This window comes from Sabethes cyaneus, chromosome 2 (assembly GCF_943734655.1).
Source record: "Sabethes cyaneus chromosome 2, idSabCyanKW18_F2, whole genome shotgun sequence".
Lineage (NCBI taxonomy): Eukaryota > Metazoa > Arthropoda > Insecta > Diptera > Culicidae > Sabethes > Sabethes cyaneus.
Genome location: NC_071354.1, coordinates 233,544,474 through 233,688,652, shown reverse-complemented (window position 1 = coordinate 233,688,652; position 144,179 = coordinate 233,544,474). Strand labels below are relative to the sequence as shown.

Here is a 144,179-nt window from a genome sequence, read left to right as displayed (position 1 = left end):
GTTGGGTCAGCTGCCGGCTTCGGGTCAAACGCTGTCAAAGCCGTTCCTAACCTAAACCACAACCGTGCATTTGGTTGAGAAATCGTCCAGCAATCAAGAGCCACCGGCCTGACATGGGAACAGACGCTCAAGGCTGACAAGGCCATCTATGATCTAAATAAGCACAAATAAGGCTATTCCTCGTTGTTAGGGCCCGTACAGAGTAAACGCGAATACGACGCGATGCGACTTCGCTCATATATCGCTAAATGTACCGTCCCACTTCGAGCGAAATAAAATAAGACAAAGATGATGAAACTAAGTTTAATTGTTTTATTTAATACTGTGAATATTTGATGGCAATCGGATAAAAACTCAATTTTTGTGAATTAATTTTGTGTGTTGCAATTTATCGTGGACACCATTTAAAACTAGGAGAAACTACAAGTCTCAAGAGTTGCAGATTGAGTCACGTGTGTCTCAAGGTGGTAATTTGCGACCGTTGTTGTTCTCACTTTTCTTCAATGATGTTTGCCTAACGCTTCCACCTGGTTGTCGAATTATGTATGTTGACAATATAAAAATCTTTCGCGTCGTACGTTTGATGGAGAACTACTGACGGCTTCAACAGTTAGCTGGTTCGGGTCTGAACGGACGGCTTACGGTAAAGTGACCAGATTTTATTTAGATGAATGCAGGACTTATTGAATGGCTTATTTGCTAAAGGGGTTCGATAGTAAAGATGGGGTCATTTGGGAATTGGGCACTTCATTTTGGCGATAGCGGCGCTCCCAGTGGCCGTAAATGCTAGCTTTTGGTAGCGTTGTGTTATTTGTAAACAGTTCTGCTCGGTATATTTTTTTCGCAATTTAAAGGTATCGTGGTTTCGAGATATTCATCATGCAGGAGGCGAAATGAAAGTAATTGTGAGCGGTCACCTGCAGAATCCACCAGCGTCGGTTCGGAAGCTGGTGAGATTGACGGATTATCCTAAAAGAGCTGTGGTGTGAATAATTGAGGGGTGCAAGGAAACTCTCAGGGCTGTCCGCAAGGTGCAGACCAGACGTTGGAGTTGAACTCTTGATCGTCAACTGCGGTCGTTCGGAAAGTCAAGGCTGATCTCAGCATCACGAATTGTGGTTTGACGAATAAACGGAATACTGACCGCTGTACTGTACGGCGGATCCGCTTCGGAATGACTAACAAGTGTTAGCGAGCAAGTGGGTAGCCCAACAGAAGCCTCAAACAATAAACAAAGGCTAGAATCCGGTCTTTTGGGCTGTGCGGCCAGGTGGTGATGAAACAGCGATGCATGTTTCTGACACGAGAATGAATAAGCTTCAGAGAAGCCGATTTCAGCCAAACTCAGGGGTTAAATTCCCCAAAACTTGGCAAGGGATCTGTGTCATTGGCATCAATGTGTAAACCAGTTTTTTTGGTGACAGATAAGAATTCGGAGATACATAGAGGGTAGGTGCCTGACCAGACGGATTTTGCCCTTCATTAAGTCCCATGATAGCCTGCCGGAGTTTCAGCATGCATGCTACAATAAACAATTGACTTCAGTTCATCTCAAAAGAGCTGAGTGCACCAAATTGTCCCCGGGTTCGTCCAGTATTGAACTACAGGGTGATAATGAAGCGAAAGCTGAAGATGAAGAGAACAGTCACCAGCGATATTGCGATATTGGTCAGATGAGGAGTTCGAGGTGCCGGCTGGCCGGGGCCGGGGCGGTGACTGGGGAGGATGTCACCGGCTGACGAGCCATGTAATGTAACATAATTTCCTATGTTTCATCCTTAGAAACTGTTTAGATTGAAAAACTACAAGGTATACAGCCCTAAGGGTTGTACGAAAGGGTGGCATAGAACTGTGTCATATAATACTCATTACATTGATAACATGTTTTAATCGATGAAGTATAACTTTATGTCTGATCATTAGATCAAAGACTAATGCAAACTGCATTTATGGCATATGCAAATTTGAGTACAGTGGACCCCCGTTCGTTTGAACGATTCCTCATGCAAACTAACGGGGTTTTTAATTTGAACAACTGGTAACCCTAAATATGCTGGAACTTGTGTAAACTGGCTGCCCTGTTCTTTGTTATTGTTTTGATGGTCTGATTCAGTTGGCAGTTGCAAGCAGTGAATATTCATTCTCCGATCGGATTTCTACTATAATCGTTGAAAAAACGCAATGTGAAATAGATTAAACACGCTAAATCAGCACCAACCCGGTAACAATGTGACAGCTCCCATACTAATCAAACGTACCTAAAACTGCTGGTTCATGGTTCACGACAGATGTTTGAAAGCGGCGTAAATATCGAAGAAAGAGTTTATTATCATTTGTTTTGGCAAAAAATCCCTTGTGCGTATAAGATCTGAATTGGTTTATTATTTCAATAGAGTATTTTACGAACTGACAATATTATGTCAAGTACCAAAACGTTTCCGTGGTAATGACAATAGCAGCATAACTGGTTCTTCTGTCATAATAACATGCTCTTTTTGGTTCTGTCATGTAACAGAGTGTTTTTTGTACAACTGCAACGATCTCTATAGACCAAATTATCATACCGTCAATTGACAGATAGTGGCGCCCTTGTTTACATTTCGGAAAATTTTCCTTTTCGTTTATAGCGAATATAGCGTGTGTTTTAACATTTTACAGGCATAATGGCGTTTTAAATTCAGTCATAATGCTGTTTAAACAACAAACTTGCCGTTTAACAGCTGAAACTTTTTTATTCTCTGCGGTCTGTTTGTAAACAAGGGCGCCAGTATCTGCCAGATGACGTCACCTTGATTTGGTCTATTGCTTGGATTTACTCTTGAATTTTGCTTAACTTGTTCTGTTAACGATAAAATCGATCCAGCAATCATGGAAGAGCATTTCATTTTGAATTGCGCAGCGGATAACTTTTAATGAAACACGCAATATTGAAATACTTTAGAGCAGACAACTCGTACACAAGAGTGACAATCTTGTAATAAATACCGCTTTTTATCTTGTAAACAAATCAATCAAACAACCCACCAAGAATTCAAACAGTTTTACCGAAAATATGAAACAATGCTGAAATAATCAATACGTACTTTTGAAATCGTTGTCCAGACAGCTTTTTGCGTTCACATTTAACGTAACAAAAATTAACATTTCCTTTGGAAATCGAAGGTGCGTCAATTTTGACTGGCACGTAAAAACGATCGTCGCGACATTTTGGACACTGGCGGGTGTTATGGGAAACTGTTAATAACTGTCACTTTGTTACGGGGTAGATCAGCACAAACAAATCGTGTTTATGCGCATTGTCTGCATAAGCAAATGATGTCATATTGAGTATGACGTTTGAACCATTTTTAATTTGCGCGTCGTGCAAACCAACGGGGTTCAAATTAAAAAGTGTTCAGATTAAAAACGGTCAAACGAACGGGGGTCCACGGTATCTGTGAGTATCATTGTTTGAGTGTTTATTTGTAAAAGAAGAGCGAAATATTCGGATTTAATTCTTCATGGTGGTTTTGAAAAAAACCGTTTGAAATTGTTTGGTGGCCCTGAAAAGAACTATGTTTGAGCTGATAGCACTTCTTAAAAATCAGTACTATAATTACTGTTGCCAATATATAGATGGATGTCGCTATTCGGTCCTTTAGACTCTAGGATGATGGTTGCCCGCTAATATAGGAGTGATAGGAAATATCAAATCACTGTAAAGTAGAAATGGATTAGTTTTATCAAAATACTGACCGTCCGTCAGTGCGATCGTGCGATAAATGAGCAAACGGCGAACCAAGTGTGTTATTTTATAGTCACTGGCACTGCCGCTGCTACTTGTAAGCTAGTGTAGGTGTTGGGGGAAACCAGATCGACTGCTGCTGCTGCTCAAATGATTATCCGCCGCTGAATGAGCAAGCATTTTCCATGTTTACCATGGTATTACCACAGACAAACAGACATAACACTCGTTTTCCATTCATCGTACCGATAAAACCGTCATTTCAAATTTGGGCTTAGTTGGGAATGTCTCCGTTTTGGTCAAAGTGGCGCTTTTTGACGAAAGAAGGGGAATTCCCCATAAAAAATACTTGCTTCTTCGAGGGACACCCATATTGCTATTTGATAATTGGGAATGTCGATCATAGATGGTGCTAGTGTTCAGGCTAAATGTGAGGTACGATAATTTTTGTTGATTTTTCTTCCAAGAGTTATGTCTGTTTGTCTGTGGTATTACTATAGTTCTTATAAGAACTGTTTAAGACCACAATGGCCTGCTGCTGAATTTGCTGCCCGTCAGTCGATCCGTTTCCATTTGCCTTCAGTGTTGCTTTGCGATAATTGCCATTGAAACTGCCGCCAAAATGCCATCGGGTATGCTTCGAATTGCCATTAATGCCGCAAAAGTCCTTGGATTTGCATCCAATTGCCGGTGTTGCCGCCAAAATGCCATCGTTTTTACCTCCAATTGCTGGTGTTGCCGCCAAATGCCGTTGGTTTCGTCACCAATAGCCATCGATGATAAATACTAACCGTCCGTCAGTGCGATCGTGCGATAAATGCGCAGGCGGCGAACCAAGTGTACCATTTTATAGTCACTGGCACTGCCGTTGCTACTTGTAAGCTAGTGTAGGTGGTAGAGGAAACCATATCGGCTGCTGCTGCTTAAATGATTGTCCGACACTGATTGAGCAAGCTATCGAACAATTTCGCATGTCTGCGATGGGGATTATGCAAAATGTAACGTAACGTGGATCGTGTGGGATTCACGTTGGCCATTGCCCGCTGATTCCGCTTGTCTTCGGGGTCGGTGTTGCCGTCAATAGCCATCGATGTTGCCAATTGGATTGGAAAAGGGGTGTGCCTTACAAAGTGGTCTCAAAGGTTATCATTTGGATTCAAATTCTTTGGTGTATCTAATTGTCGTCCGTGTCTGTGAAGCTAGGTGGTCACAAGGGAAATGTATGGGAAAATTCGACCTTAAAACTTTACACACATTTTCACTATTTAGCGTATAAAAAATTATTATTAATATGTTACTATAAAATTGCTGGACATTTTATCTATCCAACGACATATTAACTGTTATGTTTCGTTCAGTAGTATAGTAGCTATTAGCGTTTGAAATATTTCATTCAAACGTTACACTTCTATTTTTCGTTTTTACAAAGTGCTACCCAGTCCCAGTATAGTAAACAAAGACGTAGTCCTACGTCAAAAATTAATCAGTGCGGGACACTTTCCGAGACGCTTAGTAATCCGGGACAAGTCATCCAAATCCGGGACTGTCCCGCATAATCCGGGACATCTGGTAAGCCTAGCCTAGGTCAAAATGAACCAATTTGAACGATGTCAATCATGGTTATCATTTGCATCCGATGCAAATTGCATGATTTTGAAAACATGAAAAACACATGCATGAAAAAACGCTGTAGAAAGTTACCTAGTTTACCGATCTATTTCAAACTTTTACACAATAAAATATAACTTATTAGCAAGCTTTTGGCACACCCCATTGACATCTCTATAACGAGCTGCAGTGAACGTCAGCGTCAGCATGTCTTGGGCTCAAAATTTGACAGCGGGCCCAAATCAGACTGCTGACAGTTGAGTGAAACGCAGTGCTGACATGCTATCTCATTTTCGCACACACGAGATGTTGGCAGCGAAAACATGGTTGCCTGTCTATGGGGTGTTTTGGCACATTTATTTCATTCAACTTCAATACCATAACCGTATGGTCGCACCGCCACTCATAAGATTCTGTTCAACATCTTGCTGCAGCTTCTTCTGTACGGAAACACACTTTTTCTTCATGTCTTCCGCAGATTTGACCTCCGTGGGATGCTTCCGTAGCGCCGGCTTAATAATAGCCCAGTATTTTTCGATGGGCCTTAGTTCCGCTGCGTTGGGGGGGGGGGGGGTTCATGTCCTTGGGTACGATAGTAAACCCGTTGGTTTCGTACCATTCCAGGATATCCTTTAAATAGTGGCACGAAGTTAGTTCCGGTCAGAACATTGTAGACGCTTTTAAAGACACTGCTTGAGGTAGATCTGCCCGTTTACAGTCCCGGTAGTCCCGAACGGTGCACTCCGTTAACCACATGAGCGCAGATCGCTTGCCAAATCATGTATTTCGAGGCAAACTTTGAAAGTTTGCCTCCGGAATTTCCTCCGGAACATCAAACTTGTGTTGGGCGGTGAAGAACAGTAGCTCCGGAAGGTGCCGGAAGTCCGCCTTGACGTAAGTTCCATCATCCATGATGAGACAATGAGGTTTGTCAGCAATTGAGTGTTTCTGGACCCGTGACTTTCCCACCGTATTTTGCCGTTCGTTACGATTTGGAGACTTCTACACTTTGTACGTATGCAGTCCCTCCCATCCATGGCTCTCTAAACGAAAGACTTGGACAGATGTTTTCCGATTTCCCGATGAGAGAGTTGAGGATTTTCCAGGTGCTTGCGCAAAACCAATTCGTGACGTTCGTTTTCGGGTGACGCCATTTTTTCCAAGATAATCGGACTATCGGACCACTGGATGACCGAGTCGCCAAACCGGACCCTTACGTTCTCAACCAGGGTTTTAATCGCATTGATCATAATTCTCCAGCTCGTAAAATAGTTTGGCAGAGCATCAAGACCTCTCTGAAGCTTGCATGCGTGGGTACGTATGACCAGATCCGTATACATGATTGCTGTTTCGTTCGCAAACTGAACCGCAAACAATACACCACCCTTTGGGGGAAGCGGGATGTCAAATGTAAATAGGTAATACAGAATGGGCCCTAGGATACTTCTTTGAGGCACAGCTGCAAGGATGTTAAATGTCTGCGAACAGTCTATTCTGAGATATTTGGAATACCCTCTGATCTTGATAAGATACATCGGAAAATTGTATCGATGCAGCTTGAAGATCAAGCCGTCATCCCATACATTGCTGTCGTCTTGGATATCGACTCGTTCCGCTAGATGGTAACTCGATGGAGGTGATGAATTGTGGAGCTTCGCTTGCGGAACCCAAACTGTTCCTCTGGGAAGACACCATTCTCATCAGCGAACGAAAAAAAACCAGTTCTGAATTGGTTTCTCAAACAATTTAGAAACGCCAGAGAGCAAGCTGATGGGTCGATAGCGTTTGGAAACAGGAGGATTTTTCCCCGGTTTCAACGCTGGACTGACTTTAGCTAACTAGAGGCAGCAAGCTCCTGCGCCACAGGTTAGTGGTCGGAAGACAGTTCCTCGAAGACCTCTGGCACTGCGGAGATAGTCACGTTGTTATACAGATATCCTAAATAGAGCGGACCCCCGATCTGGAGATTCTAGCTGGACTGTCCGGCTCCAAAATGTTGTAGTGGCCGGCTTCGAAATCGTCCGCCAAGATGATCCCATTCTGATTTCTTGCCGAGCATTGAGGTCACCCCCGAACCAGTCTTTGAACCAGTCAAGTTTGCTTGGCCTCGATACATTTGAACTTTAAGTCCGTACATCGCTTCCCGGTCAATCGAGCTGTCTTAAGTAACAATCTTTGCTGATTGATCATTTCTTTACGAACCTTGCCGTCCATTTTTTTTTCTAATTTATTGTCAATATCCTAAAATAAACATAAGTAAGACAAATCATGCGATTAGGAGAAAGTGTTGTCTCGCGGAGGGACAGCAGTCAGATCAGAATGAGTCAACGGGAATAGCTTGGCCGTAAAGCACTCAAGCGTCCATAAATTTTTCCTGGAAACTGAACTCGGTGAATTTTTGAGTAAAATGAGTGTTTTACACTCCCATTGAGGTTTCTATGCGCAAATTTTGACCAGTAGAACCGTTATAATTTGAATAAGGACAATTAAAAGTAAGTTTTAAGAGAAAATATTAATCTCTAAATCCACCAACTAACCATTACCAAATCGGCCATAGTTTACGAATAAAAATACTTTAATTAAAAAACATACAAACATTTATTCTACCTTCTTTTCCTCCGAATAAGCGCTTTTAGACTAGATGAAACAAAATCCACCGACGACAATATCACTTTGGTTTGAAGTTAGACCTCAATCCCGCCTCAGATTCTGGTGGCTGATTGGATGGGTTTTGAACCAGCCAAAAAACAGCACGGAAGAGACAAGTAGGAGTACAAAACTCAGCATGGGACGATATGCGGTGTAGACTAACGCAATTATCATCATGCCCTGAGATAACGACACCACCAAATACGTCGAAACCGAAACGTTGGGGATGGATTGACCGGAAATGCGTCGCAGAGCGGAAGTTGCAAAAAATGTCGCGAAATATAACAAAATCCAACCGACCAAACGGTGACCCCAGGCGGTTACTTGTTCAGACCGGTTTTGCAGCTTGAAAACGTTGTGCAATGATATCTCTCCTGGATAGAGCAGTAAAATATTTTCCGAATAAGACGACTTATATGACGTAATTCTACCGTTTTCTAATTTTCCAACAACAGTATACTGAAACAGAACAAAATATGAGCTTAAATTAAGAAGATAGGACATCATAGCTTACAGCTGAATCTTCCAATCCGGCATAGGAAAACCATACTCGGATGTCACCGACTGCTGGATACAAAAGATCGTGGCAATGGTAGTAGAACCCGCCATGCACCTTTATAGTAGAATTTTTGGGTCGTGTATCGGAAGAGACTCCAACAAAATTGTTAAATCGTTCCTTAAGCGCATCGTCCAGTTCATACTGACCAATATGAACTCGGTCGGACACATACGTTTTTGATTCCAGTGGAAATGTCGTCGGATTATGATGACCGCTGCGAATGTAGAAGCTGCGTGAATCTATCAAGTCATCCCACCAGTCGCGCGTGTAATAATAGGAACGATCGTCCGATTGGGAATTAGGATCTGAATTACCGAAGTGATTTTCGCTAGAAATTGGAACAAATTATCAACCATTCCATCATAGTTTAACCAACAACTTACACATATTCCTCTTTCCATTGATACATTTCAACGTGGCGGCGTAGTTTCACAGCCTGGACCTCAATGTTATAGTCCGGTTCAGTTAGCGGTTCGCCGGTGACTAGCAAACCCTTCAAATGGATTACTTTTCCTTCGTAAGCTTCCACATAGGGAATGTTGTCGTCCACCGTAATCGCACCATTGAGGGCCTCTTCCAGAGAAAGCGCCCTGCCAATAGCTTTAGTCTGCCAATAGAACGTTATTAATGAATTAAACGAAGGAAAAATACGTATCCTTTAACAACCTCATTCCACATAAGCAGAGAACTCCCAGCAATTGCTGAAGCAAGCGCAAGCAGCACTCGAAGCCAGCAGGTTTTTAGTACTCCGAACATGCTTTAAATGTATCCGGAAGGATGATTAGGCTACAAATCTACAATTATTTAACATAGCAATTAAAAATTTTACGTATCACAATCAACTATGACTGAATAGAGACTGAATAGATTACCGAAACCGAAACCATTGTTTTGTCAGGTTTAGTCTTTTGTTTTATTCTAGGTCCTAGGTTTTATTTATGCTAAAACTGAGTTGCAAGCTTGACTTTTTATCGTTTTCTGCCTAACCAAAATCATTATCCGGGATGCCGCAGCTGCATGTAAAACGGGTGAAACGGCGACCGTTCCCGAGCTCTAAATTAATTTCGTATTTTTTATAGTCAACATTTTTACATTAAGCTTGCAGATATCTGCATATAGTATTTGGATTTCATATCATTTTTCCATAAGCTCTTTAGAAATTTAATTAACTAAAATAAATTTGTCTATATGGCAGCTCTGTACTCAACTCAAATCTCTGAAACGTCAGTTTCCACGCTAAATGTGTAATAACTCAAAAGCAGGGTAAAACCAACATGAAAACCGCAAGCGCACACTCAAAATATACACACGTCCTTTCCACGTGAAAAATCACATAAATTTCTCTACAGGGAGTTACGTGACTTTCAGTTGATTGTTATTGGAAAAAATATTGCGATTATTTTCTAAAATTTTTCTTTCCCCAGTTTAGTTATGCGCCGACAGTTGCGCGCAGACAAAAAAAAAGAAAACAAACGTCAAACTGGTGTATCCTCTGGCAGTTCTGTGCATTTATTCGCATTCGCAAAGTCAAATATTGCGATTATTTTCTAAAAATTTTCTTTCCCCAGTTTAGTTATGCGCCTAACAGTTGCGCGCAGACAAAAAAAAGAAAACAAACGTCAAACTGGTGTATCCTCTGGCAGTTCTGTGCATTTATTCCCATTCGCAAAGTCAAATATTTATATTTGGATAAATGGAAGATTGAAGCCGTTTCAGGTACCTATTTATGATTGGAACGGTAAGTTGTATCCGTAATATTTTATTAAGCAGTGCGAAATATACACACATTAATTTTAGATGCAGCAAATTCAGAAAGCTGTATTCAATCGGCATGCCACTTCCAATACAAAGTTCCATGCCCTATATGGATATTTTTTCTTGGGGCTATCGAAGTCCCAACTGGCGAAGATTTATGGCAAGTCCATTATGACAATTCGAAACTGGATCTACCAGTATCTTGGTAGTGGTTTAATGAATCGAAAGGAGAAGAAAAAAATCTTCTTACAGTTCAACAACGAAAAAAGAAACTGGATCATCACACTTTTTAAAAACGAACCAACATTGTTCTTAGATGAAGCGAAGCATCGATTTGAAAAGAGTTTCCAATGCCCGATAAGCACATCCAGTATATCACGAATTCTTCACGTCGAGAGATATACTTGGAAATGCATTGAACGCAGGGCAATTCAAGTTAAAGAAATCCAGATATGCTATTTTGTAAATGAGTTATGTTCATTCAATTGGAATCTACAAAATTTGGTGTTTTTGGATGAGGTCTCAATCGATAACCGTGGAATGCTGAGGAATCGTGGATACGCTAAAGTGGGGAAAAAATTAATCTTCCAGGGAGAATTTAACCGTAAAGCACGAGTATCACTACTATGTTTTCTTGGACAATCAGGAATATTAGAAACGTTTCAAACTGATGGAACGTTTACAAGATCGCGATTCTTTGATTGTTGTAAGAAGTTCGCAAACAGTGGATTAGTTTTTCGTCATCCAGGAGTTAACTCAGTGTGGATACTAGATGGTGCGCGAATCCATTGCGATCGTCACATAGTCGAATATTTGCGATCGCTTGGCATTTACGTTGTATTTCTTCCTCCGTACACACCATTTTTCAATCCTATAGAGTTTATTTTCGGTTATTGTAAACGAAAGTTGCAGAGAAACTATATAGAAAACAGTTCACAAATTATGACAACTATTTCTGCAACATTAAATTCATTTTCTCATTTCGATTGTACCACAAACTATACAGACACCACGCGTGGAACAAAAAGCATAAAATTTGAGGGACCAGTTTCATTTGCAGTGAGTGAATTTCGTCCCTTGCTTATCTCACGAGTTCATGCGTATCTCATCAAAATACTTGCGTATTGATCTCAGCAACCCAATAACCTATGAAATTTTCCTGACAGTTCTCTTGTGGAAAGCTTATGGAACTGTACATGGAGTACGAAGTAAATAAATAATATATTAGGTAGCTGTTTTATCATGATTTTCTACGATCTCCAATTTACTATTTTTAGGTAAAGATAATCTCCAAAGATCGCGATGGTTATATAGGCGTAAGAGTGACCGCACATCCGCATTTCAAAATGAATCAGTTACCGATTCGAGAAAAGCAGACCTACGAATACCACGGTGACAACGGCAACTCGTTTTGCTCCTCCAGCAATGGACAACTGTACGGGTCCACCTTTACCAACGGTAATATTATTGGTTGTGGTGTAAATTTAGTCGATAATACCTGTTTCTACACTAAGAACGGCCACCATCTAGGAATAGCGTTCAAAGATTTACCGCCACGGATATAACTGACAGTGGGACTGCAAACACCCGGCGAAATGGTGGACGCAGGGTTTGGTCAGGAACTATGTCAAGAACCATTCAAATTCGACATCGAAGACATGCTCAGGGAGATGCGAGCGGCTATCAACACGACCATTTACAGTGCTCCCCTATCGGACGATCAGACCGACTGGACTGTGAACTTGCATGAAATAGTCTCCTAGTATCTTGTGCACCATGGGTACAGCACGACGGCGGACATGTTCGTCAAAACCACCGAGCAGTGAGGATATGCAAGAGGATATGGCATCGGTAAAAAAATCGGCAAAAAATAATCGAACTGGTACTATCGGGGCGCACGCCCCACGGGTCAAGCAGTTAAGCAAATAGTATACCTATATATCCAGGTCTGCTGGAATCGAAGCAAAATTTACTATTTACATGGCCATACGAACAACGTGGGCTCAAACGGCAACAAGAATGGAACCTTTAATAATAATTTGAACGATTTTCACGATCACTTGAACTATCAATGGAAGTGGAAGTGGGCATAGCCTGCGCACTGCTTCGCTTAATGTTTATTATTAATAGTCCGATATTTTTGTGATAAATAAACTATTACTGCCAAAAAATAGATCCAGTTAAATTTTACGTCCGATTTCAATTTCAATTTAAACTAAAACTTTAAATTTATTTTCAATTCAAGTTTCTAGTTCAAATTGTAGCCGAATTTCCTGCCGATTTCGAATTCAATTTTGAACCATTTTTCATGTCAAGCTGGATGTCCCATTTTCGATCCTATTCAACGCCGAATTTCAAATTCAATAATTCAATTTTAAATTCAATCTAACTGCAATTTCCAGTTTAATTTATAGTCCGATTTAAAGTGCAATTTGGAGTATATGACTATAGTCTAAACCTGTAAACTGGTCTAAATTTAAGTCAAATTTTATGCCAATTTCAAGTTCAATGTTGTCTAATTTCAAGCCCAAGTTTAAGCAAAATTTCATGCAATGTCCAATTATTTTATGCGGCTCGCACGGACGGTGATCGTTGATGTCAACGAACAAGAGGTGGTAGATGAGTTCGCGTATTTGGGATCGCTGGTGACCGTAGACAACAACACTGCACTGGTAGAAAGATTCAGCGGCGCATTCAAGTGGGAAATCGGGTGTACTTTGCGCAAAATACTGCGATCAAGTATCATACGCAGCCGTATGAAGACGTATGGAGAAATCAGCTACGAGTGACCCAAGATCAAGTTAAATGGAGACGATAGAGACAGTTTTCTGCTGCTGACACCGACGACGAAATAATAACAAATATTTTACGTTGACGATGTAGTCTGCCATTTGTTATTTTTTGCATGGTTACTAAAAACATTTGTTTTGCGTTGCTGTTTATGATGAACGACGAACTAACGCTCCAGCGAAAAGTGAACTTAATGAATATTTGTGAAGGGACGGTGAGTGAATTGCTCACGTCCCTTCTGGTACGCGGAAAAATCGTTCGCGTGTTGTCTGTATAGTTTGTGATTGTACTAAGGTTTTTCGTAAATGTGGATATTTGCCAGGCGGCAAATTTAATCCTGCTAGTGGCTTGAATCAAAGTGTTGAGTCAATGGGATTTGATTGTCCAAAGAAAACTGAAATAAACTTATAAAACGGATGGAATTGTTATTATTTTTAATCAAATACGCTTTTTGATAGTAAATAGAGTACCAGTTACGATTAAAATAACAAAGGTTCATTATAAGTGGTCTACGTCTGTGCAGTTGGTTACTTGTTTGGCCAGCGCTTCTCCGAAGATGTCCTCGTGTGCTTCCATGCTTTCAGACACGTCATACAAAACCGATTCGTTGGTAGCTTGCATTGTACGTAGCGCAGTTAGACGAAGTTTCATTGAACTTAATGCAGCACAAACCTGATCCAACTCCTTCATCAACGTATCCAATTCTTCTTTATATCCACCATTCACGTTTTGCGCGATCCTTATGTCGTTTCGCGTACTTGATAAGCATCTCTGACTTGCAGAAGGTACTGTCTTGAAAAGATGGATTAGGTGTTGTGGAGGACCTTGCAGTTTTAATTCGTCCCGTTCCAAAGCATCTTTCGTATAAAGAAATGAAGCCCATACTGTCCAATTAATGTCTTGAGAAATATAGTATCCTTTATGTAAATTTTTCAGCTCTGTAACCAGCACAGAAACCGCTTGATTTGAAGCAGCACCAGATCTGTCTCTTTCCTCTGGGTTTAAAAGTTGGACACGGAGGGTATCGTACATGTTCGCAGAAGTGATTGACTCGGAGTAAACATAGACAAATAAGTTTACTTCCTTGTCCATGTATTTTTGCATTCTTTCTGGTTTTTCCTTAAGCTGCGACAATTTGTAAATTCGTTTTGATTGTTTGTCCTGGAACGTAAGAAACTTATCGATTTCTGCGATGGTGGGGCTTACGGTTTCTGCCCAACGTGCCGAATACGAATCATCACCACCTCCCACAGCTGCGTCAAAGATTACTTCTCTTTTTATGTGACTTTTGCAAGTGTTCCATAAAAGCTCTAATACTTCTTCCGCTGTGTTACAGTTAACTTTAATTTTTCCTACCGCTGGCCCTTTTTTGTGCCCTTTGAAATTCCTTTTCAAAATATGAGCAGTAAACCGGAACAGTTTCATCGGGTCGTCCTCCGCCTCTTCCTCGAATGTAACAAGATGTTCCTCGTCTCCATCAACGACATTCTGGTTCTCATATTCTCCTAGGTCATAATCGATATCTAATGACATAAACTTCGGTGATTCCAACGGTTCGTCCAACCACTCAATTCCATGATGACTGTCCATCTTGAAAGACTATTTTAAAGCACGATAGTATTTTGTATTAAACTTAACACATATTAGTTAATTACCCTGATAAAAATAACGATACAAAGCGCTTCATCCAAATAAAAATTTTTTGATTACGTACAGTTGAAAAACAAGAATCAAAATAAACTGCTTGTCAAAATTATCTTTTTCAGTTGAAAGTGTTAAAGGGTAGTTTGACCAGTACTTGTCCGTTCAAGTGTCGGCAAATAATTTATGCATGTATTTAATGTTTAATTAAATATTATTTAGTACCGTTTTCTACCAACATAAAACTGCAAAACTTTTTTTTTCGAATAAAACTTTACGTTTTAGAAATAGACATGTAGAACTTATGCATTAACTTTACAAGTGATTCTGTGAAGTGTGAAAAATGTGCCCTGTCAACAATACTTGATTCACCTTTGCGCACAACTGAATGACAGATAGGCAGAAACGAAAAACGAAACATTTTCTCGGGAAGCACAATACACTTCTATTAAATACAGAATCAAAGTGGAACCTAATCTTTTCGTTGTTGAAATTTAGTTCTAGATTATTTAACAAGTAAATACAGCCTGAATTCGTTAATTGTGTTGTCGCGAGCAACACTTATTTTGGCTAGAGATGGTCTTAGCCGGTGGTTTTCGTTGTTGCTCCAAAGTCAATTTTCCGACTAGGTCGTACTTTGAAATTGGATGTGATATTCACTCGTGCTGATTAACTAAATTCACTTCACTACTGTGGGAAACTGTTCCCAGGAAAACTTAACTTTATTGAAAAAGGTTACAATTGTCGTCTTAAAGCTACGCGTTGAATAATCGATGGATACTTATGTAAAGCATCCCAGAAAAATTTACTTATATACTATGTCCCTTTAGATACCAGACTTTTCTTCAAATATCCATAATTTTTATTTATTTTCCTTCTGGAGTCTAACGGGCGCTTATTCTAAAACACTATAATTGTTTGAACACTGCTCATTGCGTCCTAACGATAAAAAGAGAAAGAAATTCTAAATGCGACACATGGGAGTGGCTTAATCTTTCATGCCCTAAGCAGGTAGTCTAATCAGTACATAATCCCTGCACGAGATGGTTTTTCAGATTCCTTTTCATATTCTGATTTTCCTACTCCCGATCAGATGGATCGTTTTGCTGGCGTGTTTATTTTTTTTTTTACATCGTTGGCGCGTCTAGCTAAGCAGCTTGTTTGCTCTACCTCTGGAAGCGATAATGCCTCCAGCTAAGTTATTTATTTTTATCATTCCGCTCTAGCAGCGACATTCCGGGGCCCGTAAATCATCCTAGATTTACTAATTAATTTGTTGTATTTTTGGATATAAATATGCTTCGGGTGCAGCCGGCAGATCGGCCTCCCTTGGTGCACTTTCAATATGTAGACTTATTTCATTTGTTTCATTCTTTTGGGCCATTCTTCTCATTGAATCTCGGTGGGACAAGAAGCTCGTTAGTGAATCCCAAAATGATGCTATAAGTTGCCAACCGAGACCGTATATATCATATAATATACGTCCGTGCATAAAAGTATCAATTACAAATTTAATTATCCTACCAATCATGTATATTCGGGTGTCCAATGTCTCCCGCCTACACAACTACTTCCAGAAACGGAACCCACAATGAGTTTCTCACCTCTAACTGTAGAGTTTCGTTTTAGTTCGCGAATCGTATGAGTGTCTGTAAGTGTCACTCTATTAAGTTGATGTGAAAGTCTACATTCTTCTGCAGTAAACTCTTTCACCATGTAAGCATAACCCCTCTCGAATTCAGATGTATGTGAATGCATACCACAATGCTTAATTCGGCGCTTCATTATCACCTTGCATTGGAATACATGTATTTCGCTTTTGACATTACGTTGCAAGACCTGTATTTGCACTTCTTCCGTCGTTAAATTGTTGGAAGGTGGAATACAAGATGCTACATCTAATAATGAATAACTCGTTAAGTTAACTTCAGGATTGCCGCAGTCATAAGCGATTAGCCCGGAACCTTCATAGGAAAACACGGATCCGAATGCCGCACATATAATGTAAATAAGCATAAGTAAATTACCCCACGTCCAGGGTCTAATTATAGCTTTTCTCTTACGCTTTGGTTCGGGTTTTGAAATTTGAGCTGCAATCCGTTTGACTTCGTCAAGATCAATGCATTTTCTCTTCCCATATTCGTATGGTTTAAATATTTCGGTTGGCGTTCTTTTTACTACACCAACAAAGTTATGTTTATTGCCTGCACTTGACTTTACAGCATGCGGCTTCCTAGAACTTTGCTCTTCAAAATTTTGCTTTATTGTTTGTTTGAGTTCAACGCCCAAATTTTCTTCTCCTTTTGCGGTACCTCCCTCTTCACTCGGAGGGCTTACATCTAGTACGGCTAACTTAACAACGGGTCTTTTTAATATTCCTGTCGTCGTTCTGATTGTGGCCGAGCGAACCTTTTGGTCTTTGCCCGGATGTACTTCTATTACCATTCCCTTTTGCCACTTTGCTTTATGATGATCATCGGCTATCATTACGATGTCACCAACACGTATATTGCGAATCTCTTCTGTCCATTTGGATCTCCTTGCGATTGAAGGAAGATACTCATGTAACCAACGATCCCAATAATTTTTTGCTAGTAGTTGAACGCGCTTCCACTGTTGTCTTGACGCTTCCGCTTTGGAGGTGTCATTCAGGGAAGGTTCTGATTCCCCGGCGCATCCAAATAAAAAGTGGTTTGGAGTGAGTGGTTCATCATCAGTGGCGTCAAGTGAAATGGCTGTTAGTGGCCTACAATTTATTATAAATTCAATTTCTGCCAAAAGGTGTCTAAAGACGTGCTCAGGCATTGTTTCACTGGGCATTAAAGTCTTTATTTCGTACACCTGCCTCTCCCAGCATCCACCGTGGTGTGGAGAGACTGGAGTGTTAAAATGCCATTCAATTCCTTCAGTAGACAACCGACGTTGAAGTTTTTTCAGCTCATTATCTGCTCCAACAAAATTAGTTCCGTTATCGCTATAAAGGTGCTTAATTCTACCTCGTCTAGCTTGGACTGTAGTGAGGCACAATAAGAATGCATCTGCACTTAAGTTCTGTGCTACTTCTATATAAACAGCTCTAGTTGTCATACATGTAAATAGAGCTCCCCATCTTTTCTCCGACCGTCTATTAACCGATACGTTATATGGACCAAAATAATCCACTCCCGTATGTGTAAACGGCTTTACGAATGGTTGTAATCTACACTCGGGCAATGGTGCCATTTTAGGCGCCTTTGCTCTCGCAGATTCATTCTTACAACGCTGGCAACGATTTTTAATTTTTCTCATACCGGCGTCAATGTGAATGATATGATATTTCTGTTGGACTGCTGCTATAGCAGCCTTCATTTTCTTATGCTTGAAACGCTCATGTTGGTGTTTCAGTATTAACTCAGATACATGATGTTTATCTGGTAAAATGTAGGGATATCGAGCCGCATATGGAACAAATTTCGTATTTTTATAACGTGTTTCTGATCTCATTATACCGTTGTCTGCCACAAACGGCGTGAGAGTTCGAATCCTACTGCTTTTATCAACCGTTCCAGTAGTTTGCAATTCCACCATCTCATCAGGAAACGCATTCCATTGAGCGGTTCGAATCAAAAACTCTTCAGCTTGCTGCATATCAGAAGCGGTTATTATGTTATTAAAGGGTAAGTTTCGCCTTTTACTTTTAATAAATTGCGCGAACTTTTTAATTATGCAGAGTGCTCTTTTCAACCGATTCCAATCAGAGCACCAAGTAATACATAAAATATCGAACCGTGGCTTATCGATTTCCTTTAGCGTATACATGGGTCGTAATTCTTCATGACACGACTCTTTAATTGATATATCATTGAATTTCGTTGGCCATTCGGATTCCTTTAGTTTTAAAAAGGATGGGCCTTCTATAAATTTAGACTCTGATGAAATTACCTTTGTTCCTTCATCAGCAGGGTTTGATGCGGAATCTATATATCTCCATTGAGATTCCATTGTACTATCGAGAATCTCACTTACTCGATATTGCACAAACTGCTTATACTTTCTAACATCTGATTTTATCCAGCTCAAGACTGTTTTCGAATCAGTCCAAAAGATTGTTTTGTGGATAGTTAATCTTAACTCGCTTTGTACTGTGTTTAATAAACGAGTTCCCAAAACTGCTGCCTGCAGCTCTAGTCGCGGCACCGATATAATTTTCGTAGGCGCGACTCTAGCTTTGGCGGCGACTATAGTGACATCAGTTTGCAAATGTGACATAGTTCTCATATATATTACAGTTGCGTATGCCTTTAATGATGCGTCGCAAAATATATGAAGTTCTCTTCTAGATTCCTTTTGTTGAAGAGAGTAACATCTTGGAATACTCAAGTTCTCAAGTACCGATAGCTTTTTTATCCAGTTTTGCCAAGTTTTATTCAAATTGTCGGGAATTTTATCATCCCATTCAATACCAGTGCGCCACAAATCTTGCATTATTAATTTTGACTCTATCGTTATGTGAGATATGAGTCCTAATGGGTCATACACACTCATAATGAAAGACAAAACTTCTCTTTTCGTTGGTTCTAATGTGACTGCTTCAGGTATTTTTAATTTGTATTTAAATGTATCGGATTGTGTATTCCAATACATGCCCAATATTTTCTCGAAGTTTTGCTCTTCATCAAGAGAGACTTCTTTTATTGGCGATATTCTATCAGCCGGCAATTTGCTGAGTAGTTCTTTAGAATTTGAAACAAAGCCTCTTATTTTAAAGCTTGCCCCATCATGTATGCGAATTACATCTGAAACTATTCTTGTCGCATTAGTTATGTCATGGAAGCTATCTAGATAATCATCTACATAATGATTTCTGATAATTGCTTCTACTGCATCAGGACTTTCGCTTAAGAAGTTTTTCGCGTTTGTGTTCTTTACGAATTGCGCGCAAGCTGGCGAGCATGTCGCACCAAACGTCATTACTTGCATCTCGTAAACGTCCAAACGAACCTTGGAACTTTCCCTAAAGAGGATTCGTTGGGCTTGCCGATCTTCTTTTATTATTCCAACTCGATGGAACATCTCCTGAATGTCGCCTGAAATCGCGAATGGTGCTTCTCTAAAGCGTATCTTGATTCCTAAGGCTGATTCAGTCATATCTGGTCCTGATAGCAATTGAGAATTGAGGGAAACGCCCTCCATTTTTGCAGCTGCGTCGAATACTAGTCTTGGTTTCGGCGGCTGCTTATTTTTGTTTATAGTCACGAAGTGAGGGAGATAAAATGTTTTTGGAGTACTTTTCATATACTCTTCAACTGTTAATTTACGCATATATCCCTTTTCGACATATTCTTTTATCTTGGCATTATACCAATCTCTTAGCGTTGGATCCTTATCCATCTTTCTTTCTTGTATTAGAAGACGTCCCAACGCAGTTTTAAAGCTGTTTGGAAATTTCACGTCTTCATTTTTCCATAACAGGCCAATCTCATAGCCCTGGTTAGTTTTTGTTAAGGTGTTTTCCATTATTTTAATGGCTTGCTCATCCGCTTTCGGAATCAGGTTGCTTTGTGGGACTTTTACCCCAAAGGCTTCTGTTGAGAAGTAATTCGACATCATTTCTCTAATTGACTTCTCTTCTTCAATAACTTCATCTATGGAGAACAAGTTTTTGGTGTTAGTATTAACTTCGCTACCACCAAAAATAGTCCATCCCAATTTTGTTTGTTTGGCAATGGGCTCATTATTTCCCCTCGAGCGTTCTGCTATTGCCTTAAATAAATAAGCATGAGGTAGCCCCAATAGTATGGTGGGTACCGCTTGCTCATATGATCGCATATTTACATCACGAAGGTAAGGATATCGTGATTTTAATTGTTTCATATCTATTGATTGAACAGGTAAATTCAGTTCATCAACTGTTCTCATGTTTTTAATGGTAAAGATTTGTCCATTATCGGCTTGGACCTTAATTTGTATTACCTGACTATTCCGTTCTTCCTGGACTTCTCCGTTGGTCCAGGCAAGCGTTAGCGGAACACATGAACCTGTTGCTTTAACATCATTTGCAACTTGTTCCTTGATCAAACTTACAGACGAACCTGTATCAAAGAAAGCGAATGTTTTATATTCGCAGTCTTCGCCGATTATTGTAATCGGCACTACTTGATAGTAGATAGTCTTGTTATTTTGCACAAGACAATTTACATTTTCAGGTTGTCTTCTTGACGTGTCTGAATTGTTGTTTCTTGTATTAAAGGGCGCGTGCAGCAATGGATGGTGCTTCAATGTGCAACCGTCAACACCACATGTTTTACCAATCTTGCAATCCTGCATTCTATGGTTGCTGTAATTACAACAAGAGAAACAAATTTTCCTTTCCCTTGTGAATTGCCTTCTTTTGTCAAGTGGCATCCTTTTAAAATTTAGGCAGTCAGATAAACGATGATCGCCCTTGCAAGCAAAGCATCTGGACTGTTTATTACCGAGGAAATTCACCCGGTCTGGTCTTGTTCTTTCATAGTTAACGCCTCTTTCCGCGATTAACATGTTCGCAAGAGTTTCTTGTGGTTTCAACCACTTATAAAAATTTTCCAATGTTGGAGCCGTATAGGGGTTTTTAGGAGTTGACATGAGTCTCTCCTCATTAAGGTGCATCAACCATTTTTGATGCAATGTTGTTGGTAATTTAAAGGCCAAGTCTTTAATCAGACGTTGGTCATTTAAATATTCCTCTCTATTTAAACTTTTCATAGTTATTACCAGGTTTCCAATCCCTGATATAAAATCGACTACCGTTTTAGGCATTTCTAATCGTGGAGCCTTTAACGAAAGTACTTCTTTTAATAAGCCATTATAGACCATTTCGGAACTGCCGAAATGTTCTTCTAATTTATTCAAAATTATTCCGACGTTGGCGGAATCCAACAGGAGTGCACTGACTAATTTCAATGCATTTCCTTTGAGACTTTTTTGCAGTCTATACAAATTTTCCAAATCGGAAAAATTACCTTTATTCGTGGTTTCGATAAAGGTTTGTTTAAATCTGGGCCAAAGATTATATGCCCCATCAAAATATGGCAAGTCAATCATCGACTGTTTCATCAAGAAATTGTCAGTTGATGAATGCTTCTCGACATTAATTTCTTTTATTTTGTTAATAATTTCGTTAAATGCCTCGACATGCGAGCTGTCGGGAGTTTCTAATCGAGAAATCTTCTTGTCCCTACTCGAGATCTCGTCGTAGAGTCTCTTACATTTAAAACAAATCCACGGCTCCTTTTCGCCGGGAGTGTGATCTAATCCCGCGCATGACACGTGGAACCAGCGATCACATTCGTCGCAGGCTACCAACGTGCCGATGCTATCGGGTTTTTCACAAAGACGGCAATTGCCGTTTTTATTATTTACTAAAATTTTGTGCATTTTCACTCACCAGATGTTTTTCTTTGCCTTTGCCTGTGTCTGCTGTGTTTGTTGATTCTAGGGTTCACCGACCGTTCGTCGATGCGGTTGCCACCAGCTGATTCCCGATGCTGCTACGCTGCTGCTTCGGTTCACCGACCTTTTGCCACCGACTGGGTGCCGATGTGTTGGAATCACCGACCGCCTGTCGGTTGGAGTGTCACCGGCCTATTTGAGCGCCGATGTTTCGGATTACACTAGTCGCCTACTAGTGACTCAAGCTAGCCCACTAGACTTGAGCTTTTGGATAGCACCGACCTTCCGTCGGTTGGGTTGCACCGGCCTCCTTGTGTGCCGGTGTTTTTTCGGTTTTGCACTAGCGCCTGCCAGTGACTCAAGCAGCTCACTGGACTTGAGATTTTGGATAGCACCGACGCCTGTCGGTAAATATCACCGGTCTCCTTGCTGACCGACGATTGCAATGGCACTAGCGCCTGCTAGTGACTCAAGCAGCTCACTGAACTTGAGATTTTAGATAGCACCGACGCCTTCCGTCGGTTGGGTTGCACCGGCCTCCTTGTATGCCGGTGTTTTTTCGGATTGCACTAGCGCCTGCCAGTGACTCAAGCAGCTCACTGGACTTGAGATTTTAGATGGCACCGACGCCTGTCGGTAAATATCACCGGTCTCCTTGCTGACCGACGATTACAATGGCACTAGCGCCTGCTAGTGACTCAAGCAGCTCACTGAACTTGAGATTTTAGATAGCACCGACGCCTTCCGTCGGTTGGGTTGCACCGGCCTCCTCGTGTGCCGGTGTTTTTTCGGATTACACTAGCGCCTGCTAGTGACTCAAGCAGCTCACTGAACTTGAGATTTTAGATAACACCGACGCCTGTCGGTAAGTATCACCGGTCTCCTTGCTGACCGACGATTACAATGGCACTAGCGCCTGCTAGTGACTCAAGCAGCTCACTGAACTTGAGATTTTAGATAACACCGACGCCTTCTGTCGGTTGGGTTGCACCGGCCTCCTTGTGTGCCGGTGTTTTTTCGGATTACACTAGCGCCTGCTAGTGACTCAAGCAGCTCACTGAACTTGAGATTTTGGATAGCACCGACGCCTGTTGTCGGTAGATATCACCGGCCTCCTTGAGCGCCAATGATAGCGGGTGCTGCCCCAAACTGGTAGAAGTCGTCCCGTCTTTTGCCTGCTTGCTTGCAGCAGGTCTTTTTTAATTACCCTTGTGCGGGCCAACAATTGTCACTTCTACCCTTGTGGTAGAAGTCGACTCAAAACAGTCAGCTTTCTGACTGAAATTGCGAGTATTATTTTCCTCGACTTAGTGCCTGTACGCTTGCGACAGGTCTTTTTTTTTTACTTTCTTACCCTAGCGCGGGTCAAGAATTGTCACTTCCACCGCCAGTGGCAGAAGTCGACACAAAAATTCAACCAAACAGTCTGGTTGGAAGCTTCCTGGTTTTATTCCGTGAGTTCGCCTTCCTTACTATCCTCTCTGGATAGCCACCATTAAATGTTGTCGCGAGCAACACTTATTTTGGCTAGAGATGGTCTTAGCCGGTGGTTTTCGTTGTTGCTCCAAAGTCAATTTTCCGACTAGGTCGTACTTTGAAATTGGATGTGATATTCACTCGTGCTGATTAACTAAATTCACTTCACTACTGTGGGAAACTGTTCCCAGGAAAACTTAACTTTATTGAAAAAGGTTACAATTGTCGTCTTAAAGCTACGCGTTGAATAATCGATGGATACTTATGTAAAGCATCCCAGAAAAATTTACTTATATACTATGTCCCTTTAGATACCAGACTTTTCTTCAAATATCCATAATTTTTATTTATTTTCCTTCTGGAGTCTAACGGGCGCTTATTCTAAAACACTATAATTGTTTGAACACTGCTCATTGCGTCCTAACGATAAAAAGAGAAAGAAATTCTAAATGCGACACATGGGAGTGGCTTAATCTTTCATGCCCTAAGCAGGTAGTCTAATCAGTACATAATCCCTGCACGAGATGGTTTTTCAGATTCCTTTTCATATTCTGATTTTCCTACTCCCGATCAGATGGATCGTTTTGCTGGCGTGTTTATTTTTTTTTTTACATCGTTGGCGCGTCTAGCTAAGCAGCTTGTTTGCTCTACCTCTGGAAGCGATAATGCCTCCAGCTAAGTTATTTATTTTTATCATTCCGCTCTAGCAGCGACAAATTGGGTATTTTAATTTTCCCAAAAAAGTTGCTTTTTTTGCCTCATTTGATAGCCCGTCGCTTTCTGAATCTAACAGTTCTTTTTTTATTTCAATTAAGTGAATATTTGATGAAAAAATTAATAAAAATCAAAAATAGAATGATTTGCTGTTTGACAGATATCATCCAAACCGATTGATTGAAATGATGTCAGAAGTTCTCTTCCTCTCTTCTATCTTTCTGATAGAGCTTTTCATTTTGACCGAGCTTTTGACAGCTCCCATATAAAACCTGTATCGGCTGATGACTATAGCTTAGCTATCCACTGTGTTGTCTAAGGCGAGCTGAGAAGAAAAATGGTTTACTTATAAGCTATCGTCTTATCCTAAAAAAAATTTTTAAATAAAAAAAATGCTTTTTTTATTACTTTCACTCGTCAAATTTGAAAAAGTCTTCATGTGACTTTACAGTGACATCATATATTATCATAATATGTGAGAATTTAAATACCGCTAAAATACCCAATTGGGCACTCTAGCTGATTCGCTAATTGGGCAGACTGACAGTTGTTAGAAATTTCTAAACTCGAAAATTCCATACAATTTTGACATTCAAGTTGTCACATAGCCCAATTAGCGAACACCCAATTAACGAACCGCCCAATTAACGAACCACCAATTAACGAAACTTTGTTGTAGTAGAATTTCGTGCTTCAATGTTAATATATAATGCCATTTTTAACTGTTTCACCGTGTTGCTAAAAATAGGAGGGTCAAGTTCATAAGGGATCGGAAAACGATATGATGCAATTGTGTTCCATTGAATTCATTTTAATATTTTCTATATAAATTATTTTCCACACTTTAATGAACTAGATTCAAGAGCCCTTCGGAAGAAAAAATACGCTGTTAGAAATGACGTTTGACTTCGTTTTAGATGGGCTATAGCCCAATTAACGGGAGCTCGATTAAAACGTAGCCCACTTGAAGGTAGCCCAACGAACGAAAGTTGATTGTTCTCGGACACAGTGTGTATAAAGCTTTGCAATGCATTTCACACTGATTATGTTGAAAGGTATATCACTCTATTGTGCAAAATTGATCGCGTATCTCTTACCGTGAGTATTTCTAATATCAACCAAGTTTTACCTAAATCCAACCTATGTACGGGTAGAATCATTTAAGGGTGTATAATATGAGATGTCTGAGCACAATTTTACAGTGAAAAATATTTAAGAGTGTAGCATCGATAACATTGTTATAGCGTTATCGATATAATCTATGATAACAAAAATCGCAGAATAAGAGAAAACTCAGCTTCGAAACCTGTGCCGGAGCTATTATTTTTTGTCCCATTTGCAAAACAACATATTTAATACCTGAGATTTAATACTAGTGAACTAAAATTTAGTTATTTAAGTTTAGTAGGTTTAAGGCCTGAAAACACTTGGAAGTTGGAATGATTTTACGTGACTTAAAATCCTGCTGGTTATCAGCATTACTTGGGATAACTTTGCCAGTAGTCGCGATGCGCTTGCTATACTGGAATGAGGTAAAGAAGAAGGGTGTGTTTTTCCATAGTTTAATCCAGTAACATACATTTTTATATCCGCAGATGCGGGCGGTGCGTTTTGGGCTTGCTTTGGAGGAAGCATTAGAGGATGCTGTTTCGGTTAGAGATGATCATCCCTATGACAGGGCTTACGAGAAAAGAGTAATCCATCTGAGAGGTTCGATCAATACCGGCGAGCCCCTAACTGAGCCCGATTATGGCCTTCAAGTTCAGGCTGTGAAACTCAAGCGCCGTGTTCAAATGTATCAGTGGATAGAATTGTAAATTGCTTGCTTTATCCGATGGAAAAGTGGTCTGATATCTTTTTTGCATTTAATCTTTTTCTAGTGTTAGCAAATCAGATCCAAGCTCCCAACTGGCCGAACCATCCTATCAATATTCTGTGGACTGGCATGATGACTTGATCAATTCAAGCCGCTTCGCTAATCAAAATTGGTACCATAATCCAAGTACATTTCCTCTGGAATCGAAAACTTTCACTTCCGAGCGAGTCTATATTGGCCAATATGAACTGAGCGATGCGCTTAAGGAACGGTTTAATAATTTTATTGAAATAACTTCCGATACACGACCTGAAGATCCGTCGATAAAGATGCATTCCGGAATGTACTACCACGCTAATGACCTTTGGAACCCTGAAATCGGCGATTTCCGGGTGCAGTTTTCGTGTGCAGGACGGAGAGGTTCAACCGTAAGCATTAGTACTTTATTCTACTTCACCAATCTCCTGTGTTAATGTGTTATTCCAGTATACTGTTGTTGGACGGTTAAAAAACGGTAAAATAGTTCCATTTGAGTCGGTTTACGCGAGAGACGTTCTGCTGTTGTATCCGGGAGAAATACCCTTGAAGGACGTTTTAAAACTTGAATACCAATCGAAGCAGATTATCTTCTGGAGTAAACGTCTACTCGGTTGGGCTCTACTGTTTTTCACGGTCATATTTGCAAATGCCACAATGCAGCGCCTGAAGGGTCACAGTCCGTTGTTGAAATCAATTATAGCCAACTCACAGCTTACGGTACCGATCGGTTTACTAGTATCGTTCGGTTTCAGTATGCTAATTGTTGGAATAGTTTACTTCTATTATCGTCCCTGGCTAGGCACTGGAATGTGTTTGTCGGCGGCAGCACTTCTCCTTTACTTGCTTTACTCGCTTTGCCAAAACGAGGAGACCTCCGTATGTGTTCGACGAGCACAAAGAATATTAAAAACACAAAAATGTATTAATTAAAAAATGATAATTGACGGCAACAAAACTTATTTCATCAAGCAAGCTAGTCAAATCAAGCATTTATTTTATTTAGCAGAAGTAGATTATGTGTTTCGTGTTGAAGCAAGGGTATTTATATTTTTACTAGCTGACCCGACAAACTTCGTATTGCCACAAATTAACCTGTGTTGTACATAAATCATGAATCTCGGATGATCTTTGTCACTATCTCGAGTTTTGCAAGCCCCCCAGTGGGCGGCGCTTCCGACGGCGGGTCACCGGCAACACTCGCGACCGGCTCGTCCTGAATGATCTAGTGTTACTATAGATAGTTTTTGTGGTCTTGTTATTGATTAATGTTTTATGGAAGAGTCTCGAATTTCTCGAGTTGGATTAGTTTTTGAGTTTCGCAAAAATTTCTGTTTTATTTGTATGAGAGTCCATATCCCCCTACCACAGGGGTGAGAGGTCTCTAACTATCATAAAATAAATTCAAGACTCAAAAATCTCCTACATGCTAAATTTGGTTCCATTTGCTTGATTAGTACTCAAATTATAAGGAAATTTGTATTTCATTTGTATGGGTGCCCACCCTCTTAAAAGGGAAAGGGGTCGTAATACACCACAGAAAAAAAATTCTGCCATCTAAAACTCTCACATGCCAAATTTGGTTCCATTTGCTTGATTAGTTCTAAAGTTATGAGCAAATTTGTATTTCGTTTGAATGGGAGCCCCCCCCCCTCCTAAAAAGGTAAGAAGTCCTAATTCATCATGGGAAAAATGGTTGCCTCCAAAAACACCCACATGCCAAATATGGTTCCATTTGCTTGATTAGTTCTCGAATTATGAGGAAATTTGTATTTCATTTGTGTAGAAGCCCCCCCTCTTGAAGTGTGGAAGGATCCTAATTCACCGTAGAAAATATTTTTGCCTCCAAAAACCTCCACATGCCGAATTTGGTTCTATTTGCTTGATTAGTTCTCGAGTTATGGGGAAATTTGTATTTCATTTGTATTGGAGCCCCCCCTCCTAATGTGGGAAGAGGTCCTAATTCATCACAGAAAAAATTTTTGCCTCCAAAAACACCTACACGCCAAATTTGGTTCCATTTGCTGGATTAGTTCTCGAGTTATGAGGAAATTTGTATTTCGTTTGTATAGGACTCCCCCTCCTAAAGTGGGGAGGGGTCCCAATTCATCATTGAAAAAAAATTGTCTCCAAAAACACACATATGCCAAATTTGGTTCAATTCGCTTGATTAGTTCTCGAGTTATGAGGAAATTTGTATTTCATTTGTACAGGAGCCCCTCCTCTTAAAGTGGGGAGGGGTCCTAATTCACCATAGAAAATTTTCTTGCTCTCGAAAACCTTCACATGCCAAATTTGGTTGCATTTGCTTGATTAGTTCTCGAGTTATGAGGAAATTTGTATGGAAGCCCCCCCCTCTTAAAGGGGAGAGGAGTTATAATTCCTCTTATAAAGAGGGGAGGGGTCTCAATTCACCATAGAATAAATTCTTGTCACCAAAAAAACACCCACATGCCAAATGTTGTTCTATTTGCTTGATTAGTTCTCGAGTTAGGAGGAAATTTGTATTTCATTTGTACAGGAGCCCCCCTCTTAGAGTGGGGAGGGGTCCTAATTCACCGTAGAAAATTTTCCTGCCCTCGAAAACCTTCACATGCCAAATTTGGTTCCATTTGCTTGATTAGTTCTCGAGTTATGAGGAAATTTGTATGGAAGCCCCCCCTCTTAAAGGGGAGAGGAGTTACAATTCCCCTTATAAAGAGGGAGGAGTCTCAATTTACCATAGAATAAATTCTTGTCACCGAAAACACCCACATGCCAAATTTGGTTCTATTTGCTTGATTAGTTCTCGAGTTATGAGGAAATTTGTATTTCATTTGTATAGGAGCCCCCCCCTCCTAAAGTGGGGAGAGGTTCTTATTCATCATAGAAAAAATTCTTGCCTCCAAAAACACACACATGCCAAATTTGGTTCCATTTGCTGGATTAGCTCTCGAGTTATAAGGAAATTTGTATTTCGTTTGTATAGGAGCCCCCCCCCACTTAAAGTGGGAAGGGGTCCCAATTCATCATAGAAAAAAATTTTGTCTCCAAAAACACACACATGCCAAATTTGGTTCCCTTTGCTTGATTAGTTCTCGAGTTATGAGGAAATTGGTATTTCATTTGTACAGGAGCCCCCCCTCTTAAAGTGAGGAGGGATCCTAATTCAACATAGAAAATTTTCTTGCCCTCGAAAACTTTCACATGCCAAATTTGGTTCCATTTGCTTGATTAGTTCTCGAGTTATGAGGAAATTTGTATGGAAGCCCCCCCTCTTAAAGGGGAGAGGAGTTCTAATTCCCCTTATAAAGAGGGGAGGGGTCTCAAATTACCCTAGAATAAATTCTTGTCACCGAAAACACCCACATGCCAAATTTGGTTCTATTTGCTTGATTAGTTCTCGAGTTATGCAGAAATTTGTGTTTCATTTGTATGGGAGCCCCCCCTCTTAGTGGCGGGAGGGGTCTCTAACCATCACTAAAACCTTTCCTGGCCCCAAAAACCTCTACATTCAAATTTTCACGCCGATTGGTTCAGTAGTTTTTGATTCTATAAGGAACACAGGACAGACAGACAGACAGACAGACAGACAGACAGACAGACAGACAGACAGAAATCCTTCTTTATAGGTATAGATTTACTCCAACAATGTTATGGAATGATCTGAAAAAAGTTATTCAACCATGGTAGAGTGAAACAACAATTAGAAATGAAGTAAAAATAAAATAACTATTAGTTATTGTGGCAAATCGCGCGATATTTCTTCTAATGTATATAAAAACCAGGGCAGTCCTGTTCTTTGTGCTTCGATTTGATTTATTTGACCGTAGTACCTCAGTTAAGCTAAGTTTAAAAAAACTATATGTAAAAATTTCGCTTGGTTGAGGTGGTACAGTTAAATAAGCAAAATCGGTGCACAACGAATTGGACAGCCTTGATAGAAACTAAATAAAAACTAGTCCAAATACCTACCAAACACTATTTTTAATCCAAATGCTAGTCAGTCATACTGGTAAGATTGCGTAATTTTTAGTAAATCGACCGGTCAACTTAAGTAGATTTAAAGATGATAAGTTTCATATTACTTATCCGTGAATACGAATATAGGAAAATAAAATATCTTGAATTTAAATGTGCCATACAAATAAATAAATTTCTTTAGTGAAGACCGCTTTTGAAATCGTCTCTTTGAATTCCAAGTTTCTTTAGAATAATCGAATCAACTAAATCGAGAGCTTTGACTTGCACAAGCTTCACCTTTGTTTTTTTTTCGAAACAAACTGAGGAGCGGGGAACGTTACAGATAAATTACATTACGTAGGTTACATCTTAATAGAGCTATGAAGAATCAGACAGTAAGTCGACGAGGAGGGAAATCTGTTTACAAACGAGCGCGTGGTGGTTGACAGAAGGAGAGACGTTACGGCAGAGATCCGGCGAGAAATCGGTCAGCTGACTAATAATAGAGTCGCTGGAAAAAACCGACTCCCGGGAGAAAGACTAAAATGGCCAGCAACTGGTTAACTTCAAAGAGGAACTACTGAAGGTTTGGATGACAGATGTTTGTCCTATCTACTGTAAAGGCGATCGGCTAGATTACAGTATTTACCGCGGTATTACGCCGGTTAACGCCACCTACAACGTGCTTCCCCAGATTTTGTTACGTCGTATTCTCGTCGATTTTAGTGCAGCATACGATACAGTCGACTGCGGAGAGCTATGGCAGATAATGCTCGAGCACGGTTTTTCGAACAAACTGACGCGGAATGTCAACGCTACCCTGGGGCGAGTGATCTTCCTGGTTCTCTGCTGAAAATAGCTTTGGCTACTCTTTCGTCGAGCATTCTGGCCACGTTCCCAGCCCACTTCAGGCTGCTATATTGTACTACCTTCACTGTATATCGGCATATTTGTATACTTGATACACCTCGTCGTTTATGCGTCTGCGCCGCACTCTATTTCCCATTTTGCTTCCAAGTTTTGATCGCAGAATTTTACGCCCAAAACCCCCAAGCACTCTTCGATTAGGCTGGCGAAGGGTGAACATGTGCATTCCATAACCTCTGTTCATTAACTCCTATTCCTACCTCCACGAGGTGCCGGCTGGGGTACGCAACCTCGGTTGTCGTACGCTAACAGGAAAGGGGGCACAGTGGCTCCAGCCCACATTAAGATGGCAGCCCCATCAGCGGGATAAGGACATTAGGTTAACAGCCTACTGTACCGGAACACAAAAAGTTAATGGAAATGAAAGAAGAAATCTCTCTGGATTATTGGCGACCTTTAAACATGGACACGAATCGGAATCGGAGGTCCGCTGGCCGGGTATTAGCGAACACAGGACATCATCCGGGCTCGTCTTGCTCTACTCTGGCATACGAGGTGAAAATGCTACTCGAGAAAGAGGAGTTGGATTCCTACTGAGCCCAGGGGCACATGCGGCCCTGATGAAGTGGGAACCCATAAATGAGCGAATAATCGTTGCCAGATTCAGAACACGCGTTAGGAACTTTACAGCTATCCAGTGCTATGCGCCAACAGATGCTGCCGACCTGCAGGAGAAAGAGAGTTTTTACAGCCAGCTGAACAGCGTGGTTGAGAAAATCCCGAAGGGGGACCAAATTCACATGGGCGACTTCAACGCGAAGATTGGCTCAAACAACGCGAACCTTGAACGCGTCATGGGACGCCATGGCCTAGGAGAGATGAGAGAAAACGGGGAGCTATTTGCAGAATTCTGTGGTAATAACAACATGGTCATTGGTGGAACGCTCTTCCCCCATAGACCAGTACATAAAGTCACGTGGGTTTCCCGCGACGGCCGAACAGAAAACCAAATCGACCACATCTGCATCAGCCGGAAATGGTGAAGGAGTCTTCTTGATGTACGCAACAAACACAGCGCTGATATTGCATTCGACCATCATCTTGTTATCGCAGAGATACGTCTGCGCGTCGCACGTGTCCAACGACGGGAGGAGAAAGTTGGGTGCCGCTAAGACGTCCGCCGATTGGAGAACCCTGAGGTGAAAAGGGTCTTTGTCGAACAACTTGAATCTCGAGCCTCGGAGCTGCCATCTGGTGGAACCGTCGAAGAGCGATGGACCGGTATCAAGAACGCCTTCATCACGACCAGTGATGAAACCCTCGGCCATGCGTGCAGCGGGCGGGGGGAGTGGATTTCGGAAGAAACTTGGAGGAAGATCGACGAGCGAAGAGAGGCGAAAGCCGGCATTGAGCGAGCGCGGACCAGATCGGCTAAGACAGCTGCCCGTCAACGATACGCGGAACTGGAGAGGGCTGTTAAATGTGCTTGTAGGCGGGACAAGAGAGCCTGGACCTAGGCCTGGACCAACTCCCTAGCCGAACAAGGAGAAACCGCCGATATGATATCCGTTATCCGTTTGCTGTACGATATTTCTCGCCACCTTAGTGGTGCCAGGATGAATACAAAGATGCCGCTTGGAGCTGGTCAGCTACTGCCTGCCCGTACAGAACAGCTTACGCGATGGACTGAACATTTTGAACAACTCTTCCGAGTTTCAAATGTCAGAGACCAACAAAAGCAGTGGCGTATGATGCCTAGAGTCGAATTAATCGCGTCAACTCGGAGGCGCCATCGCTGGATGAAATTGTAGCTGGATGCAGGTCATATTGGTCAAAGTACCTAAGAAAGGAGACCTAACTGAATGCGGTAACTGGCGTGGCATCACGTTGCTCTGTATTACTCTCAAAGTACTTTGTAAGGTAATCCTCAACCGGATCCAGGAGAAGACCGTTACTCTCCGGCGACAGCAAGCTGGATTCCGTGCTGGCCGGTCATGTGTAGACCATATCACAACGCTCCGCATTATATTGGAGCAGATCAACGAATTCCAGGACTTTCTTCTGCTGGTGTTCGTTGAATTCGATAAGGCGTTCGACCGACTCAACCACGAAAACATCTGGGGCGCACCTAGGCGTGGAGGAGTTCCAAGATAAGCTAGTCCATCTCTTCGAGGCTCAGTACGAGGTGTTCTCGTGTAAGGTGTTGCGCGACGGCGTCTTGTCCGAATCCATAAGGGTTATGGCTGGCGTGAGACAGGGCTGCATTTTATCACCACTTCTGTTTCTCGTCGTTATGGATGAGATATTAGTCGGAGCAATTGACAGCAGACCAAATCGAGGATTGCCTTCGAACCCTCTAACGATGGAGCAGCTAAATAACCTCGACCTAACCGACGACATTGTCTTGCTCGCACAACGCAGAAATGATATGTGGCGAAAACTAAGTTATCTGTGAACTAAATCTCTGGTAGTGAACACTAACAATTCCACCAACTTCACAGTAGCGGGACAAGTTGAGCAAGTAGACGTATTTCAATATCTTGGTAGCCAGACAACGCCCGATGGTGGTACCAAGACTGATATAGTGCCAGCAATCATGTATCGTGTTTCGGCGGTGTTAATGGTAAATCCCAATCTCGCTGCTTCCTGTTTAAAAGGCCTAGAGGCCTCTCTTACTGCTCCCCGAAGTCATCCGCGAAACTAAGTAGCATGTGAGATTTCGCCCTGTTCCTTTCCATTCAACGTCACTAAAGCGGAGGCTGGCGCTTCTGAGGGCGGGTCACCGACAAGTATTGGCGACTTGCGGCCCTCTCGCTCTGAATCATCATGCGACCATAATTTTGAGTTCATATGCTCCTATCTGACAGATAAAATTCTACAGTATCCACCCGCTAATCCGACCCCCAATAATCCGACGACTCAATAGTCCGGATCTCGCTAATCCGGAAAATTCCGAATTAAAAAGTATTGAACTTGACTTCTTTCAATCGAACACTACCTTTGTTTGGCGTCAGAATGGCACTCTTTCTAACTAAATGGAAATGGTACATGGTGCTGCTTCTAACTACGTTCACCCCAGTAAACCATTTGGTTTGTATATCTCGATTGCAACTGAGATATACGAAATCATATCTGAACGAAAAAGTTATATTTCACTCCATATAAGAACATATATGTACCAAAGTGGAGGCGATATACGTGCGAAAGCTTTGACAATTATTTGTAATTCTTTTTTGCGTAGTGTTTATAACACGCAACTAAATACTCCTGAATATATGATTGCTGCTTTATAATTCACAGTCATGAATTGTATATGAAGGCATGCACGACTGCAAAACAACTTATTGTTCACTTCGATTTGACATACTCTAATTATTATACAATTCCAATGTGAAATTGACATGAAAACGATTTATTATGAACTTTCTATTACGATTTTGTGTTATCTGGGACGTTTGCTATGGCCATAATATTTCCATTGCAATTCTCAATAGACTGATGTGCTTGCTAGAGATGGTCGGGTAGCGGAAAATTTGCCCGAAACCCGCACCCGTACCCGTACCCGCCGGGTTCGGGTATTGAAAAAAAAAAATAATTTGCGGGTTCGGGTCGAGTGCGGGTTCTTAATTTTGTTTTTGAAGCCGGGTATGGGTTGGGTCGGGTATCTCTATTGACCACATTTAACACTAAAGATGGTCGGTTACCCGGGCCCGTCCCGTACCCGACGGGTTGCGGTCGGGTTCGGGTATCAAAGATAATAAATTTGCGGGTTCGGGTCGGGTACGGGTTTTTAATTTTTTTCTTGATCGGGTGTGGGTCGGGTCCGGGTATTCAAATTTTCATACCCGACCATCTCTAGTGCTTGCACTTATTTCGATACTAACTAAGAATTTCAAAGTATTTTGTTGACGAAATTGAGCATTACTGAGTATAAAACATAGTTATTGCAGTATAATCAATATATATATAGAATGCCAGTGTCGCTGGTGTTTCATGGATATTTTGGTGGCAAACATGTTGCTGGTTCGTGTCTTGGATACGGGAACTACATTGTCAAATTGCCCAATAGAAAATTTTCCTGCCGACGAAATACCTTAAAACGAGCAAAGCGGGTGATTTATCGTACGTGATTTACAAAAAAGCAGAAAGATTTTTTATTGGGTTGCCTTTTTAGTTTGACAATCAGATTCCCGTTTTGAATCGATCACTCACACATATGCGCCTACAATGTAAATACATAATTTTCAAATGTGTGATGTTTACCACGAGCACTGCAGCGACACTGGCATTCTATATATATATTGATTCTACTGTTATTGCGTACTTACGACAAATATTTTCAAAAAATTTCCGGAGTTTACGTATGGATATGGTATGGTAAACAAAACCACATTTCAAACTCACGCTGACGTCAGTTTGACTGTCGGATTATCGAGTCAAAATTCGCTAATCCGGCTATAAATTTGTCGGATTAGCGGAGTGGTACTGTAGAGACAACCCGGTTTGAACCACCCCATCGGCAGACAACCATGATTTCGCCGCCAACATCTCGTGTGTGCGAAAATGAGATAGCATGTCAGCACTGCGTTTCACTCAACTGCCAGCAGTCTGATTTGGGCCCGCTGTCAAATTTTGAGCCCCGGACATGCTGTCGCTGACGTTTACTGCAGTTCGATATAGAGATGTCGATAGGTTGGTTTGAACAAACAAATTTGCTATTTGACTGTAGGTTTGGCGGTGCAGTGTAATCTATACTTTCGCACGCCCCTTGTAATTCCGTCAAACGTCAGGTAAAATGCGCACCCTTGTACAATTTTCATTTCTGCCTGCGCCTTGCATGCTTTCGTGCTTGCTTCGCGCTTGCACCACACACAGCCGAACGATTTGCGCACACAGCCACAAGCGCAGACGTTTTTCGACGGATTTTCAAATTTGTTTACAGCTCTCTCTTTCCAGCAAACGCAAGTTGCGCGCTCCGTCCGGGTTGCTTCTTTTTCTGTCTGTCTGTTTCATTGAATCATTCATTTCATTCGATTTGTAACGTTCGGTCCGGTGTCGGAGAATCGCGCAGCGCAGGAAAAAGTTAATCGTGATGGTTTAGTTGGTAAAAATGCAGTGTTTGGTGGTTTTTGGTGTTTAGATTTGCTGATTAGGATTACGATTCTCACGACGTAAGGTTTAAAGGATAATTTACGAGTGCAATCACTTCGATTCCGATGGGATCCTGACGCAAAACGGATTGCAAAAGTTCGTTACCTGCTGCTGTACACTGCAGCCTGTTTTGTGCGGATCTTTCCGAATGGTTACCGCCTGAATAATAATTGTGTGTGTCCGGTAGAAGCATAAAGAAGGACCGGGAAAATGGAGAATAAAACGAAAAGTGCAGTGTGCTAACCCCGATTTGCAGCACCAGGATTATTTCGTTTATTTTTTTCCCTGCCAGTTTTCCTTTGGTGGTATTGGTTAACATGGAAGTTTGTCGTAATTAATGCATAGCAAATAATGTCATTCAGTTTCTGGTTCTTAATGTCTTAACAAAATTATCTTTACGATTGATAGTTGGTGTAATTGATACGATAATTTGATGCGGTGATACTATGAAAGAATTAGCAGTGCATTGTAATGATAGAAAGAAAGCAAGCGAATGCAGCTTAGCAAAAAATGAAAAGTTGAAGTCGCTCGATTGTGTCGAAGGATTAAGTGTGGATGCTGTGCAGAAATCAAATGTTTTAGCACAAATGAAAAAACCGGTATCATCACTGGACAAAATACCATTAGTTCCGATCGAGAATAGATACCGTGCCGAGAGGATGGATCATTGCATTGCTGAGAAAGCGAAATGTGAAGGTAAGCTTAAGCTTCTATCAGGTTTGTAGTTTTCATTGATCAGAAATTCAATTCATTATCAATATGAGTAGGTAGGTACATTGCTCGGGGGGATGTTTGAAAACTCAAAAAGCCAAAACTCTGGGCGGAGGGCGTGAAGAAGGCGGAATCGAAATAAATGAGAGTGTAAACAGAAAGAGCAGATAATACTTAGTCGGTTCCTTCCTATTCTACATACCTACATTATTGTCTCGTGGTTATAAGCTACCGATGCTTACCTGCCCCAACATTATCCTTAGGCCTTAGCGGATAGAAAGATCAGAACAGCCTCATACTATCGTTTGGAAGTTTTCATCAGCTTGTCAGCAGTAGTTCACTTCGGTTTCAGATGGTAACATACAGACTGAGGACGGCTATCCGATTTAATGGGCCATAACTTTTATGATCCGTTTTTACTTTTTTGATATTCTTCCAATTTTTCAGAAACTTGTTGAAAGCAGAAAATTGTACTATGTATTTGTAAACCTTAAATCCGACAACCTGAAGATCAGATTATATTTAGCACAATTGCTTTTCGGTACTAGTTGATAATTAAGCGGGGTCTATTTAAAAAAATTCACTTCAGGATGCTATTTTTGTTTATTTGATAGTTTTACTGGTTATTCAATTTTATTCGAGTCTCAAAATAACTATCATTAACTTCGCGGTAGTGGTATCAAAATTAGTAGTAGTGGCTTGGTTTATATCTGCGATAATAGAAATTACATTCAAAAATTTCTAACGTAACAAACTTATGATTATGTGGGTCAAAATATCGAATGCAACAACGTACCGAAAGAATACTGCCGCTACCCGCATAACAGTCCTATTTATATAGGAAACTTCATAGAAAATGGGACTGTTATGCGAGTAGCGGTAGAGTAAGTCAAGTGTGCAACTTATTGAATGTTTAGAATAGTGTACAAATGAGTAATTTAATATTAGGACTGTCCTTATCTATGTGCACCGATTTTACTAATTTTAGTGTACCAGCCAAGCAAAACTTGAACTTTGAAAAGCTACAAAATTGTTGAATTAAGTATTGTTCTATCTTTTGTAATTACGGCGATCTCTCTTCCACGGACCGTAACTATTGATGTTTCGTTCTAGAAGCATACGCTATCGCACAAAGCTGATGGTGTATAAAACGCTAATCAGACCGGCAGTCCTCTACGAACTTGAATAATTCTTGATACAGCAAAACTACCCCGGCTCTGTGCTGCTAGAAGTAGGAAAGAAGTAAACACTAACCGTAATCTGCCGAGGACTATGCGCGAATAGTTTATGTGGCACTACCTTCTCTGAGGAGTAGTACTTTAACTCTCGAAGATGGATGGGGCAGAATACCCTCAGCCATCAGGACAGGGTGGAGAGTCCACACACGAGTACACAAAGCAGAATGGAAATTAACTTAGAAAAGTTCCGTGGATAATCGGGTTGCTGAAGACCGACAAAGCTGCCGGTTGCGCTCTATAAACAGCGCTGACAACTTCCTGCCCATCTATCAAAGAGACTTTTTGGCTATGGCTGCTGCATTTGTCACGATCCCATAGATAGATAAAATTGCAGGAATATAGAGAATGGAACGTGCCCAAACATCCCGTCTTTATCGACTTCAAGGCAACAGTCGTTCGAGACCAGCTATGGCATATAATGCACAAATACGAACTTCTGGATGAACTGAACCCTCGGCAATGTACAAAAACCCTCGAATTAGACCGGAAATTCTTCAAGGACTAGACACTCTTTTCTCTCACCTCTTCCTCAGAGTACCGGGAATCGGGGTCGGGACCAGATGCATTGCAGGTACAATCCCGTGAGTCAATCCGGTTCTTTTCGATGGAATCGATGGTATTGTTCTGGTCCAATGCAAAAAGCATGATATATGTAACGCAAATTTGCCGGAATCTCACTAAGCATTGTTCAGTCGCGGCCAAGATACTAAAGATTCACTCAATCTTTTACTTTTATTTTCTATTTCTATTTTTTTGCAAAGTGAAGATTGACAATCTAGTTAGGGATTCTAATCTGACAGGCAGGGGACGCCCGATGGATTTTGAAATTCCTGCACCCGGCCAGGGAAGATACTGGATCCTGATGAATAGCATTTGTCATTTGATTCCTATTTTGAATGTAGGAATGTAGAATGTAGGCCCTTTACCCATTCTTAAGTTTATATTACAACATAGATTACAAATAAAATAAACTTCTACACGCACAAAAACTATACTATACTGGTCGCAGTGATGAATCCACACATGGAAAAAAATAGTTGATTTATTGTGATATCGCCCGGGTGCTGTATGACCTGCATTGCATTTCTTTTTGCTATAACCGCTATTGATTGAGCGATATGCCTATTTTTTATGCGTGCTTGTGTGTATTGGGGTTTACGCTTCCTTCAAAGCTTGATCTACTTTACCCACTTATTCCTCGCTGCTAGTACTATCCCATATTGTAGCCGTCCCTGGCGAGGACTCATTCGCGTCTCTGTCCAGTACACTTAACTATAGGAGGGACATTTGCACTGTCAAGAGGCTTCAGAGGGCAAATATAGAATTAAGCATGAAGAAAGGGTAAATGAGGGGCCAGAGAATGATCCAATGCCAAAGTCATTTGACAAGGAATGGCTTGATTCTACTAAGATTCGAACCCACGACCACTCGCTTGTCAAAGCAGACACGATAATCTTGCAGCTTCGGAGCCCCCCCCACTACGGGTGCGACACTATAGTTTAAAGCTTCTGTCGACTACCGCGAATGCCCAGGTCTTGTTGCGATTTTGCAACATTATGCACGCCAGGGGGATGGGAATTGAAATGTATCCCATGAGTCGAGGCCTGATAACTTGATAACCACTAATGGTCCGAGATTTGTCTCTCAATTGGTTCATCTCTGGTTGTAGGAAATTTAATGGTGGGTACGCGGTTGAGGACAACCGGTGTTAGGCGGTGCTGACGAGATGTCGACTTCTTCACTATACTACATTTTACAACTCAAGTAGTACAAAATGTCCAAGGCAAAGCACATTTACATTTCAGCCTTTGGCAGAGAGATCTCAGAATCAGTTTGTTTAGTCCGCCTAGGAACGGAACGCCACTGCCACCGCGGGCATAGGCGGGTAGGCTATGCTTTGGGCTATACCTGTGTTTTAGTAGGCGACTTTGCCTGTCTGGTCAGGTAGAACTGGTGTTTGAGGTCTCCCTGATACTCTGCTGAAGACAACACGAAAGGGCCTGGCATAGATTTTTATACGTTAATAAGCGACCAGCTATACAACCCGAAAAAAAGACTCGTTGATGACGTTGTCCTTGTGCCTATTGGAAAAAAGCGAGCGATCGATAGATCCCCCTTAAGTCGAATTGCAATTTCATGCAATCATCAATAGATTTGATGGGAAAAAGGATTTTCACATCATCTGCGTAAATCAGTGTAGCTGCATGGTAGATAACATTTGGCTGGCATTTTGTTCATCAGAAGCACGAACAGCAATGGTTCTAAGTGAGTACCTTGTGGTCTTCCTGAGTGCACAGTAAACGAACGAGATTTGAAGTCATGCATTTTTACAAATTGTACACCCTTCTTGAGATAAGATTTTAACCAGTTGTACAGCGAATCACGAATGCCGAAATCTTCAACAGCCTCCAAGATACTATTAAGATTAATGTCAACGGCATTAACTCCACGATAATTCATCTAAACTAAACGATAATTCGCATCCAGGTCATCTCATAGTGTTAAGTGGTTGAAACCATGATTTCCACTTTCTTGAGCGTCTATATTTTATTCGGTGTATGGCGAGCCCAGTCTTCAAAAGGTGGCGAAAGCTGGTCGAAAACGATGGCAGGGCATGTTTCAGGAATGCCGGACAACCCTACAAGGATGGTGTTTGCTTCCAATCCGGTAGGAACAAGACCACCAGGTGCACAATGGGCAAGATGGTTAGACCAAGTGGAGCGTGATCTGGCGCAGAGTACACGGTGTCCAAATAATTGGAGACCGGTAGCTGAAACGAAGTGAATTGACAAAATCTTTTTTTATCAGGCTATGTCTTAGGACGGTTCGTTTGGTGGTCCTATTGATCGATTTCGAGAAATGATCGGTTCACTGAAGTTTTTCCGGATGTAACTGATGAACCACCTTTGGACTTGTTTGACACTAATAGAGTTGCTTGATGCAAAAATGCTGATGCACATCAATAGTGAAAATTCTTTTAAATTGACTTCTTTGCTTAACGTGGTGTTTGTGTCTTCTTTATCCGTGACCGTGTAAAAATTCTGTTTGTTTATATACTCTTTCGATTAAAAAAGCACCTCGCCGTTCCAAATTTCAAATTGAACATCAAATTCGCAAACATAATAATGTAATGTAAATATAAATATAAATAATATAAAGAAAATTTTAAATGTATCATAAACTAATTCGATTCAAAAAAGTATTAATTTGTTTCAAATGCAATCAAGAATACCTATGCGATAAAAAATGTCACTTTTCAGCAAAACTGAGAAACACTTTATATGAAGAACAAATATCGGTCAAACTGTTTCTGTTTCTGTTTGCAGCACGAGGTGGGGCAGTTAGAGCCAAGTCTGTCCAGGGCTGAGATAAGGTGGTTGTGATAATGATAAAAGAATCCTTGCGGATTACACTAGCGCCATAATGCGTTGGTGATTATGGATTAATGAGGAGGAAGAAGAGTGACAGAACTTGGCTCGTTATAATTGTGTACTTGGTCAATATAGAATAAGATGGCTTGTACTTATCTTGTTTTCTCCTTCCTTTGTTTGTTTTCTCATCTTGTTCGACCCTTTCTTACTTTGTGCCTATTCACGGCACCACGGCGTCCTCATCCATCGTTATCACCAGTGTAGTCATCTGTGGCTGATCTCTTGCCGCCCCTCACGACAACATTATTGTTGCCGTGAGAAGAAGCGATAGAGATCAGGCAGAGAAAGAAAAGAAAAGAGGAAATTTTAATCAACATGTTGATTGCAATTTTCGGGTTAGTAATATCACGAGAATTCTATGTCTGTCCATCACCTATACTACTACCGACTAACTACTCGCTAGGATGGACGCTACTCATCTCTCCAACTACCCATGTCATCACGGTAGACCCAGCGCTGTTCAACCACCTATGCTCATTAAAAGCCACAGCCGCTTCTTTATCTACCATCTTTGCAGTATTGTAGCTGTTGGCGTAAATTTTCGAATATTTTGTGCGGAATATTATTCAAGAGCAATATTATCGCTCAGAACTATCGAAAAACTACTTGAACTTCCGAAAAATAGAGCAGATGCGATATAATGGGGACTGGTACTCGCTCGTATTATTCCCGGTGGCATTAATTGCCTATTTGTAGCGGTAGTCAACCGATTTGTCGGTATGCTCTTCAGACCGTGGTCAATTGGAATGATTCTGTAACTAAGAAAGGATGAGGTGGATCAAGTAGAACTTCACTTGGAGATATGTATATATGCCGTGTTAAGTCTTAAGTGCAAGCTGTCACTGAAGCAAGATTTAATAAGATGTTAACGACGTTGATAATTCTGTGAGGATGGTATTGAATCGAAAAAATCCTCATACCATGGCCATATATTATGTACTATGACCATATTTTAGGAAGTGGGAATGATGGTATATTGAGGACAGTCCTTCGCTATCGCTTGAATCATCCAGAGAATCGAATATCTGTTTTTACTTGAAGAACTGTACTCTAAAAAGATTTAGTTAGAAATGGAATTCCAGTTGAAGTCTGCCAGGATTGGGCAATGGACAGAACAAATGCATATCGAGGCTATAAAGCTTTTCGAGAGATCCACTGTACTGAGTCCGACCGCGACGACAGCATCAAGAATGGAGAGGAGCAGGCCGCCGGTGAGTTGCCACCGTCCGACTTGATGGACTCTCCGACAGTAGCTCATCAGCATTAGGAGGGTCTTTGGGAGACAAACAGCGTCATTCGTGATAATTTTATATTGTTAGTTGAATACCGTTAACGCGGTTAGTCACAAGACATGCAAATCACTCTAATAAAGGAAGGAATAAGAAAATAACAATAATAATTATAATTAATTACATCCAAAACAAAAATAATACAATATAGGTGACAGTAACAACAACGATAGCAATATTAGTAATAACATAGGAAACTGACACAGGAAACACAGCTTTTTCAGTGCTGTGCTGTCCATAATCGCATAACAGCCACAAATTCTATGGCAATCTCATAGAAAATGTCTCGATTACGCAAATAAAGACATCACATCATTTTTGAACACTCGTTCGTTCTAACTAGCGATAAATTTTAATTTTCATGAGTAAGTCAAAATCTCATGAATGGTGGGTAGGATTTGGTTTCAGTTTTCTAAAGGAATTTCTGTGCATACCAGCATTTCATCTAGGGAACTGAGTAAGCCCTCCCGGTGCTTCGGCCTAAACGGACTTGATTTAAAATCAGATCCGTTCAATTTCGCTCCATTCCGCATTTCGAGACACATGCTACACGTAAAGGTAAATTATGCAATACTACATACTACACATATATCCAACTTAAACTATATTACATTCTACATGCGGAACTGAGATTTTTAGGTCGGTCAGCCGAAGTACGCGTCAAACCACCTACCAATGGGAGGGAAGAACAAATGTCGGTCAAACTTCCATTCAAGTCAAAAGTTTGATTTAAAATTTGATTTAGTTTTATAATCTATACCCCTTTCTTCTGTGATTAAAACACAGATGGTAATACTACTTTTTCTCCAGTAAAATCTGGCATCACTGTCGAGGTGTGATGCTGGCCTAATAAGTCAGTCGTCGTACTTTCGAACCTCAGCTGGGAGAGGCTGTTAGAGTTAATAAGATCGTAGCAACTGGCCCTGCAGTTGTCCTGTATTCTATCGGCTGGCTGCGAAGTCTGTCGAATAAAAACAGTAGGTCAAGTTTCGATAATGGAATGTAGCACCTAAGCTTTGCTTTTTCTTTTTCAGACTCTTTTGTGTGAAATCACGTTTCTTGTTATGGGTTGGGTTTAGAGAACAGAAGTCGCTTAAAAAACCATCAGGGGAGTAATAAGCATCTTGGAACTCAGAAGTTTGGTTTTTCACCAGAACCATTTGGAATCAAGTGCGGGGAATCCGAATTAAGTGGATCATATGGCCGCAACGACAACCAAGCTAAATTTCATTCGGAAACAGGTAAACGGGGGTTAAATTTCAAGGGGAGGGAGAGTTATTAGGATTTCACCTCCATAATAATCCAACATATTTGGTCCATGGCTGTCTGTCTCCAGTTTCTTGAGTATCCCACACTTCCTAGGTCCTGTCCTATTGGTTCAACCACGTAGCACACTGCGCACCTACTGCATTCGAGGTTGAACACCATTTTTGTCGGGTTGTTGTCCGGCATTCTCACAACATGTCCCAATCACTATACCTTTATAGCTGTAACGACTTTCTGGATACTGGGTTCACCGAAAGGTGGCGTTTGCTTGTGATTCATCCTTCTCATCCATACGATCCATCCATCTCGCTTACATATCGCGCCAATATATGGTCCAAAGCAAACGGTCCTATCGAGCATTGTCTACTTGTCATGCCCGTAGGTAACTATCGTTAACGTATGGCTTTGAAGCTTAGCCGACAGTATCAACGACCCGAGGTATACAAATTCATCTACAACCTCGAACTGGTCCCCATCGCCTACAACGCTCTTACCTATGCGAGCTTAATCCCCCGTATTCCCTATCAATCCAAGCTTCTCTACTTCACGTTTTAGCTTGATAAAATGCTCAACAACCGGCTGGAATATCTTTCCGATAATGTCTATTCATATATAATGGCATAAGAAAGGGTCCCATGTGACTGCCTTGAGGAACAACAAATATGATGGAGAACTCTACCCATCATGAACAGGTTAAATTTCACGGATGATGAACGTTGTAAAAACTAGATTAGCTGTCCTCGAGTGCTTGGGCGTAAATGAACGTTGATAAAATGACATAGTTTGCTAGCAAACTTGAATCAACCTTTCAAAAACAATTAGTTTCACACTCCAATTGGTCTGTGTTCAACCCAGCTTCGACAGCCGTAAAGGTTTGTGAGGCGAAATATTCTTCGGAACATGCGTTTCATTGCATGAAAAAGTAAACCATGGTTGATCGTTGATTGATTCGCAAAACGACGATTAAATACTGTCAAAAAATACATAAATAGAATGATTTATCACTTAAATGGTCAAATATTCAAGTTTGTCTGGTATTTTTTTTCTTTTTGGAAACATTTAACAACCTTGACTTTCAGTTGATTCCTCGTGCAATTTTCCGGTCCCCGGTTAATTACGGAGGACAACTATTTGCAATCAGTTCCAGGGGAAGGTGAGCAGTTCCTTCGTCATTCGGTATGAAGTCATTCCCACATAAAAATAGTGACTGCAAATGGTTATATCCGGATACGAGAAACAAAAATTTCTCAACTTTTTTTTTTCGCAATTTATTTATGTATGCGTAACAGGATAGAACAGGTCAATCCCTCTGTGTCCATCAACCACAGATAGAGGTGCTGCCACCGCTGGTGGTAAGCTGGAAGTCTATGCTACTAGATCAAAGTTCCCACGGGGTCACCCGGTTTGTCGGCCTTGTCGGGTAATTTATTCTCCCTCACGTTTTCCACTTGACGGAATCCGCCGAAGAATACGAAGTAGTAGGTAGTAGGGACAGATACAACACAAAGACCAAACTTCGATACCTGTGAACGATCGTTACACTTTCGCAGTTTCGCGCTGTTCCCTGTCTGCATCTGTTCGTTGTTGCATGGCATCGCATAACGTCGTGTCGAAGAGATGATGCAGAACCAAGCTGTTGCACGTGTTGCTGCACCGTTTCTTCTCCGGGTCACCGCTCGCTGGCTGGTGTCGTAAAATGGAAAAGAGTAAACTTTTTTTCTCTTGCTTTGCCAAAATTTTGCTTTGGGAGAAAAACATCCGAATCACCCGATAACCCGGTAACACTGGCGGTAAGAAAGATGGTTTATGTTTGAGCTTACTCTTGAGCCACGGGTGTTGCCATGCTATGTCAACTGGTCAACTGGTTTTCAGTTTGTAACTAAAATCAGCTCGATAATATTCAAATGAAGTGAAACTGCTTTGCATTGCACAAACTAATGGACAGGTCAAAAATACTTTTCAATACCCTGTGGTCGGAAGCTCTCTTCTATGTTTGCCTTTCATTTGGCAGATGATGCAGTTATATTCTAGAACAGTGCTGTGTTTTTTCTACTATCGTTTCAATGAATGTAAATGAAGGAAATCCCCTTGGGGTCACTTTAGGGAAAATTATTCTCCTTACCAATGGGATGGAAGGAAGGAAAAAAACAGAGAAAATTTGAGGCTGCGGTGTTAGAAAAGACAGTTCCCAACCTGGGGCAATTTTATCTCTGCCAAACGTTTTGTCACTGGCTAATTTTGAACGGGATTCTTTTTTTTTTGCTTCCGAGCTACGTTCTCTTCGTTCTTCGTTTCATGTTGAAGGAAGAAAGTTCGCTGAAACTGCTGTCGCCAATTTCATGTTTTCGTTAGTGTGGATGGGGAGAACTCACTATCACACAACCCGACGAAGAAACGGCCACGACGTGTGGGAGAGCTCCGGAAACTTTCGCATAAGAGCAAGTTTCTCCGTTGACGAAAAGAAAAAATCTTTGCTAAATTATCGGTGCGGATTCCGTGCGAAACGTATGAAGCTGCTGCACTCATTAAATCCGAAGTTAGTGTGGAAAATAGCTTTCGGGAGGACTGCCTCTGCCACCGAAAGGGATGGCGGAAAAAGGTCAAACTTGGGGGGGTTTCCTAAAGGGAAAGCTAACTTTTCCTAAACTTAGAGCTAAGGGAGTTTCTTTCGCGAAATCATCTTAAATGGTGGTGTAATTGATTAATTGGGTTATCGTTTGCAATTATAAAGTTTATTTTCCTACGAGTAGTAAATTGGGACAGTCTAGCGTGTGAACTTTAACATTATTGAGTTGTTTGTTCTATTATTAATGGTAACTTTTGTGTTCTGGTTACAATCTACAATTTAGAAATTTTAGATTGCATTCAACATTCCAGCGCAACCAAAACTTCCGACCATTGATTGCATTACGTGTATGTTTTCAAACGGCCAAGTTTAAGGACGGATGTGTCAGTCCGCCGTTTCACGTCGGGCACGTCTCTATGTAGTTCGAAAGTTGTTCTATTTAGTCGACCGTTTTACATGCACGCGGTGTTGTGCAGGTAGGACTAAGTGATTATGTCGGCGGCGTTCCGGTGGCGCGTTTGGCGCAGTCCTATTTTTGGCAAGCAACGTACATCGCTGCTACGGCAACCAAACGAACCGCTGCTGCTGATATCCCGAAACGAGTTTACATAGGTCGAGATGCTACTCATCAAATCAGTTGCCTGTCAAGGAGTGACATGCTCTTTTGTTTGGGCTGCCCGGCAGGGAAAGTGACTAATCTAAACGAGGCAGTCGAACTGCAACGGAAGTTTGAATAACAAATGAAATTTGCAAGTTTACTGAAACCGCAGTCCGATCTAACATTTCTCAATTAGTGATTTTCCTGATAGATTTTATGAATGGTGCATTTGGAATTGAACACAATAGTTATAATTGGTAATAAAGAGACCGAACAAAATTTCGGATTTCATGCGAACTAAAACTTTTGCGCATTGGGCAAAACTATCCGCACAATGCCAAATAACGAACATTTACAATCCTCACCACCACAGCACATGCCATGGCATCGTATCATTCGGATGATCCAATGTTTTTCAAATTATTCGAACGACGTTCACGACTGCCAACAGCAGCGCCACGGTGCGTCCGTTTCTACTGTACTGTTGGTTGAGCTGAGAGCTAGAACAGAAAATAACGTTGAATGACGGTGAGTTTCGAAACGAACACGACAACAGACTAAAGGTAAAATACAAACAAACAAACAAATAAACAAACAAACGGCACACACATCGCTGTATGGCGCAAAGTATGGCTGTAAACTGCCAACCCAACGAACGATGAGCATAGAAGCAGGTCGAAATTTGATACAGGAACAAAAATTGCGATTAGCATAAACGTGCTCAGTCGAGACAGGTTATGCCGCGCCGCTGCTGCTGGGGCTGCTCGCCTGCATGGCATAGCATGGCAAGATGAGTCATCCCTTCCCTTCTGCTAGCTAGCTAGCTAGCTAGTCACACCGGAGCTAGTTCAGAAGGCATTCTTTGGTTGCGTGCACATTTTGGCGGCAACCGCCTTAGCCTCAGCCTTAGCCCCTTCCTTAGGTTGTTCTACTATTTTGCAACTCACTCAACTCGACTCGACTCAGCTCAACGTTGAAAGATGCTTATTGGATTCAACGGAGCTTCATTCTTTCCCATCCGGTCGTAACCAAGTTTTAATGGCAGCACATTTTTGGCATCTCTGTTAAAATTTTCTGCAATGAAATTCGGCTTGTGGTGTGGACAAACATTGCACCATTTTGGACAACGGCAGCTGATGCTTTTAGTAGGCTCTTATAAATGTCGTACAACATGGTTTGGGTTAAGTGGGAACATGTTAGTTCTGCCAGAGAGCCTACAGCTAGCAATAGTTGCTTTAGAATCCTAGGGTGGACTGTGTTCTACGCTGTGAATGTATCTAAATTTTGCCTTTTCACAATCTCGGATTTCGGTCCACTCTAATTCTGCCTTCCGGCATAATCTGCAAATACTTCTGCGTTATCTGCGTGTATAGCTGCGGGGGTCCTTTTTTGTAAAGTTTATTTAGGGCGGCCAATGTTATGTTGAGGTTTGCCGGTCAGTTGATCACAGAGAAAGCTAAGAGGCCATGTATACGTTTTGTATGTGTTATTTTGCGTTTTGTTGTTTGTACCATTTGGGTTTGCTTTCATCTCGGGGCTCTGGGCGGAAGCTGGCTGCCGGTATTCGGGTTTTCAAATCAGAATGGTTTAGTGTGGAGGAGAGGTTGAGAATTGCCGTGATTGCAAAATGTATTGTTCCGACATCGATAGGGGATTTCGTAGATTAGAAGTATTAATTTTGTCTAGTTTGTTATCTAGATTTTTTCAATTCATCGCTGATAGCGTGCATGGTAGTTTAGTTTGGATACAAGGTGACGTACCGGAAAATTCTGGACTTTAGGACTTACTATTACAGATAAATTTTCTATGAAAATGTATGAAACATGCATCATGAAATCTTTCGTATATCCAGACAATGGATATGGAATGAATTTAGAGCTATTTCGGAGAAAATTCAGCAGTTTCATCGGCAAAAATGATGCAGAGTTAGAACCTCCTATAGTTGATGAAATCATCAAAAGAATTCCAACCCATTCATTGGTGATAGAACAGCGTACGACGACAAAAATTTTATAACCGACAATAATTACAACGAGCAAATTCGAGGAATTTTTGCCTGCCGACAATGAATCAGTTGTTTCTGAAAACCACATTTTGATTCAAAGGGCACGGAAAAAATTGGCCGCTGAAGGTCTGCAGATTCGGTGAACTCTATTTCGACAGTAGGGACTTCGCACTAGAGCGCAGCATTCGAGATTGAAGCGGACAGCTAGGTAGAAATTCTTGGCCATACGTAAAGCCAGACTCTTGTAGATCTTTCAAAAATAAATGTAATGTCCTGTTTGATATTAAGCTTAGAGTTTCCAGAAGTATTCCGAAGTCCTTGCCACTGTGTACGGCGCTGTATTGGCGCATCTGATAGCATGCGGATCTCTATCCTGCTAAGCACTAGTACAAACAATTGTGTAGGTGAAAGCTTTTGACATTAAGATTATCTAAAAGCGTTCACATGACCTACGAAGTACAAAAGTTAAATGACGTTTACTTGAAAGTTGCATTTCGCATAATTGGTATTTGTTAGTAGTACCGATTTTTCGAAATATTGAATGAAGCCGTCCTTAATTGGCTATATATCATTTCACGAAAGTCGATAACTGATACGAGATGTGACAACTCGTAGCAGATTATCAGGCCATTTTGGGCCAGCTGCTGATTAGCCGAATTGGAATGCTTCGCCTAAATAAACACGGAAAGGGTACTGAGCAGTGTTGTCAAGAACAACATATCGACAGCGAGATAAGAAAGACCACCCCGAGACCCGAGATGGCTGTTATTTGAGATTCCAGAGCAAAAGCAAACAAAGGTATGAGTTGAACCATAGTAGCAACGGGTCTCCAATTGCCAGTTTATCCAGTTTATGGTCCGATTTTATGGTCCAGTTTATTCAAAGCAACGTATAGGTAGATAAGGCCTGCCTGCGATCGCCGGTCGAAGCAGTTTATCACATAAGATGGGAGAGTTACATGATTGGTTATTGTGTGGTCACAATTTTTATTGCGAGAAAAGCATCAGGAATACTAGACAAATGGTCGCTTTTTAAACGCAGTCATGCTACTTTATACGCATTTCCTGGAACAAAAATGCTATGAATTTTACCAATTTTTAGTACATTATACTATCGTATGTGACATCCCCTTGTCGCAGCCCTCTGGCGCGATTCAAAGGGGCTCGAGAGTGCCCGAAACATGCACATAGCACATCACTCGGTTCAGGGTAGTTTTGATCAATCACGTCAGTTTGTCCGTAAAACCGTTCTCGTGTATTATCTGCCATATTTGTTCGCGCTCGATTGTATCGTGTGCTGTCTTGAAATCCACGAAAATACGATGCGCGGGCATGGTGTACTCCTGACATTTCTGGAGGATGTGTCGGAAAGTGATAATTTGATCCATAGTAGCACGGGTCTTCATAAAGCCCGGCTAATACTGCCCTGCAAAATCTTTTGCTTTTGGGGATAGACGACTCTGTCTATCACTCTCTACATTTCTCTCTCCATCTCTGTTTTTATGCTTCTCTACTTGCCTCTCTCACTCTCCAATACTTACATTATTCCTTCTATTTCTCTCTCTATATCTCCGCACCATGCTATCCACTTATACATACCAACCGTCCCCTTACCCAAAACAATCAACCACCCAGCCTCCGTCTCACTAGCTTAATACATCACTCGAAAATCAATAGTCGTTAACGAAGAATACCGGTCATGTTGGTCAGGAGGAGGAATTCAAACCGGTGATTGGACGGTTCAGTGCACACCCGCAAACGAACGAAAACGGCCTAAGACTTGTCAACTTCGCCGCCTCCAAGAACATGGCCATACGTAGTACCTTCTTCCACCATAACTTCTACCATCGGTACACCTGGGGATCACCCAACCAGACAGAATCACATATCGACCACGTGCTGATAGATTTTCGGCACTTTTCATACATTATCGACGTCAGAACCTATCCGGGCGCTAACATCGATTCGGATCACTACCTAGTGATGGTAAGGTTACGTCTGCTAACTATCTGCTGTGAACAACTTACGATACCGTCGCCCGCCACGGTATAAGCTAGCGCGACTGAAGCAACCGGATGTCACCGAAAGCTACGCGGTATCTCTCGAAACCGCGCTGTCGGAAGAGGGTGAGCTGGATGAAGCCCCTCTTGAGGCCTGTTGGAATGCCGTGAAAACAGCCATTAACAGCGTAGCGGAGAACATCCTAGGCAGTGTGGCACCGAATCGACGGAACGAATGGTTTGACGAGGAATGCCAGCAGATATTAGCTGAGAAGAACGCAGCGCGGGTATAAATGCTGCGTAGAGCCACCCGTCAGAATGTGGAGCGATACAAACAGAAGTGGATACAGCAAACCCGACTCTTCAAGGAGAAGAAGCGCCACCAAAAGGAGAAGGAGTGCGAAGAACTCGAACAGCTGTACCGCTTTCACGGCACTCGGAAGTTCTATTAGAGACTCAACGGATCTCGCAAAGGCCGCGGGCCGAAATGTGCAGAGATAAAGATGTAGGTATCTTGACTGACGACCGTGCGGTGATCGAAAGGTGGATGCAGCACTACGATGAACACCTGAATGGCGTGCAGGCGGAAGATCATGATAGCGGAGGAAGTGACCATTGGTGTAGCAAGCAACGAAGATGTGCCACCCCCATCGATAAGGGAAGTTAAAGAAGCCATCCAGCGACTGAAGAACAACAGAGCAGAGGGAAAGGATGGCATTGGAGCGGAACTTATAAAAATGGGCCCGGACAAGTTGGCCGGCTGTTTGCATCAACTGATGGTCAAGATTTGAGATACGGAACAACTACCGGAGGAGTGGAAAGACGGGGTTATCTGCCCTATCTACAAGAAAGGTGATAAGCTGGATTGTGAGAACTACCGAGCAATCACTATCCTGAATGCGGCCACAAAGTGCTGTCCCAAGTCATCTTTCATCGACTATCGCCAATAGCCAATAGATTTGTGGGAAGTTACCAGGCCGGCTTCATGGAGGGTCGGTCCACAACGAACCAAATCATCACCCTGCGAAAGATCCTCCAGAAGTGCCGCGAATTCCGAGTCCCCACGCACCATCTGTTCATCGATTGTCAAGCAACATACGATAGCGTAATTCGACCAGAGCTATGGAAAATTTTGGACGAAAACGGCTTTCCTGGTAAGCTTACTAGACTTATGACTAGGATGGATGGGATCCAGTGCTGTGTGAGAATCTCGGGTGGATTGTCGGACCCATTCGTATCTCGTAGGGGACTTCGACAAGGAGATGGTCTTTCCTGCCTGCTATTCAACATTACGCATGAAGGTGTTATAAGACGAGCGGCGATCGAAATGCGAGGCTAGATTTTAAATAAATCCAGTCAATTTATTTGCTTTGTTGACGACGCCCAAGTAACAATTTGGGTTTTATTACACTCTTATGATGGCATTTGAGACCAAAATTGGTCTTGAAGACCACCATAAGAGTACAATAAAACTTACATTGTTGCTTGGGCGTGGATGCTGTTGTAGCACTTTGGGAACTACCGACCCCCCCGCCGTAGTCGCACCTTTGCTGCTTGTGTTCAACAGTCGTCCTGGTCTTATGTGCGGTTGCGGGGAACGGAGTTTCCAACATTGCATTCGTGGCAAGTAAAAACTTTCAAACCCGCTCTGCGCTTTAGGTCATTAGACGCTAACGCTCTTGCCTTCTGGTACCTCAACGTTAGAGTTGAACAACGAAGCTGTTGCGACTAGCGATGAATGTGGAGGATAACCATCCAATGCGCTGTTACTACCAGAACATGAGAGGGTTACGAACAAAGGTTCTGTTTAAAAGTTTTTGAGATTATTATCAACGCTTTTCTGCTCATTTAAGAATTACATTTCAACTGCCCCCAGCATGGCTTCTATCCCAAGCGGTCTGTTGCGACAAATTTGACCGAATTTGCATCACTGTGCGTTCGCACAATGGACTACGGTGGACAAGTTGATGCTGTCTACACTGATCTCAAGACAGCATTTGATCGAGTGGATCACGAAATTCTGTTAAGTAAACTAGAGAAACTTGCAGTCAACAGATCCTTAATCGCCTGGTTCAGATCGTATTTGATACAACGATCGCTTCGCGTTAAGATCGGAGCTTCGGTTCCGAAGTGTTTACGAATGTTCCGAGTGTCCCTCAGGGTAGTAATTTTGGACCCCTTTTGTTCTCACTATTTATTAACGAACTTTCTGTCATACTGCCGTCTGGTTGTGGGCTGTTTTGCGCCGAAGACGTCAAAATATATAACAGCATCAACAGTACTAATGATTGTGACTACTTGCAACTAAGTGTAGATCGTATGCAGAGTTGGTGCTCCCGGCATTTTTTGACACTTAGCATCAACAAATCCAATGTGATAACCTTTCACCGCATTGACATTGTGATCTACGACAAAAGGACGAAGCGGGTAACCCTCATCGATATCGCTGTACCTGTACCGCTGGACCAATAATAATAATAATAATACGTCGTCAAACAACTCTGCCATATCCAAATTTTTGCTGAGTCAATTGGCGAAAATGGAAGTTGTGAGCATCAGAGCAGTTCGTAGTAGGGCGTTCCAGAAGTATGGTAAGGAGGGTACCTTCTAGAATAGAGAAAAATCTGAACGCAAACCGGGCCCTGTGGACCCGAAGGTACACAGAGATACACAAAGGGCAACACAAATCATAGCTTTCAGGAAGGAGTTTGTAGTGCGAAGGATGATAAACTGCATAAATTGGGAAATTTCGATAGGTATTTAGGTCAAAAATGTATTGGGTCATTCAACGACAGGTGGGACTCTAACCCACACTTCTGTCCGTACCGTCCGTAAAAAAGTGTGATAGAATAGGAGACAAGTAAAACAGAAAAAACACAAGCGGTGTGGTATACACTGAACTTGCCGCATCGAGGGCCGGCAAGTGGCTGCTCGTGTACAAAAAGTAATTACCGTCGGCGGGTGAGCGTATGTGTGCGTGAAGGGAATGATTAAAATTGGAGGGACAAAATTAGATGTGGGACTATCTTTGAGCGTTCGGTAGTAGTTTAATTGCAACAACATTTGAGTACCAACCGAAAGACTGTGGGTAGGAGCCCCATCTGCCACTGAACGACCCAATATGTTTTTGGTCTGGTTTGGTCGATGGGGCGTAATTCTGGACAGTTAGGTGGATTCGCCTCCTTCGGTACAATATGGATTCCATTAGCATCATACCATTCCAAAACATCTTCGACGTAGTGACAGGATGCCAAATCAGGCCGAAACAGCGAGGGTATATCATGGCTGTGTAGGAACGCTAACAATCGTTTCTGCAGGCATTCGTCACGGTATATTTCCTTGTTAACCGTTCCCGTAGTGATGTAACTTTTGCTTGCTCGACCACAGCTGCATATGGCCTGCCATACTAAATATTTTTTGGGGAACTTGGCTTTCTTCTTTGTCCTAAAATGCTCTGCAACGCCATTCCGTTTCATGGCAGTGTAAAAAGACATACCAGGAAGCTGTTTAAAGTCTTCTAGACATACGTTTTATCGTCCATTATAACGCTCGGAAACTTCGTTAAATATTTGCAATAAAGCTTACGAGCGCGTGTTTTGGCCGTCCTATTTTGCTTGTCATTACGGTTTTGCACAGTCCTCACCTTGAAAGACTTCATGCCTTGTCGTTGCTTAGAAGTGTGCACGAATGTTGGCGACATTTTTATTTTTCGAGCAATGGTACGTACAGAAAGATCTGGTCTCCTCCGTAATATTTGTTTTACCTTCGCATCGTTGTGTTGGTTTCTCAGATCCGTTTTTGTTCCACTTCCCTTCTTCCCAGCTGTTGTCAAGCGAGTATCGAACGATTTTAAAATACTGTGAACAGTGCTTGGAGAAAATCCAAGCTTTTTGGCAAGTTTTCTTAAAGAAAGATCCGGATTTTCATTGCGCGCACACACAATTGCTTTTAGCACCTGCTTTTCTTTCGACGCCATTTTACGCTGAGCGGGTAGTAATATGAACAACCCAAGTAACAATTAGGGTTTTATTACGCTCTTATGATGGCATTTAAGACCAAAATTGGTCTTGAATGCTGCAATAAGAGTATAATAAAATTCGCATTGTTGCTTGGGAAGTGTTACAAAGCCAATGGAGTCGAACTTCAAACTGTCCCGATACTGTGCAGGCTGTTCGGCACTTCTTGGGCTCTGCCGAAGGTATACTTGCCGAACTGTTTTGAGGCAGCAGATTCCATTGCAGCTTTTGCAATAGACCGGGTAAAAGTATCCGAAATCATTGGAATACAGTCGGCACTGAAGCTATTGTGCAGTTTTGGGTCAAAAATTCGCTCGTTACCGTTATCCCAGTCGTCCAGGCAAGTTCGGGGAGAGAGCAGCCCAAGAAAGATGTTTGATTTCTCCCGGAATCTTTCTATACACTAATCTGAAAGTAGCGTTTGAACAAATTGATTCGGTAATTTCGTTTCGAAAACATTCGTAGTAAGATACATGAAAATTAATATGTTTTATTCGTCAAGCATTTGTAGACTACATACAATAATATTATTACAATGTTTACTTATATGCTATACATTATTCCTATGGCTAAGTCGTAGTTTAATTTGGATTCTGGACATAGTGATGTCAATTCTTTCGCAATTTTGATTATAAAGGCGCATCATGTTATTGACTGGTCCATTTTTCGCATAATTGGTCTTATATGATTTTTCCATAAATATTTTTCTAGTTCTAAGGTTACGACTCGGCGCATAAAAGTTTAATTGAGCAAGCAAATCTGCGGACTGGATGCGTTGAGAAATAATGTCATTGATAAAGTAAAGCATTGCTTGTTCGCGACGTTCTTTAAGTGTTTGTATATGGATGAGCGTGCAGCGCGCTTCATAAGATGGTAATGGAAATACTGTCCAGTTAAGTTTTCGAAGCGCGTATAGTAGAAATTGTTTCTGAACAGATTCAATGCGTCCTTCATGTAACGCAGTGTGTGGGTGCCATACAATATTGCAATATTCCAGAATAGGTCTTACATATGTAATGTATAAAAGTTTTATTGTGTACGGGTCTTTGAAATTATGACTGAAGCGTTTGATAAAGCCCAGCATTCTATTTGCTTTGTTAATAATGGTATTGTAATGTTCTGTAAATGTTAGTTTTGAGTCTAAGATTACTCCTCGATCTCTTACAATGTTACATTTTGGTACAATATTGTTTCCTAAGTATATGTCAATAGAGGGAGTTTGAATTTTCCTGCTAAATGCTATTGAGTTACATTTTTTTACATTCAGGTTTAGTAAAGATTTGTTGCACCAAGTGTTGAATACATTGGCTTCATTCTGAAGTACTGCGACGTCATGGGCATTTTTTATTTCCATATATATTTTCATGTCGTCTGCATATACAAGTACTTTTGAGTGGTTAAGTATATAGGAAATGTCATTTACGTGCAAAATGAAAAGAAGTGGCCCTTAGTGGGAACCTTGGGGAACCCCAGAGGTGACTTGAATAGGATCCGAGAGGGCATTTTGAAAGCGAACAATTTGTTTACGTTCCGTTAAATATGATTGAAGTCATTTCAAGAGATTCGGTTCTATTCCAATTTTTCTTAATTTGAAGATTAATAATGGTATGTCTATTCTGTCAAATGCCTTACTAAAGTCCGTGTAAATAGCTTCTACGTGGTTGCCACTGTCCATTGCATTAAGAGTAAAAGTTACAAATTCCAGAAGATTTGAGGCAGTAGAGCGGCCTTTAAAAAAGCCGTGTTGCTGACTTGTAATTTTGTGTTTTACTTGTTGAAAATTTTTTTCATTTATAATTGATTCAAATAGTTTAGGAATGCAAGAGATAATGACAATTCCACGGTAGTTTCGGATGTCTGATTTTGTTCCTGATTTGAAGATAGGGACTAAGTACGAAGATTTCCATATTTCCGGGAATTTTCCATTTTTCAGAGACGTGTTAAATAGGCGTTGTAATGGTGTAGCAAGTTCTTCGGCCAGGTTTTTGAGAAATATGGGTGCTATTCCGTCAGGCCCGGCCCTTTTGACGCATTCAAGCCTTTGAGTGCTTCAAATACGACAATTTCTGATAGTTGAGAGACAGATATGTCGTTAGAAAATTCGAGGATAAATGAGAAATATTCCTGGTCGCGGTCTTCTTCGGTAAATGCCTTCAACCAGTAAAGCTAATATACTCAAGTGGCAGAATTTTTGTTTCTTCTTGTCATGAATAATTTGGGTGTTCCGCAAGGAAGTATCGTAAGATCGCATTTCACTGAAACGCGAATATAATGCAAAATTATCCTCTCCAGGTTATATAAAATTTGATTCCGTGTTTTCTATAATTAAACAGCGTGTCTTCCGGAAAGGCCAACGCAAATTATTTGTTTTGTATTGAAAATATTTGTTTCAAGCAAAAGTTGGTTGCGACTATTGAAATATATTTTTTTCAAATTCTATTCTAATTGGAATTAAAAAAATCCAATTGGAATAAAAACAGAAGGTCAAGTTTCGAAAACGGAATGTGGCACCTAAGTTTTGCCTTAAAAACAATTAGAAGAGCGAATCAAAACGTAATAAAACAGGTTGTCAGTTAACGTCCCCATGATGATGGAACTGCAAATGTACTCTGACCAGCCACAAGGGAATTGCGAAATTAAAAAACTGAAATGCAATTTTCCGACTGAAAGGTAATAAAAAGAGCTTTGATTTAAAAGCACAATTTAAACCAGCATTGTATCAACTTTTATTTTGTGATGTACGGCGTCACTTTAATTCGTACACGAACCTCTCTGCTATCAGAGTAGTGCGTTGCGCGCTAAAACGGAACAACCAACGCAAAGGATTAATCATGAAAATGCTGTTTGATTGTTCTTAATCGTGCTGTTTAACGCATGAATTCCCCAATCCAGCATAAATGGATCATAATTCAACTATACAAAACCAGCGGTATTGTTCGCTGGGCCGCTGCCACTACCACGCCACCATCGCGCCACTACCCAAGACCCCCCACCTGTCAGAACGAACGAAATGCCGCGAAAAAAAGGCCACCAGCCAGCATGGCACAGTGGTTCACGATGGTTGTTTGCATTGTTGGATTTTTTTTCTTCTCAAAATTTCCATGCAATTGGGCCGAAAGGTTCCACAATTCTATGAATTTTTAGACGTGGATATATGAACTATTTATGAAACGAACGAATGGTTATCCGGTACAAGTTGTCATAATCCGGCATTGTCCCGCGAAATCAAGGACGGTCGGTAACGTTAAACTAGGCTCTCATTTATTAGTTTTGTGTCTTATTTCTCTAACAAATTAGTTTGCCATTTATTTACATTTCTCCTATTATTAATATACAACACGAAAAGCATCAGAGCCAACGCTGAGCCTTGCGGAACAAATAAACTAATTTGCAGTAACACGAATAAGAAATCCACACAGAACACCGATTGGGGTCTATTTGAAAAATATGCAACAATAATTGAAACTAAGCTCCGACAAAAACCGTAAATTAGGTTCCTAAAAATCACAACTGAAAATTGATCCACCGTGCAGCGGTGGAGTTGTTCCTCCGGGTGGCGGATTTTTTCCTCATATTCTCCGCAGGACAGCGCACCCGCTAGGTGCGTGTATATTTGATAAAACTCTGCGGCGTGTGCTGCCTGCCTGCGGCATGGTGAGGACATAGCCTTTTAAAACAACCCCCTAGTTACGGAGCGAGTGGAAAAGTGTCATTTATTTCCGCCAGACCGCTAGTGTCAACGCGGTTAGCAACGCGCTTCACGTCGCGCCGGGTCTTGCATTGCCCTCCGCTGCGCGACTGATGATTACATGTGCGTGTTCTGTGGCAGCTTCATTTTCGGTCTTGTAATGGTTTGGTTGGCGGTGGACGACTGCGACTGCTGGTGACACTTTTTTCGCTAAAATCCGTGTCGTGCGTTAAAGACTGCTTTTGAAGGTTGAAATTTTCGCTATTGTTCGAAAATGTACCGGAAAAACTTTCAACGATAAATTTGATCTAACTATACCTATATGTTAATGTTTTTGTACAGTGCTTTTGGTGATGTAAGCTTTGTACCCTTGGAAAAGCAATAAAAGAAAAGTTCATTGTCATGGCCTGAAAAGAGACTGTAAACTTGCTCCTTAACTCTGACGGTGGACATTGTTTGGTCCAGAAACGACCAAACAGCAGCATCCGATGTGTTTTGGTTTCACTTGCTCAGCAGCAGGGGTACCTCTACCTAGTATAGTATATAGAGCATGAAGAAAGCGTGATATTTAACTTAGCCGCGCACACAGATGTGTCCGTTTCGAGTATTTGGATAACTTTGCGTTGCAAAAGTGTACGGTGTGCTCTGGCGTCAAGCCGGAGGTGGATTCGCACCGAAAACAAACAAACGCCCCAGTACAGTAAATGTCCTCATGCAGCCAAAAGGATAAGGTCAAATGGCGGGTGGGTGCTCTTGGCCGATAAAGTGTACGCTGTTTCTCTTTTAAATAGCGTTTGTTTGTAATTTATTGTTATGTTTTTCTTATCCGTTGCGGTTCCTACGCAGTAGCTGATGTAGTTGGGATTGGGAGCACACTAAACACTGCGAAAAATAGAGTGTTTAACATGAAGTGTTTGAACTTATACACTTGTGATTCGATATATAAATATGCAACTAAACCGTAACTCAATACATGATTTTAACATGTTGGAAGATTTCTTACATTGGTCACACATTTAGGTTGATCCCCCCTAGACTCAACTTTCAGTAGTATTAGATGTCAACAAATGGATCACTCGACACCTTTCTTGGTTTTGCAAACCGCTTTAATTCATTTGCCTCTTGTTCTGCCACTCATCAAATGACCGACAGTAGGTTGAAAATCACTGCCAAAGAGTTTCAATAAAATAAAAATAGATTTGTATCTTTTTGGTTCGCCAACAGGCCAACAGCCGAAAAAAAAAGCAAAAAATCGCGAGCAAAAATGATCGATGAGTAATTTTAAGTAAATGGTAACACATAACCCTTGCCCGTCGCGCTTGTCTTGTTCGTCCCAATAAATGGCAGGTTAAGTCTAGCGTGTCGCCGGCTGCGGCTCATCCTTGTGCAATGCTGATGGGTGTTTCAAGCAGCGAATTGCGATACTACAAATAAAGGAATCAACCATTCGTGCAACAACAGTTTGTCTTACTAAGTTACGTTGCTTTATTTTGAGGACATTCACCAGGGCAGTGCAGCGCCGAGATGGGTGGGTGGCTGGTGCATGTTCTGATGAAGAGTAAAAAAATCTCAGAAATGCACTCGCATGACCCGATTGGACAACGAAGGTGTGTCTCACTGTCGCGCAATGCCGCCAGGCACGAAATGCCAGTCGAGAGCTTTAGTTACGTGACTAGGGCGTTTAATTCGATTATGTAAAATGTGAAATATCGTGTAACCAACATGTTAGGTAATGTGGCGCTTATTTTGCGTTCTTTTTCAAAGCCTAGATTCAAAAGCTAGATTAAAGTTGATTGTCTATGACGGCTAACAGAATGGTGCGTCACGTGATTCTTGCGTTTTCAACTCTTTTATGCGAGGGAAGGACGACGGACGAAAGACAATGTACTCGTGAGGTAACATTAGTTGTACTTTAAGTATCGTGACGTCCTATTCCTTCAGCATTTCCTTCCTCAAGCTGTTGCTGCTCAATGTCTCAATGTCCGTAGTTTTTCATCTCTGTAAAGTCATTCATTCGCGACAAGCGCTTCCCTCCCATGACTCTGTATAATTCCTAACTTAGGCGGACCGCAAGAATAGTCGCTGCTTATTCCCGTGAGTTCGTCTGTACGTATTTATGCAGTCAGTTGGTGGAAAGCGAATTTGGTCAATTCAACCAGAATTGTAGATTCTATAAAATATGGTACATACTTGATGCAGCTCGTGGTTCATACGTCTACGCCACATTCTATTTTCCATTTTTCGGCCAAGTCTAGATCGCAGAATTTTACGCTCAAAAACCCCAAGCACTCGTCGATCAGCTTCCTTAAGCGTCCATGATTCATGTCCGTGAAGGGGAGGATTAATCTTCTGTTAAGCGCCAGTTTTATGCGCATTTACAAACTACGGGACTTCAACTGACTACGTAATTCGTAAAATGCCCAATACGCGGCTGCAATTCGTCGTTTTACTTCGCGCTATACATCGTTTTCACGTGTCACGAGCGTACCCGCCCTAGTAGCACAGTTGTTACCAACTAGTTGTGGCAACAGATATGTGACTAATTTTAGTCATAAATCAGTCGCAGCAACTAAAAGTGCCAAATGTGTGCTGCTTGAGCGTACCGAGGTACATGAATTCATCCACTACTTCATATCGATCTCCATCCAGCTCCACCTCGGCACCAACATGAGTTGGACTGCCAGCAACTTTGTACATCATTTTAGCGGTGTTAATGGTAAGTTCCAGCCTCGCTGATTTTCATTTAAAACGCGTAAAGGTGTCTTTTTCATTACATTACATTTATTATAGTCAACAGATAAAGTATAATCCTAATGACAAATATCTATATAAAACATATCTGAACTAACCTAGCACAAACATCTTTTAAAACAACGCTTATTGCGTTCACGAGACACATTAAAATCAAACACTTCATAGCAGCTGTTAAAAACCCGGCATATACTAAGCACTGGTTCGTGTAACCCATAGTTAGTTCTTGAATGTCGTTTGACGAGAAAGGCGTGCGAACGAAGATTACGTCTTCTAGTGTTGATATCTAGGCGACTAAGCAATTCAGGACAATCGATATTTCCTTGAAGGAGATCGCCGACAAAACACGCCTTAGCCACATTGCGCCTTCCTTCCAGCGGTTCTAAATTAGTCAGCTTGCAACGGCTTTCGTAACTCGGCAGGTTACGTGGGTCACGCCAGCGTAGGTGTCGCAGAGCAAACCTAATACCTAATACCTAATTCACTGAACAGTACATTTTCAAATCGTCAGTATAAGATAATCTCGAACATTTGAGGATACTGTTCACTTCATTCATGTACAGTAGAAACAAGAACGATCCCAAATGACTGCCTTGGGGAACGCCGGAAGTTGCTACGAAGGGTGACGATACGTAATCGCCGATTTTGACTGACATAGTTCTGCCGATGAGATAGGAGCGAAGCCAAGTCAGCAGATTGTCGTGAATGCCCAATTCGTGGTATTTAGAGATGGCTATCTCATGGTTTATGCGGTCGAAAGCTGCAGAAAGGTCCGTATATATGGCGTCAACTTGATTCCCTTCTGGCATTGCACGGATGATGAACGATGTAAAGGCGATTAAATTGGTTGTCGTTGAGCGCTTTGGCTTAAATCCATGCTGGTCAGGAGAGATGCAGTGTGAGAAATATTGCATCAACTTTTCCCGAACGATTAGCTCAAACAGCTTAGAGACAGCACTTAACAGCACCGTTTCGTTCCGTTCGTTTACAAAGGTCCAAAACTTCTTGGGATTTGCTCTAAGAGAGCTCTGCAGATGCGAATTATGGGCAATAAACAAACTGTTATTTAGGCGCTTGTAGTTGCAGTTAGCATGTGCATAGTCAACTTTGGTACGGTCCGAGCGATATTTGCAGTATTTCCTAAGGGCAGCTCTTTTCAGTCGTTTCAGGCGTTTAAGTTCCGAGTAGGACCATGCGGGCAAACGGTGGAAGCAGCAAAGTTAACGTCGTGACTAGCGAGTAAAGAATTCCAGTCCAAGTTAGCCAAAAAACTGTTCATCGCCTCGAAGTCAGTCTGCTCTGAGAAAGTCGTAATAGACTGTTCCAGCATGGCCTAAGAAACGATATTCGGGTTTCAAATCCAGTGTCAACAATAGAGGTGGATGATGCCTGCAATGCTTGACGAGTGGTTCTGGGGCTTGCAGAATAGAACAACGTTGCCCTAATTCTTCGCTTACGAAACACAGATCAAGCAAACGATTATTTGCATTCAAAATGCCATTCAGCTGTCTTAGTCCGGCTAGACGAAACGAGGAATGAGCAAAGTCAGGAAAGCGGAAATTATTCGTATCGCTGAGCCACGAAACTGTGCTGAGGTTGAAATCGCCTACAATAATAATGCTATCATTAGCTTCCATTTGAGAGACAACCAATTCGACAGAGAGTGCACGTTTGTCGATTATGCTGCTGTCATTGATGCGGTCAGGTGGAAAATATACGACACAGATAAAAGCCAGATTGAGTCGATATCGCTACCCACAGATTTGATGGAGGAGCGCACGGCCAAAAGAACTCCGCCGCCAGAGCTTTTGTTACTATTTAAGGCTGTTCGATCGTGCCGATAAATCGAGTACGTGTCGTCAAACAGTTGCTCCGATAGTGTGCTGTTCTTCAGCCAAGTTTCCGTGAAAACGTAGATATCTTAGCATGCGTCACTGCAAGCTAGCTGGTACTCAGCAAGAGAACTATTATTACCACCAATATTCTGGTAGTATAGAAAAACTTGCGATGTAGTGGCTGATAGAACTACTGACGTCGAGCTGGAATTGGAGGCGATATCAGGTCGAGCAACGTCACGAGAAGATGGATACTTGCCAAAGGGGGCAGCTTGGTAAGCCCTGATCCCAGCACTAGAAAAAAGCGGTAAAAGTCTTTCACTGTTCTACGGTTGATTCCGATTATATCGTTCACGATTGCTCTTCGTTTCGCACCTTCCAATGCTTTGCAATGTTGAATAGTAATAAGCTATGATTATGCCCAGCCCAGCCAATTCTGACGCATGATTTTTACTTATCCAGTGTCTCACGAATCAGCGTAATTAGTTTCGTTGGAGAGTCATGTTCTAGCATTAAATATCTGTCACAGCTCATTTCGGTTGACTGAATCGTACGCCTGCTTAAAGTTCACAAACAGATTATTAGCCTGCAAGTTGTACTTCCGGAACTTGTCTAGTAGCTAGCGTGGTACTTGCCAACGAAGAACTCCGCTAGCGGTCTTAGTCTATAGAACAGGATACGACAGTGCATCTTATAGGTAGAATTGAGCAATTTATTGCCTCGATAGTTTTTACACTTGATAATCATTTTATTTAAATATAAAAGTTGTATTACAAAATAAACCTTTTTCAGCTTAGCTGAAGTAAAGCACTCTTTAATCAAGGCAAAGTTAATATCAATAATATCTCGAGTGCCAAGCAACTGATTAATTTGGCAATAAAAATGTTCTACACGTGGAAAAGATAGTTTAACTCAAACTGTAGTTCATGATTTAGTGAACGTAACACAACACTAATAGTTAAAACCGACCGGTTCCGGGAAGTATGTTTCCCATCAACGGGATGATATCCAACTTGGAGTTACTTACTGTGTTACTGGAGTAGAGTTACTGGTTCTTACGTTGGCATTAAAAAAAGTGTTCGTAGTCAAACTGTGGTAGAACAAAATTGTTCGAGACTGCGTTTATGTCGTTCGTGTGACGGCGTAAATGCGTTGAACAAGCAGTAGTTTTTTTCTACCTGTTTCGACTGTTTGACTCAAAGTTTGCACTACGTCAAAACCACTACGACAAAACAAAACATGCTTCAGTGAAGATTCCACCGCATCGACCGGTGCGGTGCGGTGCGATGAAACGCATGAGTGCTGCTCCTACGCGGTAAAAGTTGACGCTCTCATGACAGCAGCTTCATCTTCTATTTATGTCGGTGCTAACTGCCGACAATCGTGCAAATTGTTTGCGAAAATGTTCGTTTACACTTTCTGCGATGCTAAAGTTATCGGAGAGATGATCACTTAAATTGCATGTCGCGCATCGGATAAGAGTGGCAACAAAAACGGTGTTTTGCGAACTGCTGACGATAATGATACTGGATCTCGAAGAAAGTTTTCTTGTTTATGGGTATCACAAGGTGTAGGTGCCCATCGAAAACAGATTTCATTTCAACTTTTCAACAAAAGCATAACCAACTTTGTTGGTTTTTTATTTCCATAACAATGGCGTTAACCAGTTCGAACTTTGACCTGCTTTTTTAAAATTGTCAACCATTATCGAATACGTTATGAACCGCACCGTATTCCGATAATAGGGTTTCATTGAAAATGTGCATTCCAGCATCACTTCACTGCGTGCTTTTGATCTTATGCGTCTCATACACGCGCGCACGCTTGCATGCAAAATCAGAAGAAGAAGGCTGAATATTGCGTCAACTGAGTCAGCAATTTTTTTTTCGCCGCAAAAAACAATCAGAGACCCCTTGGCTGGCGTTGGTTGCAATGCAGCGCTCGCTCAAGCATAAAAGCGAACTCAACCGAATGGGAAAGAAAAAAAAACTTTATACTGAGATTTGTCTCGTACTGAGCTGAGCGAAATGAGTACCAGTTTAAACTAGTGGATGAACGGGACAGGCGAGCGACGAATTCTATTTTGAAGCCAGGAATTTAAATGGTATCGTAAAAGGAATTTGACGTGACTTGTTGCATCATTATACCAATAATGCGAACGATGTTGCTTGAGATGAAATATTCTCGAAAGACTGGAGAAGAGATGCCTAGTTTCGAGTTTTTTTTGTTAAACCATCTTGAGATAAGCTATCCAGGAAAAGCTGGAGAAAGTTTTTTTTTTACTTAAATTTCCACAACGGAGGAAAACTCCAAAGAAAGGTCGGAAGGTTTCCGTCAACACCAATTCATAGTCTTTTAATGACAAAAATTTCACGATAGCATTTTATTTTGTTGCCGAGTTATGGTGAAAAATCTAACAGCTGGTCATGTTCCGTCGTTAATCGTTAGCTTTCCGGACATAACTCAAGAACGAAAAATGTTAATCGTGAAAAGACTATAAACTGGCACAGAGATATAAAATTTTAAATTGAAATTATAATTTGGTTTTATTTTTAGACATGATTCTTTGCCATTTGATTTCGGTACATTCGGCGAGAAGCCCAATTTTTAGCACTTTTTGCAGTAATGGAAAACTATATATCAAAAATAAGGTGATGATTGTTATTTTTTGACAAGCCAACCATCTGCGGCTTATCGACATAGACTGGGGACTTGGAAGCCGTGGGTACATCACGTCAAATTATTGGTTCGATTAAACGCTTTTTTTTTCAATTAACCAATTGAGGAACGCGCGGGAGTGAAATAAGGCCCTATATCCTTGGCCAATTGCAGCCTGGCTTCTGGTCTAAATGCCATTAGTTCATCCTCGAGGGTCCGGAGTATCACTTAACCTTTATTAGCAAAGATACTGCCAATGACTGTAGATGTAGAATCATTATCTTATGCGAAGCGTTTGGTTCTTCCTTCCGCTTGATTTCAAGGAGTCTAATGGAATTAAGTATTATTTCTGGTTCCACCTGATTCCTTGGAATTCTCTCTGCGATACATGCTGCGCAGTTGGCCTGCCCGTTGGCAAGAAAAATAATTGATTCAAGTAATCGTCATTTTCCAGGATGCTTTAAAGAATTGGCTGCGTAAATGTGAGATTAGAGATAAGATTAGATTAACCAATTGGGGAACGTGCGGAATGGCACGTTGCACCGTCTTGTTGAAACCACAACCTCACCACATTAAGGGCACTCAATTGTGTTACAATAAGTCGGAGATCATGGTTCTACAGCGTTCGGCATCAATTGTTACGCTTTGACCATCATCGTTTTTGAAGAAAAATGGATCAATGATTCCAGATATCCATGAAGCTCACCAGTCAGTGGTGTTTCAACCAAAAGTAAGCTTCATCACTGAACAAAATTTTCTGACGTTGGGTTTTGAAATCAAATTTCAAGGTTTTCAAATAGAATTTGAAAATGTTGCAGGCGTTGACTAGGTAGCCGTCTAAAAAAGCAAAGCTTAGGTGCTACATTCCGTTATCGAAACTTGACCTTTTGTTTTTACACGACTGCCTTCGCAGGCAGCTATTAGAGTACAGGAGAATTCCAGTGCCAGTTGCTACGATCCTGTTAACTCTAACAGCCTCTCCTAACCGAGATTCGAACATACGGCTTATTAGGCCAGTATCATACCTCAAGGCCTGCTGGGTTGAGGGTAGGTAGCCGTCTATTCATGATGAAATGGTCAATCAATCTAAACTCAAAACAAGTGACAGCTGTCAAAATGGCGCACATATCACAAAGCGTGGTTAATTTAGCTGTTCACCATTATAAAATATCCGCAATCAAGGTATGGATGCATGTCGTCCTTATGTAACACACCAAATCCTGAGTATCACATACTAACGTTCTTTCGGTTTCAATGTATGAATTCTTTCCCCATTTATTCTTTTCTCGATTACTCAAAACCGACTTCACTTAATTCCAATTACATTTTAGAACAAAAATAATCATATGTCGAATTTTCAAAAAATCACAACTTTGGTGTTAATTCAAAACACTATGCACTGTCCATTCTTCGAATTTGCGATACGCTTGGCTCTGCTCACACGATTCTTCATGACCTTCATGATAAGAAAAGTTTACGGGTTCCAAACCGCACTCGTATACTACACAATTACTTCAAAGAGGCTTACCATTACTTAATTCTTCATTATATGTTTGCCTAAAAATGCATCCCAAGTAACATTTGAGTTTTTTTGCACTCTTATTGCGGTTTTGGTCACCAGAACCCAGCAATGTTACTTGGAAGGTTTCCTAAGATTTTTGGGGAAACACGGTACTCGGCTCGATTGTTTCCGGAAATCAGGTTTTCGTATCCACCGAAAGAGTAAAACCTTGGCAGTCAATGTCGTTTCATCTCGGCAAGCAGATCGTACAGAACTTTGAACAGAAGACTTCAAAGAAAACGTAAAACTTAACGTAAGTTACGTTGAAATTCAAAATCCAAACGAAAATCAGACGGGCTTTCCCGATAGCACTCACTTCTTACTTCTACCAGCAGAGAGCCGGGGTGGTTCTTGCTGTGTCAAGAAATGCTGGTTGAGACGAAGAAGAAGGGGCTCCGTAGCCGCAAGATTACCGAGTCTGCTTTGACAAGCGAGTGGTCATGGATTCGAATCTTAGTGCAACCATGCCATTCAATTGTTAAGTGACTTTAGCATGAGTTTGTTCTCAGGCCCTCCTGATTCACCTTTCCTGAATTCTACATTACCCGATGAAAACTCATGACAGTGCAAAAGTCCCTTTTATATTTAAGTGTACTGGTCAGAGGAACGCAATGAACCCTCGCCAAGGACGGCTTTGATAGTACTGGCAGCGGTCCAAAATCGATCCAAAATATAGAGTCTCTTCCTGCCATATATTTGGTTTTATATGCATGATTTGTAACCCAAATCATCCTAGACTCCGGCGTCTATTGCCTCCAGCGTCCCAAAGTTTTCAGTTTCTTCGGAGAAATTTATCAAGACTTAAGTTTGATGTTTTCCCGACGTTTCGATATTTTGTTGGTGTCTTTTTCAAAGTGTTTCAACAAAGCGTCGAAACGTCGGGAAAGTATCAAACTTCAGTCTTGATAAATTTCTCCGAAGACTGCCCTGCCTATTAATATTTGGTCACAATTGAATCCAGTCGATAAAAACACAACCTGTTTTCAGTAATGATTCCGAGGTCGTCTGCGAATGCTAGGAGTTGGCTACTCTTGCAGAAGATCGTTCCTCTCGTTTCCACGTCCGCTAGCCGGATCACGCCTTCAATACCGATATTGAATAATATATACTGCTTATAATCGCATATCAGTCCGGCAATATCATCGAGTTGAGCAAACAGCGTTTGAAGGTATTTTTCTTGTTTTGGTTATTTCATCTGTTGAGCGCAGTTGATTCCTATTTTTTCGACATAATATAATGAAATAGACCTTTAATATAACTTCTTTATCAAAACATTGCATTTTTTGTGAAAATTGCAATAAAAAATAAGGTAGAGACTGATATGCGATTACTTAGGCCATCGAGTAGCTAAATAATCACATATCAGTTTCAGCTCTTCTCAGTTGCAACCGTTCTGTGAAAGAAGTAGTTATGCTACGAATAGCATTTTTTCTCAGCTTTCCAATGGTGGTCTTAAAATGAAAATCGGTTGAGGTGCTCATGGTGAAAACGGCGATTTTTGTCATAAAATCCAATAAAGTGACCAAATCTAAGATGACCACCAAAAAATTTAATTTTTACTTCAGGAATTTCAACCTGTTCTTATTCTTTACAGAACTATGCCATTTGTTAGTTGTTTCATTGCAAATTTAGGAAACATTTCATGATATATATTTCAATATTTTGCAAAAAATTTAACTTTTTTTTTAAACCAAGCCCCTTCGCGAACGAGGGGCCCACTGTTTCGAGGTATTAAGAATTCTCGAACCAATCAAGTTCCAATCAAGTATAAGAGTTTCAATATTTGTAGATCTCTCGTGTCAGTAGTGGCCCCGTTTCAACGAAAATTACTCAATTAACTTTCGAATAGAATTTCTTTGAAACAACCCTGTAATATTAACTGATGATTTTTATTAATTAAAAAGCGTAAAAACAACAACAAATATTGTTTATATGGATTGAAGTAAAATATATGGCCATCCCTAGGAAAAACATTTGGTGAGACTGATATGCGATTATTTATAAAATGGGACAATTTGTCTTCTCATATATCACCCGCCTAAACTTACAACTGAGCATCTTGTACACGATGTAAGATTAGGTGGGTGATGTATGAGAAGCAACAAATTCTACAACTCTTAAAAATGGTCTCAAATTAGCAAATGTTGACCGATTTGGCTGAAATTTTGACCAAAAACCTTAGGCTTGAATATAAAACAAGTGACGTTGAGCTTAGGAATGTGGGTCATTTTTAAGGTCACTTTAAGGACCCCAAAAGTGAGAAAAATTTTAATTTTTTAGTTAAATTTCATATTTAATTGAAAATATCTTGTCTAACTTTTATAGAACCATAGTGAATGTATATATATCCAGAAAGCTTATCCTCTAAGCTTTCCAAAAATGTATAAAAAACTTAAAATTGCCTGGAAAATTATTCATGATAGTATGTGTACACCTAGCCAAAAAACGTTTTTTGGAATAACTTGAAATTTTGGGGGTGTTGGGAAGATTTCAAATGTGTTTTTATGATGTACTAGGTGTGACTAACAACGTACACTAGGTCATTTGAGAAGTATTTTTTCCGTGTAACACCATGTTATCGATTAATCCCAGCTATACAACTGTTTCTCATAGCATCATTTTTTTCTTTTTTTCAGGTAAGACAAACACTATTGCAGCACATCTCAAGACGGAAATGGTCAGAGACACTTGTCGAAAAGTAATCCTCTGCTGCAAGGAGTCGGTGCCACGAATTTGAATTGCAATCATTTGCTCCCGCTAGCTTTTCTCCAGAGCATCGACCTCAATCAGGATTTGCTGCTGCTACTCCAGTCCAGTTGTCCCTTAGGGCAAACAATTGGGTCGGGTTCGTTTGAATTCATGGACAAAAATCCTTCACTTGAAATATCGTAACACTACACAGAGCATCAACATTCTGGGGCCAAGTATCTTGTGTTGCACCATAGCGCACTGACTAGGTAATATTGAATAATTTATTTCTTACCAAAATGCCACCACCATAAAAACGAAACGAAGGAGGAGCGAGTCTTACTGTTGTTGCACTTCGGTGGATTTTTCGTTCATGGTACCAACTGACTAGAGAGCAAAGCACAAGGTTTCAACCTGTACGCGGATCAATTTGTAGAGCAGTAATGTTTTGTTTTTTTTGGTCATAGATTTTGTTCGTTTAAATATATACTATAAAATATTCGTTGCTCTCGGAATGGTTTTTTGTGCCATTTTCAGTTGATGGTCAGCGTACTGTTGTTAACAGTAAACGTTTCTCTGATGGTTCTGCAGCTTCGCACACTACAGTTCGTTCCTGGTTTTGTCAGATATGCTTTCTAATTTTTTTCATGCATCATTTCGCAGAGCTAGCGAACAAAAAATAAACACAAACAATATCAGTTTTGGTAATATCGCGTTTTTCTATTGTAATTAGAAAATGGAAAGGTACTGTGAATTTTTCATTCGATATTCTAAACATGAAATAACAACCGACGAGACGATGCAGCATTCATGCTGCCATGACGATATCAGAGACCGGCACTGCATACTATATAACTTCAATATCAGCGGAGATAAAATGCATTGCGCCCTGCAGCAGCAGGGCTGCTGCACTGGCCGATTGTACGCCTTCCACCATTAGGGTATTCATCGTAAGCTAGCCTTATTGAACACTTAAGAGAATGAATGGAATTAAAAGCGTATCAATTTTCATCACTCGATATTTCAAAATACTATTAGTGTTGACTTACATCAAACCGCTGCTGCTACAGCTGCAATGGTGAACTTGCTGGGCACATGCAGTGCAGTGGGTTGTAAACATAGAGAAACATCCGCCGGGGATTGCTTGCACGGGGAGCAGCAATTTGGTCGTTGAAATGAACGACGATCAACAAGATCACTTGGTGTGGTACTTGTTGTGTACTTACTAGTATAACAAGGTTTCCGAAACACAATGCATTTTCGATGGACCAGCAAATGTGAAGTGCAATCTTATTACCAACCCTCCGAGTCCCAACCCCCCACACTTTTGCAACATCACGTTCGTTGCCTAAAGCGCACACGTGAAAAGAACCACATTGTGCTGTGCGGGAGATGTGTATGTCAGACTGAGTCACCACATATGGTCTCCATCCATAGTAGTTGAAATGGCACATGAGATAGTTTTCGGAAATTCTAAATCGTTTCCTGTGCAAAATGTTTGCTGTCATTTTTTCCAATGTGAATTATTTGGTGAATTAGGGTTTGAAATGAATTTCCACCACTCTAATTACCAACTTAACCCAAAAAAGCCAGCTTGCCAGATAGCTTATCTAGCCACCATAACCGAACCGCTTTGCTGAAGATGAATGTTATCAAAAATCGATATCCCACCCATGAGCACACTACATAATACACTTACTAGCAGCAGCAGCAGGAGCAGCAAGTGCCAGCCCGGCTTTTTGCCGGTAACTATAACGCCCGATATTATCATCACCTCTAGTGGTGCACATATCAGGTGATGAAATTCGCCACTCCAAAAGCCACATAAGCAGCTCGTCACTCAACCAGATTACCACCAACTTACATTAATTAAGTGCTGTTCGAGTTGCCTCTCTCCTGGTCGTCGTCGTTGATGGCCGCAGACTGCCTACATTCAATTATCCGCCTAAATCCCTACCCGATCGCCGCCGTGCGGTGCGGCGGCCGGTCGGATGCTCAACCCGCAAAGCGTTTAGCCCCCCCCAACCCAAAAGTGGCGAGGCTTCATCGAACCCCCTCAGAATGACATTACAGAGCTCGCTCTCGTATCGCAATCGAAGCGAAAGTGCTACAAGTCACTTGCAACCACCGCACACACCACAGGAACAGGGTCGATATTGAAGCGGCCAGACGCGTATTTCTTGATCGAATGCAAACACACAAGAACTTTGCCCACATGGGAGTGTAATTTACAAGCACTTACTTTCTCCATTATCCCCGCCTGCTCCTCCTCGTCCGCCGGCAGAGGATAGGATCAACGAACCGGGAATAGCGTGCTTCGCTCTATCCTGGAATCTGGGCGTAGTGATTCCGCCTCTCAACAGCCATGAAATTACAGGGAGTTTTATGGGAAATCGATATAAATCCTTAATTAAACATGGGGCTGAGCTAGTGTGTTTGCAGTAAGCAAGACCGTCCTTTCGGATTCGCATTCTGGTCAGCCATGAGTATCGTCCAATAGTCGTCAATGTCCTGACATGTGTCCAACCAGAGCCATGAATCGAGGTTTAAATATTAATTACGGATGTTTCGCAATCTTTCGTTGAACTTTCTGCACCAATGTTTGTCATGGGATGCTGTCGGTTGTTGGTGACCAAAGCGAGCGAAAGAGGCATAAAAGCAAACAGTATTACTGGAATGTACCGTCGAAATGTGACCAGGATACGATAGCTAAAGTGTATCGATTTTCGTCCGTCCGGAATACTGGGAGCAGTGGGCAATCGCTCTAGCGGCGCTATGATTGCTATTTCACGGCACTAATCTACGTGTGTCCAACTTTATCCCGGGCGAGTCTTACTGCTAGATTTTATGGCATTACATGCATAGCGGGATGGAATTGATTACGCCGTATTATTTGCGGTTTATGACGGTACGAATGAATGTGTGGAGCTCAGTCGAAGTGACGGCAATTGAATTGGGTTGGATGAATATTATTACCACAGCTTCCTAGTTATGTTATGTATTGAATAATGCACATGCTAATGCTTTGCAACATCGGCGTCTGCTGGTTCTGGATGAATTAACGCGGAATTGCTTTTTTACCATTTTGCAAACATGTGACTCTGAAAGGCTGCATTGGTACAATGTTACAGCATTTTTATTTCGTCGATCGATAGAATTTTCATTGTGGTAAAATAGCTGGAAAAGTTCGATTCTAATTGAATATGAATATTTTGCGTTCTTTGTTTATCCGTGCGTATTATATCTGTAACTTTTTCAGCCAATTTAAGCTAGATTCATTCGAAAACAGACACTGGTGAAGCCTCTTAGTCGGAGGCAAAAGTTTATTTTCCAAATTTACTGTAAATTTGTATTAATTGCAATCTGTTTACAGGGTGAGTAGTAATAACTGTCAGTTAAGTTAATGGTCACAAAAACAAGCCGCTTGCATATATTTTAATTTTGAGTGTATTTCGTTTAAAGTATATCCACAACATTTATCTTGAATTAGTCCATTTCAAATCTTTCTCCCTTTGCTAATTGAACCAGTCACAATCGTTGTTGAAAAGCGTTACAGCTGGCATGCACGACATTTCATCCTAAATGTTCTCCAAACGTTGCTTGAAAGTGTTCACAGTCAATCCTTTGGTGCTCCCTAGTTCGCCTAGCATGTAACATTATGCATAGAAGGCGAGAGGATTCATATCAGGCGGAGAGGCAGGCCACTCTTTTGTAGAAATAAAATCCGGAGAATTGTCCTCACACTAAGCCTATGTAGCTTTCGTCTGGTGAGACGGTGCAGAATCTTGTTGGAAGCAGTATGGTGCATTCTTGTAGTATTTTCTGACGATGGGAAGCAAATGGTGTTGATTAGTGTTGATAACAGTGTTGATTTTAACATCAGGTTCAACCACATTCAGGAACCTTTGAACAGCAAGTTTGTCCCGAAGAATATCAGAAAGATGTGCTGCATATAACCGATCATTTTGTTGGATGTGGTGATGCTGTAGCAGAAATATTTTTTCGTCCGAAAACACACTTTCACAAGCACTGTGCCACTTGAGCATCTGTCGACATCTTTCGACTCTTGCAACGTTCGGCTTTTCAGTAAGACCGTTCACTCGTTTTTTTATTCTTAAACCTAGACTGGTTTGGTTTCCGACAAATTCTCTTATTCGTTTGATGACACAGTCACGGTGTTCTTACAGTGCGTTTACGGCCCGGTTTGGGAAGTATTTTTCAAGAACCAGTTTTCTTGTTACGCTTAATGAAGCGAAAAATGAATTTTTTGTTTATTCCGAGTAGCGTCAGCTTCCTCCACTACTACATATCGTTTCCCATCCAGCTCCTCCTCGGTGCCAACGCCATTTGTACACCCACGTTCCCTGCCAGCTACCATGTACTTGCCATACACATTTACCCAATCTCGTTGCTGGAGACCTAAAAGCCTCTTCCTACTCCTGCTCTACGGTTGATTCCGATGAGATCGGCTTTATCCGCAAACGTAAGAAGGATATAAGATTGCGTGATGATAGTCCTGTTCCTTTTCACAGTTGTTCTTCGTATCGTACCTTCCAAGGCAATGTTGAATAGCAGGTTAGAGTGTGCATCCCCTAGGTTCAGTCTATCTAACCTCTCGAAAGCGGCTAAGGTCTCACCCGCTATTCTGACTTAGAATTCAGCGTCGCACGACTAGTTTCGTCGGAAACCCCCTTTCTAGCGTTATCGACCACAGCTTGTTTCTTTTGACTGAATCGTATACCGCTTTAAAGACTGCAAACAGATGATGAGTTTGCAAGTTAAACGACTGAAATGCGATCGTTTCTTCTATGCGAATCAATCTGTAGAGAATTTTATGATCAATTTTAACTTAAGTTTTAACTTATTCTCTTAAACGCTGCACTTTGGGGAACTGCAACGAAAATTTCACCTATTAGTAGGACTTTTCGTCCAGAGTTACAAGAACGCTACACCGCGTCTGTTGCTAGAACCTTCCGAAATTGGTCTTGCTGTTTCGCAGGAGACGAGAGAAGCAGATCAAGGGCCGGTACCGTTTAGTTTGGGCTGCCGCAGCGAAAGTTGAACGCATCTTACTAAAAACATTTATTTCTGCCGCATTCTGGTGTTCTGATCGGCTTCCGTTTCCATCAATTTTTAATAGCAATCTCTGCTAATATCTTCGGATCATTTATTGTTGAGTCTGACCGTCAATATCTACGGTTTCTGTGGTGGGGTCATCCTGACCTGCCTCCAAAAGTCCATTATATTGATGTTGCAATTTTTGGAGCAACAACAAAATAGAATGCGGAAGAGTTTGCGGAACATTAACCTAGAGCGGTCAACGATATCGTGAAATTCCACCATGTGGACGACTACCTTATCGGAGAAGCGAAAACAGTCGCAATGTATGGCTGATGGAAATCATTATTTATTCATCATTAGGTGGCTTGCCATCCTGCCAGATCTCGCTCCATCTGGTCTAACCATTTTGCTCGCTGCACCCCTGGTCATCTTCGCAGGGTAGTTGTCCGGCATTCTTGCAACATGCCCTGTCCATCGTACCCGTCCAACTTTAGACATCTTTTGGATACTGGGTTCGCCATAGAGCTTTGCGAGTTCACGGCGCAGCCTTTACCTCCATACTCCGTTCTCCTGAACGCCACCGAAGAGCGTTCTTAGTTTCATCTTCCGAAAACTTCGACCACTCGCAGGTCCTCCGCGAGCATTGTCTGTGAATCATGCCCGTAGAGAACAACCGGTCTAATGAACGACTTGTACAGGGTACGCCGTTATCAATGAGCCAAGGTAGACAAATTCGTCAACTACCTCAAACTCATCGCCGTCGATCAGTATACTACTGCCCAAGCGGCGTCGGTCGGTCTCGGTTCCGGTTTTCTGCTTCGCGGTTTAGTCTGGTATACTGTACAGCCGATAATATCCATGTCATCGGTAAAGCAGATGAATTGACTATATTTGTCGAACATCGTGTCCCGCGTGTTGATATCCGCTCGGTTTATATATCTGGTAAGGCTATGTTGAACAGCAGGTTTGAGTGACCATCACCTTGACGAAGCCCTCAGTTTGATTCGAATGAACTTGACAATCCACTGGAAATTCGAACACAGCACTGATCACCTTGCATCGTAGATTGAATCAGTTTCTTGAGCTTCCGGGGGAAGTTGTTCTCATCGATGATGTTCCATAGCTCTTTACGGTCGATGGTATCATATGCGGCTGTGAAGTCAATGAACAAAGCCTTGAATTTGTAAATCGTAACTGGGTCTCAAAAAGTCGAGCAATTTTGGATTATCTGAGCAAATTACAAAAAAAAAACTGAATTCAGTGGCAAGCGGTAGGATTGAGCAAGTGTTACAAACGCTCTGTCAGCCTACTGCGGTCGAACTAATTGTAAGCTTTTTGACAACTTTTCGGTAAGAGACCAATAAACAGTCAAGTTCGTCAATGTCAATGTCGTTGCGTTATGAGCCTGTTTAATCCACTCAGATTTCTTGTGTCGTTTCTGGTCCATGGCATGGTGATGATGCGCAGGGAGTGACTCAGTAAAAAATGCAGTTGCAAGTGTAAACGGACGAAATGAACATTATTCAAGAGAAAAATAGTTTGCCCGTCAATAAAAACAAACTAGTCGATAACTCAAGTGACCTACTGTATAAGCTTACAGCTATATTGGATGATCTTGCGAGTTGATAGTCGCGTAGTCTCCCTTCTGGTAGCTTCGATGGATCAAAAGTCATCACGTAACATTTTTGATAATAGGCAGTCATCATCGCAATTGTTTTTATACCAGATCCGGGATGATAGTCTACAAATCCCGGCAACGTTTCTATGTACCAGGGTTCCGGGTACCGATATAAAGCGTAGAAAACCGATGTCAGTGCACTGCAGTGATGTATAATAAAGAAAGCTCGACTCTCCATTCATCGAATAGCATTTACTCCGCACACTTGTATAATGTGGATATTCAAGCTGCCTTTCGCTTCCCACATGGGCAGTACCTGGGAGAGCGTGGTGCCACCAATCAAAATTGCAATGAGTAGTTTTCAACAAGAGCGCATGTTGGCCTTGGTATTATACGAACATTAACTTATCTACCCATAAAAGCTCTCGGAAAGGTCATCTAACTTGCTCTGCATATCGTTTCGTCGACTAGGTCGAGGTCATTTAACTGCATATTTCAATGCAATACTCGATTTGGTCTACTGTCAATTGCTCCAACTAATATCTCATCCATAACGATGAGAAACAGAAGCGGTGATAAAATGCAGCCCTGTCTCACGCCAGCAGCAACCCTTATGGGGTCGGACAAGACGCCGTCGTGCAAAACCTTACACGAGAACGCCTCGTGCTGAGCCTCGATGAGATGGACTAGCTTATCTGGAACTCCTCTACGCCTAAGTGCGCCCCAGATGTTTTCGTGGTTAAGTCGGTCGAACGCCTTTTCGAAGTCAACGAATACCAGCAGAAGAGAGTCCTGGAATTCGTTGATCTGCTCCAATATAATTCGGAGCGTTGTGATATGGTCTACACATGATCGGCCAGCACGGAATCCAGCTTGCTGCCGCCGGAGAGTAGTGTCGATCTGCTCCTGGATCCGGTGGAGGATTACCTTACAGAGTACATTGAGAGTAATAATCACGAGAAGATGCCACACTTAATAATCTACGTGAATGCAATACATGACAGAAAAAGCAAAAGGGTATTTGAAGTGGTCGCAGCAAATTCACATTCCGGGGTATTTTTTACGAACAAACCTAAGGGGTACCCATGGGTGGGCACTATTCTTGTGAGGGATGTTCATAATGAAAAATCTAGAAAAGCAGCATTTAGTACCTACCGTTTGTGGTTTTTAACATCATCAAAGTAGTAATGATCTTCTCGTTGATTTAGACATAACATGTGAATCTATCAAATTAGTCTTTGTATATTTGAATCTTAGCTAGAAGCAACTGTTGAAGTCAATAGGAGCGTAGCACTAATTCTGTAATTGTACTGTAAATAAACAGCTGGCTTCCGAACCCGCAATGTAGAACATAGTCCTCGTTTTGCTGCATCTATCCGCTATGCTAATACAATATGATTCATCTCAAAAGATGTTTTCGAAAGAACCACGTATTTGGCGCAAAGATTTCGAATTAGTGGTAATTGCCTAGTCCCAAGTGTCTAGTGATGCCTTTGTTGTGGCTCTTACCCATACCTGCACAATACAACGCTTGGTTTCTCACATATTAATTCGCTTGCTAATTTGTCGATTCGTTTAAAGACTTTCTTCCCTGGGACCCATCGCACTAGAAACCTCACGACAACCGTCCATCCATCCAGCCAACCAGCCGAGTCGTGTATCGTGAATATTATCAGCATCTTTAGTTGGATGATTTTGTTTAGGTAACAAATTATAGAAAATGAGGCAAGCCTCGTTGAAATCTCATTCGACTGTCTTGTCTTGTTAGATGGAGCAGAGCACCTCCATCCGCTTGCTAAATGAATGAGACGTAGTTTGCCTGTTATAGTATGTTTTAAACAAATAAACGTGCAGTGAGCGTCTCGGAGAACCACACCAAACCAACCGACCCAAGTACGGCCGGCTGTCGCCTTAGTTTTCATACTGGAAGACAAAATAAAGGAAGATCCTATCATTGCATTGGTGCAGTGGTGACGGGTGTGGTGCTACAAAACGGTAACGGTAACGATTACGAGCCATTTTGTTAAATTGATTTATTTATTTTCACACCCGTGACACTGTTGTTTAAAGCAGATAGCTGGTATCAGTTGTTTAAAGTGATCCAATCAGAAGTTTGTAGCGAGGAACATGGATTGAGTATTTTGGTACATTCCATTTTACTTATTCCAGTCAAATGTGTGAGAATATCAATTGTAGAACTTTAATTGATAAAGATTGCCAGTTTCTAGAAGAGATTGTTCACTTGATTCACTTCAAACCTTGAAACGAAGCATCATACAAACCACAGTCAATTCGGAACAAAAAGTATCAATTTTTCAAGCTCTATATTTTGATTGCATTTAGTTTTCATTGAACGATGCTGCAGCGTGGTGCCGGGAATCGAAGGAAGATCACCATCGTTACTCGATTCGATCCGACGTTGATGTGACAGAGTGGAAAATGACGTAACTGTGTCTCTTCGGCCAGAATAATGGGGTTGTCTACGCTGCAATCAGATGTGTGCCCTGGGCTATATTATTCACTACCTACAGCAATGGCACGGTCTGTCGCCGACGACACACAAGGAAAGATGTAACTTATTGATATTCACCGATGGGACTTTGTGATAAAATCCTCACCGTTATCCTTTATGCAGGCGTAGGACTTGAAAAGATGACACCCGCCTGATGCAGTTCTGGTGGTAATCGAATTGCAATCGCAATCCTAACGATACTAGTTAAGGTCTTCTCCGTTTGGTCGGATGGATGGATGTTCTGCTCGATACATTTAGACATTACTCCTAGTGAAGGACGATTATTTGATCCTGCTCTGGAGCTGGCAAGCCCACCACCGGACAAAGCAATGTTGGTTGTGATATTTACCTTGATAGCGGTGATTTCGGTTGGTTCTGGCAAAGTTTATCTTGACCACACTGTTATTGCCCTGAGTGCTGTTGGGAGTTTTGCTTCATTTGTGAATGCGTTAATTGCTCGTTAGGGCAGTTTGTTGTTTGGTTGTCAGACGGACGAGCTTCTCGTTCAGTGCGGATGGTCCCATCAAGACGGACTAACTGGACATATTCATTCTGCTGGCAGGCCACTCAATAGTCTTTCTACCACCGGTAGGATAGGAAACTTCGTAGCTAATGAGTCGTATAAATAGGATAATTAATGTTCCGTGCTAGTGGCATAGGCGGCGCCAGAGTATGAGGTGTTGTTTTCTTTATTTTCCTATTTATCATTAACTTCCTCGAACTGACACCGGCCCGTAGAAAGTGCTGAAACACTTCTTCCAGGACGTTTTCAAACGAATGCAAATATTACCGCGTGTTAATCGTATGTTGCAAGGAAGGTATCCGTGTAATATTTCAGTTTGACTTCCATTTGCCTGAATCAGGTACACCAACTGTTTTACTGGCTAGTGCTTAATTGCAAAAGAAATGTAAATTTACATATATTTTCATAATGGTGGTCTTTCCAATAGACGCAGAGAATGGTAAAAGAAAGTAATGAATCCAAAGGTGCTTTATAGTATTCCTACAATAGTGGCACAGTGGGATAAAACGGGGAAAGAGCGGAAAATTGGATAAGAAGAGGTTTTACAAAACTAGAAGATCCACGAGTTGAACGAGATTACCATCAGCATCAATCAAGACATTACTTCGATCTCCCTTTAATTATCAAATATCGAGGCATTACGTTGCTAAATTATCCATTAATTTTTTTGGTATTGTGTTTAAAAATTTGAGACCGGTTGCAGTATCCTTGTCGGTGGATACTAAATAGATCGCTTCATGACGGATCAAATGTTTACTGTGCAATTGATAATGAGATTCGAAAGTACAATATTGAGACTCGTCACTCGTCATAGTTTTGTGAGCTTCAAGACGGCGTATGATTCAGTTGAATAAAGTGAGCGGTGGCAAATAATGCTAGAATATGATTTTTTGACGATTCTGACTTAGCTGATTGGAACGATTGATGCTGGAGGGATCAAAATTATGCGTACGAATAGACGCTTTTGTGGCTAACGCGTTTCATTTCTATTTAGTGAGAAAGGCTAACTCACTCTTGGTTGGCACGAATAACATCGATATCAACAGAATCTATAAAAGGGCTATAAAAGATGCGTTTAGCCATGAGACGAATCTCGCTTGTAACTCTCCCACATCGCAGTATATAGGAGCAAGCAAGAAATGTGAGAGTTCCAGTCAAATAATGTTGGTGCTGAAGTGGAGCTGGATGGGAAACAGTTTAAAGTAGACGAGGAATTCATATGTCTTGTTACCTTCGCGACATGCGACAACGACGTGAGGCGTGAAGTCAAACGACTGGTTTCAGCTGTGAAAAATGGCAAATCCTTACCTAGGAATGCAAGATCCATTCTTATAAGAGTAAAGAGTCACTCAATTATTCACTAATCTGGAAATGAGTCGACTAGTACAGTCTTCGAGAAATATCGATGTCAGCGGAGATAACGGTTTCACGACGTGGTAGCTTTATTTCCGAGTGCTCCCCTGAATGAGGCCTTGACTATTTAAAAAAATTGGTTAGTTTTCTAATACGCCGAGAGTAACTGGAAAGACAAATTAGGTAAATATTTTGGTAACACAATTAGATAAAAACAAATCAGCAGTTGCTGATAACGTTACGAATCGCGTGATTGTCGACATACTCCAAGAAATTGTAAAACTTTTGGACATTCTATTCAACTTTTCCCTTCGTATTGGCTATTTTCCATCTCTGTGGAAAGTTTCGCATTTAACCCCGATATATAAGAAAGGTAATCGCTCAGACGTAGAAAATTATCGCGGAGTGGCTATTCAGTCGGCTATTCCCAAATTGTTTAAGGCGATCGTGTACGAAAGCCTATATGATAAAGTAAATGAGCAAATATCACCGATTCAGCATGGATTTCTAAAGGGTAAATCAGTTGTAACAAACCTGTGTGAATTTCATACAACCGTCACAGATTACATAACTAGACTTTATTTTCACCGACATGAGTAAGGCGTTTGACGCAGTAGGAATTGGTAGCGTACTAGTTGCAGCTTATAATTTCGGCTTTAGGGGTTCGATGCTAAACTGGCTAAGCCCATATTTAACATGCAGAACATAGTATGTGAAAATTCACGGCGAAGTTTCACAGCAATTCACCGTGAGCTCAGGTGTGCCACAAGGAAGTCATCTAGGTCCCTTACTTTTCGTACTAGTGATGAAAAGTCTTCCCACCTTCATCGACAGAGCAAACATTCTGGTATACGCCGATGATGTCAAACTGTTCTTACCAGTAAAGACCGTCAAATAATGTTTTCCCCTGCAACAAGATTTACTGAACTTCGGGAGATTCTGTGCTGACTGTGGGCTGTCAGTAAATCCCGGGAAATGTTCTGACTTGACGTTTACTAGGAGATCAGCACCAATTGTATTCAAGTGTAGCTACAAAGAATATCCCGCGAGTGACAGTGATACGGGACTTAGGAGTTGTGTTCGATGAAAAACTCTCGCACTAGTGCGTTGATTTGGCCGCGAACTTAACGATCCGCATGCACTGCTCGCTATATTTACTGGCTTAGTTCGATCCAAACTGGACTTTGCGAGTACCATTTGGAGACCGCAGTATACCTATCAAATCAATCGGCCGGAAGGCATTCAGAAAAAATCGTGCTTTGAGAAACTTGGTGCGGAACAACGCCGAACTCTCTCCGCATGAGCAGCTTTGTATGCTTGTTGATCTGGACACCGTGACTGCCAGACATAAAATAACGGATGTTATCTTCTTTGTCAATGTATTAAATGGTCGAGTAAGAAGCCAGGTGTTAAGCGACAAATTGAGTCTGAACAGGAGCCCAGCTGTCCTTCGTCGGCGCAGAACTTTTGAACCTCCTCTACGAAGCAGAAATTATTCGCAGCAGGAAGCGACATGCAGGTTCATGAACGAGTTTAACGGACTTCAAAATATAATAACACTAAATATGACACCGAATATGTTACGACGAAGACTTAGCTTGCACTTCAGAGGGTATTTAGTTTTTGCGTATATAGAATTTAGTTAAGTAAATGTTTTTATAACTGTAGTCTAATTAGTGCTTAAGGGCAAAAAAGCCTACGAAAGCCAGAACAAATACAAATACAGTTTGGTGTATGGAAGAAAATAATTTAAGATTTAGGGGTTAAATTTTATAAACAAACGAAAGGAGCACCCATGGCGGACTCCCTTTCAACTGTTCTGTGTGCGCTTTTCGTGTCAAACATAGAAGATAAATTAAATAAAAAAATCCTACCATACTATTGGTGGTTTTTGCTGTATCTTTAGCAATTGTTTAGAAATTATTAGTAACATAAGTTTTCAGCCATTGTTTTTTTTTCGCTTTATCCTAATTCTGGTAAATTCTCACTTACCCCAGTATCTTCACCTAAGTTCTCTTTTTCTTTTAATCCTGGTGATTTCATAGCGACCCAGCAGCAGCACGATAAATAGTAATCACAACTGATATCAGTGTTACGGGGCATGACGCGATGTAACCTCTATCGCTAATGAGCATTGATTTACAACATATCGATTCGCTCACTGCCGCCGCCGGCAGCTTTTACTTACACGCATACGTTTGCAGGCTCATCGTGAGGATGGCTTTTCATTTGTTGATTACAAATAACGTCAACTAATTATGGTAATTTATTTATTGCAGTGTTAATTGAAGTTTTTGCTATGTTGCAATTGTGAATTCAGTAATAAAAACACATCGAATAAACGATCCGTGACCTCTTGTGAATAGTTCAGCTGTAGTTGAAGATAAATCCATTAATTCATAATGATACGTGATTAATAAAGGTATAAATATTCCTTTTATGTTTCTAGGTATTTTCACAATCATTTAAAAGGAAACAATAGAGAATTAAAGCCCAATACTGAAATCGTAAATTTATTCAATAGAATAATATTTTTTAAATTTCTACAATTAACATTATGCCCTGAGTCTAAATATTGAACCAATGAAAGCATCCACCCAACCCATTTGCAAAGATCCGCTGCCCGAAGTCCTATATTTCTCGGAAATACCGTAGGTGCTTCGATTGAAAATTTACCTAACCGACAGTTTGCTCATATTAATATGACCTCGTTTGTGGTCAAAACCATTCGAGGCACGTTCCCTAAATGAACGTCTCATGTTCTAGCTCATACACAGCCGGGTCGAGCCAATCCGAGCCGAAATGCGGGAGATTCCTCTTTTGATGCGATGATGATGCGATGCGCCGAGTATGGAGTGGAATCGAGTTTCCCAAACGAAATGTTGTTAGCTGTCTGTCAGAAACAGCAACCACCAAAGTGCTAGCAAATTGGTAAATTTCTTTGATTATCGGTTGCGGAGGCCAGAATTCACCTGAATTTCTGCCGGAGACAGGCCCGGTTTGGTCGCCCTATCGTTTGAATATCTCGTGCTTTGTGGTCTATAATCTAATCGACCGGGGAGCGAATAAACCGCTTGGTATCCATCTGAGATCCTCTGTGAGTATCAGACGCTATACGTTGATTGATTTCACCTTCAGCAACACTAGCTGCTAGAATAGATGATAGGAAATCACACTTCACCGCAGCTAGCAGATGGGAAAATAGCGTGAGCCGAGATCTAAACCGAATCGTATTTCAAGTCAAGTGCAGATATTCAGTTTGTGTCTATAAATTTTCGAATCAAGGCACATCAAAACGCAATGGCCGATCCAGCAGCCGCTCGTCGTAGGTTACAATAGGCCTATACAGAATGACAAACAACCAATCAAGACGGTATAATTGATATAGTGGAAAATCAGGTTATGGTTAGCCTTACTGGTAACAGGAGAACGTTTTATTTCACTATCCGTGACCAGTCGTACGCTACGGCACAGTTCAAATAGAGTATTTATTTCCCTACTTTGCTTTTGACTGAAATGATTACTTTTTAATTAGTGACTTTGGTTAGTCACTAATTGAAATGTAACAATTACAACCGATTGCACAGAACAAAACAAACCCCTTGTCTAGAAAAGAGAATGATAATCTGGATCAAAATTGGTTACTGTTTAGTCATAAATTAAACTTAATTGTTGCAATTTTCTATAATCTAGATGTAAGTCTCTTTTCATCGCAAACGGAAACTAAATTACAGCACTTGATAAAGCGCCATCGTGTCCGTCATCACTAAACTGAAGTGCTTGAAAATTGCACGTTCAGATCAAGGCTACCGTTTTCTTTTGTACCGTGTTTTCCACCCGTTTAATGAGATGGCGTTCCGTTCAAAGGGGTACCTACTACGTAGCGTCAGCACGTCAGCAGAAACACATCGGACTGCTGCTGCTGCTGCGAATATATGAACGTTCAGCCTCGGAGTGATCCTTTTTCCAACGACGACGGCACTGACGGACCGAAGCAAGGGTGGCCATGGCGTGCGAAAGCTCTATCAATTAATCATACTCAGAAGGGGTTTTCTTTAGGATCGCTTTCCGATGGTGAACTCGAGGAAGGCGTCTCGGAACGGAACTGCTTTGAAACTATGGCGTTCCAGACTAGACGATGAATGGTAAGAGTTTGCTTTTCACGAAGTTTGACATTAATTTAGTTCGCATCATTTGACAGTCACTTGTTTGACAGCCGGAAAACATCTGCGCGTGGAGAGAGAGGCGAGAGCAGGTCGTTCGAATGTCTACACCGAACGTGGTTCGTGGTGTCAGTCAAATCGGGCGAAATTGATTAAATGGAATAGTTGTTTAGTCGGTAAAACGTAAGAGCATGAATAGCAATTTTCTCAGTAAAGATATCGTTTTTGCTGCCATTAGAGGCGTTAGTATTGATTGTCAATTTTAACTAAGTTGGATTATAACAGGAACTAGAATTTGTTTGAGAATTTCACATTTTTTGCATTTTTTCGTGTTTAAAAATATTTATTTTCCGAGAATTGCAAGGTAGTGACGAAAAGGGCGAAAAACTGACTACTCTTTGTTTCTAAGCCGAAAAAATAGTGCTGGTCATAATCCATCTTTATTTTTCTTCATGTACGTTTCGTCATCCCTGAGGATGCATTCTTTGTACTTCATAAGAACCTTATTGTACTTTGGTTGACATTGAATTGCATCATGATCCGATAGTTCTGGGTTTGCTGTGTTCGTTCTAAACATCTTCAAATATAGCTTCTGATTCTTAGTTCCACTATGACGCTTGCTATCGATAACGGAAATGTTTGAGAACGTTGCACACGGTAAATTAAGTGAATTTTAAAAAACTGCGCCCAGATGTTAATTGACTCGAACTTCATTGTAGCTAGAAGCAATAGGCTTATTTTTACGGTGGAGGGAGATGGTGAAGCACTTCGAGATACTTACGGTAAGTATGATACTCGAGCACTAATCTTCAAATCTGTCTACTAGGGGTTGCAGTTCAACGCAATGTAGAATTTTAATCGTCAATATAAAAAGTCTGACAACCAGGTGGCAGGAGAACTGACAATTCATTTACAAAAAGAGAAAAAAGTAGTGGTCCAAGGTTGCTTCCCTGTGGCACGCCAGAGATGTTGCTGAATGCATCAAAAAACTCGATCCTGATCTTCACATACATCATACACTGTGTTAGATATGATTGCAGCTACTCACAGAATGATGAAGAAACCAGTAGCGACTCGTGGGGGTTTAGCTTACCTGTTCAACCAGCGAAAAATACAAATTAATACATAGCTTTTTTTATTATCGTGTTTCTATATATTAATCATAAAACAAACGATTAGGGTTTTCACCGTAGCGCTTGCTATGTTGCGTAAACGGTGTATTTCGTGTATGTACTGCCGCAATTTGCATTGCATTCCAGTTTCTATGGAGATGGAACTGTTATGCGAGTAGCGGCAGTATAAATACGCAATACTCCGTATTCGCAACATAGCAAGTGGTACGTGAATATCACTATTTATTTAAATAGCAACGGAATACGACGGTTTACTTTACCAGCAAACTCATCCCTGAATTTTAATTACGAACCGAAAACTTTTCGTTCAATTTACCTATTGAACCAAATTCAAGAATTACCACCTTACTGCGATGCGCTCACAAGCCCACATCACACGCACCACAAGCAACAAGCAATATGCGTAAGTTGTTCAATGCTAAAGATGAACGAGTTAATGAGAAAATTTTGCGAATAATGCATGCCAAATTGCCAACCGCGCTCTATTTTCAAATCCCCTTCGTATCAACACATTGTTCCTGGTGCTAATCTCTAAAGCAACGTTCAAACGTCGTGTTGAACGTTTTGGTCATTAGCTTCCTAACTAAATAAAATATGGAATCAAAGCACAGGCCATAGGGATATGTGGTAGTAAGTTGTTCAATTCTGAAGATGAGCGAGACAATAAAGCGCCCGCGCTTTCGAGTAAAAGCTGTGTCACATTCTCTTTTTATCTTCTTCGTACCAACACATTGTTCCTGGTACTAATCCAGTATCAAGAATCAATACCAGAAATAATGTGTGGGTATGCTTGTGCATTGAGATCTCTAAAGCAACGTTCAACTGTCGTGTTGAACGGTTTGCTCAGCAGCTTCGTATCGTAACTAAACTAAATTCGTATTGCATATGCGTCGGTGCAAACGAAATTTTGTCAGGCTGAATTGTGTTTGCTTGTCCTATGAACAAGTTGAACATGCGGACAAGTCGCCACTGGAAGAAACTCCTAGTTTCTCAAGCTTGTAAGGAAGATACCGCGACCAACCTGATAAAACGATGCTTAAAGTCCATGTATGCACTCCTTCATTCATGTTACGAAGGCAGAATGAGACGAAATCAACAAGACTCATAGAGACTGAATGTTTTGGGAAAACCCATGTTGGTCTGTAGAGGTCTTCTAGCATCTTTTAGATCTGATCTTTCGGTATGTAACATTGGTCCATTTCTCAGTGTCCTCCTGGGTAAAGGTCCCTTTTCAGGAGAGTGTGTGGGGTGCAGGTCGTAAAGGAATTAGAGTTAAAATCAATAGTTTTTCTTTAACGAAGTTAAGACAAATCAACCAAGAAAGTGACTGAACCGCTATAATTGCGCATAACAATAGCAAATTTCGCTACGATCTTCTCTCGGTATCACGATCAAAATAAAATGGTTTCTTAGTACCGACAGAGACATATTGCACTCAATAAAAAAATTGAAAAGAAGGTTTTAGGTGGTTTTAGTAATTTAGTTATTTAAATTTGAAGTGACAGACACTGTTTAAATTACTTTAATGAAGACAAGTTGCGTTTGTAATAAATTGATGCTTATTTAACCACTTTTGGTTGCACTTATGTTATTTCGGCATCCTTGCGACATGGTCAGCCCATCGTAGTATGCCAATTTTCGTTAGGTATTCGATGGAAATCTCTCCAAGTAGTGCCTAGTGTCAGTTACAATACTCCTTTTGAGGATATAAAGTGCTGGCCACCAGGCCTCGGGATGATCATGATGTCTTGTGGCGGGTACATTGTCTCCAGCTTCGCGTAAATCGTTTTTCTCGTTGTCTAGCTTACCTTCAACAATCCTCTCGTTGATTGCCTTCCAGTACATCACGTGATCCCGCATTCTGCCTGTCAATACAAAGCCCATTCCCAGCTCGTTGATCGCTCTACTGTTTTGGTGCGGTGGTGCAGAACTTTCGGAGTTTTTGTTGTTCGAGTAGCACCCTGTCGTCTCCCACGAAGCTCAGTGATGTACAGTTCCTGGTATTAAGCATCCATGTTCATTTGTTGGAAAGTGAGGAAGTATCTGGAGATGTTGCGAAGCCTACACTCGTGTTGTCTAGTTTTCTGAGACACGCGTACTCATTCTAACGAAGACGCCAGTATAAGCATCTTTTTCGGAATCTTGTTCTTATTTATTCATGCACTGCAACGAGATTTTGCAACTGTGTGTTTAGCTAACAGCTACAGTCGTCGCTTTCGTCTGTCGTTGCAGCCCGAGCTGCTGATACCGATTACACTCGAGGGCTCGGACTCCCGCCCGTGAGTAGAATCGAGCCAAAGAAGATAAAGAAAAGAAAAAGTTACGCAAAATTTGTATCCCAGTGCGCCACTAACCTCAGGGGCTGCTGATTTCCTCGAGCCTTTTGAATGGAAAATAAGCTTTGCAGGAAGACGATGTGAGGATGTGCGTGCGCGAGAGTGTGGGTAGCAGAATGATCGTTTTTCGGCCACTTGTCGTGGTCGGATCATTACAAAATTAGTATCAAAATAAGCGGAAAAGACTGAAGAATCAAAATTTGGAATATTTTTTTTGATTTTGCCAAAAATTCTAGTCGTTTATGTCTCCTTAATTTTCAAAAAACATATACGGGCTTCCAACGGATAACTCGTTGCTTTTGGTTTCTCAACACTACGAAACTGACTCTACGACTCTACTACACCTCTACTCTTACTCTCGGCCTTCCTCTTTAGTTTCTGCTACACTTTACGATCGCGCAGCACCGATGGGGCCGCCGGAACCAGCCTTTCGTTCGACGCGCTTGCCTTTCTCCAGATGGGAGAGGACACGGAGTGCCTCACGATGTTCAACTTTTCTGTACACTGAAGTCGCTTTTTACGCGGTTTTTTATGCGACTATTTTTACGCGAATTTCGGAATTTTCGCGGTTTTTTACGCGATTTCCGAAATTTATGCGGATGTGCTCAATTAGTCTATTTTTTCACGGAACGTTGAAATCCACGAAGTTTTTTTACGCGAATTTTGGTTTTTTTACGCGGTTATTTTTACACGAATTTCGGAATTTTCGCGGTTTTTTACGCGACTTTCGGAATTTACGCGGTTTTTTACGCGATTTTGATTTACGCGGAACGTATCCTTCGCGTAAAAAGTGACTTGAGTGTTACACGCTTCATAAGCGTAGGATTCAAGAAAAAATTGTTCCTTTGAATTATATTTTGTAGTTTATTTTTCATAGCCATCTAAAATTAGTTCATTTTTAATGCATAAGTAACGTATAACTCAAAAAACCAGAACAAGAAAGACATAAAACGAAGACCCCATAACAAGAAGACTGGCAACTCTGTCAATATTCGAGAGACAATGATGGATTCCAAAGACCGCACACAGTAACGGCGGCTGTTTCTTTTACGCCTGCGTGAGCGGTGTAAGCGTTGAATGCTATGGTTCACATACTCTCTCGCGTGTGAGTGGGCATTGTTGATTCCTCGCTCGATTCGCAACATTGAGGCGAACGTTGTTTCTTATGGAGCTTCTTCCTATCATATATATTTTATTGTAGCCCAATCCTCCTAGCCTACGTTTTTAGTCTGGCGTAGATTGCCTCCGCCGTCGCAAGGTTTAGTAATAATGTTAAGGTCGTCTCCGAAGGCTAGGAATTGTGGAATTGTCTACTTTTGCAGAAGATCGTTCCTCTCGTTTCAATGCCCGCTTGCCGCAATGCCACCTGCAATAGCGGTGTTAATTTACATACAGAACAGTCCATCCCTTTGCCGCAACCCTCTACGCGATTTCAAAGGATACGAGAGTGCCTCCGAAAGAAACACGTAGCACTTGACTGAAGTTTTTGGAGCGTCTTAGTAGAATACGAAACCTAAAAATAAAAAATAAGAAAACTTATCCAATTTAATTCTACTATGTGTATTTTATTCACGACAGATACGTATTTCGCCTACGACTTGCAGGCTTCCTCAGTGTCTGTTTTCGAACTCCGTAGCACTTGCTCCAGGATAGCTTTGATCATCTGCCTCAGTTTATCCGTTCTCGTGCATTATCTGCCATAGTTGTTCGCGGTCGACTGTATCATATGCTGCCTTGAAGTCCACCCAAATATGATGCGTGGGCAAAAAGCAATGTCGAGGGCTTAAACCGTCATTTGACATTACCCTTCCTTATCGACCGACGATTCTACTGACTCTATCTAACAAGCACCGCCTATCTGAGATTCGAACATATGACGACTGGATTGTTAGACCAGCATCGTACCTAGAAGCTAACTTGGCGGGGCACTCATGCCATTTCTGGAGGATTTGGCGGAGAGCCCGTACGATCATGATGTTTCGTGACGCTGAGCTGTCCGTGCCACCGTAGTACTCTGTCTTCGCCCATGAAATTCAGAGTGTACCGTTCCAGATATTAAGCAGCCATGTCCTTATTTCGTCCCTTTTGTTCACCCCGAATGCTTCGAGTCGAACATTCTTGATTGTTCGAAGTAACTTTGTTCGTGTAGGTTGCCTTACTTGGGCCCCGCTACTGAGTCTTGTCATGCGGTTGCCATCTTATCTTTAGTGCCTGGAGTACACCCGCTCATTAAGTTGAGGAATCGTCGAACCTTTATATTAACGAAAACTTTTGTCGTGAATAAGATTAATAGTGAAATTTAATCGTGAAAAAAGTTTTCTTTAATTTCATTCTCGGTTTATACCACTAAGACACTCCTAAAACTTCAACCAATCGCCAAACCGTCAATAACCGTCCATGACATGAGAACTTCCTTTCTTGCCGGTATGGTAAAAAATAAACTGCTCCCGTATCTTAGATTCATCCCAAATTGTTCTTAGCTGGGAAGTTTCTGGAAGAATGAGTTCCACACCCACTATTGCATGCCATAATCCCACACTTTCTATTGCATGAAATAATATAGTCAGCGAAATGGGTCAATTCGAACCAAAATAGGAACTAAAATAGGCTATAATAGCGTACCTCAATATCAAACTTCGCTACGAGTAAAATTTTACTGAAGACACACTATGTCAATCCATCAGGTTCAGTTTTCAAAATATTTATTTTCATTTCGTCAGTTTTGGTTGCACTTATTGACTTCAGCAAAGTCTTCAGCAAATGATGTCTTCAGCAAAGTTGTTCTAAATCGCAATGGGTATGTTTTCGAAGACTTTAATGTATGTAGTATTTTTAATGGACATGAGTTTATTTACCATTTATCACTCTGAGTGTTACTATTACCAGATGTCGACTGTTGGTATTAAACATTTTGAGTATGAAATGCCATATTCTATCATGTTTCGCTCTAATCCAGAAGTTAATGACCATTGACTGTTATTACTACTAATTAGCGTTCAACAAAAAATCTTGTTCAAACTTCAAAGCTTGAACTTTAAACGTTTAAAAAAATAGCTAGGTGTAGCAAACCGATTATGGTCGTTTTGTGGTCAGCTGCCAGTCAGTCAATTAATTTCGTTTTGATCCCGAAGGGATTACATGAAGTTTTGCGTTGATATTTCGATAGATGACCAACGCTGAGCAATTGTATAACCTTTCCGTTTGACCGTACATCGGAATAATCCTATTTGAAAGCAAATGCGGAGCTGTGTGTGAGTGTATCACGCAGCACGCAAAACTGTCCTGGCGGCTGGTCCGTTTGTTAACCAAGGGCTGAATTATCCCTCTACTCTAGTTGTGCCCGCACAAGAGTTTGCTGTCCAGTCCAGCTGGATGGGAAAATGTTCCTATGCATACATACATACATACAATATAGGCTAGCTTTGCTGACAATTTCGTTCCAAAGCGGAAAAGTAAAGGGACAGTAAATCGGCTTAAAATGTCACAAAGCCACAATCATTGAGCGTATAAATTCTGCCCACTTTCCGTTGTTGCCGATAATCTGTGATTGAAGTTTAACGGCAGTGATTGGGTAGCACTCAAAGAGAACATTAATTAAGTGCACATAAATTATTGACTCGTGTTACTAATTGTCATTGAAATATTATAATTCAGGTTATCATTTTTCCCGCTAGATTCAAATCAATCACAAGTTTCAGTTTCTGTCGCAACGCAAACCATTCTTGCACCGGAGACAAAAGAAGAACCTCCGAGCTGTGATAAATTGGCGCAAGGTGGAAAATTGTTGCTACTGCATGATGTGAAATTTGCGAGGCGCGTAAATTCATTTCACTAATTGGATTTCCAGTTGAAAACAAACGAAAGCATCTTGCAGCTTGTGGGATGGACTTGTATCTACCTAACCTTGCAAAGGCTGTGTGCTACGACGAAATATTTGCTCAAGATGAGAACGATGTGACGCGTGGCAAACGCCCGCCCCACGTCTCTTCGGCTTACTTCCCACCTGTTGCGGGACCCTCCCCTATAATGATCCATTCCACGCTGCTATACAGCTGTTATAGCTGACAGGCACGAAGTAACAGCACGTGACGTTTTGGGTCGTGTTTTCCAGCTCTAAGAGGATCGGAGTCTTACAAGTGGAAAATTAGTTCACTCGTAAAGTATCCATGACAGGCTGTTATGTTCTGTGGAACATTATCATGTTTGATAGGTTTATACAAAGAAGGATCTACCGGAGAACCACGAATTGGCATAATTTGAACTGATTTCGGTTGTTCAGTTCCTACGTAATTTTCTGTTGTGGCCCAAAGCTTTCTGCGGCGATCCGGTGAGTGATGACACCTGGTATATGGCAGATAAATTATGCTTCTCAATCAAACAGTCATAAAACGTCAAATTTATTGACCGCTCGTGTTTCATCTCGATGGCACACGAAAGTGTTGCGATAAAAATTGGGGTTATTGATACAACCCCCAAAACACGGAGCAAACACTTCAGGCGGTTTCGTCGAACACTTTTGACCTCATCATTTTCCACGGTGTGAACACGACGAATGGTGTTGTTTGTTGTTAGATTACTACACCGGAAAGTAGACGGGTTTCATCTCTTGCCCCACGGCGACGGTTTGATTGTTTCTGTGCGCTACAGATGGATTAAACTTAATTCTCATGTTGTTATTGTTTATGCTTCGGTAAGCAAAAATATCGCGAATGATGATGATGATGATGCATTGGTAGGGGTAGGTGTTTCAACTTGTGTTTCATCTACCGCTTCGCGAGCGGTGGAAAGTGTTTTCCTTTTTTTTAGCGAAGGGCACAGAGCGATTGAAATTTTTAATTAATTGAGTCATTTTCTTGTGATTTATGACTCGAAACCATCCGTCAGTGTGCGGAAGGCGTTGAGCGATGTGAGACAAACGAGCGCTGTTTAATGGGCATTTTGCACGGTGCTTTGATTTCCTACACGGTGTGTTGTGTTTTGACAACATTTTTCTGTAAACTATGACATAATGGATTGCATTCCATTTGATGAACAAATGTCTGGCGATAACTTTTGGTTCGACGCTTAGCTGTGAAATATTTTATCTTTCCTAGGCCAATAACATGCATTGTGCTGGGCTATCTGAATTGCTCTGCAATTAGTCATGCGACATCAGCATCGTTAGACTTTGCATTAAGGACAAAATTGACAGAGAGAAATGCAATCAATTATTTTCGGATGTTATCTAATTAACTGAGATTGGATTCAAATTGGTAATTCTCATCTCAAAATCATTGTGCTAATCAATTTATCATCACACTAGCAGACGTCCTGATTAACAAAAATAACTTCTGTAATCGTGTATAATGACTGCATTAGTACGTTTATCCAGTCTGGTTTCAACTTACCTCCTAGCTTAGTTTGAAATCTAATACCCATCCCGTAATAGACGTTATAAGAAATGGGTTACTATCTTCTAGTTTGTCGCCACACATCCACCACCTCTTTTGTACTACGTGTGATATCATATTTGCTGAACAGATTGAAAACAATGATAGCTGATCTCATTAAAGTCATTTGGACAGCTAATTAACAGTCGAGTGATGAAGCTAACCACTTAGAAAAAAACCGTTTCTAGGGGTGTTATCTTTCTGTAGACTACAATTAATTAGATTGGTATTGTTTTGATAATTTTAAAACGATCCATAATTCCTCCGCTTCTATCAACACCATAAACTCGACTTTAGCAGGAAAATTATTACCCCGTTCTTAATCATCCTTGCACTCGATTTGCTTTGCCACAGAGTAACATGTGCATGGGAAACAATCCCTTGAACATTCGACGACCAACGTATCTTCCTACTACATACTAGCTCTGGCGCCCCATCGAACCGCATCGAAACCGAAGGTAATCAAGTGGAAAGACGCTAAAAACAATGAACTCATATTATCATAATACGATAATGATAATTAATGGATGTAGGCGGTGGTGGAATGTTTGCAACTTGCCTATCTATCCCCCCTCGTCCCAACAGCCAGCTAGCCTAGCTACTGGCAGACTCATAGTTAAAGCGTTTCTAGCAAACTTTGTTAAAAATTTCGCATTGATACAGCAGCGTTCACTAAAGGACGAAGAATCTTTCATCATAAATCATCAGGCGGAGCAGCACATTCGTATGGGCTGTTCATCATTGAATGATGAACAACGTTTCAGAGCAGTCTTTGAGTAGAATAATTTATTTTATCTCATGAAATATTCAGTTCACTTCGTGCTTTGCTGTGATTTCTAGCCCAGAAGCGAATTGATAAATGTACATTTCTCATCAGCGTATAAATCTTTTTTGAGTGCAAAGTATCATAATGGATAGGTTGTTAATTATACGAAGATCAATCGATCACCTGCTGTGGCTATTAATATTCTAATGACTATAAAAATGTAATTGATTCCTTTATTGAATAATAATGTAACAACAGTTAGGTGACCTCACATGACCGTCCGACTTCGAATAAAATCTTCTGCAGAAATTCATCATGACCCAATGGGTTTCAATTCACTACACATGTAATTCGATGAATGATTCTTACAGCATTTTTTCTCAGCTTTCAGATGGTGGTTTTGAATTTAAAACCGGTTGGGGGGCTCATGACGAAAACGGCGATTTTTTGATAAAATCCAACATGGCGACCAAATCCAAGATGGCCGCCAATTTATTTTTCACTTCGTTTATAAGCCCTACCTCACCTCTTTACAAAACCGTGTCGTTTGTAGTTTGTTTCATAGCATATTTTGGAAATATCACTTGAAAATTGTGAACTACAAATTCAGTTAATGCCATTGCACACCTAATTTTATGAATGTGTCTAATAGCATTTTTTCTCAGCTTTCCAATGGTGGTCTTGAATTGCAAATCGGTTGGCTCATGGTGAAAATGGCGATTTTTTGATAAAATCCAATATTGCGACCAAATTCAAGATAGCCGCCAAATTTTTTTTAATTCCATTTGAAAGCCCTATTCTTCTTCTTCACAGAACCGGACCATTTGTTAATTGTTTCATGGCAAATTTATGAAATATCACATGATATAGATCTCAAGGTTTGCTCAAAATTCAACTTTTTTTTAAACTATTGGGCCCCTTGGCGAACGAAAGGTCCACTATTTCGAGGTATCAAAAGTGAAATTCTTATTTTTCAACAGTTTTCAACAAATTAAGCGCAAAAGTTCCAATATTTGAAGACCTCGTGTCAGTAGTGCCCCGTTTCAGCGAGAATTACTCATAAGTATGTTGCCACAAAATTGCTGGACTTTTTATCTATCCAGCGACACACTAATAGTGATGTTTCGTTCAGTAGTTTAGAAGTTATAGGCATTCGAAATCTTTCATTCTAACGTTACACTTTTATTTTCGTTTTCCGTTGCTATCCAGTATAGTAAACAAAGACGTAATCCAACGTCAAAAAGTTATGGCTAGTTGTAAGTGTTGTCATATTATCGTGTTTGCCCTTTATCATTTAGCGATCTAACATGATAAAAATCGTGAAATTAGTTTCCCTTGGTTCTCAATCGTAAAACGTAAATGAATCTTAAGACTGATTTTTTGTAGAGCTTAGACTTACATACTATAGAGCTCATTGCCATGTTATTAGACTTATTCGCAAATACAAAGTTTTACTTGCAGGGTTTAAATAAAATGATCGGAACAGGCAACATTTAGAAAAAAAATCAAATATACATATAAATTAGACAGAAATAAAGCACACCCGGTGTTGGTGGATTTAATTCGAGGCTTGCCGTGCGTACGTCGGCAATGTATTGATTTGCTTCTATCACAATGACCGAGTAAGATAACAGTATATTTACTCGGTGGTAAAAATAATAATATCGTCGCAAGAGAAAGTGTGACGCGTATACAGGGAGTGATAGAATTGGGAGAATAAAAACTGAATTAGATATTAGACTATCTAACAAAGCGGGTGACGGTAGTTTAGTTAGTAAAACAGTCGTGTTCCTACAGTGTGGGTGCGAACCTGACCTGCCTTCATCCCAATATATTTTTGGTCTATATATCGAAATTTTCCAGTTCAGAATGATTAATTATTCTTCGCCTCAGGCACTTCCTCTTCTTCAAAATTTTTTTTATAGTTTTTCTAAAACATTTAGAGATTTGCAGTAGTCAGTGGACATCGTAGATATAGAGAAAGAGACTGTGTATAAGAGAGAAAAAGAGTGTGCGAGAGAACTAGAGAGTGAGCGAGAGAGAACTAGAGAGAGATAGAGAACTACCCAAGCAACAATTTGAGTTTTATTACACTCTTATGAAGGCTTTTATGACCAACACTGGTCATGAAAATCACAATAAGAACGCAATAAAACTTACATTGTTACTTGGGTAGAGAGAGAACTAGAGAGTGAGAGAGAACAAGAGAGCGAGAGAGAACGATAGCGTGAGAGAGAAGAGAGAGAGAGAGAAAACGAGTGAGTAGGTACCCGAAGAGATGAAAACGTTGGTTTAGCGGTAGGAAACGCGGCACCGCACTTCCGATTCCACCAATTCAAATAATCAATCCAACATATCGGATTGTAGCAAAAATGGCGGAAGTTTCTGTTCGTTTTGTGCATGACAATGACATATTCTGGACCGCACATGTATAAAGTTCGGAAGGCACCGAACCCGGTTGACCAACAGAATATGGTGGTCATAACTCGCGCAAAGAAGTTGTACAGGATGTGACTCATGAAACTGTTTGCTTTGTGACAAATGGTGAAATCTACGTTAAGCCCGACACCAGATAAATGTCGGTACATGAATAATATGTTGCCACCTCTTGGTTTGCAGTTCCCGTGTGGTTAAAAGTTGTTTTGTTTTGTTAGATTATAGTCACTTTAACAGCTTGGGTCATTCGTGACTTCTGCGGGGTTGGGTTTGAATACGGGTCCTCGGCGTGAGAGTCATGAATGCTATCCAATACGCCGGGACTGACCTCGTGGTTAAAAGTGTCTAAATGAGTCGACCCTACTACTGCCCAAATTTTAATAAAAAGCGGAAAGGTAAAAGGGCGGGCCTTAAAATGGTCGTTAACATTCTCTGACAAGGGTAATATCCACTACTTGATATCGTTTCATATCCAGCTGCACCTCTACACAAACATCAAACCGACAGCAACCATTCGTTTTGGCGGTATTAATGTTAGGTCCCAATCTCGCTGCTTCCCATTTAAAAGGTCCCACGGCCTTTTCCACTGCTTTACGGTTGAATCCGATGATATCAACGTCATCCGCAAAACCCAGAAGCGTTTGAGATTTCGTAATGATACTCCCGTTCCTTTGCACGTTGCTTTTCGTATTGCACCTTCCAAGCCAATGTTGAACAGCAGTTTACAGAGTGCACCCTCTTGCATCAGTCCATCCATCATCACGAAAGCGCTGAGGTCTCATTCGCTATTCTGATGCATGATTTCGATCTTTTGGCGTCGCATGAATCAGCTTAACTAGTTTCGTCGGGAAGTCATGTTCTAGTCTTATCTGCCACCGTTCATTTCTTTTGACTGAATCGTACCCCGCCTTAAAGTCCACAAACAGTGAGTCGGCAAGTTGTACTCCCGGAATTTGCCTAGTAACTGACGCAGGGTAAACATAGTTCCGTGATGGAGCGACCCTTATAAACATCAGATTGGTACTTCGATCACGGTCTTAGTCTACAGAACAGGATACTGGAGAGCACCTTACATGCAGAATTAAGCAATGTTTTTACAGTCGAGTCGTTGTTCTCTTTCAAAACTAGGGCAAATGAGGGCATCCAACCGCTTCTCCGCTTACCACCTAGCACAAAAATATGTGAAATGATGTTTATTACAGTGAGAGATTTAGGATTGATTCTTGATTCAAAATTAGCATTCATAAATCGCTAGCACGATTGTTAACAAAGCCTATAACATGCTTAGTAGAATTACATGATTGCCCACTCTAGATTGCCAACTAGTAAATTTAATGAAGATAACAATTAAACTATAAAGTACGGATGCAGTCCACAACATTTGACAGATAAATAAATTTTTTGATTGAGCGTTACTTAAAATTCAAATAATTTTTCATCATTAAGTGTACTTCGGCCTGGCAACCTCCTTGAAAAACAAACTCGTTATTTTGATGCTATCCAAACCTGCTCTGTTCCGTGCAAGTGTCTTATATCCTGTCTTTATGCTTATTTTCGAGCATCCACATCGTCAACGCACCAGTCACACCAGTCGTATATGTTGTTGTTGTTGTTATTTGTTTATTAGGACTTTTTCGTCGGTGTACAACGTCGGGTGTACTTCGTTGGATTTGGTCGGTGTACAACGGACCAAATCTTCACCCTGCGGCAGATCCTCCAGAAGTACCGCGAATTCCGAGTCCCGACGCACCACCTGTTCATTGATTTCAAAGCCGCATATGATAGCGTAAACCGACAAGAGCTATGAAAAACTTTGGACGAAAACGTCTTTCCGGGTAAGCTTACTAGACTTATCATGGCTACGATGGATGGGATCTAGTACTGTGTGTGAATCTCGGGTGGATTGTCGGACCCATTCAAATCTCGCAGGAGACTTCGACAAGGAGATGGTCTTTCCTGCCTGTTATTCAGCCTGGCGCTTGAAGGTGTTATCCCTACTAGCACAGTTGTTACAATCCAGTTGTGGCAACCGATTTACGACTAATTTTAGTTATAAATAAGTTTCTGCCACAATAAGTGCGAAAAATGTGCAACTTGGGATAAGACGAGCGGCGATCGAAATGCGAGTACGATTTTCGATAAATCCAGTCAATTTATCTGCTTTGCTGACGACGTGGATGCTGTCGGCAGAACATTTGAGGCGGTGGAAGATCAGTACACCAGACTAAGACGCGAAGCAGAGAAGATTGGACTGGAGAAAAATACGTCTAAAACGAAGTATATGCTGGCGGGCGGGACCGAGCGCGACAGGGCCCGCTTGGGCAGTACCGTGGTAATCGACGGGGATGAGTTCGATATAGTCGAAAGAGTTTGTATACTTTGGCTCACTGGCAACAGAGGACAACAATACCAGCCGTGAGATTAAAAGTTGAGACTCTACAAACACTTGCGGTCGAACAATTTGAGCCCCCGTACAAAGTGCACGCTGTATGAAACGCTAATTAGACCGGTTGTCCTCTACGGGCACGAAACGTGGACACTGCTAGAAGAGGACCTACGAGCACTCGGAGTTTTCAAACGGCGGGTGCTAAGAACCATCTTTGGCGGAGTGCAAGAGAACGGTGTATGGAGGCGAAGAATGAACCACGAGCTCGCGCGTCTCTACGGCGAACCAAGCATTCAGAAAGTGGTTAAAGCTGGACGGATACGTTGGGCAGGACATGTTGCTAGAATGCCGGACAAGTATCCTGCAAAAATGGTTTTCGCATCAAATCCGGTAGGAAAAAGACGAAGAGGGGCACAGCGGGCGTGGTGGCAAGACCAGGTGGAGCGAAATCTGGCGAGCACTGGGTGCCCGCGGAACTGGAGACCAGCTGTCATGGACCGAAATAGATGGAGAAATTATACTGCGCAGGCCTTGTCGTAAGACATTAGATCAATTAAACGTGCATTCATTCGAGTCCTATATGTCGTCAGTGATAGGGAAATTGAACAATTATGTAGCCAATAATTTCAAAGAAAAGCTCAAATAACTTAAAATGCCATTTCAAATAAAGTTTCACAAAATCAAATTCACAATTTCGAATAAATCTTCAAGAAAATTCAAATGATTTTGTTACAACTTGTCATGTTGATGCTGTCCAATCCGGTTTCATCCCATCCAAACGTTTCTCTATTATCCAGTGATGGAAACAAATCGCTTTTAGTGTTTGAAAACATAAGAGAAATTAACTAACAGATTCATTGACATCACAGTTTGCAAACGATAAATATTTTGCCGTGATCTTGTGCAGCTAATGATAAATCTTAAAACAAATCATATTTATTGCTTAATCGCATTAAGAAATATAACACGTAGAGTTGGTCGTCTGTTTACTGTTATACTTAATATCAGCAACACCAGAATTGCCAACTTTTTCTGTAAAATCACAGATCAACATTCAAAGCACAGATTTTTTAACACATAAGCTAAACACAAAATTCTGCTTTTTTAATCTCTAGACAGATTCTAGATATTTTTACACATATGATAAACCTAAAATTTACTTCTCTAGAATATTCTTCATAAGTGGTTGCTAATTTTGTTTCTACTTCTTCTTCCTTTCAGCCATGTCGATTACGCCACCACCAACGCCGGAGAATGCACGAATTTGTCTGGTAGGCTCGCACGACAAAACCACTCTGGCGGCGGCACAAGTCTTCAAGGTACCGATCGTTCTGTCCGAAACTGGCACTGAGTACGTCTCGGACCACAGCTTTATCACCTATTTCGTGCTGAATCAGTTCGAGGGACCGCTATACGATGCAATATACCGCTCCAAGCATAGGTAAGTTGAATTGGTGGGGCAGTATTTCAAGAATATTACTGTCCAACGTAATAGATTTTGTTTTTTGTTAGTGTTAAGTGTTTTTGAACTTTCAAGCGTGAGCACAAGTGTCATTAAAAACAAATTCCGTATGTTGTACACGTTCGCCATACCGCCATACATGCACTATCGGTTTTAGATGGTAGTGAATTTATTTCGAAACTGCTAGTCGGCAGTTAAACTTTGCACTCAACAAAAGTCCCATTAAAAACCCTCTCAAAAAACGGGACTCCAATCCGTATCGTAATTTGGCTACGCTCACCGGCACGGGCTACGGGCTGCGGGCGGAAAGGCGACTCCGACAATGCTATATTGTCACCTATTAGTGAAATCGCAGTTGTATTCCCCCGTGACCTGGGGGAAATGTAGCGAACTACAGCAATTAAACAAGTGATCCATTATGGTAAATTTAATTACATAATGGAATCCAGTGGAGAATTTTTGCAAGCGGTGCAAAAATAATGTGAACTAGAAAAAGTGTGCTTGCTGATGCATCGTTCTGGTGTTTTCAGATAGAACAAATAAAGTGGCGTTGGAATAAAAATAAACTTTCGATTGAATATGATTGTTTGTTTCTGTTCAAAGCTAGTTTTTCGGTTGTTTTATTTAATCGCAGTTACTTTTCAATTCGAAATTGTGAATATGCTGATTTTATTGTTGGAACTAAAATTAGAGCTAGAGTGAATGTTGACTCTGTTTTTCCATAGTCATTTTGCGCTTTGACAAAGGGTCTTTTGAATTCCAGTGGTGAAAACTTCAGGATATGTTTTATTTATGTTCTTAAGTAGTGCTTGGAATACTGACAATCTATACTGACTTCCGAAAGATGATACATGACTGATTGTGTGGTTTTCAGGCATTACTCTGGAGCAGAGAAGAGTATCTTTGAAATAGTTGTAACTGAAGGGTTAGAAGTGGTTTAGAAATTTCCTTGAAATAGTTTTCTTGACCTAGTTTCTCTAACTGTAATTGACAATTTCTTTTATCGTATTAAAGTTTCTGCGGGAAAACGTTTTGAAATTCCTTTTTGAAATTGCTTTTGTTATTTTTTATTTTCTTTTCATTTATAGATTCCCAAGATCTATTACTACTGATGTGACACTCAGTAGATTAAACAATTGAAATAACTGCAGCATACATTTCTATATTTAGATCAAATGGCTTTTTATTGGCATCAGATCAGTCCTACAGTAGCAATTCAAGATTTTTACTATGCGCACCGCACTATCTCTACAATGTATATTCATTCACGCCTTGAAAGTGTAGACACTATTTCCGGTAGTAATCCGCGCTAGTAAAGATAAGTGAGAAGCTAGCATAAAAATCTTCACACTTCTCCACTAATGTCGTCCATCGAGCACCGCACCAGCATGTGTAATCGTCAGCAACATCCGATCAAGTAAACCGACCAGATAAACAATTAATTTAATGATTATTGAAATTGCACCCATCTGACGGCAGACGACGCCGGTCAGAATCGTCCCATTCGCACGTTCGGTTCGTACGGTTCCGTACGGTACACTCTCGATCCGCCTTTCCAGTGAATTGTGCAGTGTGCCGCGGCACAAGGATGTGCACACTTATGGAACCGCTTTTCGCCTTGCCGTGTGTGGTGGCATGTATTGGCCATAAATTTCAGTTCCAGTGTGACACCCGTGTGTGCAGCGGGGGCAAGTGCGTTGAAAAGTATTTCGCGCCTCGACTGCATTCGAGCACATTTATCCTATTGCTACCGGAGGGTTCACCATGGAGTAGTACCTATACTGCACGCCCGGTACGGAATATTCGTGCCTCGAGTGATTTTCCAGAGTGCAGTTGATTATTTTATTGGTGAATTTATGGCCCGTTGACCAACTGATTCTGTCGCCAGAAATCGGGCGGATGCCGGAGCTGCGAAAGCAGGAAGAGGAACGGGTACAATCTGATAGCGGAGTTGATTTGAAACTGTAACTTGTTGTTGGGCTGGGACAGTCGGCGGAAGTTCGAGAGTGGAAGAGGAAATTTATTGGATGGTCGAATTCAGTAACCTGAGCTGAATTGTAATTGGTAGTAATTTTAATACTGTATGTCATAGTATGGTGTTGGAATGCACTTCGATGAGATTGGAATAAAAGTAAAATTTATTGGTATTTTTTATGTCTGGAAGTGGCGGCTTATTATCTGCGCTTGAATTACTGTTATGGCTTTGAATCAATTTTCAGAACAATTTTCTGCCAATTTTTCTGCTTTTGATGCCTGTTTTTATAATCCTCGTTATTGAAGCCTTGATAAACAATTATTGTAAGTAGGAAGTGAATGGACTCATTAATATTTATTACACCCGATCGTAGAATTAATAATTCATGGGAAACATTATTGCATTATTTCGAAGCTACATTTCGTGTGCGCGATCTTTGACCGTTTATTGTTGACATGATTTGTTGCCATTTTTTTTTCTTTCTTTAAAATATCAACCACCCGCATCACAGCGTTTAAATTTCAATTTTATTACACAAAAATTATTCACTATACTAAAACGTAACAGGCTATCAGTCTGTGGGCACAAACGCAGGCTTGGCGTACGACTACGAATTTTATGGATCTTTGTTCAAATTTCATATAACGATTTAGTTTGTTTGAGCATCATTGGGAAGAATTGTGTGCTACAAGTTGATATATTAACTCCCAAGAAAACTTTGAATAATACTTCAAGGAGTCCGAATAACTCTTTATCATGCGCACGTTTTATCATTTTTATTCTTCTTTTGTGGACTGCCGTTGATTTTAAAAATCTGCTCGTCGTTTAGTTGCTATCCAATCCAAAAACAAACTAAACTAAACAATCCTGTTCCATTCTAGGTTGTCTACTTTGTTACTTCTGAGGTATCAACTGTAATGGCACCGTGACGAAAGACGAATGACATATTGTTTCAAATCTCGTCATCATGTCACGCACGAGTATTGATCTACTCACAGTAGCTAGTTTGAGAATTAGTGAAGAAAATGTATACAGAATTTATTGCTTCTCAATTACTCCCAATTTTCAATGTTTAGCTTTCGAAATACATTCTTTTTTCCCATGCCAATGAATTTGTAGGAAAATGTGTAATCGATTGGTGCAAAAAACATGTTAATGCGTCAAGAAATGAAAAAATTAGATTAAAAATTCTTCAGAACAATTCCAGCTAAAGAATACATTTTGTGAGCGCAATGGGTTGGTTTAGTTAGAATCGCAGAATTATTATTTCAATATTGCAAAATTAATTTTCGACGATATCATCATTTTCAATGCTAATCATTTAGCATTATAAATTAGGTTTTGCAGTTGTGACAAACTGATTCAATAATATTTATCTGGTTTGTAGAGTTACCGGGCGATGAAAATCGCCGGAGTAAACATTAATAAGACCGACTTTCGACTAGCATTTTACAATAAAAAATACGCAACACGAAAAACGTCTGATTCTTTAAAAAGTAAATGTGTAATTAAAAATGAGTAAAATCGCAATTTCTAAAATTTGTAATTTGAAGTTATGCTCCAATGGGAATATCTACATTTTCAAGGTCATCGTTTATTTTAAAAATTTATCTTTCTTTTTGATGAAAATGTAAAAAAGTTTCTCTTCGATTGAGGAAACATGTAATCTGGAAAAGATTTTCAATTATTCCCTTATGGGTCTTTGGAAAATCGGTTGAAGAAACTCTTTAGATGAATTCAATTTAGCAAGTCCTGGAGGAGTTTGCTTTGGATTTTTTACAATACTTCTGACTGCTTTGGTATATGCCATTCCACTTGAGGATATCTTCGGCTCTCTCTTGTGAAGTCTAGGACAAGAAAGATTTTTCTTAGACAATAGATTCGGGAACAGAAGAGAAAAGTCGGTCCTCTGAGTGGTTCGTCAGTTTCTAATTCATCATATGACGAGGCCTTATAGGGTAGGGATTCGCGAATATTGGGCCTCTGGGAGTGGTTTTATTTATCGTTTCTGCAAAGCAGCAATAAGTAGGTGAAAAGGTTGTCCACGACAAAATTGCAACACACTCAAATTGTGATAACTTTTGAACCGTTGGGAAACTTATTTAGAAACTTTGCATGGAGAAAGCGTAAAGTGCATTGTTTATGCAGTGTTCTAGAGGTAGCAAAAACAATGAGTTTCGTGCAGAAGGACAAAACTCGAACTGAATTACGTATGTTCAAGGTTCAGAAGGTCCCATAAGAATACGGTCGCGAAAAGCTGTGCCCAGAAGCTGACTATGATCAAAAGCTGACGAAACCTTATTGCTACGTTATGGACCACGACTCCTACGTGAAAGCCTACCAGATTCCGGGGAACCAGTATTTCATTACAAAAGATAAGTTTAATGTTCCAGAGAACCTCCGAAAACAGAAAATGTCAAATTTTGCCAAGAAATCTTGATTTGGTAAGCATTTGGTGATTTGGTGTTCATGTGAACAACGGAGTATACCTGTTGAGACCACAGATACCATGCATGGATCGGTGTATTTGAAAGAGTGTCTCCAAAAGCGATTTCTATCTCTTCTGAAGTTTTACAACTGTCATACGACCTCCTGGTAGAATTTGGTTTCATGCTATTACGCAGAGGCCGTGCTGGTGTGACATAAGGCAAGTAATGTGCCGATTTCGTGCCAAAAGATCATAACCCCTCAAGATCATAACCGGTCCTACGACCAATTGAGAAATATTGGGCTATTATGAAGCGGAATCTTCTGAAGTATCCTAAAGTTGTCAAAACAGTTGATGAAATGAAGAATGCATGGCAAAATATGCAAAACATGTCGATTTTGAGACTGCAAAGTTTCATGGATGGGGTTAAGGCCAAAGTACGAGCATTCGGATACGGAGGCAAAATTTAATAAAATAAAGACGCTAAAACTAAGTTTAATTGTTTCATTTGATGCCCTGAAACTTTGATGGTAATTTTTTGTTCCTGATGCTGGTGAGGTTGACGAGAATAGTTTTCGCCGTATTGTCGTCCGACATCCTTACATGTTCGATGGGTATCTCTTTAAGCAGAGACTGTAGCCCGTTTAGATCTCCGCCACACACCGCCTTTTAGTTTGCTCTCCGAAACACGTTCCGCTCGAACACGCCAGAAAAGAATGCGCCACCGGATCTCATTACTAGTGTTGTTACGCGGTCACCAGCGATCCCAAATAAACGCACTCATCTACCTCTTCTAGTTCGTCGCCGTTTGTCTCCTTTGAACGTATTTCTTTCATATATTTGGTGTTCAACACATCTATTTTCAGCTCGGTCAGCTTCAGACTTCACCTTTAGTCTGGCGTAGATTGCTTCTGCCCTCCGCAAAGTTCCCGGTTATTATGATACCAAAGTCACCTGCGAAGCCTGCTAGGAGTTGACTACTTCTACTGAAAATCGTGCCTCTCGCTTCAACGGCCGCTCTTCGGATCGCTCCCTGAAGAACCATTTTCAAAAGCATAAAGGATGAGTCGTCACTTTGTCTCAACTTTCTCCGCGTCTCGAAGGGACTCTAGAGCGTCTCGAGATGCACAGGAAATTCATCATTAGCTCTGACCAGTGGCGTTAGTTTGTCCGAAAAACTATGTACGTGCATTAACTACAGAACCATCGACTGTATCGTATGCTGCTTTGAAATCAATAAAGATGTGATGCGTGAGCACTCTGTATTCCCGACATTTCTACAAGATCTATCGGATGGTAAAAAACTGGTTTTTGGCACCAGTCAAAAATGGCGTGGGCTTAGCTGCCACCGCTGTCACTATGATGTAGTCCGTTACTTAGCGCTAAGGTCCCTTGCTCCACAGCCCTACTCCGGTTCTTTGGAAGCTCGCGGGAGTTCGCTATCGTAAGCGAAGACATTTATGGTTTAAATCGTTCGCGCGAGTTTATATCATTTTCTGTCATTGTAAACGGAAAATGGAAGTGATAGCCTCTCTAGAGCGAAAATAAATACTGTGAAGCGTGAAAGTTTTGCTGACTGGGCCAAACTGCAGAACTGAGTCAATGAAATATATGCAGGCTTTATTTTGCTTTCAGTGGATGCTCATTTGATTACAGCGCCTCAGTGAAGCAGAATTCGAAAAAGTAGAGTTAAATATAATCTAGAACTTTGTTGAGCAATGTATAGTCTTCTCTTTTGTATTTATGGCGTAACGGGGCTGCTACCCCGTTGGTAGCAAAAAGAGCGCTCTTTATGAGCATTCTTTTCGCTGTATCTGAAATCTTCGAAGGACTTGTTGCAAAGCAACTTAATGACTATTTAGTGCAAAATTGTGTTCTTTCCAGTCCAGTCCAGATACAGCAAACATTACCGCAGAACAATAACAGCACTTACCAAAATTGAAAATGATATTTGTTGCGCAATGGGCCGTAGAACTAACGCTGGATTTGTTTGTCGTTGCGCCGATGTGCTTGGACCACCGCTCTGTCGCATATATAACTTGTCGATCTTGAAGAGCGTCTTTCCAGAAGCTTGGAAGTTATCTACCGTTACACCTATTCCAAAAGCCGGAAACGCCCACGACGTTAAAGATTACCGATCGATTTCGACTCTCTGTTGTCTTGCGAAAACCTTCGAGCTTCTGATACACGATAAACTGTATTCTGCGGCGAAACCCATCATAAGTGAATATCAGCGTGGCTTCATGAAAAACCGTTCTACTACCACAAATCTTATGACATACTCTAGCGCGCTCAACTCGAGTTTGGAGAAACGATGTCAAGTGGACAATATTTACGTACATTTCGCCAAAGCGTTTGACAAAGTGGAGCTTTTGCAGCAACGTCGCGTATATCTCCAACGAATGGCTTCTATTTGAGAAATGTGATTGTAGTTTTCGATTTTCACATAACCAGAGACCGTTTCAAAGTTAGCATAAGACAACTAACATAGGTGATAAGCATCCAATCTGTACAATTTTTTTTGCTGAAGACGTAGTAAATAAATAAATAAATATATTTGCACTGTCATGGTACTCTTCGATTTCAGCAAAGCTTTTGACTTCATTAACCAGCACCGCTATGTAGAAAGTTAAAGCGTTTCGTCTTCTCCACTCGCATTTTTCATCAAACTTATCCAACGTATCTAGTGGAGTCCCGCAGGGGTCAACTTTAGAACCACTTCTATTCGCTATGTTCATAAAGGTTGTGCCTGTACAATTTCTGCACTACAAATTTCATCTGTACGCTGATGATTTTCAATTAAAAAAAGAAGGCCTTGGGCTTGAACGTCTTTCTAAGACTTGACCCTTCTTAATCGACAGACTTCGCAGCCGGCAGTTAGAGTACAGTAGAGTCAATTACATCTTTCCTCTTTCCGAAAAAAACTAATGAAACGTGTGGCGTAGTGAATAAACTTAGTATGGACAGCAGTAAAAGCATGGAGTGGACTATCCCCAATAGCCCAATAATTTAAAAATTTGCGCGTACTCATGGACAGTTACATGAAGTAGGATTGCCAAGTATCAGCTGTATGTAAAAAGATTTACGAAGAAGAAAAAATTTCACTCCTCAAGCAATTCGGTTACGATTTGCTAGAACTCTCATAACTCGATGGACGATGGAAATGTCTTGTATGCAAATGTTTATAACGAGAACTATACTTAATTGGCCTAACGTCTTTATGACAAGGCCTGCGCAGTATAATTTCTCCATCTGTTTCGGTCCATGGCAACTGATCTCCAGTTCCGCGGGCACCCAGTGCTTGCCAGATCTCGCTCCACCTGGTCTTGCCACCTCGCTCGCTGTGCCCCTCTTCGTCTTGTTCCTGCCGGATTTGATGCGAAACCCATTTTTGCAGGATAGCTGTCCGGCATTCTAGCAACATGTCCTGCCCAACGTATCCGTCCAGCTTTAACCACTTTCTGAATACTTGGTTCGCCGTAGAGACGCGCGAGCTCGTGGTTCATTCTTCGCCTCCATACACCGTTCTCTTGCAGTCCGCCAAAGATGGTTCTTAGCACCCGCCGTTCGAAAACTCCGAGTGCTCGTAGGTCCTCTTCTAGCAATGTCCACGTTTCGTGCCCGTAGAGGACAACCGGTCTAATTAGCGTTTTGTACAGTGTGCACTTTGTACGGGGGCTCAGATTGTTCGACCGCAAGTGTTTGTGGAGTCCGTAGTAGGCCCGACTTCCGCTGATAATACGTCTTTTAATCTCACGGTTGGTATTGTTGTCCTCTGTTGCCAGCGAGCCAAGGTATACGAACTCGTCGACTACCTCGAACTCATCCCCGTCGATTACCACGGTGCTGCCCAAGCGAGCCCTGTCGCGCTCGGTCCCGCCCGCCAGCATATACTTCGTTTTAGACGTATTTATCTGCAATCCAATCTTCTCTGCTTCGCGTTTCAGTCTGGTGTACTGATCTTCCACCGCCTCAAATGTTCTGCCGACAACATCCACGTCGTCAGCAAAGCAGATAAATTGACTGGATTTATTGAAAATCGTGCCCCGCATTTCGATCGCCGCTCGCCTTATAACACCTTCAAGCGCAATGTTGAATAGCAGGCAGGAAAGACCATCTCCTTGTCGAAGTCCCCTGCGAGATTCGAATGGGTCCGACAATCCACCCGAGATTCTCACACAGCACTGGATCCCATCCATCGTAGCCATGATAAGTCTAGTAAGCTTACCCGGAAAGCCGTTTTCGTCCAAAATTTTCCATAGCTCTTGTCGATTTACGCTATCATATGCGGCTTTGAAATCGATGAACAGGTGGTGCGTGGGGACTCGGAATTCGCGGCACTTCTGGAGGATCTGCCGCAGGGTGAAGATTTGGTCTGTTGTAGACCGACCCTCCATGAAGCCGGCCTGGTAACTTCCCACAAATCTATTGGCTATTGGCGATAGTCGATGAAAGAGGACTTGGGACAGCACTTTGTAGGCGGCATTCAGGATAGTGATGGCTCGGTAGTTCTCACAATCCAGCTTATCACCTTTCTTGTAGATAGGGCAGATAACCCCGTCTTTCCACTCCTCCGGTAGTCGTTCCGTATCCCAGATCTTGACAATCAATTGATGCAGACAGCCGGCCAACTTGTCCGGGCCCATTTTAATAAGTTCCGCTCCAATGCCATCCTTTCCCGCTGCTTTGTTGTTCTTCAGCCGCTGGATGGCTTCTTTAACTTCCCTTATCGATGGGGGTGGCACATCTTCGTCGCTGGCTGCACCAATGTGGTCACTTCCTCCGCTATCATGGTCTTCCGCCTGCACGCCATTCAGGTGTTCATCGTAGTGCTGCTTCCACCTTTCGATCACCGCACGGTCATCAGTCAAGATACCTCCATCTTTATCTCTGCACATTTCGGCCCGCGGCACGAAGCCTTTGCGAGATCCGTTGAGTTTCTGATAGAACTTCCGTGTGTCGTGAAAGCGGTACAGCTGTTCGAGTTCTTCGCACTCCTTCTCCTCTTGGTGGCGCTTCTTTTCCTTGAAGAGTCGGGTTTGCTGCCTCCGCTTCTGTTTGTATCGCTCCACATTCTGACGGGTGGCTCTACGCAGCATTTGTACCCGCGCTGCGTTCTTCTCATCCAATATCTGCTGGCATTCCTCGTCAAACCATTCGTTACGTCGATTCGGTGCCACACTGCCTAGGACGTTCTCCGCTACGCTGTTAATGGCTGTTTTCACGGCATTCCAACAGTCTTCAAGAGGGGCTTCATCCAGCTCTCCCTCTTCCGGCAGCGCGGTTTCGAGAGATAACGCGTAGCTTTCGGCGACCTCTGGTTGCTTCAGTCGCGCTAGATTATACCGTGGCGGGCGGCGGTATCGTAAGTTGTTCACAACAGATAGTTTTTGACGTATCCTTACCATCACTAGGTAGTGGTCCGAATCAATGTTAGCGCCCGGATAGGTTCTGACGTCGATAATGTCTGAAAAGTGCCGACCATCTATCAGAACGTGGTCGATTTGTGATTCTGTCTGGTTGGGTGATCTCCAGGTGTACCGATGGTAGAGGTTATGCTGGAAGAAGGTACTACGTATGGCCATGTTCTTGGAGGCGGCGAAGTCGACAAGTCTTAGGCCGTTTTCGTTCGTTTGCGGGTGAGCGCTGAACCGTCCAATCACCGGTTTGAATTCCTCCTCCTGACCAACCTGAGCATTACAGTCCCCGATGATAATTTTGACATCATGTCTTGGGCAGCGGTCGTATTCACGCTCCAACTGCGCGTAGAATTCGTCTTTGTCATCATCGGTACTTCCGAGGTGAGGGCTGTGCACGTTAATTATGCTTATATTGAAGAATCGGCCCTTGATTCTTAATCTGCACATTCGGGGGTTGATCGGCCACCACCCGATCACCCGCTTCTGCATCTCGCCCATCACTATAAAAGCTGTGCCCAGCTCGTGTGTATTGCCGCAGCTCTGGTAGATGGTATGACCATCTCTATACGTACGTACCATCGTTCTTTTCCAGCATACCTCCTGCAGCGCTACGATGTCGAACTTGCGGCTCTTCACTTCTTTAGAAAGCACGTGGGTACTTCCGAGGAAATTTAGAGACCGACAGTTCCATGTTCCTAATTTCCAATCGTTAGTCCGTTTTCGTCGCCTGGGTCTTTGCCGCTTGTTCCGATTAGAGTTATTATTACTTACGGAGTCCATTGCTTTGGTTTTTTTAGTGGTTCAGGCTTGCAAAGCCCGCAACCAACCCCACAGTATCGCCGGAGGGCCAACGTAGCTCGAAGGAGCCCTCCTCCCCTGTCAGCATACGACCTTGGTTTCCACCGGGGTTGGTTACCCGATCTCCACCCGAGGTTGCTCGTATCCCGGCTGGTACCACGAGGAGGTTGGGGTAGGAGTTGCTAGGTAAGAGGCTGTGAACCACTGTGGGGTCTATTTTATGCCCAGTGCACAAGGCACCGATGGTACGCATTACCAAGCCATTTACCAGCCAGAACGAGAACTATGAAAGACGCAAATTGTCATTCTCTTCAGTAATTCGTAACGTTCACAATGTTCACCAATTCATCTAAATTTCAAGTTTCCAGAAGCTCCTGATTGAGTGTACATTCAAGAATTATTTGGACTTTCGAATGTACTCTCGGGCATACAAAATACTGTTCGACCGGCCAGTTTACCTGTCTTTTACTCGCTTTTCTCTATTGCATAGAATAAACAATCTTTTATTTCGAATGTTTGAATCTTTTGTTAACCAGTTGTACCACTGATGTTAGCAAGAAAGCTTTCCCTCATCAGAGTGTTTGTCTGTGAAATCGGCTGCCGAGTGTGTACAAAATCACCTGAAGTTACCAAATTTTCAAAAGGTCTTGTAAATTGCTCTTTTCCGCACAAAACTGGTCTGCAGTTGTTACTTACATTGTGCTCATGCATTGAGAATCAGTAGCAAGTTATTTGTGTTACAATGAGAAATGTATTTAAAAAAATAAAAATCCTTATTATGAAAAGAAAGATCAATGTCACTTTATATTATGTATATCCAGCACAAGTAGTAAAATCAAATAACAAAAGTCGAAAAAAAATCTACTTCGCTGATAGCAGTCGCTGGGAAGTGCTCCACACTTGAAACCAATCGTCGAGCTGGTCGAGATATTTCAGCGTTTGCCGAGATTTGTTAAAAAGTTCTTTTGAGATTTCGTCAAAGAAACTCTCAGAGTCTATTTACGAAACACAGTAGACACCGAAGTCAGAGAAATTATTTGCGGAAATCGCAGCCTAACCTTTCGGATGTCGAACCCCACTGAACTGGCTGTCAGGTTTGCGAGGACCTCGGCCACCAACCAGTTTTCATTCAGATTCGTAGAGACTGCTGCTGGATGATACATAAAGTGGCACTACAGTGAATATATTAATGAAACGGGCAATCAGTTACCAATAGTTTAAATATACCTCGCCCTTTTTCACAGTTGTGGTGAGCCCGGTGTTTATGCACTTTGAAATCATCGATAAGTTCAAGTAAATTGCACTTTTTCACCATCTATAAATTCGCAGTTTATCCTTTCGCATTGGCGTAGCTAGGAACTTTCCCTGGAGGGGGCCTAGGGGGTGCCTTCCAAAAAAATTTTGATTATGATCTTGTTACTCTGGCTGTCACCGATAGCTCAAGGTTTTGTAGGGAAATACCAGGCGGGCTTGATGAGGGTCCGCGCGATTACCAGATATGTCGGGAGTACAACCCGTCCGCGTGATTTCAAAGCAACATACGATACAGTCTATCGAGACCAGCTATGGCAGATAATGCACGAACACGGTTTTCCGAATAAACTGAGGCAACTGAGCAGAGCTACATTGGAGAGAGTGTTGTGTTTCGTGTGCATCTCGGGGATACTTTCGAGTTATTTTGAGACGCGCCGAAAGTTGGGACTAGGTGACGGCTTATTTTGCATGCTATTCAACAACGCACTTGAAGGGGTGATCCGACAAAATCGGAATCTAGGACAAGTGTTCTAAACGTAAATGCGGCCAAGACCAAATACTCAAAGGAAACAAACGCGTGCCTCTCGCGGATGGTAACTGTTGATGGCGACGAAGTAGAAGTGGCAGATGGGTTCGTGTATTTGGGATTGCTGATGCACACGGACACCAACACTAGTAAGAAGATCTAGTTGCGCATTTAAGCGGGAAATTAGGCTTCCTTAGCCCTTCGCAAAACGCTAGGCATACGCTATTTTCGAACGGAAGGTACTGCGGACGATATTTGGCGGAGTACAAACTGAAAGCGGAGAGTAACGGAGACGTATGAATCATGAGCTACAAGCACTATTTGGAGAGATTGCCATCGTCATCTGGCGAAAGTCAGTAGGCTACAGTGCGACGAAAATAGTTCTCTTTGACAACTGTACCAGCATCAGGAACAGGGGGGCTCAACGTGATGGCTCGACCAGGTCGAAAGTGATTTGCGACTTTTGTGAGTGGAAAATTTGCGACGAGTGGCCCAAGATATATATATAGGAACATATACACTGAGTTTTTTCCCGGTTTCCAATTCCAATGAGGAAAATTTCTGGAGGGGGCCTGGTACCCCAGGCACCCCCTCTAGCTACGACAATGTCCTTTCGGATATTTTTATTTCAATTGCTTCAATCAGTTGCACTACACTCATCCGTTTTGTAAAACATCTCACAAAACAACAATTATCCTATCGCATCCACTCATCCCGGTCCATCCTACCATGTTTTTCCATGAAATCTTCGAAAAAACACCCTCGCAATATGGTGCGCCAGACAGCTGCAATCTCGGCTAACAAAGAACCGATATTACAATCCCATTGACACCACAAGAATGTTCTGTGTGCGGGAAGGCAAAACGACAACCGAGGTGTTGGCAAACGATGTGCTAAAGTGAGAAACTCATCCTAGTCCGTGTCCAGTTCAGGCTATTCCGAACGAACGTTTATGTTGCTTCACTTTTGGGGGGGTGGCTGAGACGGTGCTGGCGGCGCGGCAGTGCCGGTGGTCTCCCTAGTGGGAGAGGAGATGGAAACAGCAACGCTGTGTGGCACACCCGAAAGAGGAATCTGATTATTTGTTCAATCGTTCTGTGCCTCATCCCCAATGGAAATTGTCCAAAATAAGTTGCGCACATATATTAGTTTTGCTAAGCCCGGAATATCCAACTGGTGCTAATAGTCGAAGGGCGGCGGGTCGGTGGGAGGGAACCGTTGCATTCACCGTTAGCAAAGACAATCACTGAACTACTACTGCTACTGATTGGGCCACGATAGGATAGGTAGAAACTGCAGCTTTCAGCTGCACTTCTAATAATTGAGATAGTAAACTGGTAGGATTAAACCGATCCTTTTTGTTGTGCATCGTCGATAGAATTGGGATGTCTGCAGAGAGAGAATGTGTGTATGTTCGAAAAGTGGTTCATTGTTTGTTTGTTTCATACCTGCGTATGTGTTAACCTGGTGCACCAGGGGAGAGCACTTAATTACTTAAAATTTTAAACTCATCAAATTTGTGAAACAATCGACCGGTCGATGTTGGTATCCTGGCTCAATTTGACGTTATTAAATTCGATTCTATTACCTACATCCACTTATTGTCTTTCTTCCTTTCTTTCTACAGAATTCTTGGCCCGCCGGCTTTGCAGCAGGCTGTCCGAGCCGGCGAAGGACTGCTGCGGAACAATCGTCCCATCTACAACTATTGCATGAAAGGCGTCATCACGTGCTTCACCGGAATTCGCAAAAAGGATGAGCTGGTAAGAGTTCATTTATTCGCTACACGATGCGATGAGCCATCCCAAATTGGATGCTCTCTTTTCATTAGTCGTATGTTTGAAGTAGAAAAAAAATGAAAGGCTTTTTTGGGAAATTACGGATTAATAGAAAATAGGAACATGATTGAAGATTCTGGATATTGCGGTAATTTAGTAATGAATAATTGATAAATCCTGAAGTATAGGAAATCCTAAAAATTTGAACTGGGCTTCTTTCGAACCACAGTCAATGTCATTTCCAATTTGTTTTTTTTTGTGATCCTCAATTTGTCACCATCCATGATGCGAGCAAGTGTTATTTGTTCAGGTCACGTGTCAAGCCTAACCGGCGTTGCTTTGGTTCTGCTCAAACGTAAGAATAAGTTGATGATTTTCTTTTTTTTTTTGTATTATAAACTACGTCGAAGGTTCCAGGATATTATTATAACGTAGCGGAAGAGTTTCCTTTTGGTGTGGAAGAATGAGTCGGTAATTTGCGGAAAGGAAATACTCCACACATATCTCTGCAAATAGCACCTTTCAAGAGCAAACCAATGAGGGCAAAACGTGACATCTTTTTCTTCCGTTTGTGGGGACAGTAGACAATGGAAGCGGGTAGGCGGCAAATGACCTCGGGCACTCAAATTTGCCCTGTTTTCATTGGTTCGGCTGGCAAGACCGTCGTGTGCCGCCCGGCGTATGGAGTCAACGGACGCCCCATGAATAAAGATGATGCTGACGCAATTACGATTGTAGGTTGGATTTTTCTCCAGTAACAGTGTTAGGAGGCGCCGGAAGGGAAGAAGTTGTGGTTTTCTGCTCTGGAATACCTTCAAATGCCTCTCAATCAAACACTGATTGTAGCGATAAACCGCCTGGTCTGGCGTTTGTCATGGAAATATTCGTTCACCTAATTTTTCGTTTCGTTATCGCTTTGCTGATATTTTTCCTCGGATGGAAAATTAAAAAATGACCCCAAAAAGTCGAAACTTTTGAAATTTGAGAATTATTTAGAGTAGAAAAATATATTTTATTAGTTTTACACTTAATTATTGCTCATTTAGTGTATTTTTTTCACTCTTTCAGACACGTCTTGTCGATTTGATCCACTCGATGGGCGGATCGATCCGCAAGGATATGAACACCAAGGTTACCCATCTAATATGTAACACAAGCGGTGGCGAAAAGTATCAGTAAGTATACTAAATTCAAACATCTTAAATGTACGCCCATAAAATAATCCTTCGTCGCTCGCACACAAATAGGTACGCTATGACATTCCGCCTCGCGGTCGTCCGTCCCAGTTGGGTGCTGCACGCGTGGCAAAATCGCGAAGACCCCGGTCTGGTTGCGAACTCGGAAGAGTTTACCAAAAATCACCGGCTGAAGGCTTTCGAGGGGCAGAAGATTTGCTTCTTCGGCTTCCCGCCGGAGGAACACCAGCACATGGTCGATGTGCTCACGATGAACGGTGGCATACCGACCAGCCTGGAGGATCCGGAATGTTCACATGTGGTAAGTAGGAAAGCGGCAGGAGGACTACTACTACTTCATCAATGAATGAACCGGGCTTTGTTCAGGTTTCCTATGAATGGGATTATAATTAGAGCGAAGGCATAAAGCAGAAATTATGCTCTTTTGGAATAGGGAAGGGAAACGGTAGACGGTTCTCATAACCGGTTGACAGCGTTGTTTTCATTCGCTATTGAATAAGTTGGTTGAACAGAGGAAGTAACATCCTTTCCGTTGGGTTAACCCGACGGGATGCTTGTGATTCAACTTTAGCGCATGTAAGGATGCGTTGGTGTTCGGCTTTTTTTGCTGTCGTTGCTGTCGCTGTATAGAATTGTAACGCACTCCTTCATAGTTGCATCAACTAATAATTAACTGTTTTATTTACTTTCTATTTGACAATTCCGTTGGTTTCGGTCAATCAATCAGACCTTAATATAAAATTGATAGCACCAACAGCAACGCATTCATGTGAATGAAAATGACTTTTCAACATGTAACATGGAATAGAACATCTCGAAAGTAGATCGTCGAATGGATGGTGTATCAATTCTATTGTGTCCGGTAATGATGAGAAAACCGTGTTATTTGGTCTATTAAGGAGGCATGTGATAGACCACTGCGTGGTCCAACAGCACCAACAACAACTGCGTTTGCTTTGGAAGCCTAGGCTTTTGATGTACGGCTTACTCGTTTACAAACTAATTAAACTGTAATTAATAATCGTGTCACGGCAGAGTGCGCGTGTGTGTGCGTGCGTGCGTGCGTGCGTGCGCGTACGGTCCTAAATTTCTCCGGTTTGAATCGAAATTACGAAATTAATTTCAATAGGCATTCATTTTCGGGCTGCCTGCGCTGCTGTTGATTGATGGTTTCGCCAAGATGACATATTTACGCGTGCAATATTTTACATAGTGACGACTGGTTTCGGTGCGGTGCTAGGAGTGTTGCAGAGGAACTTCATCTATTTCAAAATATTCATGATTGCGAGTGCGAGATTAGGAGAGATTAATGCTGACATGTGTGCTTTTAATAAGCTATCTAGGTGATAAATAAATGATTTCAAGCGATGCCGGCAATGGTAGCATTTGCGTTTGAATGTGATCTAAAGTTAAAGGGATAAAGAGGATTGAACTGTTCAGTTTGTAACGGATTATGATATTTTATGAGACAGAAAGTATTGTACTTATAGAGCGAACATGGATCGCGGACGTGTCTAGAATAGCGTACACTGGGGACGTGCCTCGCCTCTTCTTCTTCTTAGTATTATTATAAAATTACAAAATTATAATTAAGTTACAAATTTAAAAAAAATAGTGTCATGATTATTAGAACGTATTGTCTGTGATAAAACTACACGAAAATATCACAAATAGTAACAAATAGCGCAATAATGAAACAAAAATAATACAAAACTGTACCAAAATTATGCAAAACTGACAAATATACGATTTAAAAATAAACGTAATATGAGCATACGATCCAATATGATACATGAAATCAGGGATGGTTCGATCACTTTGACTCAATTTTGATTCATTTGACAGTACCGTCCTAGCCGAGCAAAATTTGACAAATTGATGTATGGCACATTTGTAGATAATAACCAGATCTACAATTTTGCTGAATAAAGTGTTGCTGTATCTTTTGTATCTTTTCATGATGAAATAATACAAAAATAATAAAATACATTATCGAAACAAAAAAAAAACAAAACTAAACGAACTAAAAAACTAAAAAACCGTAAAAAATACATATATAACAGACAAAACTGACTAAGAAATGAAAAATGATTTAGAAATAGACCAATTTTGTGTTTTGTCTTGACCTTTATATTGAGCATTAAATAATTTTTTATAACTGTAGTTTTTACTATCGAGGGTCTTGCAAGTCCATTACATTCATTATAGCTTATTTGATCAATGGATCCCCCAGCTTAGGTAAAGAGGTGTTGCTGCTATGATCATCCCTCACCTAATTTTTCGCTCTTTCCCGTTCACGTCTTGTCCCATTCTGTTTAGATACTATAAACACCATTGTTTTGTTGCTTTTTTCTACCGGAGAGGACGGTCAATTGGAAAAACTACCATTTAAAAAATAAAATATACGCTTTATTTATTTAAGGGCATTTCATATATTTCCTTAATTTGAGACGAGTGGTAGTTCAGATCAGTGAGTTTTGCTCTAAATTGTAAACAACTCATGTTACCTTTATCTTATATCCGTAAAAGGAAGAGGATTTTTGTTCAAAAAAATTCGAATTCAAGCTGAAAAATATCGGGAAGAAATCGTACTTTTTCCAAGAAGTCGAGGGGTCACCCTGAAGAAATCTATACCTATAAAAATGAATTTCTGTCAGTCTGTCTGTCTGTTTGACCCTTATAGACTCGGAAACTATTGATCTGATCGGCGTGAACATTCGTATGCAGTGGTTTTTGGGGCCGGGGAAGGTTCTTGTGATGGTTCAAGACACCTCACCCTAGTTCCAACGGTTATTTTGCAATAAATTTTAAGACTTCAAAAAAATTTCTGAATAACGATCGGTAATCTTTATAAAGCGAAGCAAAATCTTTTTACGTTTTTGAACTGCTTGCTAATGGCCACGCTATTCACTCCTTTCAGAAATCTCTTCTTGTTGTCCAACCACTTGTACAACCGTTCCAAATCCAAAAGAAATGCATCTCTTTACCTATTTGAACCTTTCTCCCCTCTTGCAAGAGACCGTCTCTTTCTTTTGTCAACTACAGGGTCTAGAAATATGTGTGCCAAGTTTGATGAAGAACCATCCAGGCGTTCCTGACTTATGGCGGAACATATATTTACATTCACGTTCCTCGCCCCCTGTTGGTTTCCTCCCAGTCAACTCCCACTTCTATCACGTGGGCATCTATTTGCTCTCTGAAAATCCCTATAAGGAAACAGAAATAAAGCCTTTTTTCACATATTTCCTCTCAGGAGCCCCGCTTCCTAACCTCATCCCCCATATCCCGTCCACCTTCTTGTCTCCCTTGCGTCACTTGCGCAACTACAATCGGTCTAAATGCAGGAGAAACGCAACCCGTTTTACCTATTTGGACCTCCATTCTTGAGAGGGGCTACCCTTCTTTTGTTAACCCCGGCGGTTAAGTGGTTTTTTTACTCGAATTTCGAAATTTATGCTGATATGCTCTATGAGTCTAGTTTTGGTACGCGTAGTTTTGGAATTTACGAGGCTTTTTTACGCTAATTTTGGAATTTACGCGGTATATCTCACGTGAATTTTGTAATTTATGTGGTTTTTACGCGAATTTCGGAATCTACGCGGTTTTGTTTCACGCGGAACGTATCCTTCGCGTGAAAAGCGACTTTATATAGATATATTCTGTACAAAAATGATATAAAATTCTGCGAGAAATAATGCAGAAATTACGCAATAAGGCCATTACAAATATTTTATAAAGTTTTTGTCCTTCCGGTGTTAGGCAATTGAAGGCGGGGCGAAAAAAAGCAAAAAGATTTTTTTATTCGACCTAAAAAATATTCGTTTTAAGCATAGTTTAAATGTGAAAACTAAATCTTTTCTTGCTTTTTAATATTTAAATCGTAATTTTATGATAAAACTGACAGAAATGATACTAAAATGATACTAAAATCACAGATTCATTACAGAAAAATCTCAAAACTGATATAAATATAACTCAAATAAGATACAAATATGACACAAAAATGATTTTTTTTTGTATGCCAGAAGGGCATTGGGTTAAAAGGCCACTGCGACAGTCTTAATGATCGTCTTTTGTGGCAGGCCCCGATTGCTGTACACAGTTTACGGATCGCTCATACCCATTGATCGAGTTGAGCGGAATAGTTGTAATCCTGTGCCAGCACACAAAAATGATACAAATAATAATACCAAAAAAGACACAGAAATGTTGCAGTGATGATCTCAAAAATGTAAAAATGATTTAACACTTACGATAAATACACAATACAAACAAATATTACACATTTCATTGACAGAAAAAGGATTTATAATATAATCTTCATACAAAAACGACACAAAAAATAACAGAGAAATTATGCGATAATGAATAAAAAAATATAATCCAACAAAAAAATATGAAGTTTCTAAAAAGGCTGAAAAAGCACCACAGAAATGAAGAGCTGTACAGAAACGATACAGATAACATAAAAATGGTACAAAAGTGTGTTTCAGTCAATCTCCCAATTCTGTATAGCGACAGAAAATGGCACAAAAAATATAAAAAATGCCAAAAAACGAAGAAACAAATATTTAAAAATTACACCAAATTGATACAAAAATAACGAAAAAATTATTCAAAAATGAAATTATAATGATGTACTAAAATAATATCAAATAATGCAAGAAAAAATAAAAAAGTTAAACAATCTTGAAATTGCATTCAAGCCCAATAAGGCGACAGCGGTCAGGATACGGAGGCAGGTTCACAGGATCTCACCTGGAAAGATTAAGCTAACGCTAGGCGAACGAACCTCTTCTGCACTCGTTCAATTCGTAAATTTCAGGTTAGTTGATATGGAGTCCAGATCGGTCCACTATGCGTTTTCTAATAGAGGTCTCATCAGGAAACAGTTGAAAACCTTCAAGCAGTATGGTTTCTTAAAATCACTCAGTAAAGTTTTGTGAGGCGCCAAGTTGAGAAAGTTTTCGTAAATCTATTCGATGGTCAATACGGTCAAACGCTGCCTTTAAGTCGGTGTACACATGTGCTCCATGTGCTCCATGTACGAGATACAAGTTGACGTAAAATCCATAAGGTTAAGATCAGTGCAAACGGATCACCCTGGCATAAACCCATATTGATCGACAGAGATGTAGCTTTTCCGATGAGAGAGAATAAAAGCAAAGCCTGGGTGCTGATTCCGTTATCGAAATTTGACCTTCTGTTTTTATACGACAGACTTCGCAACCAGCTGTTAGAATACAGGACAGTGCGGGGTCAGTACTACGATCCTATTGACTCTAACAGCCTCTCCCAGTCGAGATTTGAACATACGACGACTGGCTTATTAGACCTGCGTCTTACCTCGAGGCCAACTGGGAGGGATGAGATAGAATAACAGAGCTTATTATTATTTCAAACAACTTGCCTGACGCTGTGAGGCTGCTTATGCCACGATAATTCCTTATATTTTGTCGATTCTTTAGTCGAACGACCGGTTAAACATCTTTTGATATTTTGCTTTAATCGGTTACAAAAGTGCAAGCGGCGTCTACGAGTTTGGATGAATCTTCGATAAAGAGTATTAGCCCAAGTAATGTTTCGAGTCCAATTTTGGTTATAAAAACTATTATAAGAGTGAAATAAAACCTTCATTGCTACTTGGACGGCGGTTGTGTTTTTGACAAATTCCTCAAAAACACGATCGATAAACGTAAAAGGTGACTCGAGCTAAACAGTCAAACGCGTAGAGGCTCGAGGTGACTGACATGGTCATAGCGGCTCAATCCTTATGGCAGCAGAATAGTAAAGAGCCAAACATTGAGCCTTGAGGAACGCTGAACGGCACTTGTATTCTACATGAGTAGCGTTCATCACAAAAAAATCAATCTGTTGTCTTGCATGCAGGTACAATTCCGCCAGGCTGACGTCAGCGGGAGAAAAGTTTAAATGAACACTCGGCTTGGTCAGCAATTCACTATGTGAAATTGTATCGAAAGCCTTTGAAAAATCGAGCAGTAGCGATATGCCCGATTTTTTTAATGAACAATGAATGCTGAATCATCGTACATTCGAAGCGCTGCGGTTTTGATGATGCTTTGTCCTCGAAACCGGCCGGCCTAACAGTTCATCAGCAACTTCTAAGTAGGATACCATTGTTCTTTGAGAAGCCTCTCAAGAGCCTTCGGCAACGCACACAGTATGTTGAATAGGCCGTAGATCAGTGATGTCGTTCAAATGCGCTTTTGTCTTCAATGGTAAACCTTTTGCATGTTTCCAGGAGCTAAGAAATATGTATCACTCGATAAACATAGTAAGTATGTAATGTGTTGCAAAACTAATGCTAGGATGATTTTCACAAATTTAATGCAAAGTGGGGACTTGATGTCCAAAATAGCGCTGACGACTTCTCAGTCGTATACTAGTTTTAAAGACAAGCAGTACGACGATGGCATTGCCTGAACGGGTATTGACCCCGGGCGGGAACTGTCTGGATCGAAATAAGAAGGTCTCAAGGACTGTCCTTACCGACTCCAAGACTCTTTAAATGCTATCATAAATTTTTTGCCGGCAATCGGCTGTCCAAAAAACGATTCAGGTACTCCTGTTTGGGTTGGATAATTTTCTTGTTAGAGCTATTCTGCAGCTACTTATAGTGTTGTCGCCAATGCTTAGAAATCTCATATTCAATTTTATGCAATTCGCCTGAAAGATGCAATATACTGCTCAGTATTTGCTGTTTCTGGTGCAGTTAAAATGAACTGACAGGTTAGTCGAGCAATCATTCAGCACTGTTGTAATTCATGTATAAATTGTTTTGAAGGGTAGAAAACTGAGAAAGACAAACACTGACAGCAGTTCAGTAGTCATGTCCATGGGTTCACAGATAAAAGAATCGTGGTAATCAGAGACGCCGATAGCTTTCCAAATGGTAGAGCAGCATTTCGCACAGCTCCTGGAATGTTCGTTGAGGTATGGATATATGGCGTTACAACAATTGATTCATAAATGTAATACAAATATGATACAAAAACATAATATAAAAATGACCTAAAAATTACACAAAAATAATACAGAAATGAGACAAACAGATAAAAAAACGATTCAACATTTGATGCGGTCTAAATTAGTGAAAAAAGTGAAAATTAACGAAACTTGAAAAATCTGATATCAAAATTATTTAAATTATTAAAATTAAACTCAATAGAAGTATAATAACGCAAAAGAGATTAAGAAAAAATTGATATTAGAAAAAATTGGATAAATAGCACAAAAACTAAATACATTAAAATTAAATCAGAATTAAAGCAATTGCAAAGGTCTAGGCACGCCAGTGGGACAATGATAATAATGTTAAACGCGAGTAAATTTTTGGAATAACCCACCCTCCCCTTGATCCTGTGTCTGTCTCCCCCAGTAGGTCTAAATTGGTTAATGCATTTTTCCTAGCACAATAATCAACTTAATCGCCTAATCACATAAGCAGTATTTAACCGGCATTGATTTGGTGTCACAGTATGTATTGAAATCCTGCAGGGCAACTAACCTATTATGTACAAATTGCTCTTTGAACTGATCTTCAAAGCTATTGAATGTTGCTTACACGCATTTAGATATTTCCTTTCTAACGAATCGTTGTCGGGCTACGGGTCAGCTAATCTCATTCATGGTTGTGGGCTATGAATAATTACTGCAATTAGCGAATCATCCATTTAACTTATCTGAACATATTCACCGTCCGCGCTCATTGTGTGTGTACACTCCTGGCACTCGGTCGGTGCCGGAAGCACGAGACACCTGACCGTGTCTGTCGTCGCACTAGCTAAATAATTAACAGCAGATTGGTTCACTTCAACGCATCCTTTAGCGCGCCATTTCTAAACCGTTAGAAAAGCCACATGCGACACGGTGTCATTCGCACATACAAAACACAAACGCACACGCACACGCACACGCACGCACTTATCCTTTCGCCGTATCACAATTCGCACGCTCTTTTCCAGGTCATGTCCAACATTGGCGAACATTTCAGTGACGCTCTGCAACCGACGACTGCGGCCTCGCCCAAAGATAAGAACACATCTTCATCATACCCATCGCCGCAGCCGTCACCGTCGGGGCCGCCATCGTTAGATAAGGAAGATAACAACGAGAATGAACCGAGCAATTGTCGGATGGAGGCCAATTTAGTTGATCCGGTAAAGTCTGAGAAACAGGAGGCTTTCATTAGACGGCTGAATGAATGCCAAGCTATGGGAAGGGATGACGAGGAGCAAGAGGAGGAAAAACTAAGTCCATTGCCGGTTCTACCGGAAGAAAGTGAGACCAGTGAAAGTAGCGGCGCTCAGCTGCAGGAGGAGGCGGATCACGTCAGTATGGCTGAAAATGAGAACAATTTAAACATTGACTGCGAACAACAACAGCAGCAGCCGTTGGATGTTTCGCCGATCAGATATATGGATGAAAATGTTGTGGAAAATTCAACTCCGAAACAGTCGACCCCGGAAGCGGTTCAGGAGAAAACCGATGGAGTAGTTTTGAAATCAGGAGGGGAAATCGAATTCCTGAATCCGAATAATATTTCCCCGATTTTGAAGATCAACCGATTAACTGATGTTTCTTTGAAAAAAATTTCCGAGGAAAATGATGACGACGAGGACGAAGATGATATGGACGATTACATTATTGCCAATAAAGATGCTTTGAAGAGAAAACGTCAGGAAGATAGCTTCGATGATATATCGATCATTTCGACTGATTCCGTAGCGAGCAGCATCATCTACGGATCCGCCAAAAAACCTAAACTTATCCGTACGGGATCCATTACTAGGGGTCTGCGCAGAAGCATGAGCTTTGCCGCTATTAAAACTCCGATAACATCAATGTTCCGTTCGCGTAGAAATTCCGTCGATCCGAATTCGTCCATAAGTTCCATTGCTTCGATTGAATCGACCTTCAACGAATCAATCAAAAAACCCGTCAAGGAAAAGCTTCGAAGCATTCGCGATAAAATCACTAAAAGCAACAAAAAAGAAACGACGCCCAAGTCAATCAAAAACAAAGGCTTAATAACATCCGCCAATCTGGACAACCTCAAGACGGTATGCCAATTCAAGTCGGACAAGAACGTCAACACACCGGAACACTCGAAGATCGCCGATAAAAGTGAGGTCGATTTTAAAACTCCAATCGCTCCGGCCTTGTACCCTAGCGGTTCATCGTCTTCGAAAGCCAAAAAGCGCACCAGCTTCTTCCGCCACTCGATGATTGGTGGTGGTGGTTCGGAAACAACGAAAACAATCCCCTCATTCGAGACTAATCCGGCGCCGACGGCCACCGGTGGCGTCACGGTGGAAAAAGAATCCTCAAACAACGCATCGTCCAATTTGGCAACAACCGAGCTTCACGCACCGCTACAGCCGGTGGTGACTGAAGCAACCGATGCCGACGGTGACACTATTATGACAGGAGCAGCATCAGCAGCAGTACCAACAACATCAACGATGACGATGGTATCTATTTCATTTTGATTATAATCATATTTGCTTGTTTCATTAGTAATCTTACACCTCTTGTTGTTCCTTGTATGTTTGCGTTGGAAATCGTAAACTGAGCGATAGTTAATTTCAGTAAAGTTGGCTAATTTTTTTAAAGTAAATGTGCTCAGTTTTCGAAACCAACGTCTGTTTGCTTTATGTTGGGTTTATATTTCTATTGTTCAATTGGTTGAAGGGTTTCAGTGGCAGATCCAATTTGTTCCTGGTCGGCGGCGCCTTTCGAATCGTAATGCTAGTTGCTTGAAAATACCAAATTGCCAGGAAAATTATTTAATTATTATTCAGTATAATTTTTCGTTCCATAAAATAATTATTTCTGTGCAGTTAGAACCACGCATTCAACCCATTGAACAATCGACATGTACAATTATCTTCACATCCCGAAATGTGTTTGCAATTCTTCGCATATAGAGCATTTAGATTGTATTATTAATGCAATGATTATAATTATCACAGCCGAATGACCGTTTTTATCACACTATACGGACACAATAGAATTGCCTACACACACTACTCGACTCGTGTATGAAACCAGACAGCACCTGGTTAGCTGGTGGCACGTTTCCAGCGTCGCTAAAATTCGATGCATCCCGATTTGCATATCGATTTAAGCTGCTGTTCCCTTCGTCCCTCTCGGGCACTGCGTTTTGCTGTGCATGCAATTGCACGCAACAACTATTTCTCTATATGCTTAGAATATCAAACCATAGTTGCACTGCCCGTCCAACCATCCACCAATCAACCAATCCGCTAATGATTGTTTCTAGCTTTTATTGCCGAATCCCGAATGTATTGTGTTAAATGTAAAAAGATAGCCTGTAACTAGATTTGAGCCACAAAACCTTCAATTAATTGTGCATGTTCGTGTGACCTACTAACACTCCCGCTGGGTATATCAGTTTCAGCTAAGCCTAATTTACAGTCGCGTTTGTTTTGAATTAAAGTGCCAACAAATGTTTTGAATGAAAGATTGAAAAAATCTCCATACCGATGATAAACTAATTCAATTGAACATTCCGGTCATTTGCTCATTTTACGAATGATTTGTGGGGTGGAAAAACTGATTTATTCTAATAAATCTACTTTCACATATATGCAGGTACCTAAAAATATAGCAACCATCAGCATTAAACAGCCCATTTAGCGTATCCTCCTATTGTTTCATATTTATTGTGAAAAAGTTTTCACCAATATGCCTATGACTGCTGTTTGTTTCCATTCTCGATCGACGAAAAAAAAAAATAAACAAAATTTATCCAACAGGTGAACAATCAATACAGTGGTGCAACGCTGCAATTGCAACCTGTAGGGAAAACGCAAATAGTTTCTGTTTTTTCACAACACAATTGTTGCCGTGCCGGTCGCCGTTTTTTCCCCGCTCAATCGATGCTGCCGCCGGGAGGGGCCCACCCAACCTGACCTGGCCTGGCAATCGTCGTCGTCGTTATTGTTCATTGTCAGTTTTTGGTCACACCGCCGTCGTTGTCGTCGAAGCTAATTTTATTTGTGCTGTTTTTGTGTTTTTTTCCTTTTTCTTTATATTGGTGCTATTGTGATTGGTCGATCCTGCTGACATAGCAGCAAACAAATGAAAAGCTCCCCAAGCAGGGAAGAAAGGGCTTGTTTGTTTTTTCGGGGTTGGTTTTCCGCACAGTTGTCCCAGGTGGTAGGTTTTGTGAGTAGGTGAAAATGAAACAAATGGGGTGTTACTATTATTTTAGTTCTTGGGTCTTTTAAAATTTTATAAAATGTTTTTAAACGTTATAGGGCCAGCTTTTTCCTGTTATCTTAACTGTTCTTTGCCATTTTTGTAGAGTTCTATTGTGCTTCAGTTGACTGATTTCTCATCATTTAGCTAATAGATTGAAGTTACTTCGTCAGCGTAGAAATTTGCAAGTCATTCAAGAATGTCGAATAACGTTTGGAAGTTCCAAAATTAACATTCAAAATTAACAAGTCAAAATTAATATTTTTTCGGTTAGTTGCGGTTGAATTAGAGCAGCTTCTTTGTCATTGCCATTCCGAAAACCTTTCAACACTGGCAGCTGTACAACTGGCAACTGTCCCAAAAGTATCGTTCTAGGATTTGACATTAAATAGGAGTCAAGATGATGTATATGAGGCTATGAGCATATGAGGATATGAGGTCATATGAGCTACGAACTGAAAAAAACTGTCCTGTACTGCAATAACCGGCTGCAAAGTCTGTCGATAACGAAGGATTAAGTCTTTAAAAACGTTTTGCGTCCAAGGCTTTGCTTTGGAGTTTTTGCCATCTTACCTTTCGCGTTCAGTTTCCTCTTCATGATAGTCCAGTATTTTACAATTGTGATTGTGCTAGGTTTTAATAGTAGTTATTACTATAAGACTTGAAATAAGATTTCCAATAAACTCGAAAAATTTCCTTTGAGTTTTCTGGAAAAATAGCAGACATTGCAGTTCTTCAATGTTATTTTCGTTTCAAACCATGCTTGTGTAAAAAATTTCATAGGATTCTGGGACAGAAGTAACATCATTGAACAATAAAATAAACAATAATGATCCGAGGTTGCTCTCTTGCAGGACTTCGCATTTGCTATGTTTTTATACCCCAATCTTTTGTGATGAAATAAAAATCCGATAGAGACATTATCGGTGATGAAGATGAATGATTTGTTTCTAAAGAAGATGAGCTTTTTTGTGATTCTCTAACCACCACAGCACGGTGGGAAATTTCAACCGTATTGGGAATTACAATTGGGGTACTTACTTACTTACTTAATTGACCTTTTACGTCTTATGACAAGGCCTGCGTAACGTAATTCCTCCATCTAATTCGGTCTAACTTGGTCTTGCCACATCGCTCGCTGTGCCCCTTTTCGTCTTGTTCCATCCGGACAACGTTTCCGTGCAGCTTTAGCCACTTTCTGAATTTGTACTGGGTTCACCGTAGAGACCGTAGACAGTTCGTGGTTCATTTGTCGCCTCCATACACCTCTTGCACGTTGTCAAAGATGGTTCTTAGCACCCGCCGTTCGAAAAAACCCGAGTGCTCGCAGGTCCACGTTTCAGGCCCGTAGAGGAAAACCGGTCTAATTAGCGTTTTGTACAATGTGTAGAGTAAGGAGGGGTAAAAGTGCGATGCGGGTGAAAGTGCGATTCAATGATTTATAGGTGCAGATTCCCAGTAAGTTGACTACATTGGCATGGATGGGCTACTACTTTGACAGTTTGAATCTAACGTAAACTTTGGTTGCCTACGATGCATAGTTGCTGAGTTATGCGCAAATGTTATTTTAAGGCGGTTTTGATGTAATTTTTCGTTATACGGCAAATACGATATCAACGAGAATATTACTTGTTGAAAATTTGTAGCAGCGTTTTACATCACTCACATATCTATTTTGAAAATACGGTGAAAAGAACTTACAAAATATATTTCGCTTTTCGGTAAATTAATCTAACCCCGTCAAGCGCCTAGCGGGGTAAAAGTGCGATTCACGGACGAGGCAAAAGTGCGATTCATGGACGAGGCAAAAATGTATAGCTCATTATATACAGGTTTAGGCACTATATTACAGATACTAGAAATGGAAAATCTGCAGAAAACTGTGTGCTCTACAGATGTTGGCTGAAGGAAAACTATGTTTTTCCGCTGATGAAACAAAAACAAACGTTTGGAAAAGTTTCGATCTAACGGAGGCTGCAATACACCAACGCAAGATAGGAAAGGTGCAAATTGAGAATATTTCTTACCGAAACGTAACGCAGATTGAAGATAATATGGTTTTGTTAGCTACTGGTGTGCTAATTTCATGGATTCGAGCTTCTCATTTTTGCCCCGCTGTATTCGCACTTTTGCCCCGCTAGTGGGGTAAAAGTGCGAATCGGCACTTGATCAGAAGAAAGCAGAAATTATTTTGCAAAACACTATTACCGGAGATGATGCATAGTTGATCGTGAAGACATTGAGTTACTGCATCACTATAAAATAAATTATGATGTCCTTTTTATATCTCACGAAAATTGATGACAACTTCAAACATCGCCCTTATGCCCTGCCCTACTCTACTTTGTACTACCCGCTGATAATATGCCTTTACGCCTCTGTTGCCAGTGAGGCAAGGTATATGAACTCGTCGACTACCTCAAATTCATCCCCTTCTAATGCCACGGTACTGCCTAAGCGGACCCTGTCACGCTCGGTCCCGCCCGCCAGCATAAACTCCGCTTTAGACGTATTTATCTTCAACCCAATATTCTCTGTTTTGCGTTTTAGTCTGGTGTACTGATCTTCCATCGCCTCAAATGTTCTGCCGACAGCATCCACGTCATTGGCAAAGCAGATAAATTGACTGAATTTATTGAAAATCGTGCCCCGCATTTCGATCGTCCCTCGTCTTTTAACACCTTCAAGCACAATGTTGAATAGCAAGCAGGAAAGACCATCCCCTTGTCGAAGTCCTTAGCGAGATTGTCACACAGCACTGGATCCCGTCCATAGTCATGTAAGTCTAGCAAGCTTATCCGGAAAGTTGTTTTCGTGCAGAATTTTCCATAGCTCTTATCGGTTTACACTATCATATGCGGCTTCGAAATCAATGAACAGGTGATGCGTGGGGACTCAAAATGCGCGAGTCCTCTGGAGGATCTCCTACTACTCCTACGATTTCCTACTTCCTCTGGAATAAACTGCAATGACTTCAAACTAAAACATTGGAAATTGGTTGTGCCTGTGTTATGCCTAGTGGAGATGGTCGTGCTTTGGGGTTTCAAGTTCGAGACCCGAATCAGAATTTGAAGCGTCTGAAGTTCTCGGGTTCGGATCGGTCTCGGATTTTGACGACAAAAAAATTCGACTCCTGGTTGGGTTTGGGCTTGGGCTAGTCTCTGCGACAATTTGTGCTGATAAAAAGATTTCGAGTTTCAAAACCCGTCGCGTTCAGATCGGCTTTGGGTTTGCAATTTTAAAATATCTCGGGTATGGGTCGAGTTCCAGTTTAACGAAATAATAATATTCGGGTCCGGGTCGTTTTTGGATTTGTAAAATATGAATCATGACCGCGCTTATGCTTTTTCTGCGTTGGCACGAGTCTTAATTTAAGGTCAAATTCAGGGCAACAATCACAAGTGTGCATTCGCATGTTGCAAAATTTCGATTTCACACCATGAAAATACAAAGAAGGATTTTTTCAATATTTTCTTAATGTTTCAAGAATGTTTCCGTTATTTTTGCTAGCAAAACTATTGAATTCGGTTGCGTGATTCAAAAGTTATGAACTTAAAAAAGGGTCTCATGGTTAACGACGATTTTTGCGATAGTCCTAACTCAAAAGGGCATTTACATCCTAAGGACCAAAAAAGAAATACTAGCCTAAAATTCGTCCGACATGGGTCTGGGAACAAATTTCTTTCGGAATGCTGTAAATTCGGCTTTCGATCTTTGTGTACTAGTTCTGCCGAAATATTTCAATCCGATCGATCCGCATAGGTTGACAGCAAACCGCCGCGCCGAGCCGAGCGTCCAGTCAAAATTTTTATGATACCAAACGTTAGTAAAGATCCGTAAACGTCGATATGCACCACCGAAATTTTCACCGAACGCTTGATTGTCCAAATCTCGGCAAATTTTTTAAGCGTGTACAAATGCGAATTGGTCTTTCATCACACAAAAATAAACTGGCGATTTCAAAATCGAGAACTCGTACTTATACGAAATAATCGATTGATAAAATATATTTTTGCGAGTGATATAGAGTTTGTGTAGGTTTCGGCCCATTAAGCGGTAGCCTGAACAATATTCATGAATTACGTTGAAATTATATTTATTCAAGACAAGATTTTCATACCAATTGGTTGGATAATATTTACTCAATATCTGCGTGCACTTTGGTCTTAATTGAACACTGTTAAATTTGAGTTATAATAGCGAGAAATGATGAAGTTGCTGCCACTATTTTAGGCCCATTTTTTATTGTGATATCTGTGGTATTGTGATATCAAAGGCTTATCGTCTACCAAAAACAGCTGTATCTATTTGACGAAACCTGGGAAATTGCGATGAGCAAACAGCACCACCCAAGGGTCTATTCGGTGGTTTGCTATACTTCAATAGCAGATCGAAAGGAAGTACACTGAGAAAACTTTTCGTATTAAAATTTGCACATATTATTCATATGCATATAATTTTCATGTGTACTTCTGAGCGGATTTTCATATGGAAATTTTCCATTAGTTATGTGCGGATTATTTTGAGTGTTGGATGGTTTACGTGTCGGTATTGCCTACATACTGGCTCATTGAAGATATTTAGTTTTGCAGTGACAACAGCTTACTTCTGACGCTAGTGTACATTAAATCATCCATATGCACTAGCGGCACACTGTGAGATGAAACCCAAATCTAGGTGAATAAAAGTAATTACGTTAAAACCGTTAGTCCTAGGTATATAGTGTTTTCGGAGTAAATTTGTTATTTTAACTTCCGCATTTTTTGGTGTATATGACATTAGGGTAACAATCATAGTAAGCGAGTGCAAAGAATAAACTTTTTTATGGCCTAGATTAGCTGAATAAAATGTTCAGCAAAGTTAAAGAACATTAAATTCTAAGTAACTTTGCTAAAGAAATAAAATCTCTTATGATTGATGCGCTGGAGCTATTCAAAGTTTTTTAGTCGGGGTGGACCTAAAAAGTCAGTTTTTTTCTTTATATCTTCTTTCGTGTTTATTTCGCGCAAATCAAGCCTTCTGAGCACTGTCACACGCATGGAAAACGCACATTTTGTTTGAGGGAATCAAATCGCTATCTCCTTCGGTTCTCAAGCTAGTCATTCTTTTTACGTAAAAATTTTGATTTTAGTAGGTAAAACGGTAATTTTTACTTCAATATTCAATGCGGTCTACCAAAAAAGGGCCGACCTGAACCGATGTGATCTCAATTAATTTCGGAGGCCAATATATAACTAAACATTTATACAAAATATGATTTGCTGCTTTTGAGCAGTTTTTACGATTTGAAAAACCATATTTTTGTAGAAAAAATGCCTGTAGCTTGAGAATGCGTGTGAAAGTGCTCGGAAGGCATGATTTGTGAGAAATAAACACGAAAGAAGAGATAAAGAAAAAACTGATTTTTTAGGTCCACTCCGACCAAAAAACTTTAAACAGCTCCTGGTCATCGACCATAAGAGATAGAACTTTTATTTCTTTAGCAAAGTTACTTAAAATTTAATGTTCTTTAACTTTGCTGAACATTTTATTCAGCTAACTTAAGCCATAAAAAAGTTTATATTTTGTACTCGCTTACTATGATGGTCCCCCTAATGTCATATATACCAAAAAATGCGGATGTTAAAATAATAATTACTCCGAACATACTATATACCTAGGACTAACGGTTTTAGCGTAATTACTTTTGTCCACCTAGATTTGGGTTTCATCCCACGGTGCGCCAGAAGCAAGTGGTTGTCACTCAAAAACTAGCTATTTCGACATACTAGAAGTGTTCCTGGCGCATCTGCCTCGCATATTTGTAGTAAGGTAAATGGAGCACCTCATTTTTTGGACGAAATTAAAAACAAAATGCTGCAAATTGGGTACGGGTGGGTATTTCCAGCTTATTAAGCGGTAGCCTGAACAATATTCAGGAACTACGTTGAAACTATATTTATTCGAGACAAGATTTTTATATCAGCTGATAGAATAATATTTACTGAATATCAGCGTGTATTTTGGTCTTAAGAAAACGCGACTGAATTTGAGTTATAGTCGCGAGAAATGATGAAATCGCTGCGACTAAATTGAGCCCATTTTCTATAGTGGTGTCTGTGTTTTTTAAATACGACAGGCCGAAATAGCTAGCACAGCAATTAAATGCTTTTCAAAAACAGATCAAAAGAGACAAGAAAAGAGAGACCGATGGATAACTTCTCGCTATTGCCTACATTCCGGACTCATTGAAGAGAACTAGTTTTGCAGTGACAACAGCTTGCTGCTGGCGCTAGTGTATCATTGAATCGTTCATATACACTAGCGCCAGTTGCCACTCAAATACCAGAAATGTCAGCACGTATATTGGTAGTAGTGTAAATAACGCACCATATGCTGGAATTAAAAACAAAATGCTGCTAATGGCTAGTGAATGAAAATTTATTTATATGTCATGTCAAAGGGGAATTTTTGTGTTCTTCCGTGATAAAAAGAAGTAGAATTGTTCTGTGACAGCATATTCACAGCTGTTTAGTTTCTAGAATAAGTAAACGTGATCATAATTGTGTGTTTTCTAAACCATCATCAAGAGCGGGTACGCGTAAGCGATGGAAAACAGTGGTTTTGATGTTTATTGAATAAAATTAAGCAAATTACTTACGTTTTTATGAAAATAGTTGTAACACATTAAAGCCTATGAGTGCTACATTCGTATCAGTATTGTTATATAGCGGTAAAGTTTTTATTTGGAAAAGCGCAGCAAAAGAAAGGGAATGTATGCTGAATTTAGTAGCATGCTGAAATACCCTCCGATAGCACCCTAGTTAAATACTTAGATGCGCCAAACTATCAGAGCTATCAGATTTAAATATTTGCTATTCAGGTTCCCCTATCTTCGGATTCTTTTCATTCAATTCTTTTTATGAGATTACGGTCGATAACCAGCGTGGGTGAATTACATTCCCTTGATCATCTGAAAAAAAAAAGACCACCATCCAGAATCGAAAGTATTATCTACTATTTACTTCATTGGCTCTTCGTCCTAAGACATAACCTAGTGAACAAAATTCTCCAATCAACTTGTTTGTAGGCTGCGGCTTCTAATTCCTTGGACACCGTGTACTCGCCGCCAGATCTTGCTTCGCCTGGTCTAACCATCTTGTCGTCTTGTTCCTTGACCGGGCTTTAAGGCAAATGCCCTCTTCGCAGGGTAGTAGTCCGACATTCTGATAACTTGTCTTGCATTGCACACCGTATCCGTCCAGTTTTAGTCAATTTTTGACTACTGGATTTACCCGTAGGACTGCGCAAGTTCGTAGTTCATCCTCCGCCTCCATACCAGAATGAAACAGAAGTATCATTGTTGATGAACCAAACAAACAGTAACGGTCCGAGATGGCTTTCTTGCAGGACTTCGCGTTTATTTGCTCGATACTTTCCTCGGTGTATCGTTCAGTGCTCCAAAATTTTCAATTATTCGAATACCAGTAAATCGTTCAGCTTTGCCTTCACTAATCATTTAATTTAACTAATCGTGCATTCGAATATTTTTTCCGTTATCGACTACTTAAATTAATTGAACGATTTAACGGCGCCTGATCGGCTATTGGTTTCCCGGTGACAACATTTATAGGAACTTAGTTTTTCCGACATTTTATTAGAGTTTTTCGTCAGCACCGTGGAAAAGACTGTTGTAATCTTTTTTCAAATTGAAGGGCATTTTTATAGAAGTTTCGAAATAATGCGCACTTTCATAAAAACATAACATTTAAGGAAATCGACAAATTTTGCTAGAAGTTTCTGGAAAAATTTTTAGCCTCGAATTTTTCAAACATTGCTTTCGTTTATGGGTTCATAAACTATGCTCGTGTACAAAATATTGCAAAGTAAATTCAATTGTTGTTGCTGTTTAAATTGTTAAATTAATACAGAATTTTAATAATTTTGATCATTGAGTAAAATGAACAATCAATTAAAATACTTTTCATGGTAAGAATTCAAATTAATAATTAAATAGGCGCATTCACCCAGGAAAAAACAAACAGAAATTAGCGTGACCACTGACCAGCTCATGTTTCATCCATCTGCCCACTGAACATTGCCATTGGTTGGTTAGCGGTTTTCGGTCGGCAAAAAAAATTACAGAGGTTCACCGCCTGTCGCTGCAGTTCATTGCAAAAATTCTTCCGAATTTGCACTCACTGCAGTAAAAATGCACTCTGCATTCGTAGGTGCATTAACTTTCGGAAAAGTTTATGTTCATTTCATTTGGAACCACTGATGGGAAGGAAGCGTTTGTTTATGTTGGTGATTATACGGTGATTACGATGTTTGAGCCGTGAAAAAAATGGTGTAACATTCTTATCGATAACATCAGCTGAGTTCTCGTGTCTGCTTTTAAACACCCACGCCCGCGTGCCCTGGTCAATTGATTGCCGTGCTGTGCAGTGCAGTGGCAGTCGCGTGCGGTTTTTCCGGAAATAATGGCACCGCTCAGTGTTAGTAATATCCTGTTAAAACCGAGACCGACCGCATCGTTCCGCTGCTGTGCCGCCGCTGTTAACTAACAGCAAACATGGTTTTTTGTTGTGTGTTTATGGAGATTTTGTGGTCAAGTGCACCAGCATTTCCAATTCTAATTACCTACCCCAGCCTGTTTTGTTGAATTACGATGTTTGCTGACAGGGTGTTGAGTGAACTAACTAAGCGACGGGTTGCGGATTTGCAACCATTTGTTGAGGGTCAATTATTGGCTTGATGAAAGGATAGGGAATTTATTTTTATGACTCTTTTTATTATATTTTTTAGAAATAATTGGTTGTTTTAAAACCAGCTTATTAAATTAATTTACTTTGTTAGACTCCGATGAATTATCATAAAAATATTTTGAACCCGTAGTTTCACCTCCTTTCCTGACTTAGTTAGAACGTAGATGAACGTAAATATTTCACTGTTCTTTCTTTTAGTTAGAAACAATTGCTGCGATCTCATAGTTTATTTTGCCCGAAATTTCAGGTCGTTGATGAGCACATTGTATCATCCAAACCGGAGCCTAAAAACAACAAAACACACATTGTGAAAGCAGATTGGTTCTGGTACACCATACAAAACGGATATGCGGATGAGGGTTATTACCTCTTTGGAGATGTAGGTTTATAATGAAATTTTCATGCGGCACGATTAATTGAATGTTTAACCGATTCGCAGTATTTGGATAGCATTGCAAACACTCCCGGCGGCGATCGGCGAGATTCACTTCCGATTAGTTTCAACAAACGCAAACGAAAACGGCTTTCGCACAGGACACCGGCCGGCGACGGAACGCCGCTGGGAGCGGGCAAGCGAAGATCGTCCGTTTCCGACGCTGGACTACTGTCGGTATCGGGCAGTTTCCTGGACTGCACGACCAGCCCGGACAAGCATGAGGGCAGCAAGAAGAACATCATCACCGAAACGGTGGACGTTTCGATCGAACAACCCGCCAAGGGTCAATCGATGCGATACAATCACTTCACGGACTTCTTCCGCACCGAGTCAAACTACGTGGGAATATTGGATACGATAGTAAATGTAGGTTGAATTGTTGGGATTCGCTCTAAGGAGGTTATTAACTGAACGAATTTCATGTGTTTTTGCAGTTGTTCAAAGTACCTCTAGAAGAGATGATTGAGAAAGAACCTGAAAATGCGCTACTTAATAAATCGGAATTGAAGGCAATCTTCAGCAACTTCCTGCCCATCCATGATGTTCACAAACGAATGCTGAATCGACTAAAGGAGATACATGGCAGCTGGAGCGAGGACCAGCTGATTGGTCAGATAATTTTGGACTATAAAGCGGACCTTTACGTGGCCTATCCACCGTACGTGAACTTTTTCGAGCAAACAAAAGAAACACTGCTACAGTGCGATGCGGGCAATCCACGGTTTCATGCATTTTTGAAGATCAACCAAGCTAAACCGGAATGTGGCCGTCAAACCTTGCAGGATCTGATGATTAGGCCCGTCCAGCGGTTACCGAGCATTAGCTTGCTGTTGAATGGTTGGTTAAATTCACTGTAAAATATGTAAAATTGAATGTTTCATGATTTTTATTTTACAGAAATTTTAAAACACACCTCGAAGAACAACCCGGACCATAAAAAATTGGTGGAATCGCTGGAAGCCATCAAAGAGGTAATCAAAAATATGAATGAAGACAAACGTAAAACGGACAGCAAAGTGGCTATATTCGAAATCTTCAACGAGATAGACAAGTGTCCGGTTAGTACCTCACAACGAAACGACGTGTTCATTTCCGAATAATCGAATTTCAAACCTTTCTGCTGTCTGTTTTTCAGCCCCATCTGGTGTCCTTCCATCGGCAGTACATTTCGCGGTGCGAAGTGACCGAGCTGTCCGATGGTCTGAGCGGCCGAGGGGATTCTCTGGTACTATTCCTCCTGAGCGACACGCTGGAAGTGTGCAAGAAACGCTCGCGAGCACCGAACAACGCAAAATCGCCCAGCACGAACGGTCTTAATTCCACCCGTTGCGGGGCCAGCAAGCCGTACAAACACGTCAAACTGATGCCGCTCAGTTCGATCCGGCTGGTGGTGAATATCCAGGACAGCCCGCGGGCGTTTGCTTTGAACTGTCGCGCCACAACCGACAGCAAGGATCAGCTTCATTCGTTCAGCATTTGCGACGAAGAGAAGGATAAGATTATCTATCTGAAGAGCCTGTGCCAACAGCTGGCGGAGAATGCCTGCAAGGCGGACGCAAAAACGTTCATGGTCAGCTGCGATTCCGAGGAGCTTGGAATCGACGTGAGTGACATCAACGTGGGCACGCTTTCGAAAGCGTTTAAATTCGCCACCCGCACCAGGCTGAGGGTAAGTTTCGCGAGTCTTTCAATAACAAACCGGCCCTGCAGTAAATTCTGCTTTAGACTGACTGAACGGTGTGAACCAACAGAGATAGCAGGAAGAGCTAATTTACCAGTGAAATTCACCGGCAAATTTGAAATCCCCTTCCACACGAACTCGTTGCATATTTTAAGCTGCTATTTTCGTTTCATTTTCAGGTTGGCCGTGCGCTTTCATTCAACAAAACACCGTCGAAGTTGAAGCGCGCCGTCTCATCGATGATGACGTCCTCCTTCGGTAGTACCCAGTCGCTGACGCCGGCCTCCCAGTTGGCCCAGATGAAGCTGGCAAGCTGTACGAACATAAACGTATGCATTTTGCATGAGAATACATTCAAAATTTAACACCCTCACCCTCGCCTCGCCATAATAATAGCGCACCATTCGGATAAAGTATTTATTTTCGGCCTTTGTTCCCGCGTAACTAACGGCCCCATCTCGTAACCGATTTTTACTTTCTTTTTTCACTGAAAAAAATTGAAATTTATTCCCCTCATTAAAGCAAGCAAGCAAAGCATAATTGCACCCGAAAGTTTTATCAGAAATTAACCGCTTGCTCATTATTGCTTTCTGTTCTTCGTCTTCTTTTCCATACCCCACACCACCCGCTCGTCAACCACAATAGGAAGTAGGCGAAGAATCGTCCGAGACCGACTCAAAAGCGTCCTCGTCACCGACGTCGGCAGCGGATATCCTGGTGGCACCGATGTCCGTCCAGCCGACCCGTAAGAACAAGAATCCGCCGATGTCGATGGCAGCTCTTCGACGACTATAATAGTTCCACGTACCACGCACTGGCCCCGAAGCAGGAGGACAAGTAGAAGGAGAACTGGGGTATGCTTTCGTTCCGGTTTGGCTTTTGTGTCGAACTATTCTTTTTTTTGTGTGTGGTTGTTATCCGTCTATTCCAGTTTGGAGGAGAGAAAAGAAGCAAGAGAAAAGGCGAGTCAGGGGAAGCATTGTGCCAACATCACACAATCACGGAAATGTCCTCGATTTTTCTGTGGCTTCGTTCGAAGCAGCTTTTGTTTTACCTTTAGTTTTGGGCGTTTCTCTGTTTTTTTTTATCTATTTTTTTTTTAATTTGGGGGTGTCAGGAAAGATTTTTCTCCTGCTGGCGAAGAGAATAATCGGTTCAATACTGTACGAGTACATACCAATGCAGAAATAAAAATGCAACCCGCAGCTCAAAAAGATCCGTGGTATTAAGCAAGGAAAGACAGGAGTAACACAATCTATACCTTTTTTCTGCCATTCTCATTTAAGAATGGTTGTTTGTAAGAGATAATTGGAAAAATTGTAAGTAGGTAGTTGAGGATAACCATTTATTTTTAAGAAGTTCACTTGAATAGGTGTATCAGTTGTATGTGTACGTCCTATATGTCCGACGGGATGGTTGAAGTTTCATACAGAGATAAACAGACAATCACAATGCATAAACAAGATCCTTGCAATAGAGATCTGATCGAGCGCTTGAGTGTGAAACATAGAATGTTTGTCCTTTCGTATTCTAGAATATGAACCTTTTCGAATATAAACCGGTCTAAACCGTTTTGCTACGCAATGATAGCTTTTTTTATTATTATTTTTTAGACTATTGTGAATGTTTGTGATGAAGAGAACAATCCAGATGTTAAGGGTACTACTATCTTTTGCCTCTGAGAATAACAATACAGATGATGAAGATGGTTTTACTGTCTTTTTCTTTCTGAAAGTAAAATATTTGTTTTTATTTAATATTGAAAGAAAATTGATTCCTCAAATTGTTGACAGGATCTAAAGACTTGTTTCTGAGTAGTGAGTAGTACAGTTTTTTCTGACGTAGAAATACTACTTATGGGAAGGTAAGGGTGTGAAATCAAAATGTGAACAGTGAAGTGGTTAGCTTTTGAATGCTTATAATTATAATTATGCGCATAAAAAACTATTTAACTTGATAAATAGTAAAAATATGGAAATTATCGATACATTTTCCTCGCGAATTCCCCAGATCATCAATTATGGTTTCAGCAAGTGTTATTATTTGTTTATTATATTCATCTAACAAATAGTCTTAATGAATAGAAATATTACACTACAGTTTTTACAATTCTCAAATAGCAAAAAAATCGGATCTAGGTAGTTATAAAATGCCGGAACTTTCCCTAAACGCCGTGCGAAGAAATCTTGGTTGAAGTAACGTAAGGAATTCCTAAGGAACCGCGATGTAATTCGGCGATCAAGTAACGATAACAGTCGTGGACAGTCGATCTCATTGTTTAGAAGCTTGGCAACAAAAGTCACCCGTTCAATTTTCCGGCGTCTAGTCAAAGTATCAAGATTGATTAGTTTGCAGCGATCGCGATAAGGAGGGTCACGCTAGGGCAAATTGCGCAGAGCAACGCAGAGAAATCGTTTTTAAACTCTCTCTATTCCCATGTTAGTTGATGAGCCAACCATATAATAGTGTTGAATTCTGCAAAATAGGACGCACCAATGAGCAATACAAAGCTTTAAGGCTGTGTTAGCTTTAGCGATAATGGCTGATCGATGATTGGCAAAGGAGAGTTTCTTATCCATCAGAACTTCTAGGTCACTGATCTCTTTGAGTCTGTTGAGCTTAACGCCTTCTATGCGGTAGTCGGAAATAATTGGCTGTGCATTACGATGAAATGTTCTAACAAAGCATATTGGGACGCCGACAATCAGCTTGTTTCGTTGACGCCAATCCAGGAAAATATTGAGCAATCCTTGTAAACGATCACAGTCTTCGATACAACGCACTGCAGAATATAGTTTGAAATCGTCAGCTTTAGCTAGTTTACTTTCACTGTCGAGCAAACATGCAACATCGTTGAAAAATGTGGTGAACAGCAAAGGTCCTAGGTTGCTCCCATGAGGTACTCCACTCAAGTTACCAAACGGTGATGAAATACATACTGCTAATTTTAGGCGCAGTGTTCTATCGCTAAGATCAGAGTTAAGCCATTCAGTCAAATCATCTAAGGCTCCCAGATGACGTAGCTTATGCAAAAGTATGCGATGGTCAATTCTATTAAAGGATGCTCTGAGGTCAGTATAAAACATGTCAACCTGAGCTTTCGTTTCAATTTGTGTAAAATAAGTAAACGTGAAATTCAATAAATTCGTGGTAACCAATCGACCAGGCATAATACCATGTTGATCTGGAGAGATGTATTTATCTTTTTCGAGTTATCACAATTCCAAAAGCACCTTGCATTAAGCCTTAAGTTAGATGGAAGGGGGATTACAAAAAAAAAATTAGACAAAGCCTAGCCTTAAGGAGTTTGTTCAGGAAAGGGGAAATTATTTTCAGTTAAAAGCTATTCTGGTTGAAAATGAGAATTCTTCATCTAACAACAAAATCGAATTAAAATAAATGAAGACAGATGTTAAAATTCTGCCTCCAAGTTGACATCGTAGTAGGTTGTATATTCGAATTTCGAGTTCATAGTCACCTCGATACGCGGCAAGAATCGAGACAAGCTGACAGCTTATCGCTCTTTCGCTTCAAAATCGCTCTAGAGAGGATGATTCGATGAGCAGATATCGAAACGGGAAGTTTGATTTCCCGTAAAGGTAACATACTTCTTTACTACCGCAGACGTTGATATTAAAGCCAGACTTTTCCACGGCCATTTGCATTAGGCTGAAAGCAAAGGGGCCGAGAGGATTGGGCTTAAATAAACGCGTCGAAGAGCGAATACATGAATGGTAGAGGCTCAAACGGTCGAGTACAATGGAGAGGAATTCTTGATACAGCAAGAGCCACCCCGGCTCTCAGCTGTTAAAATAAGTAACGAACGTGCGTCTTTCGCGGACGAAAATCGGTGTTCGGTAATGAACCAGAAGTGGTAGATGAGTACGTTTATGTGACCGCGGATAACAACGGGAATAAGGAGATCCAGCGGGGTACTCAAGCAAGACATCGAACCCACTTTGCCCTTCGCAAAACGCTACGATCAACTAACGTAAACCGCCTTACGAGGCTGACAATGATACAAACCCCTATTAGAGCGATAGTTTTTATTGATTTAACAATGCTCATGGAAGATATACGCACCCCAAAAGCTGGTAATTCAGAGACACCTGGCAAATGGGCGACGTGTAACCCAAGATCGAGTTGAATGGAGCTAAAAACAGCACGAACAACCCCGGCTCTAAGCTGCTGACGACGACGACGAAATTAAATTTTCATGTGTTCTAAACAACGCTGGCTGAGAAATTTCAAGCTTGAAAGTGTAGATGGGGAGGATCACCCCAAACCCCCCTCCCTACCATCGCGATGCCTACGCCCGTGTTGGACTTGCAATACTTCCGATTATAGCCGATTATACTTACGATATAGCCGTGAATTCAGTTTTCGCTATAGGCTAGAAGACCGAAATGCATTCTTTGATTCGGCGGAACGATTACGCCTGATGAACATTACGTGCTCGTTTTAATCTTCTGAATTCAGTGGTGCTCCACGCGAGTGAACTGGAACGTTTGCTAACCTGTACTTATAGGTTGTGAGGATCAACTCGTAGTAGCGGAACAGCACATTCGTTAATATCGACTGAATCAAAATTTGTGAGAACCAGGTCGAGGGTTTTTCAAGGTGATTGTGTATTTAATTTTGTTGGCAAAGATTAAAAAACCCAAGTAACAATTCGGGTTTTATTACACTCTTATGATGGCATTTAAGACCAAAATTGGTCTTGAAGACCACCATAAGAGTACAATAAGACTCACATTTTTGCTTGGGAATTCCTTCCATCAATAAGCGCGCTGCTAGACGGTGGAAACAGGCTAGTATTGCAGCAAATGACACAGTCGTCGTTAATGGACCAACACAAGTGTGGTTGATTTTAGTCACTACATACTAATATCGTTTCATTTGGTGCTGCATTTTCGTATATTTCGCGGAACGATGAAATGTGGCGTTCGAAAGATGTAACATTACGGCTTTTGTCCGGTGGCAAATAAACAGCACATAACGAAAATTTCTTTCCATGAATCGTGGTCGTTACACATACCTGCTTAATTGTTAAGCCGTTGCGCATCTCGATTTCCGA

The 144,179-nt window shown here is 41.1% G+C and overlaps 5 protein-coding genes across 6 annotated transcripts; 3 read left to right on the top strand and 2 right to left on the bottom strand.

Annotated features, from left to right (window-relative positions):
• Nucleotides 1-7,941: 7,941 nt before the first annotated feature.
• LOC128737472 (transmembrane protein 43 homolog) lies at nucleotides 7,942-9,456 on the bottom strand. 2 transcript variants are annotated; one of them, XM_053832113.1, is made up of 5 exons: nucleotides 9,413-9,456; nucleotides 9,207-9,334; nucleotides 8,924-9,147; nucleotides 8,496-8,868; nucleotides 7,942-8,440 (listed from the first exon to the last, which is right to left on the bottom strand). In XM_053832113.1, the coding sequence occupies exons 2-5, from the start codon at nucleotides 9,294-9,296 to the stop codon at nucleotides 8,024-8,026; spliced, it is 1,104 nt and encodes a 367-aa protein (XP_053688088.1). In that variant the 5' UTR covers nucleotides 9,297-9,334; nucleotides 9,413-9,456; the 3' UTR covers nucleotides 7,942-8,023. The 2 variants fall into 2 exon arrangements, with proteins under 2 accessions (XP_053688088.1, XP_053688087.1); XM_053832112.1 differs by lacking the exon at nucleotides 9,413-9,456 and having other exon boundaries at nucleotides 9,207-9,406.
• Nucleotides 9,457-11,479: 2,023 nt separating this feature from the next.
• Nucleotides 11,480-12,121, top strand: LOC128736786 (ran-binding protein 9-like). Its single transcript, XM_053831275.1, is given in 2 exon segments — nucleotides 11,480-11,503; nucleotides 11,573-12,121. Coding segments are annotated over 2 exon segments (573 nt in total).
• A 1,462-nt stretch (nucleotides 12,122-13,583) lies between these two features.
• Nucleotides 13,584-14,675, bottom strand: LOC128736785 (uncharacterized). Its single transcript, XM_053831274.1, has one exon. It carries the CDS (start codon nucleotides 14,673-14,675, stop codon nucleotides 13,584-13,586), a length of 1,092 nt encoding a protein of 363 aa, XP_053687249.1.
• A 10,948-nt stretch (nucleotides 14,676-25,623) lies between these two features.
• On the top strand, nucleotides 25,624-27,297 carry LOC128737570 (transmembrane protein 43 homolog). Its single transcript, XM_053832242.1, has 4 exons — nucleotides 25,624-25,858; nucleotides 25,922-26,139; nucleotides 26,207-26,570; nucleotides 26,629-27,297. The coding sequence occupies exons 1-4, from the start codon at nucleotides 25,766-25,768 to the stop codon at nucleotides 27,109-27,111; spliced, it is 1,158 nt and encodes a 385-aa protein (XP_053688217.1). The 5' UTR covers nucleotides 25,624-25,765; the 3' UTR covers nucleotides 27,112-27,297.
• A 9,265-nt stretch (nucleotides 27,298-36,562) lies between these two features.
• Nucleotides 36,563-139,897, top strand: LOC128738694 (protein ECT2). The gene is made up of 13 exons (XM_053834017.1): nucleotides 36,563-36,834; nucleotides 101,376-101,595; nucleotides 115,645-115,780; nucleotides 116,864-116,970; nucleotides 117,043-117,292; nucleotides 124,977-126,485; nucleotides 137,233-137,364; nucleotides 137,425-137,787; nucleotides 137,856-138,258; nucleotides 138,319-138,479; nucleotides 138,557-139,090; nucleotides 139,282-139,431; nucleotides 139,748-139,897. The coding sequence occupies exons 1-13, from the start codon at nucleotides 36,585-36,587 to the stop codon at nucleotides 139,895-139,897; spliced, it is 4,365 nt and encodes a 1,454-aa protein (XP_053689992.1). The 5' UTR covers nucleotides 36,563-36,584.
• The last annotated feature ends 4,282 nt before the right edge of the window (nucleotides 139,898-144,179 follow it).

Bases quoted from the DNA above. Each gene is read 5' to 3' on its own strand.
- LOC128736785 (XM_053831274.1), bottom strand. From the start codon at position 14,675: ATGGACAGTCATCATGGAATTGAGTGGTTGGACGAACCGTTGGAATCA.
- LOC128737570 (XM_053832242.1), top strand. From the start codon at position 25,766: ATGATTTTACGTGACTTAAAATCCTGCTGGTTATCAGCATTACTTGGG. The intron at 25,859-25,921 runs GTAAAGAAGAAG...TTATATCCGCAG, and splicing joins GCTTGCTATACTGGAATGAG to ATGCGGGCGGTGCGTTTTGG. The intron at 26,140-26,206 runs GTAAATTGCTTG...ATCTTTTTCTAG, and splicing joins ATGTATCAGTGGATAGAATT to TGTTAGCAAATCAGATCCAA.
- LOC128737472 (XM_053832113.1), bottom strand. From the start codon at position 9,296: ATGTTCGGAGTACTAAAAACCTGCTGGCTTCGAGTGCTGCTTGCGCTT. The intron at 9,148-9,206 runs GTTGTTAAAGGA...TTCTATTGGCAG, and splicing joins CTCTGCTTATGTGGAATGAG to ACTAAAGCTATTGGCAGGGC. The intron at 8,441-8,495 runs GTAAGCTATGAT...GTTCTGTTTCAG, and splicing joins CCGGATTGGAAGATTCAGCT to TATACTGTTGTTGGAAAATT.
- LOC128738694 (XM_053834017.1), top strand. From the start codon at position 36,585: ATGAAAGAATTAGCAGTGCATTGTAATGATAGAAAGAAAGCAAGCGAA. The intron at 117,293-124,976 runs GTAAGTAGGAAA...GCTCTTTTCCAG, and splicing joins ATCCGGAATGTTCACATGTG to GTCATGTCCAACATTGGCGA. The intron at 138,259-138,318 runs GTTGGTTAAATT...TTTATTTTACAG, and splicing joins CATTAGCTTGCTGTTGAATG to AAATTTTAAAACACACCTCG.